This window comes from Petromyzon marinus, chromosome 49 (genome assembly GCF_048934315.1).
Source record: "Petromyzon marinus isolate PM22_M1 ecotype Great Lakes invasive population chromosome 49, UKy_Petmar_22M1.pri1.0, whole genome shotgun sequence".
In the NCBI taxonomy this organism is placed as follows: Eukaryota; Metazoa; Chordata; class Hyperoartia; order Petromyzontiformes; family Petromyzontidae; genus Petromyzon; species Petromyzon marinus.
In genome coordinates, this window is record NC_133715.1 from 5,596,687 (window position 1) to 5,715,215 (window position 118,529).

The 118,529-nt window shown below is 52.1% G+C and overlaps 6 protein-coding genes across 13 annotated transcripts; 4 read left to right on the forward strand and 2 right to left on the reverse strand.

Moving 5' to 3' along the window:
- Window positions 1-4,030: 4,030 nt before the first annotated feature.
- CFAP298 (cilia and flagella associated protein 298) lies at window positions 4,031-13,011 on the reverse strand. 2 transcript variants are annotated; one of them, XM_032972704.2, is made up of 8 exons: window positions 12,884-13,011; window positions 11,552-11,713; window positions 10,811-10,978; window positions 8,696-8,763; window positions 7,475-7,633; window positions 6,320-6,451; window positions 5,367-5,462; window positions 4,031-4,297 (listed from the first exon to the last, which is right to left on the reverse strand). In XM_032972704.2, the coding sequence occupies exons 2-8, from the start codon at window positions 11,688-11,690 to the stop codon at window positions 4,187-4,189; spliced, it is 873 nt and encodes a 290-aa protein (XP_032828595.1). In that variant the 5' UTR covers window positions 11,691-11,713; window positions 12,884-13,011; the 3' UTR covers window positions 4,031-4,186. The 2 variants fall into 2 exon arrangements, with proteins under 2 accessions (XP_032828595.1, XP_032828596.1); XM_032972705.2 differs by having other exon boundaries at window positions 12,888-12,983.
- A 57-nt stretch (window positions 13,012-13,068) lies between these two features.
- Window positions 13,069-27,160, forward strand: SETD4 (SET domain containing 4). Of its 4 annotated transcripts, none has more exons than XM_076074621.1 (11): window positions 13,069-13,336; window positions 15,382-15,419; window positions 16,096-16,184; window positions 16,728-16,840; window positions 17,385-17,599; window positions 19,220-19,384; window positions 20,334-20,508; window positions 21,861-21,942; window positions 22,544-22,624; window positions 23,452-23,566; window positions 24,950-27,160. In XM_076074621.1, the coding sequence occupies exons 1-11, from the start codon at window positions 13,108-13,110 to the stop codon at window positions 25,535-25,537; spliced, it is 1,890 nt and encodes a 629-aa protein (XP_075930736.1). In that variant the 5' UTR covers window positions 13,069-13,107; the 3' UTR covers window positions 25,538-27,160. The 4 variants fall into 4 exon arrangements, with proteins under 4 accessions (XP_075930736.1, XP_075930737.1, XP_075930739.1 ...); XM_076074622.1 differs by having other exon boundaries at window positions 13,259-13,336; window positions 16,096-16,180; XM_076074624.1 differs by having other exon boundaries at window positions 13,259-13,336; window positions 16,096-16,180; window positions 16,734-16,840.
- Window positions 27,161-30,086: 2,926 nt separating this feature from the next.
- Window positions 30,087-80,633, forward strand: ITSN1 (intersectin 1). 3 transcript variants are annotated; one of them, XM_032972626.2, is made up of 41 exons: window positions 30,089-30,419; window positions 34,273-34,333; window positions 35,073-35,165; window positions 35,698-35,761; window positions 36,801-37,120; window positions 38,421-38,526; window positions 39,326-39,417; window positions 39,793-39,856; window positions 40,000-40,137; window positions 40,343-40,467; window positions 41,536-41,798; window positions 43,658-43,807; window positions 43,974-44,114; window positions 45,730-45,817; window positions 47,218-47,357; window positions 50,513-50,964; window positions 51,536-51,708; window positions 52,157-52,254; window positions 52,716-52,730; window positions 53,206-53,456; window positions 54,439-54,625; window positions 55,658-55,866; window positions 56,615-56,679; window positions 56,815-56,877; window positions 57,951-58,001; window positions 58,632-58,798; window positions 59,308-59,353; window positions 59,471-59,592; window positions 60,190-60,322; window positions 61,153-61,344; window positions 68,668-68,789; window positions 69,750-69,856; window positions 70,294-70,477; window positions 71,406-71,504; window positions 71,897-72,064; window positions 72,783-72,992; window positions 73,688-73,809; window positions 74,006-74,088; window positions 75,422-75,505; window positions 76,029-76,202; window positions 76,683-80,633. In XM_032972626.2, the coding sequence occupies exons 2-41, from the start codon at window positions 34,306-34,308 to the stop codon at window positions 76,835-76,837; spliced, it is 5,544 nt and encodes a 1,847-aa protein (XP_032828517.2). In that variant the 5' UTR covers window positions 30,089-30,419; window positions 34,273-34,305; the 3' UTR covers window positions 76,838-80,633. The 3 variants fall into 3 exon arrangements, with proteins under 3 accessions (XP_075930740.1, XP_032828517.2, XP_075930741.1); XM_076074625.1 differs by having other exon boundaries at window positions 30,087-30,419; window positions 56,615-56,877; XM_076074626.1 differs by lacking the exon at window positions 52,716-52,730 and having other exon boundaries at window positions 56,615-56,877.
- Window positions 80,634-84,726: 4,093 nt separating this feature from the next.
- Window positions 84,727-101,790, forward strand: HLCS (holocarboxylase synthetase). The gene is made up of 14 exons (XM_032972656.2): window positions 84,727-85,173; window positions 87,513-87,813; window positions 88,888-88,984; window positions 89,772-89,868; window positions 91,348-91,829; window positions 92,170-92,452; window positions 93,548-93,769; window positions 94,516-94,677; window positions 95,203-95,477; window positions 97,030-97,097; window positions 97,561-97,721; window positions 98,564-98,678; window positions 99,048-99,270; window positions 99,952-101,790. The coding sequence occupies exons 1-14, from the start codon at window positions 84,889-84,891 to the stop codon at window positions 100,115-100,117; spliced, it is 2,937 nt and encodes a 978-aa protein (XP_032828547.1). The 5' UTR covers window positions 84,727-84,888; the 3' UTR covers window positions 100,118-101,790.
- A 770-nt stretch (window positions 101,791-102,560) lies between these two features.
- Window positions 102,561-110,068, forward strand: MRPS31 (mitochondrial ribosomal protein S31). 2 transcript variants are annotated; one of them, XM_032972697.2, is made up of 7 exons: window positions 102,561-102,802; window positions 103,815-104,045; window positions 106,865-107,017; window positions 107,395-107,535; window positions 107,907-107,995; window positions 108,668-108,811; window positions 109,547-110,068. In XM_032972697.2, exons 1-7 carry the CDS (start codon window positions 102,675-102,677, stop codon window positions 109,771-109,773), a joined length of 1,113 nt encoding a protein of 370 aa, XP_032828588.1. In that variant the 5' UTR covers window positions 102,561-102,674; the 3' UTR covers window positions 109,774-110,068. The 2 variants fall into 2 exon arrangements, with proteins under 2 accessions (XP_032828588.1, XP_075930742.1); XM_076074627.1 differs by lacking the exon at window positions 102,561-102,802 and adding an exon at window positions 103,362-103,657.
- Window positions 110,069-110,773: 705 nt separating this feature from the next.
- Window positions 110,774-114,824, reverse strand: SNX3 (sorting nexin 3). Its single transcript, XM_032972714.2, has 4 exons — window positions 114,608-114,824; window positions 113,990-114,085; window positions 113,244-113,368; window positions 110,774-111,403 (listed from the first exon to the last, which is right to left on the reverse strand). The coding sequence occupies exons 1-4, from the start codon at window positions 114,767-114,769 to the stop codon at window positions 111,298-111,300; spliced, it is 489 nt and encodes a 162-aa protein (XP_032828605.1). The 5' UTR covers window positions 114,770-114,824; the 3' UTR covers window positions 110,774-111,297.
- Between the last annotated feature and the right edge of the window lie 3,705 nt (window positions 114,825-118,529).

Here is a 118,529-nt window from a genome sequence, read left to right on the forward strand (position 1 = left end):
TAAAGTGCAGCAAGTTGGCACAGTAGGGGGGGAACAGCTGGTGCAGCTCCCATCCATCTCAGTCGGCCGACCCGTGCCACCTCCTGCCAGCGGGCCTTCGACACTTCACGCGATTACCTCAAAGTGCGCCTGGCCTGACGCAGGCGCCAGTGGTTCGACGTCACAGTCACTTCGTGGCGAATGGCGGTGGCACGTGGCGTGAGGTGTTGCCGCTCGATGTACGCGTAAGGGGCCGTCCATAAATGACGTCACGCCATTTTGGACGATTTTTGACCCCCCCCCCCCCAAAAAACATGCTTCAAATCGCTTTAAACTATTGTCATTGTAGTGCGTATTTAATGTGCCGCTGCACTCTGATGTGGTAGGAGAAAACATTTATTAAAAAGTATATTTAATTAAGTAGAACGTGTTGTCTATATTTATTTAAAGTTGCGCATTTTGATGTGACGTCACATTTCTCAACCCCCCTCGTCACACATCGTCACAAATGTCTGACCCCTCCCCCCCTAGGTGCGTGACGTCATTTATGGACGCCCCCTAAATACAAGGTGCTTTAAAAAAATGTTTAACAATTCTGAGAATTTGCAACAATACCACAACAAATGTGCTCCCTCCAGGCTCTGGAGATCACCTGGAGAAGATTCCAGGCACGCGTTGACAACGGTGGCGAACAAGTGGGAGACTTACATTTTGATTTAAAGCTTTCGTGACTGCAGAGATTCATATTCTTGGTTCTATCGGTAAAGTGACTTTACCGAAATAACCAAGAATAAGTGGGAGACTCTTTGACTCTTTTAAGCTATTAACATTACATTTGTTATCACGTTACAGTGTATTATCCGTTATTTTTCCCATTTAAGTGTTCACATTTTTTTGAAGCACCCTGTATTACACGATCAGAGCTCGTTACCGTACGTGCCTGCACTTGTGCAGTTTTGCCCGTCTGGAAATACTCCAGCACGTACGGTATAAGAAAGCGTGCCCACTCAATTTTTTACTTTCTGTGCATGAGGCATACAAATGCTTAGGTTGTTGTGGAAAATTATGAAGATTAATTAACACGAGGTGGGGTGGGGGGGAGCAGTTGGTATTGGTTAGCACACCGTATATACCTGTCAACCGCTTATCAGTTGCCTCTACATTATTATAGACCAATTCAGACCATATTGGTAACCCCGTGCTCTGATAAATCTCAACGTTCATCCTGCAATGTCCCATCAACAAGAGAGAAACAGAGACATTTATTTATTTTGTCCGTTTTGAAACGGCTGTACGTAGTTTGGACTTGAAAAACTCAATTTTCCCGTACAAACATATGGGTAAACCGTATGGGTTGACAGGTATGAGAATCCAGATACCCAGGAGTGCCATTCTCGGCCGTACCTACTGAATGCCGAGCGGATATTGGTCTTCAAATACGACTCAGACACTCCGTAGAATGCAACCCGCACATGATGTAACTGTGTTTTTGTTGTTGCGAAGTCACCAGGGAAATCGGGCGGACACGTGAGTTGTAAAAACCTTAAGGGGAGGCAAATTGTGGTCGTATAATTCAAAAATGTGAGCTCAGTTGAGGGGCCGAGAGGGTAGGAGGTTCGAGAGTGGCGTAGACATCTGTTGCAGGCGATACTCGGCAGGGTTGGCGCATATTCGTTCTGTCGACAAGCCAACCAACCCCAGTATATTAGGTGTCCACGAGGTAGCGCAGTGATATACAGCGAGTCAAAAAGTGGACTTCCCTCCAAGTAATTCACACAAGTTACAAAAATTCCCCGTATAGCCTTGAGCAGACTGTTGGGGCAAGTGATGTTAGTAAATACCTATGAAGGCCGGCATGGCACACGGGGGGGGGGGGGGGGGGTGGCCAACACCACCCCCGACCGCCTTTGTCTCCCCACCAACAGAGTACACGCACGCACACATGTTCTCACAACACACGCTTTGAAACAGGTCTGGTCTCGGCCACTGCTAAAGCACCACCAAGGATGTTTTTTTTTCGATCCTTCCGGATATGGGGAAATGTCCCACTATCCGCCAAAGTAATGCAAATGACGATGGGTTCACTCACTTGCGATCTTACGCCGCCCCCGGTTAGCCTCCAGGGTTCTGGAGGACAGTGGGCAGCTCCTAAGGCCACCACACTTTAACCAGACACCCACCCCCTCCCTCCTACACCACCAGTACTCAACACAGGTTGACCTCACGCGTGTCACCAGCGCGCCCCCCCTAAAGATGGCGCTCCCCGCCACTTCCACAACAATTAAAATCTCTCTCTGGCTGGGTCGCAGAAATCCACGCGTGCACTTCCAGCATACTCCACAAGCTCTCTGGCTTGTCCCCCCCCCCCCCCACTACGTAACCTCCTTAACGCAACCTCACAATTCCAGTTATTGATGTCAAGATTCACGATGGCGCAGCAGTAACAGCAGCAGCAGCGCCCACAGTTCCCCACATCCAGCAGTAACCTCTGCAACATTCGGCACCACCGTTCTCGACTCTCCATAGATTACCGGACAATTACCTTGGCTAGACCACACCACTGATTCTTGGCTTTGGCGGGTTCGCTTGCACGCACATGTTTGAACCACAGGGTGATGCTGTCGGCAGCAGCCTCTTTGCTCGGTCTGCTGGTCTGCCCGGCTTGATCCCGCTCGTCGTGACCGTGCCTCCGGTCTCGACACGTGCGGCGAGATGTTAACTACCTCGCCTGGTATACAGGAGGTCGTGGGTGTGATCCCGACCCTGACGCCCAGTGCCGGATTACGCTAGTGCGGTGCCTGATGTTATAAACGGGCCCTACATTAAAAAAAACACATTAAGACACATGTTTTACTTACATAGTAAAGTAATTGTATTTTTTCACGTGCTATACAGCCAGATAATACGACAAATCGCAAACCTTACACACCCAGTCGTTTATAAAAGTTGAAGGCAGTATAGTACTATAGTAATAGAGCAAGTGCAGAATCACTGAACCGGAATTGATAGCTTGAAAGCATCTAGCGTGGGGCCCTTGAAAGTGCGGGGCCCGTAGCATATGTAGCCACTTTTGCTTCTCGGATAATTGGTGACACCTGTATATTTGGAGTTTGCGGTGTCCCTCCCTGTCTCCCCGTGGTCGCGTGGATTTTTCTCAGGGTCCTCTGGTGTTTACGTCTACATTTTGAATCAACACGCCTTCATGGTATTTGGTTGCTATACATTTCCACATGATGATAAGCCACTTTGTTGCGCTATCATTTCTGACCAGGTCGCTTCTGAAAAAAAATATCTATATAGCTCAGTGGGCCTTACTTGGTAAAATAAAAAAATTTGTTTAATAATTTAGTTCCGAAGGCCACTGATAACCCACACAGGGAGAGGTCCTATTACATTACTTTAAGCACCCTGTTCTACATTAAAATACACGTTAGAATTTTCAAACCACACAGCCAAGTGTGATGTAACATACGTACTCCCCGCATAGCACTTGGCTGTTCCTATGGGGCTGGTGAGTTGACTCAAACTCCGTCTCCAATGCTGCTATGCTCACTCGAGAGCCTGGCTGTGGCTCCCGAGGCATCTGAGCTCTGTGAGCCCCTTATATGATACCAAAAACTGGGCTTGGTTCATACTTGAATTACATCTGTTCTTTGACGTACAATGGGGTGATCTTCTGCACGCGGCTTTGAAGCGATCAGCTGAGTAATGTGCACATGCTGAATCAGCGACAGTACTTGATGAACCATCTGTGGGGGAGGTATCTCTTATCGTCCCGTGTACCCACGGCAGCTCGGCCACTCTGATAACATGTGATTCACTGATTGTCATGTATGCATGCGGCTCTCTTCATAATCGATCGTATGGGGGGGGGGGGGTGCTTGATCTATTGGAATGTCCGCCCCTCTAAAAGCAAGTGCACATTGCCCAACGGTGTTTTGCACAGTAATTGCATACATTCCTCTTGTAGCGCATCACAATGAGGTTTCTATGGATGCAAGACAATTAACATTTAGTATTATCAATCTGTAATAAATGGGGGAGCAAGGTGTCTTGTTTCACATTGCTTTATTAAATAACAACACACACACACACAGCCCTTTGACCTCGTGTTGGAATCCCCTAGAGTTCTCATCTCGTGAACGAGTTGAGCTGCATTCTCTTAGCCCTGGGGTGTGCAGTGTTAACGTCCCAAGAGGCGACCGATTCACTTGGGTCTCCAGGAGATGTCTCGCAGCCCCTGGAAGGAGCGCTTCAGGGCGTGCGCGTCAGCCCAGTTTGAGGACAGGTGATCATCCGATTCGCATTCTTCCAACTTCTATGAAGGGGCGGTAAACATTGGCAGGGTAAATGGAAAAGGCGGAAGGTAAAAAGGTAAAACACATTTGCCCGATTTAATTATTGTTCTAAATTGTTCTAAATTGGCGTTTGGCAAATTATCCATGCTGTGGATTAACCTTGCCTCTGAAAATATAGAAAACAGAGTCATTATTTAGAAACACAGCCCTGCGTTTGCTTGCTCATGCCCCTGCTGGCGGGATGGCCTCGACGAACGAGAGCTCTCGACAGCCGCTTCTAGAGGGTAATTGGCAACTCCTTCGCACTAATTAGTTGTCTTGGAAGACCAAAAAACGAGGGTATTACACACGAATTCACAAATTTTATGGACACTGATCCTATTATTAGCAACGCCTTACTATTGAGTGAGGGACTGGTGCCTTAAAGAAACAAAACAGATGACATTTTACATCTCCACTGTCCCCTTCTATGTAGGTCAACAACACATCTATATACTCTAACTTACATGGTTTACATTATGCGTGTCTTTGTTTCACCTGGGCCATGCTCCCCCCCCCATTTATCACACAGACGGTCACGTTAGTGACGCTGCCCGTTTCAGCCCAATGTGAACGTGTATTGTTGGTGTCACTTAGAGAGACTCAACCAACACACAAACAGGCTGCAGACAGCGTGGAAGACCACCACAAGGCGTGCAGTCATGCCCGCAGCCGCAGCAATAATTTCCATCTCCCTTACCCCCCTTCGGGTGAAACAATGACAGGACTGCCGTCTCCACCAGCGAGCAGTCTTTTGACTGCGATTAGGGTTAGATGCACGCGCGGACACCCACACTCACACACTCGTGCGTTAGGGGTCTCCAGAGCAAGCTCTGTCGAGGTAGCAGTGGCAACGACAGACTACAGCACAGCTCGCGGTACTCATGTGTGGTAGCAGCACAGCCACAGCCTGTGCCTTCAGATTTTGTCTCAAATATGGTTGGTGTTGTGTCCACTTAAGTGGGTACATGTAGGCATGCATGAGCGCATTCACACACACGTGTCTGTGTGTTGGGGGGGGGAGGAATTGGGGACGTGAGTACACAGTACCTTGAGCTCTTCCTGCCGCCGGTATGCTTGCAACATCATTTGCTTCTGCTGTTCCTCGCTCACAATGGGCTCTCTAGCTGGGGCACCCTGACCTCGCTGGCACAAGACAAAGACAAGTGCTGTTAGCAAAACACCTATGAAGGCTGGCACAGCACACGAGGGGGGTGGGTGGCCAACACCACTCCCGGCCACCTTGTCTCCCTAGTGGTGATTTTTACACACCGTACCAGGTACTAATTTGAGGCTAAGTCAACCTACACACAACAACCGCCATTTGCAACTAAGTGGCGGTGAGGTCACCACGGTGCTTGTGCCAGGCTATGTGCACGTTAAGGCCACGTGAAGTGTCGAACGCCCGCTGGCAGGTCATGGGACAGACCCAGACGCCATGGGTTGCCTGACTGAGATGACTGATGCACCACCTGTGCCCCCTACTGTGGCAACTTGCTGTGCTTTAGCCACCCTGCACTCCGCTCGTTGTTGCTGAAGGGCGACTGCCTCCAATTGCCTAGTAGCGTCCTTCACGAGCCTCTTCCACAGAGGCCAATCTTGTCACCGCTGTACCAGTCATTGGCAAGTCCACTCAGCTCCACATCCTCCTGTACCACATCACTCCATCTCTTCTCTAGCCTGTGCCGCGCCCGTTTAGCCCCCTCTATCCAGCCGAACAAAAGCTGTTTAGGCATACACATATGCACAATTATATATATACACACACACACACACATCCCCCATTGAACCATTTGGATGCAATTTCTTCATAATTTTCTAACACTGACCATTATCCCTTTATCGTGTCGTTTCCTGACAAAGCCCACTTTTATTAACAGCAAGAATGATATCTTTACCTGCAAATGGTCTCTTAATCCATGTGCTGATAACTGATCACGGTGCCTGCAGTGTGTGTAATGAACAGAGATAAGTGTTAGCAGTGGTCTGGACACCACTGTTACCTTCTGAATCTTGATGATGATCTTGGTTTTCTCGTTCTTGCCAATGTAGTCGCTAAGCTTCTTGTCTGACTGCAAGTGCTTCCCTGCCCACCACAGTTGCGCTTCCTTCTCATCGATCACCTGCAGTCCCGCCTTACACAGCCATACAAACCATAATAGTGAATCAATCAATACTCTTTGGTTCTTTCGGTAAAGTCACGTAGGTACAGAATAAAATAAATCACGACGTTTCGGGCGCAACACAAGCGTCCATAATCAGGTGGGAAATCATGGTCTGCTGCTGAGGCAGACTGTTTTAAAAGGTTTGAAATGGGTGTAGCTCAAGGGTCATAAAGAAGTGGCCGGGGATTTAGTGATGTTAATGTGAGAAATTAGAGGGCACGGAAGTGGCTATGTTAATGTGAGGAATTAGCATGATGTTAACGTGATAAATTAGAGGGCACGGAAGTGGCTATGTTCATGCGAGAGATTATCATGTTATTGTGAGAAATTAGAGGGCACGGAAGTGGCTATGTTAATGCGAGAGATTATCATGATGTTAATGTGAGAAATTAGAGGGCACGGAAGTGGCTATGTTAATGCGAGAGATTAGCATGATATTGTGCCAGGCTAGGTGCACTTTGAGGCCACGTGAAGTGTCGAAGGCTCACTGGCAGGAGATCGCGGGACAGTCCCAGGTGTTATAGATTGATTTGCTGAGATGACTGGCAGATGCATCACTTGTGTTCCCCACTGTGCCAACTTGCTGCGTTTTAGCCACCCGGAGCTCCGCTCGTTGTTGTGAGCATTGCTCCTACATCCTTTGCTCTTGTTGGAGGGTGACTGCCTCCAACTGCCCAGTAGCAGCATCCTTCATGGGCCTGTTTCACAGAGGCTGATCTTGACACCACTTGTGCCAGTCTTCTGATTAGCACGGTTGGCTACGTATGATGTGAAATAACATACATACATAGTCATCGGAAAGTCTAAACAGCTCCACATCCTCCTTTATACCACATCAGCCCATCTCCTCTCTAAGCAATGCTGGCGAAACAGAAGTTCCTTGGACACGCGCTGGCTGGGGATGCGACCTGAATGATCCAGCCAATGCAGCCTCCCCTGCTGGAGGAGCTCACTGATGGGACTGTGTACAGAAGTATGCACACACATACGCACTTGCATGCCGGCCAGCTCAGCCCTGTCCTCTATCTCCATGCGCACGGGGTCGTGTGGGGGCAGCTGCATCGGATAGACAATGGTGACGGCTCCTCTCAGCTGATCGAGTGCCTCCTGCACCATCTCCATCGTCATAAACACATTCGCCTGCACCTGGTTCTGAAGCAGAGCAGATGGCACATACACATTATGTAGCCCGGTTTAAAACACACACACATAGCACTAATATAACATACAAAGACCAAAGATCCCCCCTATAGCCTGAATAGACTGTTGGGGCAAGTGCTGTTACTGCACACGAGGTGAGTGGCCAGCACCACGCAAAACCACCTTTGTCTCTCAGTGGTGATTTTTACACACCACACCAGGTACTCATTTGAGTTGATCTAGTACATGCACATTCAAACACATAGCACTCACAATATATACTGTACATGTGTAGTGTAACAGCGCCTGCTACTGTCCAGTAGCGGCAACTACGGTGGACAAACAGCACACACGCCGGTGAGCATATACACATTGCGCGGCTGGGTAGTTGTTGGCTGTCTCAGTCAACGCCATCAGTGTCACACGGTCAGGGTTGTGTTTAGGCTAGGCACGGCGACTAGGGAGAGTGCCAGGGCGAACCTGTGAAGTGTTAAGGTGTTGAATGAAGAAAGTGCCTCCCAGAAACCCTTGTCTCCGAATCACTGACACTACACATGTATATCACACACACACATCACTAATATAGTATACACATATATTACACACGTAACACTAATAGTATATACACACGCATAGCAATACTAGTACATACACACATATCACACAGCACAAACAGCACACATACATACCACAAAGCACAAACACATAACATAACATGGACAGCACACAAAAATATATCATATGGCATGCACATATATCATCCCACAGCACCTCCGATTAGCACGGCTGGTTATGTACGACATGAAATAAGATCAACTTAAATACACAGCGCTTAGCACACACAAAGCACATGCATAACACACACAGCACACGTAACCAGTAAGCCTCTTCCCCAGAGTGGCCTGGCTCTTGAGAGGATCTTATGTTGTAAACATTACGTATGCTACCAGCCAGCAATGAATCGGCAATAACCTCACCACGTATAAGTTTGACTGCCACTTGCAATCAAAACAATTGACACACGTTCACATGACTTTCAACTGAATTTCTTGACTTACCCTGAAGTACATTTACCTTTGATATAAGTGCTTTGGCTTCTTGTATCGTTTTCCTCAGGACCTCTTGCATCTTTTCATTGGGTGCTTAAACACATATTAAGGGACATCAGGAAACATATTAAGATGGTGCAGCTCTGCGAGTGCTATTTGCTATGCAATATGTATACATGCTGTATATGTCTAAATACTGTGTGTTATATGCTGTGTCAGAGGAATGAAGCCGGCATTACCGAGATCCTAGGTTTGAATCCGAGTTTAATACACCCGTCATTGAACTGGGCGATCAATGACATATCTGTCAACCCCTTATCAGTGCCTACCTTATTACAGACCAATTCTGACCTTATTGGTCACCCTGTGCCCTTATAAATCTCAACGTCCATCCTCGAAAGCCCCATCACAAGGGAGAAACACAAACAAATAGACAAAACAATTGTTTTGTCCGTGTTGAAACGGCTGTACGCCGTATGGACCTGAAAACTCAATTACCCTGTACAAGAATAAGGGGCCGTCCATAAATGACGTCACGCGATTTTGGACGATTTTTGACCCCCCCCCCCTTCGTCACACGGCGTCACAAAAAGTCAGACCCCCCCCTCAAATATGACGTCACAAAGCTCTGCCCCCCCCCCAAAAAAAATATAAAACATGCTTCAAATCGCTTTCAACTATTGTCATTGTAGTGCGTATTTAATGTGGCGCTGCACTCTGATCGTCACAAATGTCTGACCCCCCCCCACCCCCCCCACTAGGTGCGTGACATCATTTATGGACAGCCCCTAAGGGTCAACCGTATGGGTTGACAGATATGCAATGACAGTGTCAGCTCAGTCACACATGGCTGCTAGAAAAAAAAAACAATCTGTGAAGTTAAGTTCAGTTCTGTCAGTTAAGTGGACAAAATTCCAGCTCTGAAAATTTAAAATAATTCACTTGACTGCCATACAGCTGTTTTCTGTGAAAGTGTATAATGGGAAAGTGTGTAATGGGAAAGTGTGTAATAGGAAAGTGTGTAATGGGAAAGTGCGCCCCATTTGAAGCCCCCTAGTTTTGTGGATAGAAAGGTCAGGGAAATAGTTTTGCGATATCTTCTGTGTGCCGTTCGCTAACATTCCAAGCGGATAGACTGCTTACGGTCTGAATTCCAGACGGACAGTTCATATCGAGACACGACGGCAACAACAGTGCAGTTCAAATGAAATTGTGAAGTAAAATATTTAACAGGAAAAAAAAAAACACGACTTGTAAATGTCCGTGATTCCAAACATCCATGTCGAAGCAGGCTATATAAAATGATAGAAACATTAACGATGATCTGGTCATAACCTGAGAAGTACCTTCTACTGCCTTTACCGTTGTTATTGTTCACGTCACTTTAGTTGTCCTGTAACCCCTATAAACCTTTGCACAAAAAAATGATGTAAAACATTTTCTACGTAGTTCATTTTACCAACAGCACGAAAACCTGCTATCCACCGCCTCTTTAGATCCTGGTCAGCTTTCCATAACTGCCTTAGATACACACACTCTGATGTTTTTTTCCGGTAAAATTGTAACTGCAGCTAAAACTATATATAAAAAATTTTTACCAGGTAAGGACCCACTGGGCTACACAGCTCTTTTTTTAGAAGCTACCTGGCCACAATCGATTGGTCAAAGTAGTGGCTTATCACGTGGAAATTTCTAGCAGCCTAATACTCTAAACGCATGTTTCTAAATGTGGAGGGAAAAACCAGAGGACCCGGATAAAAATTCTCGCGACCACGGGGAAAACATGCAAAATCCAAATATAAAGACGTCAGGGTAGAGATCGAACCCACGACCTCCTGTATACGAGGCGAGTTAGTTAACATCTCCTAGCCACCATGCTGTCCATGCACTGCTGAATGAAGGTCTCTCAAGACATGTAAGTCGTCAGGGGTTGTTTGACCACACTTCATTTTTGTTGGTGATATGCCATTATAAGTGGTGCACAAGCACAAATAACACTCAACACATTGACAAATACCACCCTGGCCCTAAAAGGGAAACAATATAGAGTATGAATGGTTTCATTTTAGGCAACGACCCTTCTTCACAGCACCGTATTGGTCAGTGGGCTAACTCCCCTTGAATTAACTCGGGGGGATACCTTGGCCTCCTCTACGCCCGCAGGGATCAGGGGACAACTGGGCGCCGCCGCTGGGCACGCAGCTCTCGGCCCACTCGTCCCGAAGCCGCAGTTCCACCAGCTGCTCCTCCGTCAGGCCCTGCATGTTGGGCGGTAGTGCTGCCCCGTGCGAAGCGAGCTCCTCCACGCCTGCCTCGCACGCACGGGCGCAGCGCACGGGAAGCGTTGCCGTCGCTTTTAAGCGGCGGAAAGTCGCCAAATGAACTTTAAAGGGTCGCCAGACCGGCGATTTGAGCTCAGACCGTGGCACGATAATACCGTTGCAGAGGAAATTTAGAACGCGCGCAGGTGAACGTTCGCGCCACGTTGCGGTGATGAAGCACAAATCATCACACACAGGCATGGAACAAATAACGCACGGTAAAAAAATTACTATTCGGTACAGTACCCGATTGATAAAATTCTGTACGTGCTCAATGGTAGAAAAACCCATAGGCGGAGTTTGACTTATATATTTCGGGGGAGGGGCAGGGGTTCACATTGTCCCTCACAAAAAGGAATCACGGATGCATATCATTCATTTGTTTTCAATCTTAATTGTACGCTATTGAAAATAAATTAATAAAGGTGTCCAGTTTTGTGGGGGGAGGGGCGGGGCATGGCCCAGTTTGGAGGGTGGCCCAAACTCCGCCTGTGGAAAAAACCTTTCCTGAACCCAGCGAGCTTGCTCCCGAGTCTGGGCCGGCCCGGGTACCACCTCACCCGAGCACAGCCGCTCCACGCGGAGGCGCCCGTTGTAGATGCGCGTCGCCCGCGCCGTGAGCTCGTCTAGCGGCGCTTGCGCGTCGCTCTCCAGCAGGAACTGCGATTCATTCCCGTGCTTCACGTGCAGCAGCACCATTGCCCTCCTTTGGAGAGAGAGAGCTGAAAAACAAAAACCCGAGTGAGCGGCACGGCCATTGGAATCTTCTACAGCAACGCCCAAACAACTTTCTCGAGCAGATGCCACTCAACGAACACAACTAAACTATATACGAACTGAACTTTTTTTTTTGCTACACTATTTTTGTTTTACCAAGTAAGGATTTTTTTGTTTTACCAAGTAAGGCCCATTGAGCTACACGTCTTTTTTAATAACCGACCTGGCCACAAATGATAGCCCAACGAGCTTAATACTCTAAATGTGGAGGGAAAACCCGGAGGACCCGGCCAAAAAACCACTCGACCACGGGGAGAGAGACACCGCAAACTCCAACTATACAGCAGGCGTCAGGGTTGGGATCGAACCCACGAACTCCTGTATACCAGGCGAGGCAGTTAACATTTCTCCATGTGGAGAGAGACACCGCAAACTCCAACTATACAGCAGGCGTCAGGGTTGGGATCGAACCCACGACCTCCTGTATACCAGACGAGGCAATTAATATCTCGCCACATATCCATGACCACCCCTCACCGCTACCAAACCCAATCTATATAAGACGTCGCCACGCACGTTGTCGCCGAAAGGAAAAAAACCTCTCAAAAGTCGCAACTCCGCTCCTCCGCCAGGGGAGGCGCGGGGTCAGCGATGGAAATTTCGAGAACTCCCCGTGCAGCATATCAACAGCGGACAACGCCGCTGCGACTTGCACATGGTTCGCAATCAGACGCGCGAGAACCACCACCACCAACAACAACCACCACCACCACCAACAACAACCACCACCAACAACAACCACCACCAACAACAACCACCACCACCAACCACGCGTGTCCGTGAGGCCGGTGCCATGAGTCGTCAGAACATCTAAGAGCACCGACAGAGAAGAGAGGCGTCACGAGTAACAAGAAGTCGCCGCGATAGAGACAAGAGGGTTTCACGAAGAGTAAGTCAGTGGAATCTCTGGAGTTTCAGACCACTCTGTGGAACTTCTTCCGCACCGCACGTAGACAACCGTGCTGTAATCCGGAGGTGCAAGAAATGAGTTTGAAATCTTGATAAAAAAAATTTACAAAATAATTGGAGCGCACTTGAGAGTCAGCAGAGAGTCACTAGAGGATCTAGAGAGTCAGCAGACAGTGACCAGAGAGAGTCTTGAGAGAGTCGCTCACCTACAGAAGTCTCAACCCGCGGAGCGAGGCCCGTGCAGTGCCAGAGGCCGCAGTGACGTCACGCGTCCTCTCGTTGCCACGCGACCGGGGGGGGACAACGACGGGGGAGGGGGTCAGGAGGAGGGGGTCGTGACCCGGAAGCGATCGTTTGTTCAGGGGGGCGGTGTGGCGAGGGGTCAGGAGTCAGGGGTCACGCCGTGGGGGGTGGGGGGTGTTCATGCAGCATGGCGGGAAGCGCCGGTCGCACTGCGAGGAGAAGGCGGCGGAGATCGCGGGCTACCGCGGGTGGTTCGGCCACGCCGGCTTCTCCCGCGGCCACGCCGGCTTCTCCCGCGGCCACGCCGAGCCCGAGTGGCGCGTCCCTGGGACCAGACCCGCGCCACGTGGAGCTGCGACGATGGATGCGCCGTCGCGGATTCGGCCGCTGCAGCCTGCAGGCCGCGGTGTGGCCGGGTGCGTGTGCTCGCCGCGGGAACGTGGACAGTTTCCCCTCCCTCACTCTCTCCCCGAGCAGCGAATAGAGCATGGCTTAGCCCAGGGGCTACCGTCATAGCATCTACTGTACTGCACTTCACTCATAGCATATACTGTACTGTACCCCCACTGTCAGCATATACTGTACTGTACCCCCACTGTCACAGCATATACTGTACTTCACTCACAGCATATACTGTACCCCCACTGTCACAGCACATACTGTACTGTACCCCCACTGTCACAGCATATACTCTACTCCCACTGTCAGCATATACTGTACCCCCACTGTCATAGCACATACTGTACTGTACCCCCACTGTCATAGCATACACTATACTGTACCCCCACTGTCACAGCATATACTGTACTGTACCCCCACTGTCACAGCATATACTGTACTGTACCCCCACGGTCACAGCATATACTGTACTGCACCCTCACTGTCACAGCATATACTGTACTGTACCCCCACTGTCATAGCACATACTGTACTGTACACCCACTGTCACAGCACATACTGTACTGTACCCCACTGCCATAGCATATACTGTACTGTACCCCCACTGCCAGCATATACTGTACTACCCCCACTGTCACAGCAAATACTGTACCCCCAGTGCCATACCACATACTGTACTGTACACCCACTGTCAGCATATACTGTACCCCACTGTCACATCATATACTGTACTGCACCCCACTGTCACAGCATATACTGTACCACCACTGGCATAGAATATACTGTACTGTACCCCCACAGTCACAGCATATACTGTACTTCACTCACAGCATATACTGTACCCCCATTGTCACAGCACATACTGTACTGTACCCCCACTGTCACTTCACATACTGTACCCCACTGTCACAGCATGTACTATACTGTACCCCACTGCCACAGCACATACTGTACCCCACTGTCATAGCATATACTGTACCCCACTGCCACAGCATTTATATACCCCACTGTCACAGCATGTACTGTACCCCACTGTCACAGCATATACTGTACTGTACCCCCACTGCCAGCATATACTGTACCCCACTGTCACAGCATGTACTATACTGTACCCCCACTGTCATAGCATATACTATACTGTACTCCACTGCCACAGCACATACTGTACCCCACTGTCATAGCATATACTGTACCCCACTGTCACAGCATGTACTGTACACCCACTGTCATAGCATTTACTTTACTGTATTCCCACCCAGGCAGGGCCCCTTGTGAACACGCGCCTCCTTGTGTCCACTCGCAGCCCTTGTGTCGATCCACTGCTGGATGACGGCGTCCGCTAGCCTGCGCGAATCGTTGGGGTGGTGTGGGGGGGGTTTGTTGGTGAAGGCGGGGAGCAATAGACGCGGTAGTTTAGAAGTACGGTACAACTGTGCATGCCGTTGGCGCTCTCGTCTAATCAGGAATGTCCAACCGAGTCTCAATCAATACCTCTTCAAGAGGGTCCTGTCAAGTTTCGCAGTCGGGAGCGAGTTTGGTTTGTGTAATACGAATTCAATAATTTGCCAATACCAGTTACAGTTGTGTATTTTTATTACCATGGAAGGAAACGGTAGTACTCAGAGGAAAGCCATGCAGTAAAGGGGACGAACATACAAACTCCACACGCCCGAGTTTATGCGTCGATAAGAGGTGTTTGGGTTGAGTAGGCGACCTCGGATGATGGCATTAGTGTAACAGCGCTTCAAACACGTGTGAATGTCCTTTCCGTAATATATTGTATGTTTAAATATTTAAAATGCAATACACCTTTACTGAGAATTATTTGAAATTGTTCTTTTAAGTTATTGTAAAATTTAGTCCAGATTTGTTACATTTTAAATGTGTTCAAAATATTGTGCACTTAAAGTGACCCGATATAACCTAGGTCGTCCGTGTAAAACAATGCTGCTTCACGTGCCTCGATGGTTTTATTTGATCTGCTGCTTAAATAAAGTAGAGTGATTGATGTGTGCTTTGCGAGCAGTTGAGGTGACAGCTGTGTCTCGCCTTCTCTTCTCAGACACAGGGCGAGGGCTTATGGCGAGGAGACATTTCCAGGTGTGCTCTTCCTACCACGCAGTTCCTATTTTTTCGAATTTGATACTATTCATGTTGTTCTCCACAATTTTTTATCACAATTGTGCCAATCATTAGGGTATCTTGCAAGAGCCATGCAACGCTTCGTGAAAGAGAACCTCCCGTGAGAGGCGGATGTCACAGGGGAAATTTTGAGATCCCTTCAAGTGACCTTTGGTTCATAGAGTATGGGGCAACACTTACCCATCCGGCTTGCAAAAGTTAGTACAATGTGGCGCGTTACAGGCGAACTCATATTTTAAATTCTCAGAGCTGGAAGTAAGCGACATTAATCGCGGAACCAAATTTAATGTGGAGGTTTTTTTGTACAGACCTTGGTGGCCAGGCTGAGGCCATCAACTCACTACACTTGAGGCCTCGGTTTAATCGCAGGCAGCTGCCTGGCTTGGAACATAGGATATCAAAAGTGCCAGCTCAGCACTCTGACCTCTGAACCACCGGCCTCCATGCAGTGAGTTCCTCCAGACCCGTGTGTCACATGACAGTGTGTTTTATACGCAGCACGTAACACTGTGTGACGCACCTAACACGCGTGTGTATCTGGAAACATTTTAGAGAGTCCTCGGGCTCGTTCGTGAGGCGAATGACCATTCACTGAAAATGACTTCACCCTCGCTGCCTTCCCTTCCCCTTGCAGCCAGGCGATGTCATTATCTCTGTTCCTGAGCGATGCCTTCTCACAGCCAGCACCGTGCTGGACACCTACCTCGGGCGCTACCTGCGTGAGTGAGTCTTCACAACGCTTTCAAACTAAGGTTGAACGCTGTAATACATTAGCTCTGCCATCTGTTCGTCTGTAATGGGGTGGCGATTATAACTCTTCGTAAAGATGATCCAGTTTGAACCGAACCTGACTATAAAGTCACGTTGCATTCGTGATTTATCGCTTGAAAACTGGCCACATTGATCAAAGGGTTGTCCAAAACCCGCAACACGAATCAGCGATGAAAGGACTCCCCCTCGGCACGCTGTCGGGGGGAGTCCGCTCTTCGACAGCATGCCGGCTGAGGCACCCCCGCCCTCCCGGCAGAGCCATTATCCAAATTCCCTTTTCGAATGACGGCCTATGGACGGACGTATCGCTTCCTATGCATCTGGTGTGAGCACTACTGGTATTGTTCATTAAATACCTCTGAGGGAAAGCACTTATTGGTAAAGATGATCCAGTTCGAACCAAACCTAAAGCTTTAAATGGAAACACATTGGTAAGTCACGTAATGCATATTCATCTTCGTTTTATGAATGTTGACTCTTATTTGTGTGTTGCAGGTGCAGTGGGAGTGTGACTGCACTGCAAGCGCTGTGCGTGTTCCTCATCTGTGAAAGGTTCTTCTCTCAAAGCAAGATCTGCTTGCCTTTGGCGCGTGATGGGGACCCCGCCTGTGAGTAGCGAGGGAGCGATGCGGCTCCTGAAATTGAATTTTAAAACTTCTCCCATTGCAATCCTCGTACATGGAGCAGTGTTAACATTTCCTTGAGATGAAAAATCCAATCGGAACTACCACAGAGCAGCGAAACTCGTCACAAACACCAAAGATTAGAGAACGGCCTATGGAAGCACATAGCACAGGGCTAACTCTTGAGATCCCTACAAACTATGTCGTGTTCATGCAGTAGAGGGCAGCATAATCTGGCAGCAGGTTGACTTGATTGGTAACACTTTTACCGCAGCGGTCCGCAACACCTGTTTCAGTCATGGTGGTCGCCCATCCAAGCGTCTTCCAGGCTCATCTCTGCTTCGCCTCCGAGATATGACGCGATCGGGAGCAAATCTGGTGATTTGGCCATTTGCGTTTTGGGTCTATAAAGCGTTGAAATACTCCTTGTATTGAGCTCAGTGAGGCTGTCCTGGGTAAATGTGCAGCGCTGGTCGAAAAAACTGAAATGAAGTGCACCGACTCGTCCTGTGCATGCGTTTTCCGACAGTGCAGCAGCAGCAGCAGCAGCCGGGACAGTGGGGCCCGTACATCGCCGTGCTCCCTGCATCGTACTCGTGCCCCGCGTACTTCTCCAGCGAGGAGAGATCGGCTCTCCCCGCACCCCTCCGTCAGGAGGCCGAGGCTCAGGTGGCAGCGCTGCTGCAGGACTGGCGCGGCACCCGGCCGCTCGTCCGCCTGCTCCAGTCGCTCTTCCCAGAGCCCGTGAGTGAGCACCAGGGTCGGGATTTTCAGTTATGTCAGTCAGTGGGCCGCATTATAAAAATGTGCACGTGGTGTAGGTAACCGGGCGGCTCAAATATCAAAACCCTTGAGCCAGCACCGCTGATAATCCTGGGTTTGAATGCTGGTTTCAGCCACCTATGATTAAACTGGGTTCTCAAGTGAAATGAGTTGATGGCCACAACCATGTCACCAATGACTGTACAACAAAACTCATTAAATGTGGTTCTGCACTTAATTTGGATAACGTCTAGCTTCGAGATTGAAAATATCGCTTTGAATATATGTAACGTACAACTGAAATTCCAACGAGAAACATTTTTTACTGTCCAGGACAGGGGTGGGGAACCTTTTTTCTGCCAAGGGCCATTTGGATATTTATAACATCATTCGCGGGCCATACAAAATTACCAACTAAAAAATTAGCCTGTTATATTTGGTCAAACATTTAATTAACTCACCCCTAATGTGATGGCTGGAACTGCTTCTCTTTGGCGAGGCGTGTGATGATGTCAGCTGGTATTGATGATGTTAGCTGGTATTGATGATGTTAGCTGGTATTGATGATGTTAGCTGGTATTGATGATGTTGTTGCTACTCGCAACTGCTTTTCCAGGTTTGCTCCTAGATTTATTGAATTTCGAGTCCCGCCTGCGGTTGCCTTAGCAGGGCCAGATTAAATTATTTCGCGGGCCTCACACGGCCCGCGGGCCAGACGTTCCCCACCCCTGGTCTAGGATATAGTTCAAAAGTACATTCAATAAAATATTAGTTGCAAAGGTTTTGTTCAAAAGCACTAACATTACATGAATACACATTTTAGCTGCTGTGTCGGGTGTAGTTTCCAAGCACTCATAGTAACTAAGTAGCAAATCCCATTGCATATTAAAAACGGAACTATTTCTTGGAACACATCGTTGTGGGGATTTTGAAGTGCATCTTGCATTGCGACAATTTAAATGTGGACTTGATAGACCGGATTAACTCGGTGGTGATGTTGGTCTGCGCCCTAAAGACAAACACACACCCCCCTGTGTGGAGGTTCATCCCCGGCGATTCTTGGTAAACGCCTTCAAGATTAGGCGAAGTTTGAATACCGTTGTCATACCTGGGGTGGAGCACACAACTTATTACCTCACACTGTGTCGTAGAATTTAATGTAAAGCAGTCACTCACCGCAGTCACTCACTCACTAGCGGTCAGTCGCCTCCTCATGACTCTTCTATCGCTACTACCATGGTCACTGTTCCCGTAAACTTTACTCGTTCATTCCTCCACCAATGTAAAGGACTCGGTCTCTACCAGACACTGCCTTGTTGACTCATCAGTACTGTATTCAACCGCCAAGCTAAAAGGTCACTCACTCCTCGTTCTGCTTCTTCCCTCACACTGCTACACTTTTCAATTCCCTCCCATCGTCTCTTTTCCCAGGCTCCAAATAATTTACCTTCTTTAATTAAAACAAATCCAAAACATGTAAACTCTAACCTTTTACTACTTTGACAGTGCTGATTGTTGCTGGCTTTTTGAAATGTGGAGTCTGTGGTCTGCGTAAAAAAAAACAAACCCACGATAATAAAGATATGACTCGCGTCCGCGTAGGTGAGTCGCGTGTTCTGCAAGGACGCGTTCCGCTGGGCGTGGTGCAGCGTGAACACGCGGGCCGTGTACCTCCCTGCCCAGCCCTGCCCTACCCTGGCCGGGGGCACGGGGAGCCTCGCCCTCGCACCCATACTTGACCTTCTGAACCACCACCCCTCCGCAAAGGTCAGGAACCTGACAGTCCCCAACTGACATCAGAGGAGGAATCGGCCACAGATTCTTGACTGTGCTGTATCGCATGACGCTGCGCCGCATTACCCACGTTCACACAGCATTTTTGGCCATCAGGGATCAAAGTCAAACTTCTCATTTAGCCTCGGGCTTCATTTTTCACTCCATATTTTCCGAGTTGCTGAACGACTGGAGTAGCATACTTGGCACCTATTCTATCATATAGGCTTTCGCGACCGGTATCATCCATAATTTCCATTTTTTTGGGTTAGATCGTAAATATATAAATGTGTCGTTCAACCCGCCACCACCCGACACAGCAAATTAGCAAGGTTTGTCATGTAAACAGAAGATGCCAATTCGTTACTAGTACAGCACACCGGTGTGTTGGAAAGCAAAGGCAAAACATAAACAATCTGAGTACGACGTTTCGCCAGTAATTACAAGCTCACTGGCGAAACGGCGTACTCAGATTGTTCATGTTGTGGCTTTCCTCTCCAACACACCGGTGTGTTGTACTAGTAACGAATTGGCATATTCTGTCTATGTCACAAATCTTACTAATTGTCTGTGTCGGGTGGTGGCGGGTTTAACGACACATTTACGTGATCTAATCCAAAAAAACTTATATGACTTAGCAACCATTTCGTTTTTAGCGGTCAGCTGACTTTATAAATTCGTTTTACGTGTACCAATTTGCAAAGCTTAACCTACTTGGAAAATGAAATGCAATTTTTATTTTGAAAATCTTTATTCAGCAAAAAAAAAAGAATCGGCAGCACGGGACAAGTAGTCACAACCAAAGCAAGAAGAATACTTGATGTAGTGCATAGTTGCGACATTCTCCGTCGCCGAACCGGAAAATTGAAGTCAATACCTTCTGAGATGTTGGCGTTTGGCAAGATGAAAAGGATGCACTGGCGGTGTGCGCGGTCGGCGGCAGGTCACGGCGGGTTTCAACGAGGCGACGCGGGAGTACGAGGTGCGTGCTGGGCAGACGCACGCACGCCACTCGCAGGTGTTCATTTGCTATGGGCCTCACGACAGCCAGAGCTTGCTGCTGCACTACGGCTTCGTGTGCGATGCCAATCCCCATGACGTCGTCTACGCCACTGTCGGTGAGATCCGGGGGCGTCTGGTACTTGCCATCACCACTGACAGGGGCACCCAGGCTCACCCAGAGACACCACCCAGGCATGCCTGGTATGCATGTGACGTCGCTTGGCGTTACCGCGTTCCGCTGCTCATTGCCGAGGTTTGCCGTTGGAACATGACGAGCCACCCTGGTTAATAACGCGGTGCATGTTAAACCATAAAATGCTAAATGCCGTCTGCTTCACCATGGATGTTCGAGATCACATGGTGTTATTCGAAGAAGAGTAGGCGATTGCATTGCCGGTGTCACTGTCTAAATGTTGACAAATCTGAAACTTTCCACCGTCAATTACTGAATTTTAAAACACATAGCAACGTCAGCCCCTCGTGCGAAAACGTCGCAGGATCCCTCCTGGAAAAGGGTCTTGCGACTCGGTGAGGCTTTCCTGGGTAAACGAGCATAAATCGCAATAATAATAACATGGAGAAGAGGTCTGACATTGTTCACTGTCCATAGAGTAGCTGCTGCTGCTGCAGTAACCTTCACCTTGCCGCAATGACCAGGAGCGTTGTTGTCTTTGTGGTACCAAGGCTGTGATGGCTCAACCTGGCTTTGTGATTCTGTGCCGACTCGAGGGGAGCATTGCCATTGCACCGTACCGAAACGCCCCTCGCGATTCGCAGATCCCATCGTATGTTTATTTTTTGTGGATAAGGGGACATATATCCGTGATTGGAGAACAGGCACACCCAAAAGGCACCTTAAAGTTCTAAATTTAATCCTATTTGTGTTCAGTTGCTGATGAGTGCACAGATAATAGGATCCACCCACACCCTCTGTCAACGTGGATAGGAGCCTCGCTGTATTCTCCAGGCAATAGGGCCACACTCAGCTGTTACTGCCACACAATGTAAGAGACTCCTCTACTTACAAACACTCGATTTACGAACTTTCATAGATACGAACAAACCTGTCCAGTTACCTGTTCGGATCGAGAGTCGTAAGTTCAACCGCCGCGCAATAGATGGCGGTGGTGGCATCTACATCTGCAGAACATGAAGAACCAGTGGCATCTACATATACAGGAGATTATACAACTTTTAAAGCTATTCCCCATGTTTAGTGTACATGCCGTACAACGTGTTTGGAATCGACAGCAGTAACAGTTGGACTTAAAAACAAATCGAATTAAGGACAGACCTCTAGAACCTAACTCGTTCGTAAGTAGAGTAGTCCCTGTATGTATGTTGAACTTCTTTCGCACCGTACGTAGCCAACCGTGCTAATCGGAAGTGTGGGGGAAGGACAACAAACTAAACACAAATCAGTTCTAGAGAAATTAGTTTAAAATGTGTGCGGCTCTTGTCTGTGCAGATGACGTGTTGGGTGTGGTATGTGGCCCGAGTACTGCCGCTGAGTGGAAGTTGACCCTTCTGCAAAAGAGGGACCTCACCAGGTTAGGCTCCTCCTCCATTTACCTCACCTCGCAAACCTTTACCACACCTCACCATCATGAAAAGCCTCGTTTCATAATGCTTCACTGGAGACATTTTCAAGTCCTCGGTCCTGAGGTGGCCGGGTGGGTCAGATATCAGACGACTGAGCTGCCACCGCTGAAATCCTGAGTTCCAAACTAAGCAGCAACCTGTGATTGAACCAGGTTTTCAAGTGTAAGTTTATGGTCTGAGCCCGATCACCAATGATTGCACAAAAACACCATGGCATTAAAATGTAGGTCTGTAGTTCATTTGGCGAAATTCCAATTGTCATAATTAAGAATATTGGTTTGACTCGTGCAACAAATATTGCCTTTTTTTGGAAAGTGCTGCTTCCTCTTAGTACGTGAAGATGAAGCCACTCGAGATGTCAGAAGCAGTTCTTTGACAACTTCAACAGGCCGCTCTCTAACATGAAGGGGAACACTGCTGTGTGAGAGTTCCAAATGGATTCTGCATCTCGTGACGTAATGCCAATAGCACAATAAAATTGAGGAAAAAGACACGGCGCACCTTAAAATCCCATGTTCCTCTCCCCTGTCCTCCTGGGCCTTTTTCCAGGAACCTGACATTTGGAGTGGACGGTCCCTCGTGGAGGCTGCTCACAGCCATAGGGATTCTCTGCCTTCCTTCACACAAGACGTAAGCCCTCGCCTGCCGACCCGTGGTCATCTCCACGCATCGCTTGTTTGACGGTCACATGTGTCTCTTTGAATCTTCATGGGTTTCACATCCACGGATTTAATGCCTCTCCGCCGCAGCCTGCAGTTGCTCCGCATCTGTACGCTCTCTGATTTAAACTGTGGCTAGTCGAAATTTCCGGGAGGCTCAACTGGTACACATGGTTGAGCTTCAAGCGCCCCCCCCCCACTCTCTGTCATCCCCGCCCACTTTTAGATGGCCACGCCCACTCTACAACCAGCCCCACGGTCTCCTGGCTCTGCCGTTGGGCCCCACCTACTGCTCATAGGCTCCCGCCCCACTGCTTGGGTAGCCCTACCCCTTTGTCCGCAATCATGAGCTGAGCACGAGACCAGAAAACGTTAAACCGGCGACAAAATTCTGATTTTTGCAAAAGCTTTAGGACACTTGTACAGCCTCTCTGAAATCGACGGGACTGTCCCTGCCTTAATTCGCAGGGATGTGGTGGTCCCATTGGGCTGTGTGTGTGTGTGGGGAGTGGTTAGCACGCTGTACTGCGAACCTGGCATCCCGAGTTCCATTCCCGCTCGGGGCCAACACCAGTGACGATTATCTAAATTAGTCATGGGCCTCCCGTAGGTTGACTCAGCATCAAATGAGTACCTGGCGCATGTGTAAACATCGACGCTGGGGAGACAAAGACGGCCGGGCGTGGTGTCGGCCACCCACCCCCTTGTCTGCCGTGCCAGCCTTCATAGGTATTCACTAACAGCACTTGCCCCAACTGTCTGTTAAGGCTACACGAGGGATCTTTGTCTTTGCCCTAGCCACCTGGTCTCGGATGTGATCGTCGGCCGAGGGAGCATGCAAGAGGAGACGCAGGAGCTGGCGCTGAGGCTTTGCTGCTGCTTGGAGCAAGCACGGAGGATGACCATCGCCAGGGTAACATGTCTGTTGGCGCGACGCACTCTAATTATACTTTGTAACGTACGCAGTTTTTTTTTACATTTCAGGAAGATTCAACGGTGCAGGAAACCACAAACAAGCGGGAAGGCATTCAGAACAGATGCCAACAATTGGCCAAGTTTTGTAGTCCTATATGGGATATTTGGCAAACTCACAGCAAAGCTCGTTTATATGTGTTGAGATGTGGTCGCACTTAGTCGCTTTGTAAAACCACGCATTGTAAATGTGTGCCATCTGAAGTGTTCCTGATCAAGCCTCACGCTTCTCTCGGAATTCTGCTCTCTAATGGCTGCAGAACAGATTAGTAAATGGTCATGTTGCAGCGATATGGCGATTATATCGTCCGTTTGTAACATGGATATACCGTGATTCTTGTTGCTTTCATCCCATATCTCATTTCCTGACCAACATATTAGCAATAACAATGGCATAATCTCTATTACCAATTCATTTAGCGCTTTCATAAAGGTTTTCCTGAATAATTGACAGCATGATCGTGACATGACATGAACGTGCTCAGGGGATATTGACGATTTTTATGTAACTGACAGCGTGTGCGCTCGTAGTGGGTGCAGATTTTGTCTATAGCAAAACTGTATTCGTACCCTTTTTATCTACACGGCGAATGTAAGCGAGTTCATTTTACAACCGACTCGTTTCAAATGGTTATCACACGATCCCCTGTTATTGGCCACGTGAAGAAATTGGAACTACACTCTTTGGTTCTTTCGGTAAAGTCACGCAAGTAAAGAGTAAAAAAATAAAGTGAATCAAATCACGACGTTTCGGAGGCAACACCAAGCTTCCGTCATCAGGTGTGTAACTAGCGCAGCAAAAAAAGTTTGGTGTTGCCTCCGTAACGTCGTGATTTGATTCACTTTTTTTTTTTTATTTTTACTTGCGTGACTTTACCGAAAGAAACATAAGAGTATGGATCATTGCAGTAACGAAAACTTCAAATTGGAAGTACTCATGTTTTGCCACCTCGGGTGACACCAAGAGGGAAATATGTAGTCTGGGCTCATGGACTATTACCATCACAATGTTTAGAATAACGCTCATGATAGGTTTATAACGAGTGAACGGCAGTTGAAGAACGTTTAAATAATATCAATTTGAACTGAAACTACAGCAAAGAAAAAAAACAACAATTGTAAAACGTGATTACAAACTTTAGGGATAGTGATTTTGCATCAATCTTGACGTCATGTCAATTGATAGGATATCATGAAAATTCTACGATTGTACCGCGACAACCCTCGAGCAAGCACTGCACGTGCTGAGGGGCTCAGCGCTTTTGTTTTTGCGCTGTGAGGTAATCCCTGGGTGTGTGTCTGCCATGGTTGTGTCTCTCGACAGATGTCGCCCGGCTCGGGGGAACCGGCGCAGCTTCTGCTCCAACTCCTAACTCAAGAGCTGTGCATCCTGGTCTCGGCTCGCAGTGCGATGCAGCGTCAACAGCAAACAGTACAAGCTACAGCAACCACAGATACAACAGCACAAGCAACAGCAAGCACAGAAACAACCACAGAAACAACCACAGATACAACAGCAACCACAGATACAACAGCACAAGCGACAGCAACGACAGATGCAACAGCAACCACAGATAAAACAGATACAACAGCACAAGCAACAGCAACCACAGAAACAACAGCAACCACAGATATAACAGCACAAGCGACAGCAACCACAGATACAACACCACAAGCAACAGCAACCACAGAAGCAACCACAGATACAACAGCAACCACAGATATAACAGCACAAGCGACAGCAACCACAGATGCAACAGCAACCACAGATAAAACAGATACAACAGCACAAGCGACAACAACCACAGATACAACAGCACAATCTACAGCAATCACAGATACAACAGCAACCACAGCTGCAACAGCAACTACAGATACAACAGAAAAAAACAACCACAGATACAACAGCTAAATATGCAACAGCACAAGCGACAGCAAGAAGAGATACATCAGTACAAGTGAAAGCAACCACAGATGCAGTAGAACCAATTATAGAAGTAAAAGATTAACCCACGTCTTTTGCAACAGCGTCCAGTCACTGTATTCGACTTTTGAATCGTTCATTAAATAGGATGGCGTATATTTTAATTTCAAAGGAACATGTTAAGGAATGTGTGAATTGTTGTGATTAAGAGTTGCAATACGAGAACGGATTATTTATTTAATATTGTGGTGAATGAAAGTGCAGGGGTGGCGTGAATCCATAAAGGCGTCGTGATGGCAAGATGTTAACTACCTCACCTGGTATGCAGGAGGTCGTGGGTTCGATCAGGACTCAAACATCTGTATATTTGGAGTTTGCATGTCTCTCTCCGTGATGGTGTGGATTTTTATACAGGTGCTCCGGTTTTTCCCTCTACATTTATAAACATGTGTTAAGAGTATTTGGTTGCTATACATTTACACACGATACGACACTTTTTTTGCTATCATTTGTGGCCAGGTCGCTTCTCAAAAAGAGCTACATAGCTCCATGGACCTTAACTGGTAAAATAAAAAGAGTTGTCTACAGATGTAATTTTATGTCGTATATGAACAGAAACAATTTGATGAACAATTTAGTGTAGGTGTGGTGTGCTTAATCAATATGATTGAAGTACTGTGTGCCATCGTTCCAATAACACGAGCTAAAACTTGTTCCTGCTAAACTGAAGTCAGTTGTGGGTGGCTAGAACAATTTTGGCATCCCATAAAATATTTACTCACCCAGCACAGATCTAGGATAGCACAAATCAAAATCTTCATTAAAATCTTTAGACTGGAGGAATCCGATGAGCTGTGAAGCTCTTTTTCACATGCCCAGTAGACATCGTTCTGGCTGTAGCTACTACTAGTATGTGTGTTGAACTTTTTTCGCACCATACGTAGCCAACCGTGCAAAAAGGAGGTGCGAGGGAATGACAGCAAACTAAGCAAAAAGAAGGAAGAGCGTTCCAGACGGCCGCAGAAGCGCATCTGAGACCGCGCGAAGCAAGTGACCGTCTTTGTTCGATGGTTAGCTTGAAGCCGCTGCGAGGGTAGTCAGGTACCACCCCCTCCAGTCTATGAGCAACAAGGGAAAGTGAGCAATTTTAGCCATGGTATATTTCTGGGGACCCTTTTTGCCATTCTCAAGATGATGAAATAATGAATAGGCTTCCTACTCTTTGGTTCTTTCGGTAAAGTCACGTAGGTATAAAAAATAAAATAAATTTAATCACGACATTTCGGGCGCAACACAAGCGTCTGTCATCAGGTGGGACAACCACAGCAAGAAACAATTGCAATTGCTTCTTGCTGTGGTTGTCACCTACGTGACTTACCGAAAGAACCAAAGAGTATGGATCCCTGCAGTCACGAAAACTTCAAATCTAGATTTAATAGGCTTCCTGGCAAGCAGAAAGGGTAAAGCCTATTCACCGTGGTGTATTGTCTATTCACCCTACATTCTTCCAAGTGGAGATCATAGCCCCCTGCACCCCCCCCCCCCCCCGCCGCCTTTGTCGGCATGTGTCTATGGTGATATTTTTGTTTTTAATAAAATTCAGGAAGTACACTGCGCTGTTCTCTGTGTGACCACGTGGGAGGGAGGATTGACTGACGGGGGCTGACGGGAGCCGTATTACAAATCCCCTTTGTTGTTACTTCGTTGTTTGCACTGTTTTATTGCATGCTTTCACCCTGCGGAATATTGAGATGCTCTTCCTGTTTTAGATGCTTTTATCAGTCGGCAAAAAGTCTTATCGTACTCCTCTTTGTTCTCTGTAGAGCACAAGGCCACAACAAGCCCATACCATGCCGGATGGCCTTTAGCAGCTTTCTCTGCTTCACCACATGACAGCCCCCCCCCCCCCATGGTCTTTAGTTGGTGGTCTTCAGCGTGTCCCACGGTCTTTTCCCTTGTGTCCACTGTAGAGCAGTTTTCGCAATGGACTCGGGTTCCATTCTCAGCACGTGTCCCAGCCACCTGAGTCTTCTCTCTGTTAAGTCTCGCGTTATGCATTTTGAATTGGTCTCGATGTTACAGGTCCCGCTTTGAAATCTTGCTTGGCCAGAAGATGCGACAGATTTTCGTCAGGCGGTTGTTGTGGAAGGTTGATGGGGAGTTCATGCCTATCTTGGCGGTTCTCCAACTTTCACTTTTGTACAGTAACAATGATTTCACATTTCCGTTATATATTCGTACGTTTGTCTTGAAAATGTATTGGCCAGAATTCCAGATGTTTATCAGTTGGAAGAAGGTGTGTCTTGCCTTGTTTAGCCTGGACTTGATGTCTTTTGATGTAGAATTTTCTTTGCTTATTCCAGCGCCACGGTATGTGAAACTATCAAACTGTTCCAGTGGTTTCCACCTGATTGTTGTATTTGTTGCTGTGTTGCTTTTCATGTCTTGGGCCGTTTCTACATCTATCTGCAGGCCTAGTTGGTCAACAAACTGGCTCAACCGAGTTGTTTTCTCCAGCATAGGGGTTTGTTTAGAAGACAGCAGAGCTACGTCATCTGAGAAATCCTAAGATCTTCGAGCACTGAGACAAGGGGAGTCCACTGGATTCCCCATATCCATTGTCTATGCACACTCTGGTCTGTCCACTGCTGGATGAAGGCTTGCCCATGCCGTTGCCATCCCTCAGGCACACACCTTCAGCGAGCTGTTGCACACACACGCTGATTACATAGCTCCATCTGCGTGTGGCCGCCCTCCTTGGCTACCACTCAGGCGACTTGATCGCCAGGCATTAATCCCTAACAGCGAAACGACTTGCCCACGTCGACTTTTGTCATCAATGTTTTGCACTTTGCGTGGGCTCTAATTGAACGTGTCTATGGGACCCCTTTTTTGCCAATATGAAAACTGATGGGAAAATAATAATAGGTTTTAGCCTTTCTGGAAATAAGACAGGTGTTCACAACAAATATATACCCTTTTCAAGGCAACAAGGCTGCATTGACCACGTATGTTTGTGGCAAAACATGCATGTTTGTTTTGCAACAAGTATGTGTGGTTAATTAAATTTTTTGCCATAAGTAATTCACGTGTTACATTTTCTCAGCATGCACAGATTGGAAACGTCCTACGTTTAGCGCCACACAAACACTCAACCTTGCAGGCAGAATCCACCAATTAACTAGATTGCCAGTTATACACCTTCAACAGATATCACATGGTGTCCGGCAAAACTTGTCCAATAAAATTGTTTCGCTCATTTATCCAGAGGCCACTATTGTAGCCTTTTACTGGTAGGAACCTCCTGGTTACACCAGCCCACGGGATTATTGTGTCCGTCCGTCCGCCGTGCATCCAAAAATGGGAGGGGTGGGGCTGGGTGGGGCTGGGTGGGGCTGGGTGGGAGGGGTGGGGCTGGGTGGGGAGGGGCTGGTCACCCCGTGGTGCCCTTATAAAACTCAACGTTTAACCTACTCACGCCGGCTTGTGCCCGCCCTCACAGTCGGGCATATTGTGCGGAATACACCACGTGGTGGTGCCGCCGTTGACCCTGGCCATTGACCGAGCAACCCAACGTTCCTACCAGCTGCCTCCGCAGGAGAATGTGTTATTTTTGGTGAATTTCCAATCCGTCGTTTATGTATGTCCACCGTCATACGGGACATCTGAAGTGGCCGATGACATTTTTGCATTCACGGTTTGGCGTCTGTCAAGCTATATTCGAGTTGTTGCAAATAACTTTGACGAAAACGAAGTGAAGCTTAGACCCCCAACTCCCGAGGAAATGTGTAACCTTGTCGCGTTCTGCAACCTCGGTGCATCTGACACAACTGTTGACGTTCTTTGTTATTTATGCAAGGTTTGTAATACTGTACTGTATAGAATGTGGTCAGTATGTGGACATGCGTATAAACGGTGTGCATGCAATATAGAGTATACAGACTATAGTTACATAGACGACAGTACTGTATCTAGGCTGTGCCAGTAATTCGTACAGGCTGTACTGTGTGTATATATAATCATTTTTTTTACACTGCAGGAGGAATTCAGCCTCAAATGAGTACCTGGTGCAATGTGTAAACATCGCCACTGGGGAGACAAAGTTGGTCGGGCGTAGTGCTGGCCACCCACCCCTTCGCGTGCCGTGCCGGCCTTCATAGGTGCTCGCTAACAGCACTTGCCCCAACAGTCTGTTAAGGCTACACGGGGGGTCTTTGTGTGTGGTTGTCGGCTTCTGGGGTGAGTCCAAAGGTCCAAGGCTTGCAGGGTGTGAGAGGTGGAAGGTCATCGCTCAAGTGGAGGTGCATCGGTCGACGTCACGCTTGGTTAAACACAAACACAAATGACGTCAGCTTTCAGAACTCGCGGTGACGTCATTTCAAAGCGCTGACCTTTGAAATGCGAACTTGTTGGGCGTGACATCGCCGTCCACTTTACTCTGCAAAGTGCGTGACGGCGCCGAGCACCGCGCGGCCGCTGATTTCTTTGGCGACGTCATCGCGACGGTTTTCACCGTGTAGCAGTGAACGTAATCGCGTGGTCGCCGCGAATGACGTCATCGCGCGGTCGGCAAGAGTGACGTCATCGCGCGGTCGGCAAGAGCTGACGTCACGGGACGGACGCCATCGCGGGCCGCCCGGGTCGCAGAGAGGCAAGAGGCCCAGGGCCGCGTTCGCCGCAGGGCTCAGGGCCTCCCCGCGTCCCCCTCAACCACAGCCCCCCCCTGCATCCCCTTCCTTTCCCCGCGCGTGTTCCCTCGACTCTCTGGGCCACGCGCATCGGGAGGCACCGCGGGAGACGGACAGAGGGAGGCCGTTGAGGGAGTCCGCCTCCGTGCGGGTGCGCGGCCTCGGGGGGGAGCGGGCGACAGGTGAGGGGGGCGCACCGATGTTGAGCGCGGGGTTCCCTCCCCCCCGCGGGGGGGGTCCCGTCAGGGCTGTGTCGCGTCCTCTTAAGGTTCCTATCGCCTTCCCATGAGCACCCCCCCCAGCCTTGAGGCGGCCCCTATGATGTTTCTATCCCGGGCTCATTTCTGCTCCCTAATGGACCCTTACCTCAGATCGCTATCGGCTCTCTGTCGGGTCGCTATTGCGGGGGCGGGGTCCTCATCGAGTGCTGCGAAAGCGCTGTCGGCCGCCACCAGATCCCTGTGAGGCCCCCGTGAGCACTCTGCTGAGTCTCCCCGGTTTACACTCGCCCCGAGGCTTCATTTAAGGCGGCGCACGTCCACGTATGCAGGGATCTGCCACGACGCCTCACCTCCCCCCGCTCTCTCCATCATCATCCTCTCATTCCCTTCACGTCGGGTTCTCCTCTCCCCGAGTTTCACATTTTAAATCCCCTCTCCTCACTCGATCCTTGCTCAATCCTCAACTCTCCTCACGCTCCTCCTCACGTTCCTCTCTCCTCACGCTCCTCCTCACGTTCCTCTCCCCTCACGCTCCTCACTCCTCACCCCTCACGCTCCTCTCATCACTCTCCTCTCCCCTCACGTTCCTCTCCCCTCACGTTCCTCTCCCCTCACGTTCCTCTCTCATCACTCTCCTCTCTCCTCACCCCTCACGTTCCTCTCCCCTCACGCTCCTCTCTCCTCACGCTCCTCTCTCCTCACGCTCCTCTCTCCTCACGCTCCTCCTCACGTTCCTCCTCACGCTCCTCCTCACGCTCCTCTCTCCTCACGCTCCTCTCTCATCCTTTCGCCTGAACAAAGTCATCCGATGGGACGGGAGTTGTCGACTTTGAGCCCCGAGGCGCCGCTTAATCCGCAGTGACCTTGCGCATCAGCCACGCATTGAAGCTGCAGTTGCTGCTGACGCGACCACTCGCGGAAAGGCGGCGACGCCTTCTCTGAACTATCAGTGCTGTCAGTGCTGTTACTACTGTGATGTTACTACTGTCAGTGATGTTACTACTGTCAGTGATGTTACTACTGTGATGTTACTACTGTCAGTGATGTTACTACTGTCAGTGATGTTTCTACTGTGATGTTACTACTGTCAGTGATGTTACTACTGTCAGTGATGTTACTACTGTGATGTTACTACTGTCAGTGATGTTACTACTGTCAGTGATGTTACTACTGTGATGTTACTACTGTCAGTGATGTTACTACTGTCAGTGATGTTACTACTGTCAGTGATGTTACTACTGTGATGTTACTACTGTCAGTGCTGTCAGTGCTATTACTACTGTCAGTGCTGTTGCTACTGTCAGTGTTGTTACTGCTGTCAGGGATGTTCCTGCTGTCAGTGCTGTTACTGCTGTCAGTGCTGTTACTGCTGTCAGTGCTGTTACTGATGTCAGTGATTTTACTACCGTCAGTGATGTTACTACTGTGATGTTACTACTGTCAGTGTTGTTACTGCTGTCAGTGATGTTACTACTGTCAGTGATGTTTCTACTGTGATGTTACTACTGTGATGTTACTACTGTCAGTGAGGTTTCTACTGTGATGTTACTACTGTCAGTGATGTTACTACTGTTAGTGTTGTTACTGCTGTCAGTGATGTTCCTGCTGTCAGTGATGTTACTACTGTCAGTGATGTTACTACTGTCAGTGCTGTTACTACTGTCAGTGTTGTTACTGCTGTCAGTGCTGTTACTGCTGTCAGTGCTGTTACTGCTGTCAGTGATGTTCCTGCTGTCAGTGATGTTCCTGCTGTCAGTGATGTTACTACTGTCAGTGATGTTACTACTGTCAGTGATGTTCCTGCTGTCAGTGCTGTTACTGCTGTCAGTGATGTTACTACCGTCAGTGATGTTACTACTGTGATGTTACTACTGTCAGTGTTGTTACTGCTGTCAGTGATGTTACTACTGTCAGTGATGTTTCTACTGTGATGTTACTGTGATGTTACTACTGTCAGTGAAGTTTCTACTGTGATGTTACTACTGTCAGTGATGTTACTACTGTCAGTGTTGTTACTGCTGTCAGTGATGTTCCTGCTGTCAGTGATGTTACTGCTGTCAGTGATGTTACTACTGTCAGTGTTGTTACTACTGTGATGTTACTACTGTCAGTGTTGTTACTGCTGTCAGTGCTGTTACTGCTGTCAGTGATGTTCCTGCTGTCAGTGCTGTTACTGCTGTCAGTGATGTTACTACTGTGATGTTACTACTGTCAGTGCTGTTGCTACTGTCAGTGCTGTTACTACTGTCAGTGCTGTTACTACTGTCAGTGATGTTACTGCTGTCAGTGATGTTACTACTGTCAGTGTTGTTACTGCTGTCAGTGCTGTTACTACTGTCAGTGATGTTACTGCTGTCAGTGATGTTACTACTGTCAGTGTTGTTACTGCTGTCAGTGATGTTACTACTGTCGGTGATGTTACTACTGTCAGTGATGTTACTACTGTCAGTGCTGTTACTACTGTCAGTGCTGTTACTACTGTCAGTGCTGTTACTTCTGTCAGGGATGTTACTACTGTGATGTTACTACTGTCAGTGCTGTAAGTGCTGTTGCTACTGTCATTGATGTTACTACTGTCAGTGATGTTACTACTATCAGTGCTGTTACTGCTGTCAGGGATGTTACTACTGTCAGTGTTGTTACTACTGTCAGTGCTGTTACTACTGTCAGTACTATTGTCAGTGCTGTTACTGCTGTCAGTGCTGTTGCTGCTGCCAGTGCTGTTACTGCTGTCAGTGCTGTTACTACTGTCAGTGATGTTACTACTGTGATGTTACGACTGTCAGTGCTGTTACTACTATCAGTGATGTTACTACTGTCAGTGCTGTTACTACTGTCAGTGATGTTACTACTGTGATGTTACGACTGTCAGTGCTGTTACTACTGTCAGTGATGTTACTACTATCAGTGCTGTTACTACTGTCAGTGCTGTTACTACTGTCAGTGATGTTACTACTGTCAGTGCTGTTACTACTGTCAGTGATGTTACTACTGTCAGTGCTGTTACTACTGTGCTGTTACTACTGTCAGTGCTGTTACTACTGTCATTGCTGTTACTGCTGTTAGTGCTGTTACTACTGTAAGTGCTGTTACTACTGTCAGTGCTGTTACTGCTGTCAGTGCTGTTACTGCTGTCAGTGCTGTTACTACTGTTAGTGCTGTTACTACTGTCAATATTGCCATTGTTGCCAGTGTATTCCTGTCGATGTCAGTATTGTTAGTGCTGTCATTTCTGTCAGTACTCACGTATGTATGCATGTTAAAGTTCCTTCGCACCGTACGTGGCAAACCCACAATGTTGTCATGTCAGTGCTGTCAGCATACTGTCATGTCGGTGTTGTCAGGACAGTGAGTTTAAGAGTGATGTCATTTATATTCACACTCAGAGCACTGTAGGTTGTGTCATGGTTCTTCGTCCACTTTCAATCGTGGCGGACCAGTGTTGTGTCCACGCTGTAGTGATGTCAGTGTTGTCATGAGTATCCTGTCGGTGCTATATCAGTTCTGTGGAGTGCTGTCAGTGCTGGCAATTGCTATAATGGTCTGTACACTCGTTGTGTTTAAACTATTCTATGGTAGTGTTCTCATAACTCTATTGGTATGTTAGTGCTGTCATTTATGGTGTGTTGGGTTAGGGTAATCAGCGGTGCCATCCTTATTGGTTGCATTGTGCACTCTTTCTGCATTTCTTGCTGTCGTGAACGTTGCTTACTGAGTAATGGCCACGCCACTGCCTTCGTACTAATATCGGCACTTTATGTCGTGCTGTCTCGACGCGATGCTGTGCTGATGGCCTTATGTTTATTCCTGCCAGATGGAGTGTGCGTGATTCAGCTGAGATGTAAACATGGACCAGTTTGGGACATCGTTTGCTGGTGAGGCCGCTTGAGCACTCTCGCAAGACATTTTCGGCAAGATGCGGCGAATGAAATGCAACTTAGAGTCTTAAGACCAGCAAGTGTGCAGCATGTTTTAGTTGGCGTGCAGTTGACAGTGGAGAAAAAAAATTAAGCGTTCAAAGAAGCAGAGAGAGGTGCATGCTTGGAATGTACATATGTATGTTGAACTTCTTTCGTACCATACATAGTCAACCGTGCTAATCAGAGGAATTGCATCAAGAGAGAAGTGACATGTGTAATCTAGGACATACAGGTCAAACACATCATTTGTAATTCAAGACAAGGAAGTGGATTTGGGCAGATACACGTTGCTATAAAGGATTATGACCGGCAGACGGGACTAATATCAGCATGACAGCTAAAGGAGGGAATACAGCAAAACCTTGGATTGCGAGTAACTTGGTCTGCGAGTGTTTTGCAAGACGAACACATTTTTTTAAATTAATTTGATAAACGAGCGAGGTCTTGCAATACGAATAGTACGTATACGCTTTGTCTGCCTAGCGTCGCGTGATCATAACTGATATACGAGTGCTTTGGATTACAAACACGTTTTCAGAACGAATTATGCTCGCAATCCAAGGTTTTACTGTATACATGAGATGTCTATCGTGTTTTGCTCGATGGATTGTTGCATTGGGAGTCCATGAGATATGGTTATGTCTTGAGACCATCCCGGAGTGATTAGACCATGGTGCGTGTACGTGTGATGCAGCTGCTGTGGACGTGTGGGCCATCAGCTCGGAGGAGCGAGCCAAGCATGACCAGCAATTCCTTAGTCTCAGCCCAGCAGGAGGTTACATCACAGGTAATCTCTCACCTTGCTTTTGTAATCGTGTTGTGTTGCAGTTGAGTTCACCTCTCCATACACTTAAAACAGAACCTGGAGGATGACGATATTGAAGGACTTTGTGTGGAGTGTCACATGAAGAGGCTAAATGCATTCGAGATGTGGTGTTACAGAAGAACGGAAGTAGTTAAGCTGGTGCGATGATAATAGAAGTGACGATATGCTGAGATATGGCTACAAGCAGCAATTACTGAGACGTCTGATGAGAAGAAAGGTGGCATACATGGGACATAACCTAAGAAGGTCACAGCTCGAGATATGGAGAAGCAACCTGCAATATATTGTACGTGGGGAATGAAACATCAGTTTCTGGCACAATGTGAGCAGTCAGATGGATCTCTCAATGAGGGACGCTGAAGATCGTGAAAGACGTCATCTGTCATGGGCACCCAACCGTCAGTTATGAGGAGGACACTGGATAGAAACTCTGCTTGAAAACACGGGTTTTTAATGTGCTTCAATGGCATTGTGTCCACGATTGTCTTTGAAGGTGAGCAGGCACGAAGCTTCTTTCTGCAGTCGGGGCTTCCTGCACCCGTCCTTGCACAAATATGGTGAGCCTCCATCAATCATTTACCCTCTGCCTCAAGCAAATCTCATGCATTTTTTTTATGAAGTAGAAACTCATAACACTGAAAAGTGTTTGCAGCCTAGAAAACAAGTAAGGGCAATAATAAACACTCAAAAGCTGATTTCTGGACAGAAAAGGCACGGTTGTGACCATAGGACCGGTCCACCCATTGTTTGTATCATGGAGTTTGGAAAGCAGTGGATAAATGTTGAGTTAAATTTTGATTTAAAGCTTTCGTGACTGCAGGGATTCATATTCCTGGTTCTTTCGGTAAAGTTACGTAGAAGGGAAACAATAAAATAATAAAAATATAAAACAAAATTCTCACGACGTTTCGACTGCAACACAAGCAATCATCATCAGGTTTTCACACCTGATGATGATTGCTTGTATTGCAGTCGAAACGTCAACTCAACATTTTTGGTTCTTTCAGTAAAGTCACGTAGAAGGGAAACAATAAAATAATAAAAATATAAAACAATCAATCATCATCAGGTTTTCACACCTGATGATGATTGCTTGTGTTGCAGTCAAAACGTCGTGAAAATTTTATTGTTTAATATTTTTATTATTTTATTGTTTCCCTTCTACGTGACTTTACCAAAAGAACCAAAAATGTTGAGTTGGTTAAAGCCATTTTATTTCATCTGGAATTGCCAGCAGGATTCCTTTTTTACCTCTCCTATTGTGTCTTGCATGCCACTTCACATCACTGCACTGCATTTCGGGCCACAGACAAAAGAGCAAAAATTGTGACGGTAATATATTTATATTCTTGGTTCTTTCGGTAAAGTCACATATTTGACAACAGCAGCAGTGACGCGCAAGTGTATGAAGCATAGACTCGGTGTCGTGATGTAACATGCAAGGCACGATGGGAGGACCGATCCCACGGTCACAATCACACATTTGGCTGCCTGCAAATCTCCCCTGCCGCCGCCGGCTGTGGTCGTGGCAGCTGCGAGCGTGTATGTATGCGGGGGAAACTTGTGCGGGGAGGCTGATTTGCTGTGTTCTTGCAGGGCGCTGGCGGACTTGAATGGCGACGGCCGTATGGACGCCCAGGAGTTTTCCATCGCCATGAAACTCATCAAGATGCGTCTACACGGCCACGCGCTCCCCGCGGTGCTGCCACCTGCCATCCTGCAGCGCTCCCCCTTCGGGCCTCTTGTCGGCGGGGCCCCTCTGCTCGGGATGGGGGGTTCCCTGGGGAGTACGTTGGTGGGAGGGCCCCTCGGGGCCGTGGCGCCGTCTTCCTTGACGCCGCCGCTGAGCACTGTGGGAATTCCTGCACCGATGGCCAACGGTGTGCAGGGCTTGATGCAGCCCTTCCCAACGACTGGTGCGTGTCACAATACTTTCGCGTACACGTGTGTGTTTATTACGTAGTAATTTATAGCGGTCAAATACTATAAATACTATAAACGCGTGATGTTCATTCTAAATGTGGAGCGAAAATCCCAAGGACCATGAGAAAAATCTACACGACCACGGGGAGAGAAAAATTCCAACTCCAAATATCCAGCAGGCGTCAGTGTCAGGATCGAACGCACAACCTCCTGTATACCAGGCGGGGTAGTTAACATCTCGCCTCTGCGGCGCCATTAACAGCGCTTGCCCTGACAGCTTGTGTAGATTATGCGGGGATCTCTGTCACTGGTCCGTTACGTGTTATACCCGTGTCCCCCGTGTGCAATGGGGGCAACACATTTGTGACGTGCTAGCATGGCACGTGTATTCTAAGGTTACCAACTTTCCCATTTGCAAAAAGCAGTGTGAAGGAGAGAGAGAGGTGGGGGGGGCTGTAAGATTGATTACATGCAGCGATTTGTGTATAACCCGGGCCTGATTTCTCACTCAATATATCAATATATTGTGTGTCTGAAGTAGGTGTACGTGAGTCATTGAGTCATAGCCACGTGCATAACAAAAATGATGCTCGATCTGGTGTGTCGCGTGAGGATATATATTCTGGGTCGCTGGCCCCGGACAGACTCGGCCAAAATTAAGCCCTCTGTATAATTTGTTTTAAGCCATCACGGAGGGTCATACGTAACAGATACATAAGCAAAACATGCCTCAAAATTCAACCTTTTCAGTTCACCAGCCTATGCAGGCCTTTCTGGCCCCGTGTTTAACAGCAAAGCAGCATTTTGTTTAAGCGAGCATGCTCCATGCAGTTTAACACGTAGGCTTTTTTGGGTTAGAGCGCATAAATATATAAATGTGTCGTTAAAACCCGCCACCACCCGACACAGCCAACTAGTAAGGGTTGTCACGTAAACAGAACAGAGCCAAGCCACAACATTTACAATCTGAGTATGACGTTTTGCCAGTAATTACAACTAGCTTCATCAGGCGACAGCCAGATTTGTGAAGAAGTCCACCTGTTTCGTTCCTTATATAGAGGCGTAGATGTGGTAACCACACTTCTGCACTCTTGCGCAAAGTGGGGGGGGGGGGCTATTTTAATACACAATGGACATGAAGGACAATATCAAAGGGCTCGTATAATGCGCATGCATAATGTACGTTTACTCATTAATCCCCCCCCCCCCCCCCCAGCAGTAAAATGTTTGGGGCTGTTTGTCATAATGACGTTAATGCAGGACATTCCTGTGGTGTGGGATTTCCTCTTTCAGGTGCCACGCTACCAAAAGGTTCCACATTCGGCCGACCTGGAGCAGGCGTTGGGCCTGGGATAGGTCCCATTCAAATGCAGAAAGCCCTGTCGGCTGAAGCCACCATGTAAGCACCTTGGCCCAGGCTAGCGAGTGCTGGTGTAGCGATGCATCACAGTGCCGGTGCAACTCACCAATGTGTCGGAGTGTGTTGTCATGTATCTGTTTGTGTCCTTGTGTGGTTTGTGTTGTCACGTACAGGTATGTCACGTGTGTTGGTATGTGTTGACGTGTGTTTACCTAATTTTATGTTGGTGTGTGTTTGTGTATCCTGTTATTCGTTGGTGTGTATGTTCAATGTGTGGTGTTGTTCTGCACCTCTGTACAATATTGTGTGGTTGCGTGGGTGTACCTAATCGTCGACTCGGCCTCAAATGAGTACCTGGTGTGGTGTGTAAACATTGTCAATAGGAAGACAAAGGCGGCCGGGCGTGGTGCTGGCCACCCCACCCCCTCGTGTGCCGTGTCGGCTTTCATAAGTGCTCGCTAATAGTACTTGTCCCTGCAGTCTTTTAAGGCTATTTGGGGGATCTTTGTATTTGTACCTTATTGTGGGGTGCGGTAGTGCAGCAATTAACGCACTGCGCCACAAAACCGGGATCGCGAATTCGATTCCTGCTCACGACCAGCACCAGCGACGATTATCTGAACCAGTTCTGTGCTTCCCCTAGGTCGACTCAGCCTCAAATGAGTACCTGGTGCAGTGGGTAAACATCGCCGCTAGGGAGACAAAGGTGGCTGGGAGTGGTGTTGGCCACCCACCCCCTCGTGTGCCGTGTCGGCCTTGATATGTGCCCGCGAACAGCACTTGCCCCAACAGTCTGTTAAGGCTATACGGGGGATCTTTGTCTTTGTATTTTTTGCAGGGCGGCTGACTGGGCTGTCCCACAGTCATCTCGCCTCAAGTACCGACAGCTCTTCAACAGTCACGACAAGACCATGAGCAGCTTCCTGACAGGTGCCTCACAATGCGATGCATCTTGACAATCCTGCGAGAGTTTAAGAAACGGAATTTATATATCCTTGTTTGTATGTTGAATTTGATAGCTTGTTGTGTGCCTGGTGTTGTATGAACCTGGTGGTGTATGTGTGTGTGTCTAGTCGTGTGTGTTTTCTTGGAGGCCTGTGTGTGGCTGGTGATGCTGGTGGTGCTGGTGGTGATCTTGCTAGTAGTAGTAGCGGTGGTGGTAGTAGTAAGTGGTGCAGATAGTGTTGCAGTTGCTGTGTTTTATGATGATCTGTGTGTGCCTAGTGGTGTGTGTGTGTCTCTCTCTGTGTAGTGTGCGTGTTTTTAATGGCTCCCATGCCCGGTTGCTGTGTGTCGGCTGTGCAGGGCCACAGGCCAGAAACATCCTCATGCAGTCCCACCTCACACAACCGCAGCTCGCCGCCATCTGGTGAGGATCCCTCACCCGGCACTACCCCGGGTGCTTCTCCCATTCTCTTTTATTTTTGTATACAATGGTGTGCTTCCTATGACCGTTAGGACACCCAAACCTGCACTTTAATTCCACGTGTGTGTTTTTTTGGCTGTGTGCAGGGGTCTCTCTGACATCGACCAAGATGGCAAGTTAACGGCTGAGGAGTTCATCTTGGCCATGCATCTCATTGATATGGCACTGTCTGGACAGCAGCTGCCTCCCGCCCTCACCGCTGACCTAATGCCTCCCTCGTTCAGGTCTTGCAGCACAGCAGGCACCACCACACAGACAGACTCCGTTGTTCTGTGTCAGACAGTTAAACCACACTTCACACATACCGGCACTAGGACTTAAACATCAGTGTCATTCCACACAAGACATTTTGGATCATGCCACGAGATTTCTTAACTCTCTGTACCGTGTCACCATGTCTCATCGTGCGTCACCTTGCGTCGCATGCAGGCGGTCGCGCACTGGAAGTTCCCTCTCTGGAGGCAGCAGCAGCAGCGGCGTTTCCGTGTCGCTTCTCGAACAGAAACCTCCAGAGGAGGCCGCCGCCGAAGAGGAACAGGAGAAAAAACTACCTGGTACCTGGACGCAACTTCTGCCGTTTCCCCGCCCACTCGGTTCCATTCTTGCATGTGGCAAAATGTTTCGGAGCTAAATGCCAATGTCGAGGTCTGATAGCCACGAGAGGGATTCAGGGGAGAGTTTGTGCAGTTTTGCTATTGCATTGAAGGAGCACAGATGACACTGGTTTAATGTATCGTCCATAGATTGGGTTTCATAGCCAACAACGTTCATAGGAACGTTGTTGAGGTCTTGGTTGATGGGTAGGTTGTCATGGCAATAAAACGTGTAAACTCCTTTGCAGTTTGCATGTTTCCGTAGATATTTGGTGGCAGAATACTCGCCAAAATAGGGAGCCAGGGGATTGGTGTCTGTTTCAGTGTTTTGGCTGTGATGTGTATTATGTAATTTCATGCATCTATCACTTTTATATACGAGCTCCGGGACCTGGAGCACAACTCGGCAAAATTGATGTTCTTGCCTTTGTTTTGTTGCTTCTGTGCTAACGCACCATCGATCTCCCTTCCAAAATAACTGGGCAACCAGCTAAATGGGATCATCTGTGTAAACAAATAAGATTAATTTAAACTTCGAATGTTGGTCCCGCTCACTGCTCATAGGCCCCACTCACTCCACCAGCCCCGCCCACTGCTCAGGTTGCCTCGTCCTTTGTCCCTATCATGAGTCAAAGTGAACAAGTGAGAAACACGAGGCAATGCAAAATTTAAAACTGAAATGTATCCCAACTTTCACGGATACATTTCAGATTTTGCACAAAAAGCTTGACAACAATTAGACAGCCATTCTGAAATCACTGGGATTGTCCCAGCCAACCCAGGACGTTTAAGTAGCCTTTAGGCAGGTCTACACCTGAGCAATCAGTTGCCCAACTTGGCTGCATGCAACTGATTTGCTCGTTTGCGAACATCTCTACAACCAAAGACACGGACGTATAAGCAGCTATTTAAGTTGCACGATTTCGAGAGTGATTTGACGGTGCGACTGATCACTCAGATGGTGTGGGCCTGCCTTTAGATCTGTGAACTCGTGTAATTCTGCTGCTGCTCCTCCGCCCCCCCCCCAAGTGACATTTGAGGACAAGAAGAGGGAGAACTTTGAGAAGGGCAACCAGGAGCTGGAGCGAAGGCGTGCTGCGCTGGCCGAGACGCAGCGACGCGAGCGTGAGCGCCTGCTGGCCGTGGAGCGCGCGGAGCACGAGCGGAGGGAGCGCGAGCGCCAACAGCAAGAACGGCGCCGCCAGGCGGAGCTGGAGCGCCAGCTGGAGCGCCAGCGGGAGATGGAGCGACAGAGGGAGGAGGAGAGGAGGAGGGAGGTGGAGCGCAGGGAGGTAGGAGGCCGGGCTTAGACCAAGGGATAACTTCGGTTGTTGCTGTGTTGTCACGATGTTGTGAAGATGAACTACTAAGTTGAGTGTGTTCGGACTGTTTGGTGTTCTACCAAGTAATTGGTGATGGAGACCAGTCTGATGATGAGGTCTTTGTCCACCGTGTCGGCACCTCTCATTGTGACCTTGCTCCACCTTGCCCAGACCTCAACCGTACGCATCAGCTGGTCGTTGCTCAATACTATCCCAGTTAACTTTAGATGGGTCCGGGTTACGGATTAACTGTGCCTGTGAAAAAAAACTGATTTTTACATACCCAGTGTTTCATTATTAGCTGCTCCTCACTGATGGGCAGTGATTCCATGCCCATTTGAAAACAAACATGTTTTCAGCGATAAAACAAATGATGCCTGATATGTGTTCACCCGCATTGTGGCTGTTGCCTGATGTTCGTTGTAATTACCGGCGAAACGTTGTACTCTTATTGTAAATGTTGTGGGTTTACTCTCCAACACAGCGGTGTGATGAACTAGGAAATAATTGTCTTGTTTTGTTTCAGTGCCCAACCTTACTAATTGGCTGTGTCGGGTGGCGGCGGGTTTAACGACGCATTTATATTTACGCGATCTAACCAAAAACCCTCTCTTATGGATAACTCTAAAGGTAGGTTTCTGCTGTGCAATGATAATACGAAGCTAATAAAAACACACAAATATGCAGCAAGCAATACCTGTGTTTGTTAGCCCAATTTACGTATCTCTTGCGCTGTCGCTATTTATATTTTATATGAGCCGACCCCTCCTCCCCCATTCACTGGGGTTAAGCAAGAGTTGACTGTATGCTTATCGTTTTTTAATTGAACCACTTTGGTGTACATAAATAGAATGTAATTTATGTCTCTGCCATCTTTATCAGGTTAGCCCAGGGATTAGGCCACCAAAATAACAAGAAGCGCCATATTTTTCGAATTGGGTAAAAACTCAATATTTCAAGAGCCGCAATGCAACATGAATGCGAGAGACGGTTCTTAATAAATAACATCACGAAGCAGTGTTAAAGAGCCGTTATGCGGTTCCGGAGCCGCAGGTTCCTGGCCTTTGGGTTAGCGCATTAAATAACTATTTACATTTGTAAGGCGCGTTTCATCCGTAGATCCCAATGCGCCACCGTGTATGAAAGGCAAATAAATAAACAGAACCTGCAAGGTAAACGGCCAGAACTAGGCGGTCAAGGCGGGTTTAGAGAGGTGAGATTTCAAAATAGACTTAAACATATCTAATGGTTCTGATTTTCTTATTATTAAAGTTTGGGAGCTGCACTAGCAAAAGCCCCATCACCCCAGGAGCAAAGCCTTGACCTCGGAGTACTTAGAAAAAGGCGATCCGAAGATCTTGGGGACCTTGCTGGTGTATAAAGATTGATCAGTTCCTGAAAATATTGTGGGGCTAACCCATTGAGTGCCTTGTAGGTCAGCAGCAGATCTTGCAGTCCGCTCAACTTCGACTGGTAGCCAATATGAAGACAGGAGAGCAGTTGTGTGATGTGCTCGCGAAATGGTGTGCGTGTAAGGACTTCGGCAGCTGTATTATGAACAAGCACCTTACTCAGAATCCCAAATAATATGCAGCAGTCTAGGGAATAAACACGAGAAGAGGAGTGAGGAAGCAGGGAAATAAAGTGAAGGCGGGAGGGAGGGAGGGAAAGGGGAAATCCTGTGCGTCGTCAGTGCTGAGTAGGGGGGAAAAGAGCTGCACAGGAAGTTGACGCCGGTACGTGATGCACGCACGATGGCTTGAGTGGGATGCTCGTGGTGGTGCGTGTGTGCCGGCTGCCTGTGTTGCTGTGGACCCCGCGCTGTTGAGGCCGCCAAGCGGGAGCTGGAGCGGCAGCGTCAGATGGAGTGGGAGCGCACGCGACGGCAGGAGCTGCTCAACCAACGCAACCGCGAGCAGGAGACCATCGTGGGGCTCAAGGCTCGACGCAAGACGCTCGAGTTCCAGCTGGAGGCCGTGGCAAGTACACGTGCACACGCGCGATCTCTTGCTTGTGCTCGGTGCTTCATTTCTCGCAGTGTCCTCTTAGCATTACCAGCGTTGCCTGGTTGGGTGTTGCGTCCGAGCGTAGTTGCATTGCCTGGTTTGAGTGCTTGTCTCAGTGTCGATGTCGCATCGTTTCCAGGGCGACAAGCGGCAGCAGCTCGACGGGAAGCTGCAGGACGTTCGTGCCCGGCTGTCCATCGAGCGGCAGGAGCTGGAGCGAACCAACAGCGCGCGCGAGATCAAGCTCTCCCAGCTGGAGTTGCTGCAGAAGCAGCTGCAGGTGACTCAGTGTGCGGCACGCGCCCGCGTATTGAGCATCGCTCAAACGGGGATGCCACGATATTATTTTTGTCGCGACAAGATGATTCTCGCGAAATCGGTTTCCCGGAACTTTGCCGGTGTGTTTAGAATTTTTATTGTATTGTTTTTATGGGTTATTGCACTTCCATTCTCAATAGTGATGACTTTGAAGTTATTTAATTGTAGTTTACTTCACTTCCCAATGTCTGATGCTAATAATGCACAAGTTGTTGGGTATACAGGAAATATATTAACTTGTAAATCAATGATATCACGTAATTAACATCCTCTCTGGAAAACGTTTTGTAAAATAGCATTTTCGTGGGATTGGGTATTTAGAATTGGAGCAATTGTGTTTCTTAGTGTTGTATGTCTAACTGACTACACGGAGACAGCTTCTGGAGGCAACGCGTTGATTACAACAGTCAATGGACACCAACTTAACACGAAGGGGTACGGCCCCTTCAACCCGATAGCCTAAGGGAGGTACAGCCTCCCTTCTAAAGTGTCCTATACACCCCGGACTACGCTACACACAGGTCCCTTGCCACGGCCGCTAAGGGAGGCTAGACCGACCCGACCCAGCCAGGGTACGGGTCCCACCACCGGTCCGCTACAACCCGGCTCTGGCGAGAGCCTTGGTTGAGGGTCCCAGGGTGCTGGTCCAGTCTTCAGGTCTCCGGACGTCTTCAGGCTTGAGTTGGCAAACACTGGCGGACCCGTTCAGAGGGCTGGCTTTTATCCCCAACGTCAGGCTTACCCCTCCCCTCATCACCCCCTCTCCAGAACCTTCCAGAAATGTCTGGGAGGTTCTGGAAGGTCTTAAAGGGTCTTAAATTTTGAAGGGTCTTAAAATCGGCCGTTGGCCCCTATCCCTCACAGCTCCCAGCCCTTGGGGGTCTGTGATGTCAACCTCCGGTCATGGGCCACCCGGGGGGGGGGGGGGGGGGGGTTACCTTTGGTCAACCCCTACACACCTCGTTCTCTCTCTCGGCTGTCCCCTGTTGGCCCGTGAGCGTGGTGGCAGGTAAAGCGACCTCCAGCGCCTTGGTATGGCGCAACATTAGTATTTGTCAGAAAATTTAATATGGAATAAAAAAGCATGCTCTAAAAATATTTAGATAAACAGATGATGCTCCAATCGTGGGCCTATATCATGTAGTATTATATCATATATCGCAGCAGCTCTATTGCCTGGTTTTGAGAGTCGTAGACTAATTGTGTACGCGCGTGAGTGGTTGTGCGTGTGTGTATGTTAAAGCTATAGCTGGATCTTCATTTGCGTGTGCATGTGTGTGTGTACGCTACGTTACGAACCTGGCCACCCGGGTTCAATTCCCGCTCACAGTCAACACCAGTGATGATTATCTGAACCAGTCCTGGGCCGCCCCTAGGTGGAATCGTCCTCAAATGAGTACCTGGTGCGGTGTGTTAACATCGCCACTAGGGAGACAAAGGCGGCCGGGCGTGGTGCTGGCCACCCAGCCCCTCGTGTGACGTCCCGGCATTCATCGGTACTCCCTAACAGCACTTGTCCCTACAGTTTGTTAAGGCTACACGGGGGATCCTTGTCTTTGTCTTGTGTACGAGTGCAGGAACATCAGCAAATGTTGGCACGCCTGGTTCCAGAGAAGCAGTCTCTGAGTGAGCAGCTGAAGCAGGTGCAGCAGAACCACACTCAGAGTGAGTTCCCTTTTCACTTGAGCAAGATTAAAGTGGAACATACAGTAACTGCCGTGTCTCTAAACACCCTGCATTACTTACTCCTCTTACGTGGGCATGTGGCTCGGCGGTAGAACGAGCAGCTCGTAGTCGGAGTTCAAATCCCGGGTATGGTTGACGCAACCCATCATTCCTCTGGGATAATTAAAATGAGTACCACTTTGTGGGAAATTCAACAGTGATGGATGGACTCACCGTCGCCAAGGACATGCAGAATCTCCACCACTGACCTGGGTATGGAAGCAGGAGAGGATCCACTGCTTTACAACTCATTTGAGCAGGAAATAACGAACTATCTGCATTTTGTCCAAATTGTATTGCAACCATTGTAAGCATTCTTCCAAGTAAGAGCACCAACAATTTAACTGTTAATGCTGAGCAGAGACATACAGAGCACAATCGGGGTGAGAGTGCGACTTGTATTCATGTCCGAGCTGTGTGTGTGGTCGTGGCGCAGTAGTTAGCCCACTGCGTTACAACCTCAGTTTGATTCCGGGCCACAGCTAACATCAGTGGCAAATGTTATCCGAACCTGTCGAGCCTCCCATGGTTTGACTCGGCCTTAATAAGAACCTAATGCTGTGTGTGAGCATAGACAATGGCGACTAACAAAAGTGGGTATGGTGCTGGCCACGCTACCCCTGCATGTTCTGTGCTGAACTTATTCGGAGCTTGCTAACAGCACAACCCCTACAGTCTGTAAGACCGTGGTGTGTGTGTGTGTTTGTGTATAAATGTGGGAAGCGGTAATGCAGTAATGCAACAGTTCGTGCGCTGCTCTACATACCCGGCGACCCGAGTTTTATTCCAGCTCATGGCCGACACCAGTGACGATTATTTGAACCAGTTCTAGGCCTCCTCTAGGTCGACTTAGCCTTAAATGAGTACCTGGTGCGGTGTGTAAACATCGCGATTGGGGAGACAAAGACGGCCAGACACTGTGCTGGCCACCCACCCGCTCGTGTGCCGTTCCGGCCTTCATACGTGCTCGCTAACACCACTTTCCCCAACAGTTTGTCACAGGTTATACGGTGTATCTTTGTCATTGCATAAGTGTGTGCCTCAAAGATTGGTTAGAAATATCCAGCCCCTGTAAGTGAGTGCCTGGCCAGTGTGCCATGTGCCAAGGAGGTATGAAGAACAATCCAGAGCCTTGGCACCGGATGAGGCACCGGGCAGGTGACCTACCAAGTTAACCGCTGAGGGTGGCCGGCGGATGTGCGCAGGACGTTTTGTATGATATCATTGTAACTGCTTGGACCACGGCGACGGGTTCCGCAGGATTGTAAGAACATCCAGGCGATTTTGCGGTGATTTATTGCGACGTCTCCGTCCCGCCACCTTCGCCCGCGCGTGTACAGATGACTCTTTCACCGGGGTGCACAAGGCACAGCTGGCGCGCGAGGCCGCGTGCCTCCGCCTGCGGGAGACCCTGGTCTCCGTCGAGACCGAGACGGCCGAGCGGTTGAACGACATCGACGCCTTCAACAACCAGCTGAAGGTGACGTCGCCCGGCGTCCATCGCAGTGGCGTGCTGCTACCACAGCCACACACGGCCAGCATAACCGCACAGCCAGCATAACCACACAGAACCGCACCTCCACCGAGCAAACATGCACCCTCCGGCATTGCCATATCAACGCAGTCTCGGTCAGCCATACCAACGGTTAGAGCCACAAGCAGTGAGCACATGGCCACCACCGGACTTTCCTCACAAGACCAAGTGTCTGTCCAAACACACAGGTGCATCCACGCCTCAAGCAGCCACACTCGTGGCTGCTGCCCGGTACTGTTGTAATGATATATTCAACATTAATGCCCTTTGTTTATCCAGGAAAGCCTCCATGAGTCCCAATACTCCTTTTCAGGAGGATCGTGCAACTTTGGGACATTAATGCAATTCTTACAATGAAAGTTTGACTTCATTTCCGAGGAGACCAGAGTACCTGAAGAAAACCTATGCATACGTGGGGATATCACTCGAAGCCGCGCACAGATGGTTTCAAGAATCAGTTGGAGCAAACCTTCACGTCCTGGCCTAATCGTAGCCCAAGCCTACAATGTCTGGTATTACCAGGCAGTGTCCCATCCGAGTACAAACTAGGATGAAATCTACTTAGCTTCCGTGGTGCTGACGAGATTGGGTGCACTCGGGATGATTTGGTCGTAGCGCTCTCCTCTTCGGCACCGGTGTGCACCAATGCTGGGCACTTTCAGGCGCCTCTGGCTTATGCGCCGCACTCCTGTGCACCCCTCCCCGTCTCTTGCAGCCGGGCTTGGTGGACGGGCTCGTGTGTCAGTGTCTCTGTGCCTCTCTGGGCTGTCTCTCACAGATAGGCCTCTTTCTGAAGGTCACACACTCGTAGCTGGGCGCCGCGACGCTCCGCTGCACACACACCAGTCACACTTGGGCACTAACGTCACAGCGATCACCGTGCAAATTATCTTGTTCTCAGGCTACTGACTGCCGTCCTGTTGTGATGCCCTAGGAGGGAAACTGTTTTTACTTTTAAGGGTTTATTTTGGTACTGCAGGAGGCTGATTGGAGACCGCCAGATTTGCCCATAAATATAGTGCCTCCCGCAGAAATCCTATTTTTCATTTATGTTGAAATGCAAACCTGAGAACTGGATTTTTTTCATACTGTTATATGTTGCTGTTATTAATCGTAATAATGTGATTACTTTTGGAAAAATAATTTAAAGTTAAGCTGAGAAAATCTTTTTGGTGAACACGATCTGCTTTACGAAGCATCCATATCTACCTCACCTTTTTTTTTCTCAGCGTCACTTTAAATTCTCTTGACGGTTTTTCTTAAAGACGATGAGTGTAATTGACGCTCCATCTAACCGCAGTCTTAACAACACCCCCAGTAGAGTGTTGCTTTGCTAACGTGATGCCAGCTCCGTCACTCGCATCCTCCCCCTTTGGCCCGTAACGGCTTGCTACCCGTCATACTGCATGGCTGGGACTGGATGGTTGTATGCAATGCAGTATTCGGTGTCAGCGGTGGCAGTGCACACTCCTCTCCGTGCTGTCTCATCTCTCCGTACCCTGCTCTCTTGTGCGCTCAGGTTGTCCTGCCATTCTTTCTCCCTGCTCACTCACCATTGTCCGTGTCTCCATTGCCCGAGTGCGGCGCCTGTTCATCAGCGTTTTCGGGTCGTGCCAAGATTTTGCTTTCTCAATGTGGAGACGTTTCCATGATAATAAAATCCATTATTCCAGCGTACACCCATACGTATGACCGTGTCACCGTAATGCGGCGGCGGCCCATCTTGTCAGCATCTCGGAAGCCAAGCGTGATTGAGCCTGGATAGACCATCTCACACAAACAGGTTGCCAGATGGCAGTACTGCAAACAAACATTACTATTCTATACGTTTATGCTCCTGGGTCTATGCCTCCACTGCCCGTCATTGAACAGCATGGTGAAGTATGCATAAATACCCACATGGTCCTCCTCCAGCAGTAGATTGGCAAAAGGCTGTACACGCCCATGTAAATGACGACTCATCTACTGAAAGGCACAGACTGGGCTGTGCTGCTGCCACAAATGAGTACCGCGAGCTGTGCTGTAGTCTGTCGCTGCTACTGCTGCCTCGACAGAGCTTGCTCTGGAGACCCCTAACGCACGAGTGCACGTGTGTGAGTGTGGGTGTCCGCGCGTGCATCTAACCCTAATCGCAGTCAAAAGACTGCTCGCTGGTGGAGACGGCAGTCCTGTCATTGTTTCACCCGAAGGGGGGTAAGCGAGATGGAAATGATCGCTGCGGCTGCGGGCATGACTGCACGCCTTACGGTGGTCTTCCACGCTGTCTGCAGCCTGTTTGTGCGTTGGTTGAGTCTCTCTAAGTGACACCAACAATACACGCTCACGGTGGGCTGAATCGGGCAGCGCCGCTTTTCACAAACCTCCAACTAACGTGACCGTCTGCGTGCTTCACCGTGTATTTGTGTGGCAATCAAAAGACGGTGCGGGGAGGTTCCACGTTACCGGTGGACATTGCAGACCTTTGGCATTGTTGACAGTGCTCTGGGAGGCTGGTAGTGCTCACAAGTGTCGGTAACTGGGAGGTGATGGAGTTGCCGTTGATGCCCCCCCTCCTCCTACCCCCATTACAGTCAACTCTCAATTATCCAAAACAATGGGGGTGGGAGCGTGGCCCAGCTGAAACAGAAGTGCAGATAATGTAAGCGTATGTTAATTTAGGCCAAAACACGTGTTTATTGTTTACCCACATACAACGGGGTGGGGGGGGGGAGAGTACAGACCTAGAACGTGCTGCCTGCTTTTATTGCTTCTTAAAGGAATCGATTCACTTGCCCACGTGTTTGCAGTCAACGTGTGAACACTGTCACTAACCCTTGACGAACTACTAATTGTACCGGGAAGGTGCAAATGAGCATGGTTAATGGGCACTCCGGGCAGTCCGCGCACGGACAATCGAGAGTTGACTGCAAACGTGGAGGCTTCAGCGTAAGGGCCGAGGTATTTTTTTTTATCAGGAGCCCGCATAGAGACGACACCCCTGGGGGGGGGTCATCCCTCATGGACCCACGGGAGGGGCCTCAGCCCGGGACTGTAAGGAGACTTCACCTGCGGCCTCCCCCTCCGCACCGCCGGCCCCCCCTTGTGGTCTCTCCCCAACGCAGGAGCTCCGGGAGATGTACAGCCGCCAGCAGCAGCTGCATCAGGAGCGGCAGCAGCAGCTGCAGCAGGAGCGGCAGCAGCAGCTGCATCAGGAGAGGCAGCAGCAGCTGCAGCAGGAACGGCAGCTGCAGCAGGAACGGCAGCTGCAGCAGGAGCGGCAGCAGCAGCTGCAGCAGGAGCGGCAGCAGCAGCTGCAGCAGGAGCGGCAGCAGCAGCTGCAGCAGGAGCGGCAGCAGCAGCTGACGCAGGAGCGGGCGCGAGCTCAGAGAGAGGTGGACGAGCGCGCGAGAGCGCAGAAGGAGGCGGAGGAGCGAGCGCGAGCGCAGAAGGAGGCGGAGGAGCGAGCGCGAGCGCAGAGGCAGGCGGAGGAGCGAGCGCGGCACCAGCGCGAAGCTGAGGAGCGAGCGCGAGCCCAGCGGGAGGCGGAGGAGCAAGAGCAAGCGGAGAGCAAGCGGTAAAGAGCGTCGTGCTCTGCTGCCTCTCTATGTGACAGGGCTGGGGAACTTATGGGATCTATGGTCCGTGGGCTGTATGCGGCCTGTGACTTCATTTCACTTCGTCCGCATCCAGATGAGACCTCCGACCACTTAGAGACGGTTCTCAAATGGTATACATCACTGTGAGCTTCTTAGCTGCACTAATCTGGTACTAGGCAGGGAATATTCTTGGCTGAGCGAGCTCAGTAATATTTTTTGTCCAGCGCGTTTGGTTTTTCCTACTTTATATATACAGTGGCAATTTAATCGATCAATAAAACTGCAAATCGCTATCCTGACATGCCCCCCAGTGCTGTGCATCGCTCGTGACAAGATGACCCTGCAGAGCTGCGGATGACATTAGGGCTTTTCGATTTAAAGCTTTCATGACTGCAGGGATTAATCCTCTTGGTTCTTTCGGTAAAGTCACGTAGAAGGGAAATAATAAAATAAAGCAAAATATGATTTATTATTTTATTATTTCCCTTCTACGTGACTTTACCGAAAGAACCAAGAAGATGACATTAGGGCTGTTTTGTGCGTGAGTAGGAGAAGCGCAGGGCAGGACTCCCAGGCCGACCAGGCTGGCGGGGAGGATGCAATTGCCTCCGGCGGTCCGGTAGGGGCGCCTGGCAACCAGCAGCACAAGATGGAGTTGGCCGACCGCCTCAATAAGATCCTGCAGCGGCAACAAGATCGCGAGCCTGTCAGGAAACCCTCGGGTAATGGTTGCTGTCGCCCACCCCGTGCTGCCGTCACCAACGCCACGTGCCACGCTGATCGCGTTGTACCCTTTGCGGAATATCGTTAGATCGTGATTTTTTTTTTATTAGCTGTGTTACGCGTTAAGCACGTTCGTTTTCCTGCATCACAACTGCAAGCCTAGGCTCTTGCAATCATTTGTTAAATTATTTTTGCCTTGTGTAAATGGCATAAGCATTTATAAGTTTTATAGGTTTGTGAAGTTCTATGATTATATTATTTATTCAAACAACCATGAAGATACATGGAATCCTTTTTCCGACTGGAAGTTTAGAAAATCACAAAAACTGTATAATATGCAAAACCCAATTAGAGCATCACGGAAAATTATATCTGTCAAACCGTAATATCATGAAAATTAATATTGTATCGTGGAAACCCGAGTGAGCTGCGTTGCTCTTTTAACAGACTCGTCGGAGTCCAAGGTGGCTTACTACCGAGCACTGTATCCGTTTGAGGCTCGCAATCAGGACGAGCTCACGATCCAGCCTGGTGACATCATCCTAGTAAGCCCTCTTGACTACTCACTCGTGCGTTACCCCCCACTGCTCGCCAGTTGACGACGATCAGGCAAACTCTGTGCTTACAAAAAGGAATTCATTTGATCAGTCGGAAGACTGCGACGCAAACCGTGTGTAAGTGGGGCGCACCCAGTGACCCTCCCAAAGATGCCCACAGCAGCACGTGGCAGAACGCTGAGAGAAGAACAACACGCAGCCCGGCACGGACAACCACACTTGGATTGCAAGCAGCTTGCAAAAAAAACCTGCGTGTTTCTATCTCTGTGGTTACTTCGCTGCAATGTGTCTTCACTTTGGGCAGTAGCTTACTTTGTCGTATTTCTTTGCTGTGAATATTCCCTTTTGAACCGTCTTGTGCTGCCGTGCTCTGTAGTGTTTCTCTGCTTCTCTTTACAAGCCTCCTCTCCCTTCTTTTCTTTGTAAACTCTGCCGCTGTCTGCCTGGAGGTGAAAGGGGACTGGGTAAGTTTCTCACAGCTGTGATGCGAGGCTCTGAGGCTGGGTGGGGTTTGGATGGGGTTGAGGGTTAGGGATAAAGCTGAAGTTGGGTTCCAGGTTATCTGGATCAATCATAACTTTGGAGTCAGAAATATGGAGTGGATCATAGGTCCATTTGGAGAGGGTTATATTTTCCTCCACACAACATTACTTCGAGCTGATAGTTTTATATTTTAAACAAAGTCATACACATACGTGTGCTTTTTGCTTTTGATTCTTTTTTTGGTTTAAACGTGTTGTGTGTGTGTGTGTACACGTGTTACGTGCCAGTGTTTTTAATCGGTGCACCTCACCGGCAACGTCACGCATCAGTAACGTGGACACTTGACAAAGAAAATGCAGGAAAGTGCGCAACGAAGCAAGGAGAGAGGTACCCGCTTGGGATTATCCAACAGTGGATAGACCACGGCTGTGATGATTTGTTGCGTCTTGTCTGCAGGTCGACGAGAACCAAACCGGTGAGCCGGGCTGGCTGGGTGGGGAGCTGCGTGGCCAGACCGGGTGGTTTCCTGCCAACTACAGTGAGCGCATTCCCGATGGCGAAATTGGGGGGGGCACCCAGGCCCAGACCCCAGACGGTGGGGGGCATCTACTGGCAGCAGCAGGAGGAACAGGAGGAGGAGGTGGAGGAGAAGGAGGAGGAGGTGGAGGAGGAGGAGGTGGTGGCAACTGGGCAGACTTCAGCACCGCGTATGTCCCTCTTGTATCTCAAATCGTTTTATGTACAATAGTGGCCACTTTCCTTCCGGTTACTCTGCATACGATGGAAGGATGGGGCATGCAATTTGGAAGTTTGGAATCAAACTTGGCAGCAAAATGTTGAGAGATGTAATCGAAAAAAGGAGGCTGTGATAGGTGAGACGTGGTTGGTACGGGGGAGGGCAGGTTGCCGAGAAAGGTGGTGGAGTGGCTTTCTGTGGTCAGCGGCCAAGAGGGAGACCTCGTGTCAAGTTCATTGTTTATTTTGTTAAACCAGTAGAAAACTCGCGAGACCATGATAGTCTCATTCGCCAGAGGCCTGGGGTCACTAAAAATGAACAACAAAACAAAAGAAAAAATAAAGTAACTGCACTGAAGTAAATGGAAGTTGAAAATATTGCAGAAACATAAATACATGTTTAATGGTAAATTATCTGTCGCATTAGTCAGCTTGGGCTGATCATGATGAGGCTGTATTACTAATCCTTGAATGTCGTGTTAACTGCAACAAGGGGAAAGCCAGACAGTGGTGGGGATGACACCAGGGCAGTCCGCGAAGTTTGGTGTTTACGGGATCTTTCGGAAGGAAGCAATGGCGAGGTGAGGTAACATCAGTGGCATTGGCCCTTGTCAGCGGCTGATCCAAAGTGGGGGGGGGTTGGAACGATGGGAGCGATTGCCTCCCTCTTGAGATCCTGAAAATCGGTATTTGAAATGTATATATTTATAGGGGCCTTATTTAAAAGGCATGAAATGTGGGACCGCACCACCGCCCCCCCCAACCCTGGAAAGTTTTTAGATCTGCCTCTGGCCATGATGAACTCTTGACCTTGTCTTGACCTTGTGAAAGTGTGGGTGTGTGAATGAATCGCTGACTGGATATGTGTACGTGTGATTCGTGAGTCACACGCGGGATCTGGTCCCGTGAGATCATCGTGGCTGCAATGGAGTTGTTTCCTTTTTGGTCGGGCAGGTGGCCGGGCAGCACTAGCACCACGGAAGTGGGGAGTGATTCGGGGGGCGGCACCTGGGAATCGCTGGACAGCACGGCTGCTCACGCGACAGCCCAGCCCGTTGCGCACGCGGGGGCAGCCCAGCGACAGGGTTCGGCCTTCACCCCGGCCTCCGTGTCCATGTCCCCCTCGCCAACGCCAGGACAGGTGTGCGGTGACAGCTCACACTGCCGTGTTGCTCGTGTGTTTGTGAGTTGTGTGTGTGTGTGCGCCGATTTGAAGGGTGTGTGTGTACAGGATGAAGGATGTGTGTGTGCAGACTACACACGTTAGTGTAGTGGTTTGCACGCCATGAACCCGGCGACCCGAATTTGATTCCCGCTCACGGCCAACACCTGTTGCGAATATCTCTACCGGTCATGGGCCTCCCCTAGGTCGACTCAACCTAAAATGAGTACCTGGTGTGGTGTGTAAACACATCGCTACTGGGGAGACAAAGGCGTTCGGGCGTGGTGTTGGCCACCCACCCCCTCGTGTACCGTGCCGGCCTTCATAGGTTCTCGCTAACAGCACTTGCCCCAACAGTCTGTTGAGGCTATACGGGGGATCTTTGTCTTTGCAGACTACAGGGTAATCCTTTGAGGGTGTTTTGATCTGTGTGTTTAAGTATGTATTAGTGTTTGTGTGCATGTGTATATGTTAGACCTCAACAGTGTACCGCGTCGCTATCTCCCCCTTCTGGGATCGCGCTGCAATCACTATCGTAGCATTTCACCCAGATCTGGAAGAACGCTGTCAAACAGTGTGGAACAACGCAGGACGTCCAGAATAAACACCTCACCCGAGACCAAAATATCGCACCCTCCTCTCTTTCGTCATTCCTCGAAGGCACTGGTTTAACCATCAACAATATCAGAACGTCAACAGGCCGATGCGCACATCCACTTCATGAAAAGAAACTTAAAGACAATCCACAATGCGTCTGTGGCCATGCAACCCCATCTATGGACCGTAACGTAAACCACTGTGGTCCTGTGCTCCTTCAATAGACGAATTGCAAAAACTACACGAACTCTCTCCTGAAGCCCTCTCGTGGCTTGCAGACCTCGACATTGGCATTCAGCACCTGATCATATTTGCATACGCAACAGTAGCGGTGTGTGTACGTTGATACGAGTGTGTGTGTGTCATGCTTGCTCACACCTGTGTTCTCTCCGTGTGTGTGTGCGCCGAGCGCAGGGAGAGCCGGTCGAGGGTGTGCAGGCTCAGGCCCTCTACCCGTGGCGTGCCAAGAAAGAGAACCACCTGAACTTCAACAAGGGCGACGTTATCTCGGTGCTTGAGCAGCAGGACATGTGGTGGTTCGGGGAGGCGCGCGGCGGCCAGAAGGGCTGGTTCCCCAAGTCCTATGTGAAACTCATCTCTGGACCCGTGCGTCGTGGGCTCAGGTGGGAACCCGTGGCGCCCCGGTGAACGGATCTCGTGCTCAGCCACGTCTGCATGCTTTAAAAGAGTTGCGCTGTTGGGTAAAGACTTTTGCCGCTTTAATCTTTGACGCACCTGCTCAACGCTGCCCCATACCCATTGAGCAGAATCTTGGGCTGTCAGCAACTACTCGTGTTGTCGCTTTGCCCTGCTGTACCGCTGATACCATTCCAGACTCTCATGTTGAGATTGAAGTCTTATCACAACTGTTGCGTGGGGTTGTATGTACTATATCTACGTGTGTGTGTGTCTTTGTGTGCTGGGAGCGGTGGCGCAGCGATTAGTGCACTGCGCTACGAACCTGGTGGCCCGAGTTCAATTCCCGCTGACGACCAACACCATTGACGGTTATCTGAACTGGTCCTCCCCGAGGTCGAATCAGCCTCAAATTAGTACCTGGTGCGGTGTGTAAATCTCACCACTAGAGAGGTAAAAGTGGCCAAGTGTGGTCCCGGCCACCCACCCCCGTGTGTGCCGTGCCAGCCTTCATAGGTGCTCACTTAACAGCACTCGCTATGCTAGGGATCTTTGTGTATGCATGTGAGTATACAGATGCGTGTACGGGCAAATACTTGCATTGTGTGCATGTGGGTGTGAGTTTGCCACATGTCTTTGTGAGTTTGCATATCACGTTTGTGTGTGTGTGAGTATACCGTGTGTCTGCAAGTGTGCAATTTCACGTGTGTGCGCGTATGTGTCTGTGCATCTCAGTGTGGAGTCAACCTCTTCGGATGGGTCCCAGCGCGGCCCATCTCCACGGCCCCCCATGCCTGAAGGTACCACGTCCTTCGCTCGTCAAACCAAGCCCGTGTCGCCCCAAGCCAGTAGACTCAGCCCTCGCCTGTATCCGCCAGCTGTGAGTGATGCCTCCTCTCATCTCCACGATTTCCCCTCTCGTGGTTGTGAGACAGAAGCCAAGATGAAGTCACTTCCCACACGCCCTGCCCCGGCACCCCCGGCTTCCTCTGGCCAAGGTACCACCTGAAACACGCCCAGCAGCTGACATACCCAGCACCTAACACCCACACACCGCCTGACACACCCAGCACCTAACACACACACCGCCTGACACACCCAGCACCTAACACACACACACACCGCCTGACACCCAGCAGCTGACGTATGTATGTATGTTGCACTTCTTTCGCACCATACGTAGCCAACCGTGGTAATCGGAGGTGTGGGGGGAGGACGAGCAACTCATCACAAACAGCAGTTCTAAAGAAATGCATTTAAAAGTTCATAGCTCCCAGTGGCTTCCTAATATCAGAAGGAATAGCATTCCAGACGGCCGCAGAAGCGCATCCGAAAGCACGCAAATACGGTGTGACCGTCTTTGTTCGATGGCTATCCAGAATCCGCTGCGACGATGACCAGAGTTCACGTGATGGTTTATGCTCCTCGATGAGATCAGCAAGGTGTTGTGGGTCATTAGTGGCAAGCACTTCGTGTGTAATGAGTGCGACCTTACAATGTTTTCGTTCGGCAACCAGAAGCCAATGCAGCTCGGCGAGTACTGGACGGACACAGTCGGATCTTGCAGGACCCGTTACGATACATGCCAAAGAACTTTGTACATGCTACAGCTTGGTGATTTTTTTTTGCTAGCCGTTCCGTAAAGTAGTGACTTGCAATGATCGAGCCTTGTCGATATACTATGCTACACGCCACCATGTTGGCTATGCCACGACTCACTAGTGGTTGAAAGTGTCGTAGAGCCCTGATATGAAATTCGCAGGACCTGACTGTATTTTGTGCGTGGTGATCAAACGACACAACTAACGACTGACACACCCAGTAGCTTTACACCATCATACCCACTCTTACCTCTTCCCATCGCTGCTCAGATAAATGCATGTCTCTGAATTGTACTGGATTAAATCAGGGATATCTTACTTGTCCATATTTGTTTGTTTGTTATAAACAGTAAAGTGCCAGAGACTTGGTGAAGTTAGGCAATTTGACTGTGCGGGTTACAGCTGCTCGTTCTGCCAGGCGTGGTGCTGCTGGTGATGCTGATGATGATGTGTTTCCTGTGTTCTCACAGGCTCCCCAGTGAGGAGTCGCCTGGCACCATCACCAGCACCACCTCAGGAAGGTGACCCGCACACCCAGCACAATCCACGCTGACCACACTGCAATACCCACACTACCCATGCTACCCACTCTACCCACGCTATCCACACTACCCACCTACCCACACTATCCACACCGCATTGCACACTAAGTCAAAAGTAATATCCTGCTCAAATGAGCATTCAAGCGGTAATTATCTCCTGTTTATAGCCCTGATCCAGTGACAGCAATTCCACATTCTTATGGTGGGGCGAGTCTATGAAGACAACCACTTTTAACTTCCCCACAATATGATACTGACCCCAGAGTGATAATGTGCAGAGTCAAATTTCTCACCATGAACCAGTAACCACACAATACTGCCTTTTATCACCCACACTATATGCACGTACGCAACTGTTCAAACGGGGCAGAAGAAACGCAGTAAATAACACGAGACGGGCAAAGTAACGCAAACAAAAGATTTGATTCTTGAATAGAATCGCGACCGTGAATCATGATGATTTGCCAGTGATTGGTGGAGGCTGAGAAGTTGTTACACCCGTGGTGTTGGGCACGTAAGAGTGTGCGAGTGTGCGAGTGTGTGTGTGTGTGCACGCGGGGACGTTCCGTGCTCACGCCGCCCCCCCCACTGCTGCCGCTACGTTTGCAGAGTTTGTGGCGCTGTACGCGTACGAGAGCGGAGAGCCGGGCGACTTGACGTTCGCGCAGGGCGACATCATCGTGGTGACACGACGGGAGGGTGACTGGTGGACGGGCCAAATCGAGGGCCGCTCTGGGGTCTTCCCCTCCAACTACGTGCGGCCCAAGGACAGCGAGGTACGCAGTGGCCCCTGGTTCATCATCATCATCATCGCCAGCATTAACCGCTGTTTTTTAACACCTTACAACTAAGGTTGAGAGCGTTCATGCATTATCTCTGGTCGTCTCTCTGTTGTCCTTTCATCCGTCCAATTTCTAATTTCTCTGTCGGCTGATGATCCTAATTGTGAACAACTTTATACTAAAGTTGTGTTGCAATTAGAGACTTACCGTTTTGAAATATGGCCAAATTTCTTAAAGAATTGCCCAAAACTTGGAGATTCGCTCAAAAACTAAAATGTGACCCACCTCTTAGTACCCAGTCTCTCGTGCAGCGCTGCTATCTGAGCCTCGTTTTCTCATCACGAACGTACGGTTCCTTGTGTGCCTGGCGCAAGCGCTACCACTCCCATCACTAATTAATGCTTCCGAGGATAAACATGTGTTCGAAAGTGTTACAGGATCCATCAACGGGCATGGTTTTTTTTTGCCTGCCTCGTGTAATTGTTGTGTCTATTTCTGATCAGGCACCAGGCCAGGCTGGAAAGACCGGCAGCATGGGAAAGAAGCCAGGTGGGTGGACTCTGCTTTTTTCTTTTTTGGACTCTCGCTGTCCCACCAACTCACTCGGCAGTGACACGCTCTTGTGCGACGATCGCGTCCGTGCGCTCGCGTTTGTGTGTGCGACAGAGATTGCGCAGGTGGTGGCGTCGTACACCGCGACGGGGCCCGAGCAGCTCACCCTGTCGCCCGGGCAACTTATCCTCATCAGGAAGAAAGCGACCAACGGCTGGTGGGAGGGAGAGCTGCAGGCATGTGCAGCACACACTCCCCTTGCCACTGCGCCGCTGGAGCGCGCTTAAAAGCATTGTCTGTGTGCGTTGTTCCTTCGTTTATGTGCGTTACTCCTCAATTTTTTTTTACGTTTGCGCTTCCGGCGTCATGTCACGAGACAAAGTGCCGATGTGGAATTCTTACGGAAGTGCATCACCCCCCCCCCCCCCCGGTTTAGAGAATGGACCATAGACGAGGATAGCATGGATCTACTTCTGAGATAATTTTAAGTGGCCTCTGGTTCATTCAGTAGAGAGTAGCACCTTTCCACCCACCGTGCCAAAGCGAATTCGGCCAAATTAGGTGCAGAACCAAATTCAACATGATGGGGGGGATTTTTTCACAGCCCTTGGTGGACCGGGCTGAGGCCATCGGTTCTCTGCACTTGAGAATCTGGTTTGATCACGGGCGGCTGAAACCTGCGTTCGAACCCAGGATCTCAGCGGTGCCAGCTCGGCATTCTGGCCTCCTTGAGTCAGCCGGCCACCTCCACGCTCACGCTTGGCACGCGCTCGCCGCGCGGCGTGAGCGTGGGCGTGCGCGAGCGTTAACGGAGCGCCGTTGTGCGTGTGCAGGCGCGGGGCAAGAAGCGCCAGATTGGGTGGTTCCCGGCTAATTACGTGAAGCTGCTGGGTCCGACGAGCGGCAAGTCGACTCCCGTCATGCCCAGCGAGGGGACCAAGTCGGTGCCATACACCACGCCTACCGGTACGCACGCACGCACGCGCCCGCACACGCGGCGGTCACTTTGAGGCCAGGAGAAGTATGACACGCACACACGGGCACACGTACGCAGGTCGCGTACGCGGTCACACGCGTACACAGTCAAGTTAGGCGCAGTTGCGCATGTACACGTGCACGGGAATGTGCAAAGTTCCATATACAGTCACGCATAGTTGCAGTCACACATACACAGTCACACGTACATTATAGATGGGCACACGCACGCATTTTTGCATATGCACAGTCACACATGTACAGTCACGGGTGTACATATTGTGTCAGCACATGAACATTGTCACATACACAGTCGCACACACAAAAGACAAAGATCTCCTGTATAGGCATCACAGACTCTTCGGGCAAGTGCTGTTAGCGAGCACCTATCAAGGCTGGAACGGCACACGGGGTTGTGGGTGGCCAGCACTATGTCCGACCGCCTTTGTCTCCCTAGTGGCAATGTTTACACACCGCACCAGGCACTCATTTGAGGCTGAGTCGACATAGGGGAGGCCCAGGACCGGTTCAAATAATTGTCACTGGTGTTGACCGTGATCGGGAATCAAACTCGTGTCACCGGGTTCATAGCGCAGCTCGCTAACCGTTGCACTGCCACTCCCCCAACATATACACGCAGTCAAATGCACACAGACACACGTGTACATCGTGTACTCCGTGCGTGAGTCCACAGTCATGCGTATGCCCAGAGAAATGTGCTGCCTTTTGGTGGTGGCGGTGGTGTACGTTCTGGTCGTCCGTCTGGCTGAGGTTGTCGCCCCACCCCCGCCCCGCACGTGTTCCCGCGTGCTGCGTCACAGTGTGCCAGGTGATCGGCGTGTACGACTACGTGGCGCAGAATGAGGACGAGCTCTCCTTCTCCAAGGGGCAGCTCATCAGCGTGCTCAGCCGCAGCGACCCCGACTGGTGGAAGGGGGAGCTCGGCGGCGCCGTGGGCCTCTTCCCCTCCAACTACGTCAAGCAGACGACCGACACCGACCCCAGCCAGCAATGTGAGTCCACGCACGCAGGACACGCGGTCCCGCGCGGGCCCTGGGGCCTCTCTGCCTGAGCGCCCGCTCTCCCTGCAGTGAAATCTCGCTACTGTTGCACATGGGGGCAACCCTGAGTTGTATCCTACTTTATAACCAAAATACTTTAAAAAAAAATCTGAAACGATGAGAGAAATTTCGAGAAAAGATGACAGGCAAGGACACAAGAATGCCATCCGCATCCTGCCACTGGTCTTTAATCTTCTCAACCCTGCTGACGAGAGAAATCGGCAGTTTTTTTGTTCGCCTTGGCTCGATGAACTTACCGAGACATTTAATTTGGTCCACGGAGAGACCACACGCTGTGGGCGTCACAGGCGGCCCCCGACGCCACATAAGGTGACGTGTGCTGGTCTGCCTCAAGCAGTTTGCATGGCGGCATGGTTCTTAGCCAATCATTGTGAAGCTATCACATTGCATTTGGTACTCGATCGTGCTGGTACGAAGGCGGCATATACACTGCAGCGGCAAGTAAAATTTGACTACTTTGAAAATGTAGAAGCGACAACGTTGAAGTGACATGTCACCTTCATATGAAGCACATTGTTTGAAATCTTTTAGCATCATTTTGTGTAGCAAATTAATCGGGTATTTTTTTTAACGAATAGGTTCTTGTGAAAAGGACAGTCATGTGACGAATGCTTTAGCGAGATTTCATTGCCTCAAGTGGTGCCCAGGAGGAATGTGATTTTGGTGTGGCTTCTACCATGACGACAACAACTTGCCATTACCTGCGTCGACCGGTCGTGGCGTCAGATCGCACTGCCGCCTACGGCTGACAAAGGGGGGAAGCTGGGTGGTGGCTGAGATCTCAAGTACTTGACAGCACTGAGGTAGCAGTAGCCCTGCCACTGTGGGCATGAATCCACTCAGCCACTTGAGATGAAACCAGACTCTCAAGTGCCATAAATTGATATTTCCTCTGCCAAGCCGACGGATCGTGTTTATCGTGGCCTCATGTAACACAGCACGGAGCAATAACGTGCGTACACATGCAGCCCTGCCGTCATTCAACTGCCGGATGAGGGCCTCCCCACGCTGTGCCAGTCAGAGGGGTTATTGAAAGCAGGGAGCATAGGCATGGGATTATAAAGGTAGAGCACAAGAATGGCTTAGCGACTTTGCTCTTTGCTGCCCCACCACGTAGCCGCACAGCAGGCTATGACAAGTGGTTATGCGCGGAGGTCGCCCATCCCGTGTAGATATGTTTAAATCGCACAGTGAGTGCGAGATGCGCACTGGTGCGTGCGACCGCGTGAATCGATCTATCGCAGGGCTGCGTGCAGAGGTTGCGGTATTTGTAGTCGTTGAGTGATGGAGACACCGCTGTGAACTGCTGTGGCCTCCACTCTGTTTCCTAGCCAGCAGTAGTGCATTTGATGTGCGTCGGTTGGCTGCACCATGTAGGACTAGTTACCCACGATGGCTTGGGCGCTGGTCTTTGATATATGCTCCTCCAACTCCGGCTCACACTTGACTAAAATGCGCAGTAGTCACCCGGAAACGGAATTGGAAGGGATTGAGGGTTTGACAGAGATGTCACCCTGTGGCGAATGGGATTTTGGCCGTGTGCGCTTGGATATCTCCAGCCTGGACGGGCCACAGTGATGTGAGGTGCTCCTGTAGGCTGCACAGGAAGAATGGTGGTCAGCTTGCACCTGCCACATTAATGAGTCTCCCCATGACAAATGCGTTCGGCACGCGGCTGTGCATGCCAGCCAGACATTCCTCGTATCGGCTTCTGTAATGTGCCTCCATTACAGTTGAAACATTTAACCAAGAGGGGTTAACAAGCGCTGCTATGGTTGCAGATAATTGCGCTACACAGGAAATTAGTGATGGTGTGAACACTGGGGATACAGTAGTTGAGAAACTGCAGGGTGGGTTGGCGAGGGCCACTATCGGGCAGCCGCAGAAGAAGGCTGGGCAATAAGGGGCGGTCGTGGTGGATTCAACCACGAAGCAGCGAGGGCCGTGGTGGCAGGGAGGGTGGCGTAAACACGGCTCGGCCACGCACCCCAGGTCTACGTGGGACAGAACTCGCTCCGTTAGGCCACACGTAGAAAAACAACCGGCTCCTTTCCTACAACCTGAACGGCACCAAATCCTGTGGGTTGCTGTCACACGAGGGGTGTCAGCACAAATAGCCGGCTTTAATTTTGTTTTTGTTCTTAATTTTGTTTTGCGCTTCCATCCACGTGTGTGTGCGCTCACGCTGGGGTCTGTTTATTGCAACGTGTGATGGCCTGCGTTGATGTCCGGTGCCGAGTTGTTGACAGTTGTGGATCTACACAGGGCGTCCTACAGAGGGGAGACCTCTTAACTTGTTTCTGCTGCAGCCTAAGTCCCAGTGCACTGCAGCGCTCTTGCTATTCACGGCTCTCCAGTGCTGGTGGAGAACCTTCGTAGATCTGTCTGGGCTGGTGGGGTGGGTGGGGGGGAGGGAGGAGGAGGGGGTGGGTTGGGTTTGTGGTTATAGTTGTAGTGAGAGTGCTGCACTGTGGCGCACCCAGCCAAACATTTTGGAGGCAGGCAAGTTGCAATGCAAAGTCATATAAATTACGTTTTTATTAACGTTGAATATGAAATATGCATCAAGAATGATTCATTATTTGCTTACAGCTTTAGATTAATGGAAATACTCCAAAATGGGCTCTGACTTGCAATGGCCTCCTAAAATTTTTGAGAGTGGGGAGCAGAACTGCCCCTTCTGCCCCTGCCCCCTGGGTGCGCCTCTGGTGCTGCGTGTGCGAGTGTGTCAGTACGTCCGTGAGCACGCACGAGTGTTGTACATGTGCATCCTGCCCCTGCTTGGTTTGGCTCATGATTTTTATTTGCTTATTTCTCTTTGTGTTCTCCTTCTCTCTAGGACCATGTTTGTGTCCCCTCTCCCCTGCCCGCGCGTCCGTCCACCCGTCTGCCCGCCCGCCGCAAAGAGACCCACTATATCCCCATTTCACTGCCACCGGATTGGTTGCCTGGCCTTTAAACTGAGAGCAGCAGCAGCAGCAGCATCAGCCCTTGTGATTTGCTGACGGGGAAGTCCGGGGAGCAGCTCTGGGACGATGCATATGATGCTGTGCTGTGGCAGCACAGAGAAATAGTGGGTCTTTTTGTGACGGCCCCTCCCCCGTCTGTCCACTCATTACCAGTATCTGAATGTATCTCTTTTCAAAATGAATCGTAATAACAACAAAAAAATCATCAGAAATGCATTTTGCTTTTTTGCTAAAGCCTTTCTCCCATTTTAAATTTGTATAGACTTAGCACACGAGTTGGTGACCATCGAGGATACGTTTCAGAAAGACCCACTGTACGTTGGCGTTTAGTCTCCATGTTGATCGCGTCCTTTGCTTGCCGATGTGTTCACTGACGCGCTTCGAGGTACCGTGCCGCCGTTCTATCTGCGCTGCCGCCGTCGCCGCTGTCGCGCTCGCGTCGTCGTGCCTGCTTGCGCTGCGCACGATCGGTCACACGAGCGGCCTTCACTGCCGCTGGCGATGAGCGGATAGCATCGCCGGGCCCTGGGAGCGAGCCGCCATGCAGCGGTTTACAGTGATTGGTACGAGTTGCTCGCTCGCTCGCTCGCTCGCTCCATGAAGCGCGTTTCACCGCCTCGACAGTTCGGAGGGAGAGGCATGCGCTCGGGGCCAAACGCGCAGTGCGCAGCCCCGCCGTAGAGAAATTCTCCTGGGTGTTCTGATGATCGGTTAGAACATCTGACCGGCCGCCGGTGTTCTGATAACGCACGTTCCTCTAATGTGCCTCATCTGCGAGGCTCGTGCTGGGTTGGCGTGTGGCGATGTTATCGCCAGATTAAGTCGGCGAGAGTCAGACTTGCGCCGTCCTGTCCTGTCGTGACTTGTGGCCAGCGCCCGCCGTCGGGCCGCGTCAACAAGCGGTGTGTGGCGACGCACAAACACACGCACGCGCGCGCGCCTGCCTCCGTGTGTGGCAACGCACACACGCACGCACGCACGCGCGCGCGTGCCTGCCTCCAGTTTTGCACGAGTGTCATTTTTCTCTCGTTTCGAAAAAGAAAAAAAACCCAAAAAGAACAAAAAAACGTTTCAATGATTGTACCTTCATTAAAACATGTGGCTATGTAGGAGTGGGATGAATGTGGCTGCACACAACCGCGGGCTATGGTGACGGTATAGTGGGGAATACTGGGCGGTGGGTGAAGTGGCAGCAGAAGGGCGCTGACGATTTCTGTTTGGTATCGCAGACGCTCAACTCGTGTTTAAACACGTGGCCCCAGTGCCACATTGGTTTGACCGCCTGCATCATTTCTTATCATCTGATGTAGCCAGCGCAGCCAGGCTGCTGGTAAGGGATGGGGGAAAAAAAAATCGATATTGCTGAGGATGCCTAGGTGTTGACTTGTGATGATGGAATGTATAACAAGTGCTTTCCAACGCAGAGGCAGGGCTGATCTCTCCGTTAGGCGTTATCCGCATCAGGTGCTGTTAGGATGCGGCGCTGTGGTGTCCGGCTCAATCTTAGCATCGGTGCAGCCAATTTGGCTCCCTGCCACCGTGAGGGTGGTTCTAGCACTGTGGCCTTCCCGGCTGTGGGCGTGCGGGGTAGAGGTGGTGGGTCACCAATGACTGCACAACAAACAAACAAACCCATTGCATTAAGTTTGGGACTGCATTTCTTTGGGCAACATCCCAGCTCTTAGAATAAACTATAAGTTTGACTTGCACAACGAGCCCCCTCACCCTAATATGCAGGGCAAGTGAGTAAAAAAGTGCTGCTCCCCCTAACCGTGTGGACAATGAGGTAACTTGAAGGGATCTCGGAGGTAGTTTTGTGATGTCCACTTCCGTGGTCGTTCTCTCTCTCGCGAACGGTTACTCTGCAGTGCGAGGAATCCGAATCGATTCTCGGTCGTGTGAGCACAGAACGTCCCCTCCCCAGCTGCCCGAGCGCCCAAACCTCGCGCGCTCAGCACTCAGATGGCGTTGCGCACACACGCGCTCCCACGCACGCGCGTGCGTGGGCACATACACGCGTGTGTGTGCTCTCCCAGAGTTGGGGCAGCGGCACACAAATGCGTCTCACAAGCGTTGCTACAATTGGCCCCCAAGTGTGATTGCACAAACGTTACTTTTAATATGGTGCTCTGGGGATGTTTGTGAGTCCACGTTGGCAAGCGAGATTTGTTTTTTGTCTTGGCTTGCTCGATGCCCGTACAACAACACTAAAGCTTTGTTCACTACGAACACTTTAATGTCTCTGCTGTTGCCTTGAGATCGTCAATATGCTGGCGCCCTGCGTTGTCAGAGCCGTGCCCGGCATCGGGCCGATGAATCCAATTACACTACAGCTACAGTGTTACTGCCAAGGGGTTGCGCCCTGCTCGTCCACCTGTGAGTGCCCTCGCACGCCCTCGATAAACGCGCTTGTAAAATTCGATTTGGGTTGGGATGCGACGATTCACAGCGGCAGCGGGGGAAGTGCGTCCGATGGGCGAGTGACATCCCCCCACAGTTTACATGCACAGTGTTTTGACGCAGGAATTCGGTGTCCGTGTCGCCAAGGATCACACGTCTTTTACACGCCCAAGACCACAGCGTTACTTTAAGGGGGAACTTGTATTCTTTTGTGTGAGCCTATGTCGAGGGCTTACATTTGCAAGCTGACTACAGCTACAGTATTACTGCACACGCGTTAGTTTAAATGTTGCAAATTTGCTATTAAATAATCATAACGATGAAACACGTGCTGGAGTGTCCAATTTAACATTGTTGTCCGTCGATCCTGATGCAGAAAGTCTACTTACATAGATCGGTGATTGTCATGTATTTTTTATGCGGTGGCATAACCTGTTGACACATGTTATGAGTAAAACAAATGGTGGATCTGTATTCATACATTGTATAACATTAAAGAAATTATTGCTTAAAACTATTAAAGGTTATATAACAAGATCCTGCACAGTGTCTTTTGTGTATCGACGGGCGCGGAGGCGGCCATGGTAGTACCGCCAGTTGCCTTGTGGGTAGTGCTGGGCTGCAATCCGATTGCTCGTGTAATCGATTCCTCTGCCGATTACTCGACTGATTGGATAACAGAAAAAAAATATCTGGTCGGGGGGGGGAAGCCACCCCTTCCCACATGTGCCACTGGATGGGAAATTATGGGTGGGGCTTGGTGACGTCATCTGTCACGTCACGTTCAGTGTGGCTTTTTGGAGGGGTTTCCAGCCTTCGGGAGGCAGCGGGGGGGGGGGGGGATGCCAGCTATATGTAAAGGGGGTCCGGGAAATTGGCCACGATAAAAAAATAATCGAGTACAAGTTGTGGGACAAATTTACAATCCGAAATTCAATATTTAACCCACAAGACCTCAGCATTGTTATTGACAAAAATTGAATCGAGCTGACGTGGCAGATGGGGCCTGGGTGGTGAGGTGTGAGCGAGCAGGTGGTCTTGGGAATGGGAAGAGAAGGTGAGTAGGCGGTCTTGGTAGTGCATGGCTTGCAACACGGTCGATGAGCGAAGGGCTGATCCTGGGAGATTGGAGGAGGGGGGTGCAGACGGGGAACCTTTGGCGTGGAAACAGGATCAGTGAGCCCAGCCTGCAGTAGACCAACGTGATTTGATATTGTCATCATGCCACCATTGATATTGAAAGATCGTTATCTCACCCGAGAACCAATAGGAGTATAAGGATGTGCAGCTGTTTCACAGCCGCAGTTGTGAGACACTTGGCAGATGAGATATGGGTGGGGGGGGGGCACGGGCTGACCCACTCGAGCGGCAGGTGTCGTCACGAGGGCTTGACGATGCTGCGAGTCGTCGTCCTTCAGTTGCCCTTGGGCCCTGGACCCTTGGGGCTGAGTCATGGGGGGCACGTAGGAGCGTGCGTGTGCACGCAGACCTATTTTGACCTCGCCTCGGTGAAGTCCGCCTCAAGTCGCTTGTGTACTTTACCACGGCGATGGATGCTGGTCCATGTGTTTTCTCTTTGGAGTCCACGTGTCACCGATAGCATTACCCAGAGGTTCCTCTGTACGTATTGGTGTGCGTGCGTGCGCGCGTGTGTGTCTGCGTGGGATGCCCTAGGTCTGTAGGTCGACTCGGCCTTAAATGACTACATTGCGCTGTGCGTATGCATCAGCGCCGCGGAGGCAAATGTGGGTGGGCGTAGTGCTGGCCACACCACCCCCTTCGTGTGCCATGCCGACTTTAATAGGTGCTCACCGCTAGCACTGTCCTTGGCAGTCTGTTAAAGGCTACACGACGGAGGGTCTGCATGTGTTGCGCGTGCGTGCAGGGTGCGCCGACCTCCACGCCCTCGACAGCCTGCCGCCAGCGGAGCGCAAGCGGCAGGGATACATCCACGAGCTCATCCAGACGGAGGAGAACTACATGAGCGACCTGACGCTGGTCACCGAGGTAGCGACGGCGCGACAGGACGGCGCTGGGCGTGCGGGCCGGGCTGTTGCGCTGGGAAGAGGAAGGGAAGGAGACCGCGCCCGGCATTCGGGGTCGTTGGTGAAAGCGCGCGGCAGTTCCATATCGGCAGTGGCGCAATATTGGACGCTGAGATCGGCTGTCTGGCGAGGACTTTGCGTCTTGCGTTTCCAGGACAGTTTGTTGGTTCCGTTAGCAATTAAGCCAGATTTATTTAAAAGTTATAACTGTGGGAAAGTCTATTAAGCCTAAAAGACCGGTGACACGAGTTAGATTCCTGCTCACGGTCAACACCAGTGGCGATTATTTGAACCGGTGCTGGGCCTCTCCTAGGTCCACTCGGCCTCAAATGAGTACCTAGTGCAGATAGAGGTGGCTCAGTGGGAGAGCGTGCAGCTCGAAGTTGCCGGGTTCCCAGTTAAAATCTTGGTTTGGGGTCGACTCGGCCGATAATTCCTCCCGAGTCGGTAAATGAGTACCACTTCATGGGGATGTCAGCAGTGGTTGTCTTATGGATAGACTCACCCCTTCCATAGCAACGTGTAAAATACCACTGGCTTAGGGCTCTAAGCAGGAGATCGGCATCCATATCTTAATGCTCATTTGAGCGGAAAATCTCTTTGGCAGAGGAAAGACGATCCTTCGTGTGGCCACCGCACGTCTGCACGTAGCACTGCATGTGGGAGCCTGTGGCATAGTTGGATAGCAGGGAACCCATGCCCAGGAGTGGTACTAAACGTGCCGGGCTTGGCTTTGATCATAATCATAACAACATTTCCTTTCGTTTGCTTTTGTCGCACGTTACATGAATCGCGTGCAAGTAGGCGTCATCTCGTCACCATCCCGCAGCCGTCCCTTCGCTGCCAGCGTGTGCCGTGTCACTCCGTCGAGTTACAGAGCTCACTCCGAGATAATTTCCGCCAATTATTGCGATTGACGCAGGTGTTCCAGAAGCCCATGGCAGAGTCGGGCAGTCTCACCGAGGAGGAGATGGCGATGATATTCGTCAACTGGAAAGAGCTCATCATGTGCAACATAAAACTGCTCAAGTGAGGACGTGCTCATGCGCAGCCACTTCACCGCTCAGCCGGTCACCCACACGGACCGCTAATCTGACCGCTGGCCTGACTGGTGGCCTCGCCGCTGGCCTGACTGGTGGCCTGACCGCTGACCCGACTGGTGGCCTCGCCGCTGACCCGACCGCTAACCCGACCACTAATTATTATCGCTCACCGATACACAAACTCAACCACGAGCCAAAACGGCGACCGAGATCACGTGCTCCTTAGGTGCAGGTGAGTAAGGCACAGATGAATGAATGAAGCACAGGTGCGTGAGATGGCGGTGAATGAATGAATGAAGAGTGCGTGAGTAAATTAATTCATGATTGAGCAAGTAGGTTAGTGAGTAAATGAGTTAATGAGTATTATGCATGAGCGAGGCAGGTGCCTGCAGCATCACCCGCCCCCACCCCCTCCTCTCTCAGGGCTCTGCGCGTCAGGAAGAAGATGTCAGGGGAGCGAATGCCGGTGCAGATGATTGGGGACATCCTCACCGCTCAGCTGCCGCACATGCAGCCGTATATCCGCTTCTGCAGCTGCCAGCTCAACGGGGCCACGCTGCTGCAGCACAACACGGACGAGCAGCCCGAATTCAAGGACTCCCTCAAGGTGTGGGCGACGTTGGGGGGGGGGGGGGTGGGGGGAGGAGGCCGTGGACGCCGGGATGTGGACGGAGGTTGAGGTGCAACTCGGGCGATGCAGGGTGGCTCGGTGCTGTAACTCGCAGATCGGAGGGCATTAGGTGCCAGGGTGGCTCAAAGAGGTTGGGGCAACTAAGCCAGAGGACCGCTGCGATCCTGGGTCTGACGCTGGGCTTTTTAGCTGCCTTTGATCAAACCGGGTCTCAAGTGTAGTGAGTTGATGGTTGCAACCCAGTCACACAAACAAACAAAAAAGCTTGATCACATTAAGTTTGGTTCTGCACTTAATTTTTATAAATTTCAGTTCTGAAAAAAGAATCGGTTTGACCGTCATGTGACGAACATTACTGTCGGTGGAGGAGCAGTTTTCTGCCTCTCCTGTGGGGAACAGAGGTCACTTGAAGCGATGCCGGGGTTTATCTCTGTGACATCTGCTTCTGCGGGCCGTTCTGTTCGCAACGAGGGTTGCGCTGCTCTTCGAGAGTTCTGATCGGACTCTTAGTCTCCTGACTGAGCTGGCACAACGCGGCGACGGTGCGGAAGGGAGGCGCTGCCGGGAGCATCGGCGACGCACGTCTCGGGCATGAGCACCCGTGCATCGATTCGTCGATGAAACTCGATTCATGATCTCACGTATATATATATATGTATGCTGAACTTATTTTGCACCGTACGTAGCCAACCGTGCTAATCGGGAGGTGCGGGGTAAGGACCACAAACTAAACACAAAAATCGGTTCTAAAGGAAGGAGACCTCAATTTTAGAGAATCGATTGCGATATGATGCTGTCACATGCCGTATGTCATCGCTTCTCGCGTGTTTTAATCCAATTAAACGAGCGCGGAGTCGGCAGATCCGTGTTTCGGCATTGACGCCGGCTCTGTTGCCGATTGCAGAAATTGGCGATGGATCCACGCTGCAAAGGGATGCCTCTGTCAAGCTTCCTGCTCAAGCCCATGCAGAGAATCACGCGGTACCCGCTCATCATCAAAAACGTGCGTTGCCGCCCCTCCCCCACAGCTGCGGCGCGTGGTCGAACCCCTTGCTCACAGCAGTCCCCCACCACCCCCCCCCCCCCGGTCCTACCCACACACCCCCCTTAGTCGTTGTGGTGTGTTCTCTCCCCCACTGTCAGAAATGTGCAATCCACTCCTCGCACTCTTCACTGTTCGCCTCTCTTCTCTCACCCCTCCTCACCGCATACGAGATCCTGGAGGACACACCCCTCACCACTCGCCTCTCGCCCGACTCTCCCCCCTCTTCTCCCTGCTCTCACCCCTCGCGCCCCTCTTCGCTCACCTCTTAACACCACCGTCGCCCCCATCGCCTCCCTCACCTCTCTGCCCTCCCCGCACCCCTTTCACCCCTCGCCTTCACCCCGGGCCAGATCCTAGAGAACACGGGGGTGGAGCACCCCGACCACGCTCACCTGCGCTCGGCACTGGAGAAGGCGGAGGAGCTGTGCTCGCAGGTGAACGAGGGAGTGCGGGAGAAGGAGAACTCGGATCGACTCGAGTGGATCCAGGCGCACGTGCAGTGCGACGGCCTCTCTGAGGTGCCTCCCCACACCCACAGACTCGCACAGAGACCCGCAGACTCGCACAGAGACCCGCAGACTCGCACAGAGACCCGCAGACTCGCACAGAAACCCACATCCTAACACAGACCCGCATACTCGCACAGAGACCCGCAGACTCGCACAGAGACCCGCAGACTCGCACAGAAACCCACATCCTAACACAGACCCGCATACTCGCACAGAGACCCGCAGACTCGCACAGAGACCCGCAGACTCGCACAGAGACCCGCAGACTCGCACAGAGACCCGCAGACTCACACAGCACATGCATACGTATGCATTATATTTCGTCCTCGTTATTCAGACATCCTGCAGTCCACCGTGACAGCGCATGAACCAGAGGTCGCACCGCCTGGCGGCTCTGTGTGGACTGCGGTCGGCGTGCTCGCACGGCCCGCGTCACCCTCCGCCTCCCGCTCAATGTGGGCGGCTCGGCAGTGGAGCAGCGAGCGGCTCGCGATCTTCCGATTGCGAGTTCACACCCTGGTCGGGGACCAACCCCTTATCCCTCTGGGGGTCGATAAAATGAGGCCAATTTGTGGGGAAGTCAACGGTGGTTGGCCTATGGATAGGATCACCCCCACTATAGGAATGTTGAAAGTCCACCTCTGACATAGCGCTGTATTGAGCAGGAAATCACTTTGACTTTTGACTTCAATGCAGCCGTCTATCTCTCTCTCTCCCTCTGCTGCAGCAACTGGTGTTCAATTCGGTCACAAACTGCCTGGGGCCTCGCAAGTTCCTCTACAGTGGGAAGCTCTACAAGGTGAAGAGCAGCAAGGAGCTGTTCGGATTCCTCTTCAACGACTTCCTGCTGCTCACGCAGGCCGTGCGTGCGCTCGGCGCCACCGGAGACAAGCTCTTCAGCCGCAAGTCCACCCTGCAGTACCGCATGTACAAGACGGTGAGCCCGCGGTACATCCACTGTTGCATGCAGGACCTCCCTCAAGCCCGTCGCCTCCTTCTCGGAGTGCTCTGCGAGGACGATCCGCCTCGCTCTTGCATGCGAGCCGACTTCGCGTAGCTCCGTCAGCACAGTGAACGTTCCCTCCCTTTGGCTGCTGCTCCTTCATTCGCCTCGTTCGCCGGCCACCTGCCCTTCCATCGGCGTGTCCTGCCCAAGCCCACGGACTTTATTTCACAGTCAGTGTGGTGCATTCAGAGTTCTCTGATCCACGTGTTCTTCTTCCTGAGACCGAGTGGAATTTCAAGCGCGCACCTTTGCATGCTTCTTTGCACACCTTTCAGCTTCCGTTTTATTTACTGGTGCCCATGTAGATTCACAACAGGTAGGAATACATGCCTAATCAGTGACGGTTGTACGGTTGTGGCTCCCAGCCTGGCGCTGATGAGAGAGGCCACATCCGGCACACCACATCCAGAATACCTCTCGCCACGGCTGTGGCTACCAAGTCACGCGCCACCTACCACAGTCGACGAGCAACCCGGAAACTTATTCCGGGAGAGATGAAGCCACGTGAGAATTTCTCTACCGCCGCCGCTGCCGCCCCACGGCCGTTTTAGAAAGCGTCTGTGCCGCGTCCGTGTCGCCGCCCCCATGTCCCCCTGCGCCCGTGGACGCCCACTGCCCGCACACAGCCCATCTTCCTGAACGAGGTGCTGGTGAAACTACCGTCAGACCCGTCGGGCGACGAGCCGGCGTTCCACATCTCCCACATCGACCGCGTCTACACCCTCCGTGCCGAAAACATCAACGAGAGGTTTGGGGCGCCGGACCTCGCCTCTCGCGAGACGCACGTCGAGAATGGTTTCCTGCGCGAATGAACATTGGGGCATCGATTCTCATCTCCCGTTCGCATACATTTAAAAAAAAGTGTTCACCACACGCACATACGTGTTTACCGCACGTGCTCACCACACATGCGTGTTCACCACACACGTGTGTTCACCACACAGGACCGCGTGGGTGCAGAAGATCAAAGCGGCATCAGAGCTCTACATCGAGACGGAGAAAAAGAAGAGAGAGAAGGCGTACCAGGGTAGAGAGCTCACACAGAGTGTGTGTGTGTGTGTGTACCAGGGTAGAGTGTGTGTGTGTGTGTACCAGGGTAGAGTGTGTGTGTGTGTGTACCAGGGTAGAGTGTGTGTGTGTGTGTGTACCAGGGTAGAGTGTGTGTGTGTGTGTACCAGGGTAGAGTGTGTGTGTGTACCAGGGTAGAGTGTGTGTGTGTGTGTACCAGGGTAGAGTGTGTGTGTGTGTGTACCAGGGTAGAGTGTGTGTGTGTGTACCAGGGTAGAGTGTGTGTGTACCAGGGTAGAGTGTGTGTGTGTGTGTGTACCAGGGTAGAGAGTGTGTGTGTGTGTGTACCAGGGTAGAGTGCACACACACAGAGAGTGTGTGTGTGTGTTCCAGGGTAGAGAACACACACACACACAGAGAGTGTGTGTGTACCAGGGTAGAGAGCTCGCACACACACAGAGAGTATGTGTGTGTGTGTGTACCAGGGTAGAGAGCTCACACACACACACACAGAGTATGTGTGTGTGTACCAGGGTAGAGAGCACACACACTCTGTGTGTGTGTGTGTACCAGGGTAGAGAGCTCGCACACACACAGAGAGTGTGTGTGTGTGTACCAGGGTAGAGAGCTCACACACACACAGAGTATGTGTGTGTGTACCAGGGTAGAGAGCACACACACACACACAGAGTATGTGTGTGTGTGTGTACCAGGGTAGAGAGCTCACACACACACACACAGAGTATGTGTGTGTGTACCAGGGTAGAGAGCACACACACTCTGTGTGTGTGTGTGTACCAGGGTAGAGAGCTCGCACACACACAGAGAGTGTGTGTGTGTGTACCAGGGTAGAGAGCTCACACACACACAGAGTATGTGTGTGTGTACCAGGGTAGAGAGCACACACACACACAGAGTGTGTGTGTGTACACACACACACACACAGAGTGTGTGTGTGTGTGTACCAGGGTAGAGAGCTCACACACACACACAGAGAGAGTGTGTGTGTGTGCACCATGATAGAGAGTTCACACAAAGACAAAGATCCCCCCTCCAAGTGCTGTTAGCGAGCACCTCTGAAGGCCAGGGTGGCACACGAGGGGGTGGGAGGCCAACACCATGCCCGGGCGTCTTTGTGTTCTTTGTATTCCTGGTGCTAACATTTACACATCGCACCAGGTACTCGTTTGAGGCTGGGTCGACCTAGGGGAGGCCCAGGGCCGATTCGCATAATAGTCATTGGCGTTGGCCGTGAGCGGGAATCGAACTGGGGTCGCCGAGTTTGTAGCGCTAACCGCTGCACTGTCGTTCTCACAAAGAGCTCACACACGTGTTCACGCGTGTGTGAGCAGCTCGCACCCAGCGGACGACCGGGATTGGCCGGCTCATGGTGAACATCGTGGAGGGCATCGAGCTCAAGGCGTGCCGCTCCAACGGTGAGGCCGGCGCGGCGCTGCGACCTGGCCGCACGCGTTGAGGGTGGTTGGGAGGTGGCCTCTGATGTCCCCAGCGAGTCACGCATTGAAACTCCCTCGTCTCACAGACACGGCGCTCTGCACTTAAACCACCGCCTGCTCCGTGAGCGCGGAACTAAGGAGTCGCTGGCAGTGACCTGTTATATCTGTCACTTGACATTGCTTCGTACGCGAGTCTGTAGCTCTGTCTGTACGAGTAATTGTGACGGCGCTGAAGTGCAATCCACCGCTCGCATCCCCGATCACTGCCCCCACACACGCGCTTCTGTAGCAGGTACTAAATGGAATTAATCCTGTGACCCCAGAAATGCCATCCAACAGGTTCTCCAAAAAACGCAAAAACACGCAGTCACCCCCACTGCCACTTCCATCCCTCACCCGGCCGCATTCCAGATGTTCGCCAGGCGACTCATGAAGCCGTCCACCGGCTCCCCGCCACCACGCGACAGAATGCACGGTGTGTGCGTGTGTGCGGCGAGCGCAGGGAAGAGTAACCCGTACTGCGAGGTGACCATGGGTGCTCAGTGCCACATCACTAAGACGATACAGGACAGCGTGAACCCCAAGTGGAACTCCAACTGCCAGTTCTTTGTCAAGGACTTGGAGCAGGACGTGCTGTGCATCACCGTGTTCGAGCGCGACCAGTTCTCACCGGACGGTACCGAGCAAGGCGTTCCACACGCACAGCCACACCGCACGCCACACCGCACGCCACACCGCACGCGTACGCCACACCACACAAGTACACGACAAACACAAGCCGCACACAATATATACCATTCGCACGCACACCGCGTACAATATATCATGCATACGCACCACATGCAAATATAACATTATGCACACAAACCATCTACACACATACAATCTACACAACATGCATCCCATACAAACACCACTTCCACATACACCAAATACCACATTCACTACACACCACACATAGTACACCCACATACATAACGCACACACAGATCACACACTCACCAGTTGGCAGTGATGGTGTTGGTGGTGGTCACTGTGCTTGTTTAGTGGTGCTGTTGACAGTCATGGCAGTGGTGGTGATGGTCGTTGAGGTGGTGATGGCTGTTGAGGTGGTGACGGCGACGGCGTCTGTGGTGGTATCCGCTTGCACGCACAGACTTCCTGGGTCGCACGGAGATCCGCGTGGCCGACATCAAGCGCGACCAGGACACCAAGGGCCCCATCAGCAAGAGGCTGCTGCTGCACGAGGTCCCGACGGGCGAAATCACGGCGAGACTCGACCTGCAGCTCTTCCAGGACGGCCGCGAGTAGCCCTCGTCCCCACCGGCCGTCCGTCTCCCCTGCCCGGTCCCCGCAAACACTGGGGCCACGACGCCCCCCCCCCCCCACACACAACCCCCCTCGCATCCCCCCATCCAAACGATAGAATGCCCCCACGGGCTCCCAGCTCCCCACACCCCTCTCCTCGCATCGTGGCCCACGACCGTGGCGGAACGGCCCTGGCCTCCTTCCCCCACCAGTCATTCCACTGTCCCTCGCTCTGCGCGCTCGCGTGCGCCGTACCCGCCTGCCTGGCCGATCTTGGCCGTAGGCTGCCGATTAAAAACAAACAAAAAAAACCCCGGCTCCGGTGGACCGATTTGCAAAAAAGGTTAATCTCGTACTTTATTACAATTTTTGGGAAAACATTTTTTTACGATATTTTTGCTTCGAACAAAATCGGTCCGTGGCAAAACGTGGGTTTCAAAACCGGCAGCCGACCGCGCACATTGGTCGGGTGGCCGGGTGTGACGCATGCTGCACGACATACCTTGTTGGCAGCACAAACGGGGGAATTGTTCATATTTATGAAATGTTCTCGTCATTTGTTTTTTTTTATGATTAATATAAATATGATGATGATGATGAAATGGTAATTGAGTGCATATCAAGGGCCTAAGCAAGTTGGTTTGTGGACAGTAAGAGCAGTCATTTTGCCCGGTAATGGCCATACACATGTATATACACTGACGGTATACGGTATATACACTGGCAGTATAGAGCTGGGATGGGACCCATTCAGTGTGACTCGCTGCTGCGGGTTGCCACCGCCGCTCTATGTGAGCGACGCAGGGTTGGGTCTCGTTAATATTTTACTTGTGTAATAGTGTCAGGCGAGCCTCGCTAGGAGGTGCCGTGCGTGCGTGTGCGAGTCTGGTGTGTGTGTATGTGTGAGCGTGTGTGCACGCGGTGTCGCTGCTGCGATCCACACTCCGCATTCACAACTCCGCGCCCGGGGCTGCCAAAGCAAGGGGCGACCCACACGTGTGCCCCCCTGCCCCCCTGCCCCCCCCCCCCGCATGTTTTGAGCCTGCGGGACAATCTTACAATTCTCTCCGGCGTCGTACCTCCGAGAGCTAGCGTTAGGCGGGTCAGTGCTGAAATCCTGGGTGACTTAACAGATCACTCCAAACACATTTTGAATGGGACTTTTGTGCCACACGCGTGGAGCCACGGTCGCGATGCCACCTGCTGCCGTGGTGTTCGTACGCCGCGCTTTAGTTTGCGCGCTTGGTCTGTGATGCGATGAAAGTGCCAACTAGAGAAACCAATGTTTACAGGGCCCAAGGTAGCCACGGCTGACCCACGTGGCCCGAGGAAGTTCGGCACTGGATTGCGCTCGGCAGCGCCGCCAGGAATGAGCGGCTAGGCGGGAAGCAGCGTGCGCTGTGGCTTACGAGGAAGCCTCCGTTGATTTCGCAGGCGCACGTGTGCTACATAATCTCCAATATAATTACATAATCACCAAACCCTGCCGATTTAAGCGGTAGGCTTCTGATTTTTAAACCGTCTTACCGCATACCAATTTTTTATTTAATCATAACGCTTTATAACATTTTTGGGAAAATACTTGACACAATTTTTTATTTAAAAATTGGTACTTGGTAAAAACTGTTTACGAATCAGACACCTCGAGATCAATCTTGGCAAGGAGTCAGCGCCTGATGACCAGGTGACGGCTTTTCACCAACGCCATTATTATTTCTGTTTCAAGCGTACTTGGTAAAAAAAAACAAAAGTAAATCCAGCGCTGTGCGCGATTGTGATTATCCGTAGCGAAAGGAGAGCCGGCCTCAGTTCTTCCCCTACAGGCCACGTCGGCCTCAACGCAAACATTCGCCAGGGCGCGTCGGAGTGAATGCGGAGTGCACGGGCGGCGATGGCGGTCCCCGTTCTTCCCGTGCAGCGGCGCCCGTTACCCATTTGGTGTGCGAGTCCTTCGTGTTTACTTATTGCAGCACTCTCCTTCGGATCAATGTTTGCACATGGCTGTCATGTCTAGCCAATAATTTTTAGTTTTATGATTATTTGACGGTGGTATATTGTAAGTGATGATGCAGGTTTGCCTTCACATGCCCTAGAAGAGTGTAATTGATAGCTTTAAAATGGAAGCTGCGTTTGGAGGTTAAACGGTCGGGTTTGGCAGAGCCACCTGTTCAGGTCCTTCCAGCTCAGCCACTCTCCACCACAAGGGGCCACATTTAGAAAAGGAAGATTTTTCTTGAAAACGTTGTCAGCTGACTGTTGCTTTTGGGTAAATGTGTTCATTTGGAGGAAAAAAAAAGGATCAAAGTAAATTTTCTTAGAGGGAGGAAAATGCAATCCCTGTTTTATGTTGTTAGAATCGTCACAGCTTGCCAAGAACCATCCCTCTAGATTTCATTCTTCCCACGTTTGCTTCGTGTGGTAGAACTGACTCAGCTTGAGATCACAGCCCATCTTGACTGCCCTTGAGAGGCCTCTGGCTGTGGCAATGGGGTGGCAGTAAAGTGAGCTGTTGAGAGGGCATGGAGCCCCGCTACTTCCTTCCGCCTTTCATTCGTCCAGCCAATCGGTGCCACCTCATTTGACATTTACCAACCTCACAAGTTTTCACACAGATATATGAAGTGCAAAGCAATAATGTGGTTAGTGAGTGTTAGGGGTGGGGGCAGGCTTTTAGGGCTGGGATAAATTGGGCTAGGGTAAAACGAATCGTTTTAATATAAGGGCTGCTGTTGTCACATTGATAATTTGTGCGCAAGCCAGGCCTGATTTTGCGAATAATTGAATGTTGCGTTGAGGTAATTTCCCAGAATAAGCTATGAGCACAAATCAAAGGGAATTGTTGATCTTAATTTAAGTGGAGACCCAAACATTTCTCTTGGCCAAGTCAGCCGGAGTCCACGTTAAGGTGGGGCAGGAGGGAGCAGACGTGGCCGGGCCTCACTGGTGTAGGCCCTCACACCCCCCCCGCTCCGATGTAACTCAATCTGGCAGCTGGTCACCCAATAAGTATCGAGCATCGATACATGAGATGCAGATCTGCAGAATTGTTTTGGGAGTTATTTATTTAACAGTGGCCAATGTTCCAGAGCAGATAGAAGACGCGGCACCTTGTAGCCACGACAATCGTGAGCTCTGGAATTGAACTCGGCTCTTCGGGGCTCCTCCAAGACGCCACCGGCCGATTCTCTGGCCGTCTAAGGATTTGCATCTTTCACCACTCGTTTCCTGTATTTTGATCAATTAACAGCGTCAGACGTCAATGTTTGCTTCTGCAGTTTTTAAGGCAACATTGAAATTGTCTGTAGCGATCCCTTGCTGCAGCGACCCAGGCTATCGGGTCGTACTCGTGTGCATCCGTACGGGCGAATATGTCCGTGGCCAGAGGCTCGGACCTGTTCACGTGTGTCGATGTACGATCGGTACACAGTGCAGTCCGTTTACCGTGCCGTGGCGTCACCCCACTCACCGTGGTGACCTGCCTGCCATTACAGTGATTGTGCCGAGTTATTGCCAGCAGTTATCTTATGACGGATTAACGTGAACGTTGCATTCCTTTGTTCTGGGCGTGGGGGGGGGGCCAAGCCACATCACTCGCGTCCTATGGTTGCATCAAGACGCCTTAGTTTGGGCTAATGATCACACTCCCACGGGCTTCGTAGAAGCTTCGGAATTCACTCCCAGCAGCTGTCCCTGTGCAGTAAGACTGACTGCCCAGCGTGAGAATCGTGATCCTGTATGATAGATACCGGCCAAGCTGTACATTGCCGTCTTGATCCAATAAAGTTCTCATTGGTAATGAGTCGAGGCTCGCGTGTGTGATGGCACTTGTGGCGAGTGAGGACGTCAGGACTGCGTTTGGTTTCCCCGAGTGCGTTTGGTCTGCTGCCATGAGGGGCGGTTATCGAGTAGAACCATTTGTCTAGTGAATTATTCAAGTGTGCACAGTAAACTATTTACTCATCACACATTGCTACATTATTACCCAGGGAAAGCTCAGTCTCAAGACCTTCAGGAGGGTCCTGCTAAAAAAAATTACCACGTAACACCCCTCGGTTATCTACAGAGGTGCCTGAACAGTCTCCGAACTCAACCGTGTATCGTATTACACCCGATCCTGCCCATCCGCGAGGAACTCAATAACTGCCCCTGGTCATGTCCGTCTCAACTCTCAAGTCTCGTAAACCCTTCTGGGATTATTGGCACGAGAAGTCGATGGATCGGCTTGCTGTGTGGAAGAGAGATGGAGTTCGGCGTGGACCAGTGCTTGGTGCGAACACACACACACTAAATAAATAAGGACAACGATTTGACCTCGAAACCTTCCAATTTATGCCATAGTAAAAATGCTGGAATCGGGAATAACCATTTTGGCTGTGTTGAGGTTTTAGTTTTAACAAACGTAAATCGAAAGGATGCAGACTGTGGTCATGTCAGGACAATGGCACCAAAGAGGAATCCAGCTAAATTAATATCAAGGCAGAAGATGTCTGAGAAAACGATGGACTGATGGAGTGGAAGTAGAGGCACTAGAATGGAGCTGAATGACGTATGCACCAATGTTGAATTTCTTTCGCACCGTACGGAGCCAATCGTTCTCATCGGGTGTATGGGAGACAGGGAAGCATCAGCAATAGATGGGATATGATCACCAACAGTGGGGGGGGGGGGGACACTGCTGCTGCAGCTATTGCGACTGCCAGAAGGTTCATTGATTGAACGGTGTCAACAAATAGGGCTCCACTTGGAGGAGAAAGAGAAGCTTAAGGTGCACGATGATTATGAGATCATTCTTCTCCAACCGAGAGAGGAGGGGGTGGGGAGGTTATGTGAGCATGATTTTGGATTTGGTTGCTTGAGCGTCCTTTTCCAATTGAGAGACAATGGGAACTTGCGGCACCTTAAATATAATAAAGGCCACACCCTCCCGGTGTATATTAGCAGCCGGGTAGAGGACAAAGAGGCAGCCATGGACAAAGCAGCAGAGTCACAATCCGGAGCAGAAAAAAAACACGTTGCAGCTATCAGGTGTCAGACGCAACCCTGCCATCGGAGACGCGCTGTGCCCAGTGCCGGATTATCACAGTAGCAAAAGTAGCTACTGTACAAATGTAGTTACGGGCCCCGCACTTTCAAGGGCCCCGCGCTAAATGCTTTCAAGCTATCAATTCCGGTTCAGTGATTCTGCACTTGCTCTATTACTATAGTACTATAGTGCCTTCAACTTTTATGAACGACTGGGTGTTTAAGGTTAGCGATTTGTCGAATTATCTGGTTGTATAGCAAATGAAAAATACAATTGCCTTACTATGCAAATAAAATATTTGTGTTTTAATATTTACGTGTTTTTTATTTTTATTTAGGGCCCCTTTATAACGTATGCTACAGGCCCCGCACTAGCTTAAGTCCGGCACTGGCTGTGGCGTGTCCTTGGGCAACTCGGCAACGGCCCATGAGAGCGCAGTCCACTGCCAAACTTCTCCTGTGAGGTGTCAGGCGAGGTGTTAACTACCTCGCCTGGTGTACAGGAGGTCGTGGGTTTGATCCCGACGCCTGCTGTATATTTGGAGTCTGCGTGTCTCTCTTTCCCCGTGGTCGCGTGCAATTTTCTCAGAGTCCTCCGGGTTTTCCCTCCACATTTAGAAACACGCCTTTATGAGTATTTGGCTGCGATAAATGTCCACGTGATAAGCCACTTCGATGACCTATCATTTGTAGTCAGACTGCTTCTGAAAAACAGCTGTATAACTCAGTGGGCCTTAGCTGATGAAATAAAAAGAAAAACTTGTTTTAGTTTAGTAGAGGTGAGGGGGGGGGGAGTCATGGACTGTAATACAATGCTTGTGAAGCGGGTTCCCTGGGTGTGAACTACCAATCCGAGGGGCGACTCGTGGCACACGTGAACCCAGGACCCTGAAAAGGGACGCTCTGTGGGATAAGGGGCAAGCAAGACCGCCCCCTCCACACCGCTCCCTTCGGGTGTTCGTTTATTCAGGTTGCAGCGGTCTGTACTGCGCTACGAACCCGGTGGCTCGACTTCGATTCCCACTCGCGGCCAAAATATTGGTCGACGAATATCTGAACCGGTGCTGGGCCTCCCCTAGGTCGACTCGACCTTAATTCTGTTCCCTAGTGCGGTGTGTAAATACTATCACAGGGGAGACAAAGGCGGCCTGAGACGCGTACTCCCTACCACCTCTCTTCCTCTGCGAAGCAATGAGTAATCGCTTTCACCCAATGTTCGATCAGAAAGCCACAATACCGTGACAAAGCAGAGAGATATCTACATGTAGAGGATGGTCCAGATGTCATGTGACCCCCCCATTTAATTCTATATAACTTAATATTGTGAAAGTAAGGATTGTTTAAAACAGAAATTAATATGCAAAGTGAAAAAGTTAATTTGATTTGGAGCTTTCGTGACTGCAGGAATTACTCTTTCTTTCTACGTGACTTTACCAAAAGAATCAAAGAGTGAAAAATAAATGTTTGGGGGTCAATTAATTGGGGGGTCACAAAACATCAGCACCGCACCTGTACACTGATCACCATTTATTGTCACTTGTGTATCATCAGTCATGGTCAGTCCACTGGTGGATGAAGGCCTCTCCGAGCCGCAGCAACCTCTCACGATCCTACAAAGTAATAATCCACCCAGAACATGGAACATGAACCGATTCCATCGCTCCATCTCCTGAGCGGATGTGCTCTCTATTCAGTGTCAGCCGAGCAATTGAAAGCTGCCAATGAGACTCGTGGTTGAATAAGGATGATTGTCCATGGGAAGAGTATTTAAACTATTTTAAAAGGGGAAAACCTATTCTCATATTTTAAAACTATATTTTAATTTTAACACGTAAGGCCCAATGAGCTATGTAGCTCTTTTTCAGAAGCGACCTGGCCACGAATGATAGCTCAACGGAGTGGTTTATCACGCTGAAATGTACAGCAGCCAAATATTGTAAACGCGTGATGTTGATTCTAAATGTTGAGGGAAAACCCGAAGGAGCCAGAGAAAAATCCACGCGACCACGGGGAGAGAGACACCACAAACTCCAAATATACAGCAGCAGCAGGCGTCAGGGTCGGGATCGAATCCCCGACCTCCTACATACCAGGAGAGGTAGTTAACATCTCCTAGCCACCGTGATGATGATGAGAGAGAGAGACACGCAAACTCCTAGTACACAGTAGGCGTCAGGGTCGGGATCGAGCCCACGACCTCCTGTATACCGGGCGAGGTAGTTAACATCTCATAACCACCGTGATGATGATGGGAGAGAGAGACACGCAAACTCCAAATATACAGCAGCAGCAGGCGTCAGGATCGGGATCGAGCCCACGACCTGTCAATTTAGTAAGGTTTGTCATGTAAACAAAACGTGCCAATTCGTCACTAGTACAGCACTCCGGTGTGTTGGAGAGCAAATCCACAACTATGTCACGGTGCCAGGCTATGTAAATGTTGTGTTTACGTGACAAACTTACTGATTGATTGTGTCCGGTGCTGGCGGGTTTAACGACAACATTTATATTTACGCGATTTAATCCCCCCAAAAAACCACCTGTGTTATAGATATTCTTAATTTGACCACCTGATCGGTGTTTGCGTGGGCAAAGACAAAGATCCCCGTATAGCCTGTAACAGACTGTCGGGGCAAGTGCTGTCAGCGAGTAGCACCTATGAAGGCCGGCACGGCACACGAGGGGGGTTGGTGCCCAACACCACGCCCGACCGCCTTTGTCTCCCCATTTGAGGCTAAGTCGACCTAGCGGAGGCCCAGGACCGCTTCAGACAATCGTCACCCGGTGTTGGCCTTGAGCGTGAATCGAACTCGGGTGGCCGGGTTCGTAGCGGTCAGCGTAGCGCTGACCGCTACACCACCACCACCCACAAGAGGGCACCACCACCACCATCATCATCGTCCCTGCATTCCGCGGTCGATGCGACCTCGGCCCTCTCTGGCCATGGTCATCGCGACCAGCAGCAGCAGCAGCACCGTCACCGTCACCCGGACCGTCGCCAGGAGCCGGCAACCACCGCCACCGCCCCCGCTATGCTCCTCACTGCCTGCTACGTCTACCTCTTCTTCAGGATGCGACGTCTCGCTGCTGCTGCTGCCGCCGCTGCTGCTGCCTCCTCCTCCTCCTCGTCGTCCTCCTCCTCCTCGTTGTCGTCGTCGTCGTCGCCCGAGGCAGTCCTCGTCGCCCTGCGTCGCTCCGTGGCCAACTCGGCGAGCCTCTCCCTCTCGTCTCGGCCCGGCTCCCCGCCGGGAGCCCCGGCACGAGGCGACGGCGGCAGCGGCGGGCAGGGCCGCGTGTGCGAGCTCGTACAGCCCAAGGTGAGGAGAGTGCACCTAGCCTGGCACCGTGACTTTAGTTGCGGGGGAGGGGGGGTCCCTTCATAAACCCGCACTGACCAGTCTGGTGAAGTATGGTCAAGCAAATCGAGACGGAGTGAGGGGGACAGTGGGTGCCCCCCCCCCACCACCAACTTCCCTCTCATTCATCCAGCGGTGGAGTCGCGAAAGTCCGAATCGTGGAGTTGAAGTGACCGGGGGGTGATGGCTGTGTGGTGGTGATGGCTGTGTGGTGGTGATGGCTGTGTGGTGGTGATGGCTGTGTGGTGGTGATGGCTGTGTGGTGGTGATGGCTGTGTGGTGGTGATGGCTGTGTGGGGGTGATGGCTGTGTGGTGGTGATGGCTGTGTGGTGGTGATCGCTGTGTGGTGGTGATGGCTGTGTGGTGGTGATTGCTGTGTGGTGGTGATGGCTGTGTGGTGGTGATGGCTGTGTGTTGGTGATGGCTGTGTGGGTGTGATGGCTGTGTGGGGGTGATGGCTGTGTGGTGGTGATGGCTGTGTGGTGGTGATGGCTGTGTGGGGGGTGATGGCTGTGTGGGGGGTGATGGCTGTGTGGGGGGTGATGGCTGTGTGGTGGTGATGGCTGTGTGGTGGTGATGGCTGTGTGGTGGTGATGGCTGTGTGGTGGTGATGGCTGTGTGGGGGTGATGGCTGTGTGGGGGTGATGGCTGTGTGGTGGTGATGGCTGTGTGTTGGTGATGGCTGTGTGGTGGTGATGGCTGTGTGGGGGGTGATGGCTGTGTGGGTGGTGATGGCTGTGTGGGGGTGATGGCTGTGTGGTGGTGATGGCTGTGTGGTGGTGATGGCTGTGTGGGGGGTGATGGCTGTGTGGTGGTGATCGCTGTGTGGTGGTGATGGCTGTGTGGTGGTGATGGCTGTGTGTTGGTGATGGCTGTGTGGTGGTGATGGCTGTGTGGTGGTGATGGCTGTGTGGTGGTGATGGCTGTGTGGTGGTAATGGCTGTGTGGGGGGTGATGGCTGTGTGGGGGGTGATGGCTGTGTGGTGGTGATGGCTGTGTGGTGGTGATGGCTGTGTGGTGGTGATGGCTGTGTGTTGGTGATGGCTGTGTGTTGGTGATGGCTGTGTGGTGGTGATGGCTGTGTGGTGGTGATGGCTGTGTGGTGGTGATGGCTGTGTGTTGGTGATGGCTGTGTGGTGGTGATGAATGTGTGGGTGGTGATGGTTGTGTGGTGGTGATGGCTGTGTGGTGGTGATGGCTGTGTGGTGGTGATGGCTGTGTGATGGTGATGGCTGTGTGGTGGTGATGGCTGTGTGGTGGTGATGGCTGTGTGATGGTGATGGCTGTGTGGTGGTGATGGCTGTGTGTTGGTGATGGCTGTGTGATGGCTGTGTGGGGGTGATGGCTGTGTGGTGGTGATGGCTGTGTGGTGGTGATGGCTGTGTGGGGGGTGATGGCTGTGTGGGGGGTGATGGCTGTGTGGGGGGTGATGGCTGTGTGGTGGTGATGGCTGTGTGGTGGTGATGGCTGTGTGGTGGTGATGGCTGTGTGGTGGTGATGGCTGTGTGGGAGTGATGGCTGTGTGGGGGTGATGGCTGTGTGGTGGTGATGGCTGTGTGTTGGTGATGGCTGTGTGGTGGTGATGGCTGTGTGGGGGGTGATGGCTGTGTGGGTGGTGATGGCTGTGTGGGGGTGATGGCTGTGTGGTGGTGATGGCTGTGTGGTGGTGATGGCTGTGTGGGGGGTGATGGCTGTGTGGTGGTGATCGCTGTGTGGTGGTGATGGCTGTGTGGTGGTGATGGCTGTGTGTTGGTGATGGCTGTGTGGTGGTGATGGCTGTGTGGTGGTGATGGCTGTGTGGTGGTGATGGCTGTGTGGTGGTGATGGCTGTGTGGTGGTAATGGCTGTGTGGGGGGTGATGGCTGTGTGGGGGGTGATGGCTGTGTGGTGGTGATGGCTGTGTGGTGGTGATGGCTGTGTGGTGGTGATGGCTGTGTGGTGGTGATGGCTGTGTGGTGGTGATGGCTGTGTGGTGGTGATGGCTGTGTGGTGGTGATGGCTGTGTGGGGGGTGATGGCTGTGTGGGTGGTGATGGCTGTGTGGGGGTGATGGCTGTGTGGTGGTGATGGCTGTGTGGGGGTGATGGCTGTGTGGGGGGTGATGGCTGTGTGGTGGTGATGGCTGTGTGGGGGGTGATGGCTGTGTGGTGGTGATGGCTGTGTGGTGGTGATGGCTGTGTGGTGGTGATGGCTGTGTGGTGGTGATGGCTGTGTGGTGGTGATGGCTGTGTGGGGGGTGATGGCTGTGTGGGTGGTGATGGCTGTGTGGGGGTGATGGCTCTGTGGTGGTGTTGCTGCAGGTGCGCGTCGATGTGAGCGGGTGGATTCGGACCGGCGCCCCGCGGGCCCCTGGCGCCGACCTCGTCACGTTCGTGGTCGAGGTTCGCTCCCCGTCGGCCGGCGCGGCCCCTGGCGGCGAGGCCCCGCAGGCCGGCGCGGCGGGGTTGTGGTCTCGGTGCTGCGTGCCGCTGGCGCTGAGGCTCGGCGAGCCGCGCCGCGTCCTCGCCGAGGCCACGGAGGAGGCCTTCGCGAGGCTGGGAGCGGCGTTCCTCACCGTCGGACTCCAGCTCGACTCGGGGGAGGAGGCCGACTCGCTCATCTGTGAGTCAGAGACAAAGTTCCCCCGCATAGCCTTAGCAGACTGCGGGGGCAAGTGCTGTTAGCGAGCACCTATTAAGGCCGGCACGGCGCACGAGGGGGTGGGTGGCCAGCACCACGCCCGGCCGCCTTTGTCTCCCCAGTGACGATGTTTACACATCGCACCAGGTACTCATTTTAGGCTGAGTCGACCTCGGGGAGGCCCATGACCGGGTCAGATAATCGTCACCGGTGTTGGCCGTAAGCGCGAATCGAACTCGGGTGACCAGAGCGCTAACCGCTACACTGCCGCACCGCCCGCTAAGTCATATTTAACAGTCAATTAAATCTGACCTCACACACACACAACACACTGCAACCCCATCTCCTCCTGTGAGGCTTCATCTCTGCTTGACAGCCATAGGTCGTTCCATGACATTGCCGTGGGGGCTGTGATCGGCCACTGTCATTTCTGTTTGTTTTTAAACCACACGCAGGAGGGCCGAGTTGAGGGTGTCTGCCTCGTGTGTGCTTGTGGTACACAGATGGGCGCCGCGGTGGCGAGATGTTAACTACGTCGCCTGGTATGCAGGAGGTCGTGGGTTCGATCCCGTCATGGCGTGGATTTTTCTCCGGGTCCTCCGGTTTTTCCCTTCACATTTAGAATCCACATCATGCGTTTATTTGGCTGCTATACATTTCCACGTGATGGTCCACAATCATTTGTGGCCAGGTCGTTTCTGAAAAAGAGCTACATAGCTCAGTGGGCCTTACCTGGTAGAATAAAAAGTTGAGTGTGTTTGTACAAACCCGGCGACCCGCGTTCGATCCCCGGGGGAGAGATAGAGCAGTGACGATTATCTGAACTGGTCCTGTGCCTCCCCGAGGTCGACTCAGCCTCAAATGAGTACCTGGTGCGGTGTGTAAACATCGCCACTGGGGAGACAAAGGCGGCCAGGCGTGGTGCTGGCCACCCACCGCCTCGTGTGCCACACCGGCCTTCATAGGTGCTCGCTAACAGCACTTGCCCCAACAGTCTGTTCAGTCTATCCGGGCGATCTTTGTACTTGTGTGTTTGTGTGTGCCTGTGTGTGACAGCCGTGGACTTAGAGGGCTTCCTCTGCGCTGAAGCGGGCCCTCCTAAAGTGCAACTCGAAATCTCTGAAGATGCTGTCGGGTGCCAAGTCTTGCACAGGTGCGCGTACGCTGTGTGTGCATGTGTGTGTACACCGTGTGTGTGTGCGTGTGTACATCGTGTGTGTGTGCGTGTGTACATCGTGTGTGTGTGCGTGTGTACACCGTGTGTGCGTGTGTATACCGTGTGTGTGTGTGTACACCGTGTGTGTGTGTGTACACCGTGTGTGTGTGTGCATGTGTGCATCGTGTGTGTGTGTGTGTACACCGTGTGTGTGTGTACACCGTGTGTGTGTGCGTGTGTACATCGTGTGTGTGTGTGTGTACATCGTGTGTGTGTGCGTGTGTACATCGTGTGTGTGTGTACACCGTGCGTGTCGAGACTCGCTCGTACAAGGCCTGGTGTCCACTGTGGGAAATCGTATCCTGGATAAGCCACCCACGGGTCAATAGACCAAGATGTCATTGTGACTAAAGCCATTGATGCCACGCGACCCCCAAAAATCTGCCTTTACAGGATCCCACCGTCTCCTCCTAGGCATTGGGTTTCCCTTGGTCGCTGGACCCGTGGAGGCCACTCCAATGTCCTCTTCTCTAGGCAATCAGTCCCTCCTCCCACACAGCCCAGCCATTATCGCCTCATCTCCACGCTCAAATTGCCACGTTCTCTCACTGACCTATGCCTGGGTTTCTCCTGTCTTGCCATGAAAATGCCAAGCGTTTGTCTCGACACCTGGCCTCAAATGTCAATATTCTCTTAAAGCTGCTTAGTTCGAGTCCAGCTCCCTGATCTGTAATATAGTACAGGTATCGCTGCTCATATTGACAATGGATGCTGTATTCCGCAGGCACTACCCAGCGTGTTCTGTTGGAACGAGACCAAAAGGCGACCCCGAGGTGACCTTTGAGCCTGAGGTCACCGCGACTCGACTGCCCAGAGCCCAGGTCACGCCTCCCACTGCACTGCTCCATACACGATCAGGGAGAAGACCGCCTGAGCACAGCTGTAGGTGTTCAGAATCAAGTGAAATGTTACAGTTACTTCATCGGCAGCGGTGCACAAGCACTAATAATGAAAACGCACGCAAAGAAAAACTTGGTGAGAATCTAATTTTAAACGGCTTCAATCACGGAGATTTTATCTCATAACAGCGAAGGCGCAGGCAACCACAGACGAGTGGATAGACAGCCGGGAGCGATGCCAACAGTTGTCCAAGCTCTGTGATCCTATATGTAGATGTTTACCCAACTCTACGAATAAGTGTGTGTACATGTGGGAGGAAACGGGAGTCCCCGGAGTAAACCCCCCTGGCGTGCGAGGGGGGTAAATACTCATGAATTGTATTCTCATACCTGGTCCCCCTTTAGACAGTCGCCTCTTTTACGGCCATAATTTTCCCTCGCTGTTCATCACGCAGTCCATGTAGGACTTGGGCTGTACTGACCCTACTCCAGGCATTGAGGCCCTTCCTGCTCACCGCCATCACATCGATTCTTACGAGCCATTCCATGCTGGTAGCACGAGCGTAGAGTTTGAACGTGAAACAATCTCCCGGACACGCTACACGTACCACCAGTCTGAACTTTTTACTTAAAACAACACTGTTGCACACGGTACACAGGACACACCGAGCGACTACACTAACATGCACGTACACTACGCACACACACGTGTAATGTACTCGTAGACATGTAATCTACGGTATGTGTGCATTGGGGGCTTTGTACACAGATTTTAATTGAAATCGTGGCTAGTTCAGACTTGCGAATTCATGGTGTTCACTCCAACGTTCACGTGCTCCCCACCTTCACCAGCCCACTCCGATCAGCGCGGTGAAGTTTGGTCAAATAACCACCACGACCAACAGGGTGTAGGGAGGCCCTTATCCAGCAGTGGATTGACGAACACATTTGTTATCCAGTGGCCGAGCAAGAAGCCCTTTCTCACACCCCTGGGTGGGTGGGGTCACCCAGGTGAGAGAGCAGAGTGGTGTTAGGAAGTGCAGCCTCCACTTAAATCCCGTGGACTTTGGCTCCCTTGAGACGTATGGCTCAGGGAAGTGAAACGTATTAAGCAGAAACAGCAAAGTTGCTTTATCCAGCTCGAGGTGTTAACCGAGTCAGGACCGACGTCCACCTTGACACCGTGTGTCACGCTCCTGATCGACGGCAATGGCTCGCCACCGCCTCTCTCACGTGCACACACACACACACACGTGCGCGCAACATCTGTAATACTTCACAACCCTTTGTCGATGCTCTGTCGGCCATGAGAATTGGCCATCCCGAAATTTGAGCACACCGAAGCGGTCGGTGCCGGTCGATGTGGGAGGCGCCCGGAATCCGTTCTGAGATTGGATATTAACCGACAACGTCGTCACAACGTCGTCGCGACGCTGACGCCGCCGCTGCCGGTTGTATCAGGGCGCGGCGGAGATGGACGAGCCGCTCAGCGATGCGAGAGGCGCCGGCTGCCACGTCGGCGAGCCGCGTGGGGTGGCGGCGACGGGGGGGGAGCACGAGGATGCCCGGCCCCTGCACCTGTCGAGCTGTTGCGAGTGCCTCGGGCTGGAGAGCAGTACTATCGAGTCCGTGCGCTCCGCCTCCATGGAGGACCTCGTGGAGCTTCCGCGAGACTGCGACGGCGATGACGACGACGACGACGACGACGACGATCGCGACCGCGAGCGGACTGCCAACGCGGAGCCCGAGCTCCGGGACGCGCCCAGGGCGGACGACCGGGAAGGCCCGCGGGTCGGCCGGCAGAGCGGTTCGGAGGACGAGCGGCTGGACGGGCCGGGAACCGAGGCGCGGGGGGGGACGCGAGCGCGGGGTCACGGGTCGTCGAACAAGCCGCCCAACGTGCTGGTTTACACCGGGCAGGACGGACCCGACGCTGACCGCAGGTGCGTTTGGCGTGGCGCGCGAGCCTGGTAAACCCGTGGCCCTAGCCCTCGATGCCTCGTCCGGCTCCCAAATCGCTACGCGTCGCCTACAAAATCGCCCTCGCCCCGTCTCCAAGAACCTCTAAGGACCCGCACCTGCTCACCTTGCCCCTCTCCTCTCACTCTGCTCCCCCCCCCCTTCCGATTCAGCAGCCAGGCCTGCCACTCGGTGGGACATCGCTCCTTCTCCTCTGCTGCCCTCATTGGCCGAATGCCCCTCCAGCCATCTGCGCTGTCGACTCTCTGCCCCTGTTCACGTCCGGGCTTTGTACCGCCCTGTTCTCTTCTGCCCGTGCGGCAGGTTCGGGCTCGTGTGCGCCGCCCTCCTCTCGGTGCTGCGCCCCGACCACTACACCGTCTACCGTCTCGAGGAGGCGCCGGCTCGGGCCCACCCGTGGCCCGAGCACACGCGGCTGCTGGTGCTGGCGTCGCCACGGCCGCTGCCCGAGGAGACGAGCGAGCGGTTCCTCGCGTACGCGGCTCGCGGCGGCGCCGTGCTGGCGCTCTGCTCGCGCGCTTCGTGCGGGGGCGTGGGCGTGCGGCGGGGAGGAGGACAGGAGGAGCAGGGCCCACGCGTGGCGCAGGTAGCGTGTGTGTGCACGGGGCACGTGGGGTACGCGGGGTACGTGAGCACCGCTCGGGGTCGGCGTTTGTGACTCAATATCCTGGGCAACATCTGCACAGCATCAACTCAAAAACATCGGTCTGTTCACAGACCCCCCCCCCCCCCCCGTCACTGAGTACATTGCACAATGCTAATTTTGTTTTTCAATGCAGCAACTGATTGTCTGTGGCCACATGTATTTTATTTTTCATTTTCACCCAGCATATGAACTTTGGACAATGCGGTTTGTACGTAAACACTGCTATGTTATCCTATTTGCAGTAAGTTCTGGTGTGGGTTTTGTGTAAATATTTCATTTTGCTCTTGCTAGTTTGTGCATTTCCCCCCCCCCGAGATGTCCTGTAACTGCTGCTGCAGCCTTGAGCTGTGGTTGTCCTTGTAGCAGAGCTGTTTAGCTCAGTGGGACCTTACCCATTTACATATTACTGTCTGAGTCTGAAATTCATGCAGAACAGGGGGAGAACATTCAAATTCCACAACAAAGTTCGCCCGAGTCGGAAATCGAACTCTGCCCTTCTTGCTTTGAAGAATGTTCGGTAACATTCCTACGCCTTTATAAATGTATCGTCTGCGCATTTCCTGCAAGGGACATTGGGTCATAACGGTGGGCGATAACGAAGATAGTCACGTGCACGAAGAGGCGTGGAGTGAAGTGTGCTTGGGATTACATTGAGACAGAAAGAGGATCGCGTGGATGAGAGAACACATTCAGGCTAAAGACATCATTTTAACTGTTGAGAAAAGTGAGTGGGCTTGGGCAGGGCCTGCTGCCCAGAAGAGACGATGGCCGATTGTCAAGGATAATGGTGGGAGTGGCAGCCCAGTGGTGGAACGTATCCGAGGACACGGCCCACCGGGGGGAGAGATGGAGGGATGAAATCGACTCGTGTGCAGGTGGATGGCCCATTACGTTGCAGGTACCGAACGATGGCGGCAGCTTGGGGAGGCCTTCATCCAGCAGTGGAATGATCATGGCTGATGATGCGGCTACAAGTACATTGGTACACGTTGTCCTTGTGCACGAAAAATGCACCCCCCCCCCTCTCTGCTGCAGCCAATCAGGTTCCAGAGGGGCGGCGACAAGCCCGATGTCATCCTTAGCGCACCCACCGACGGGGTCATCGTGGGGGTCGGAGGTGACGGCGCGGAGGTCACGGCCGCCCTGGAGGATGCTGGGTGCTTGGAGGTCTGGGCTCGATTGGCCGGGTCTGGAGGGGAAGCCGTGATCGTCTACCAAGCCTATGGGGAGGAGGGCGGCGCCGTGGTTCTCTGCCAGGTCTCCGATGCCATCGCTACACAGCCGCGTGTGTGCACGCGCACGTGCAAAGCGGCGTGTGCATAGAGTGTGTGTACCTTTGCAAGACGGTCATGCGTGGTGCTGGCCACCCACCCCCTTGTGTGCCCTGCTGGCCTTCAAATCAAGCTTAATATTGATACCAGTGTGCCTGCTACAAACATTCCCATGTTAATCGAGAGAAGCCTCACCGAGCTTCTAATCTTTTTCAGGAGGTTCCTACATTTCCTCCTTCAGAATTTTGCATTATGGAGGAAACCTGTTTTCCCAGAGAAAATAATTGAGAAATGGAAACTAATTTCTTTAGAACTGCTTTTTGTGTTTAGATTGTTTTCCTTCCCCCGCACCTCCGATTAGCACGGTTGGCTACATACGGTCAGAAAGAAGTTAAACATACATCAGTGCTTCTCTAACAGCACTTGTCCCAAAAGTCTGTTAAGGCTATAGCTTTGTCTTTGTACCCTTGCATTATTGTGTCCATCTGTTTCTGTGCACCCATGCATGTGTGTGTCTTTGTAGGCCTAATGACAAATGGAGAGCAGTAGTGCAGTGCTTGGCATCTGTGTGCACAGGCCACGGTGTTCAGTGTGCGCTCGTGCGTGTGCGAGAGCCAGTGTGTCCACCCACGTGTGCGCGCCCCAGGTCTCTACGTTAATTCATTGCACGTGTTGATTCGCGCGCGCGTACTCGTCGTCAGTGTGCGTGTGTGCTTCGTTGGCCTGTCTTAGGTCGACCTGACGGGCTCCTTGGCCGGAGTCGAGGGGGTCCTGGCGGCAGACGGCCAAGCGCGCTGCGAAGTTTTCACCGAGATCCTGGGCCACCTGGGTTTGAACTGTGGCCCAGGTGACGCGCCCACCCTCACCCCGGCTATACTGTGGGCCCTGGAGCCGGTGAGACTGCCGCTCGGGGAGAGAGAGAAAGAGACGGAGAGAGGCGTGGATTTCCTGTCGTTTAGAATGTGTTGCAACTGAGGTTGAACGTCTTAATGCGTTGGCTCTGTCTGTAACTCGGGGTCACCGCGACTCTCGTACAGCTGGTCCAATGTGAATGATACTTTATTGTAAAGTCGTGTTGCCATTAGGGACTTGCCCGAGAAAGAATCGGCGACAGTGGTCAAAAGTCGTTTCCTGCTCAAATGAGCATTGAGGCGGTGCTCATTCTCAGGGGTGGAAATTCCGCATTCCTGTGGTAAAAACGAAACTAACCAGAGGACAATTTTGTCTGACTTCCCCACATAGTGGTATTCTATCTACCCCGAATAGGCCGAGTCAACCCCCAACCAGGATTTGAACTCGCAACCCTGAAATTGATGAGCAGCTCGCTCTGCGGCCGAGCTACCTGGCCAGTTGGCGATTAAAAAAAGCAGTGCTAAATGGTTGGGTGCGGCTCGTGTGCCGTGTCCCTCGTGTCGCCAGCGCATGAAGCGTTCCCTGCTGAGCGCCCTGGAGCCCCGGCTAAGCGAGTCCGGGGTGCTGGCGTCCCGCAGGGTCTCCCTCCGGTTCGTGCGCTCGCTCGCGGACGGCGCCGGCGCCACGCCGACCCTGCTTCCCGTCGTCACCGAGGCGGCGCCCGACCTCCTGACCCCGCACTTCGACCTGGAGGCGTACCGCGGGATGCTGCGCACACGGCTGCTGGGGCGGCTGGTGCTGCACTGCGAGGTGGTGGGCTCCACCATGGAGCTGCTTGATGGGTGAGCGTCCTGGCTTCTGCGTGTCGAGTTGGGAACCAAGCCGCCGGCTTTCAGAGCACGGCGAGCGTGAACCACGGGTGCTCGCGGAGAAGGCTCGGAGTGGACACGAGTTCACACGAGAGACCCCCTAGGTTCACACAGAGACCCAAAGGTGCACAATGTGTTCCGCTGCTCTGATGCGGCGCAGTCGCATTTTGGGCGATCCTGTTCTTTGCCAATTGCAGAAAGGTTCAATCTGCCGCGACCGGTGCAGATACGATGTAAGGAAGTCCAGTGCTTGCAGGGGGCAGTGATCCTCCCAAATGGCTCGGGGTGGGGGTGGTGGTGGTGGTGGTGGTATCCGCGATGAGGGACTTCGTCAGGACGATGTTTGCAATCGCAGCCAGCAAGACCCCTTTGGCGCCGCCACATATTGGCCGAGTCAATGCAGGGCACCAACATTCTTTAATTATTGGCCATTACGAGTTCAGGGAGATATCTGGCCAATTGGAGTTTAATGCACAATTGACATAAACTGCAAGATGAACGTGATTGCTTTTTAACACGTAGGCTTTTGCAGTCAGTATTATCCATAATAAAAGGTTTTTGAGTTAGATCGCGTTATTTCTCAATGTGTCGCAACCCTCCACCACCCGACACGGCCAATCAGTAAATTTGATATTGATTACATTTTGAGAAACTGTCTATGTGCACGACAACCACAGAACCCGATTAACGTTAATTGTACAGTCGAGTTTCGACTCGTGACGACCGGCAGAAGCCAGCGGTCCTGTGGTATTGACGACGGACGATGGACGACTTTTGACCTTAAACCTAATCAAAAAGTGTGACCGAACATTTTCACTGTGCACGTCTTCTTGCGGGGTTTTAGAAGCCTCCAGATTCGTCCCAGTGCGTGTTTTGAGTTTGAGAGTGGGAAATCGTTTTGTGTTGATGACAAAAATCCAGTTACGTTTTTTGGGACTCGAGCTGCTGGCATTTCACGGAGCGGGTTCTCATCATCATATCATCATCATCATCATTATAGAATCAGTTATTGAATGTCAGGTCGCTTGGCGAGTTCAACTCCTGGCTGGAGGGAATGTGCGAAACCTGTGCCAGAACTCGCTGTAGACTGCATGAACAATGAACAGCGCGAAAAACACGAATCAACGGAGTAAAAATATCCTGTCGTGGGTGCACGACGATAAACCGAGTGCACAGCCCCCCCCCCCTACCCCAGAGATCACGGAGCTTGGTTACAGCATTCATAGCAGTCATGGCAGAGGTGGTCCTCCAGCATGGCCCTAACACTTGCGGCTAGCGATGGTAAAACCAAGATAAGATGCATACGACTCTGTGGGTGAATCAACAATGTTTGTGCTGTGGATTAAATTGTCTCTGCCATAGAAATGGTCTGTAAGCAAGTGGTGAGCGCTGTCTAAGTGCAACTTTAAGCAGGAATTCACTCTGACCGTTCACACGTGTAATGTCGCCGCCGCGACGATCAGTAATGGTAATGCCTCCTATATACGAACTCGCACATAAATGTGCGAGCGTGTCTGTGTCTCAGTGTGACCCCTCACCTTCCAGACGATGTCGGCCTCATCGCCATCGCCACCCGGCAGATTCGGGGCAAAGGTCAGTCCACAGCCATCGTGAGAGCCGTGATGAATGTGGTGTGCTGGGTTCAAATATATTTTCCGGGCTGCTGGTATACTAGAGTAGGTGGCACGCGACTACTAGTAGCCACAACGATGAGAAGAATACTGGATGCGCGGTGTACTGTGGTGTGGGAATATTCTGTACAGCACTGACCCAGGCAGATCCTATGTAAATCTATGGGTCCTATGTAAGTCTATGGGTCTCTTAGTCTATGGTTCCTATGCTGGGCTTTATTTTTCACGAAGTATTCTCCAGGTTGCTGGTAGACTGCAACAGGTGGCACGTGACCCGTAGTAGCCACCCACGGCCATAGCGATCAGAGGGTATACTGGACGTGGTGGTGTGCAGGGTGTGGGAATAATCTCCGGCTGGCCGACCCGGCTGACATGGAGAAGCCACCCTGCGTTGTTCCATTGTCTCTGGGCCGCTGCTCCTCCAGGCCGGGGCGGGAACGCGTGGCTGAGCCCCGTCGGCTGCGCCATGTTCACGCTGCCGCTGGTGGTGCGCTCCGACTCGTGCCTGGGGCAGCACCTGCCGTTCCTGCAGCACCTGGTGGCCCTGGCGGTGGTGGAGGGCGTGCGCTCGGCGCCGGGATACGAGGCGAGGGTCACAGCCTTCCGCGCAGGCGCTGCCGCCCCGTTTAGATTCGCCACTCACACGAGCTCATCGCTCGATCGCAGTCATGCCCCAGCTGTCCCTAGGAACGACCGCTGTTATCTTCCTCGCAGAGTGAAAGTGGTACCCGTTTTTATTAACTCTGGATGGATGATGCGCCGAGTCGACCCACCCCCCAACCCGCATTTGAACTCGCGATCTTCCGGTTGCGAGCCGCTCGCTCCACCGCTGAGCCGGCTGGCCTGTTGAACTCGATTATGCGACACCGTTTGGATTGACGTCCAGATACAAAAGCGTCTCGAGGCACTTTCCCAACGCAGCGTGCCGGCACTGCTTCAAAGGGAGGGCATTCGAACACTTGGCAGGGTGGGCAACGAGAGTCGACGTTCAACTTCATATCAAGGTGAAACGCTGAACAAAACGAGTAGTGGTCCGACTGGCCCATTGTCTTATCATCCAATCTGCTCTCACCGCCGATGTGTAATTACCCTGCTAATGGTACAATGTATGATCTACCTTGCATCGAAGAATCCCTGTGTAACAAATACCCTTGAAGGAGCAATCGGTGAGATGCACTCGAAGTTAGGTCGGTATCATCACAGTTATATTCGAGATTCAATTCATTTGACTCCAGTTTTTATTGTTTCTCCTTTTTTTGTGCCGACGTCGTTGGCGTATAATCGGCGTCCATTGTAATTCTCGCTTGCACGATTCTCGCTTGCACGATTCTCGCTTGCATGATTCGCGCGCTTGGGAATCGCTGCTCCGTTGCTGTACCCACGCGGCGCACGTGTCTGCTGAACCTCCTCTCCACTGTGTGGGCGCAGGACATTGACTTGAGGGTCAAATGGCCAAATGACATTTACTATGGGTCGGAGTTCAAGGTGGGTGGAGTCCTGGTCAACTCCACCCTCATTGGAGACACCTTCCAAGTGCTCATTGGTACGCGCGCTGGTATACACGTAAGCAGCCACTGTTCAATAGCAACTGACATACACAAAGACATTCCTCCTCGAAAACACCGGTGTAACCATCAACTGCATCAGAACATCAATAAGCCAATGAGCCAATCTCATTATGAATGACTGGCCGTGGAACCCAAACTGTGGACTAAGTAAACCGCTGTAGTCTGCGTTCCTTCGACAGAGGAGGAAAACCAAAACTACACAAACTCTCTCCTGAAGCCCTCTCGTTGTGGCGAGCAGACACTCCTGGACCATATCGCTGCTGCCACGCGCAAGGCGAGATTAGAATAATGTTGCGTTGTACCGTACACGCTTGCCGATGTTGACGGCGCTCTCGGTGCACCAGGTTGCGGCGTGAACGTGAGTAACGATCGCCCCACGTGGTGCGTGAACGCCGCCGTGGCGGAATGGAACGGAGCCAGGAGAGCGGGAGATGCGCCGCTGGCTCCGATGAGCACCGCCGGATCTATCGCGAGCACCGTCACGCAGCTGGAGCGGCTCGTGGACTCGTTCCAGGCGGGCGGCCCGGCTGCCGTCCTGCCGCTCTACTACCAGCGCTGGCTGCACAGGTGAGGGGACGGGAGCGTGGATCGTGTTGCCCGGGTCGTTTTGAACAACGCCAAGATGGACCTCGGCTCGGCCTCGCCCACTTGCTCGGCCTAGGTCAGGACGGCTTAAAACCACAGCGGTGGTTGCGGTCGGCCCGGGTTATCGGCGCCGTAAAACATCGGCCAGCTGGGCGCTGCTGTTTCACGCGCACATCGCACGTTTTGTTGAGGGGGTTAGCGGGTTTCATTATTTATTCGTGAGCTTGTTTAGGCAGGGAAGCCTGAGTCTCAAGTTGTATTTTATTGGGTTCTGCAAGTTTTTCCGCAGGAGGGAGAGATGTTGTTGCTGTATGTAATCCCAATTGAGCACATTGCAGGTCATCTTTCAGCATGTTTGGCCAATACCAGTCACATTGTTTCTTTTTAGGTATGGGAGGAAACCGGTGAACCTGTACACACCTGTGTAGAACAGGGGAGAACATACACACTGCACACATTTATAATATCACACACTCAGCAGAACAGGGGTAGAACGCCGCACAGAAAACATCCAGAGTTAGGAATCGAACCCAGGGACTTCCTGCGGTGAGGCGGCACGAGTGTGCCACCGCTCCCCCCCCCCCCCATCGCCACGTTATAGCACGCCGTGTTGTCGTCTCCACGTGTCCGCGTCTCCCCCCCCCCATCCCCCGCCACCCGCAGCGGGACCCAGGTGCGACTCCACAGCGACACCGGACCGGAGGCCACGGTGCTCGGACTCGACGACTTTGGCTTCCTGCGCGTCCTCTCCCAGGACGGCACCACGCTCACCCTGCAGCCCGACGGCAACTCGTTTGACATGACGCGCAACCTCATCGTGTGCAAGTAGTAGGGGGTCCCACACCGCCGCAGCCGGTGGAGTCTGAACGACGGGCTCGGTAGGAAAAGCGGCATCCGGAGGGCAGCATCGCCGATTCAAAGGGGAGAGTTGCCAAACGATCCGGAGAAAGTTGATAGAACTAAATGGACAATAAAGCCATTACCACACTACAATTCACCAAGTTACTCCGTCTAGGACACGGATACAGGATTCATACGGGTCCTGGAGTTGCTCCCACACCTTGGAGGATTTCCCACGTCCCTCATCCTACGTCCCACGTCCCAGAAAGTCACTCGATTGGCCGCGAGTCATTTGAACTAAATTGTGTTGCCAGGGAAACCTCAAAAAACGTGTCTCTCCCTAGATCTAGCAACAAAACTTGGCGAGTGGGCAAATCTGGCTTTTGTCTTGTTTACACTGTTGACACATGCTGGCCCCTGCTGTTTACACGGTCGCACACATGCTGGATGAGTGCCTCCTTGCCCCTGCTTGCCGCGGGTCGTCGTGGTTATTTGTCCGTCCTGCACCGTGCAATTGATGAGAGAGTAGTGCAGTGCAACAGCAATATCATTCATTTAATTACCCAGCAGAGCTTCACCTGGTCTTAACTGTACAGTATTTAGGAGGGTGCTGCTGCTGCTGCTGCTGATCCGTTGGGATGTTTGGCCTTGAATGCCGTTGGTAGCGAGAGCTTTGGCTTCGTGTGGGAGGAACGCCGGAGACAACTCACGCGCATGAGGGCATGGCAGAGCTAGGCACGGTTCGCTTCAACCCACGGGGTCCAATTCACGGGCCCCTTCTTGACCCACTGCCGTTCGAGCCACAACGTTGGCCTCTCCGGCAGCCTGGGCTCCTGTAGCGCCCAATACCCACGGCTGGCTTCCCATACAGGTGGCGGGGAGATGTTATCTCGAACGCGTTGCGAGCCGAGGCTGAAAAAGCACGCGAGATGGACACTCGAGCCCGGGAACTTGTCACACGGGGCGGCCACCGGACCGGAGGCGCCATGGTGTTGAGATGTTTTAACGACCTCGCCTGGTCCGTACCACGTCTTGGGTTCGATTCTGACCCCCCGATGCCTCCATATTTGGAGTGCTCACGATCTCTCCCTGTCGGCGCGTGGGTTGTTCTCCGGGCCCCTCACTGTTTTGCCCTCCGCATTGAAACACAGGGGTTTAGATTATTTGGCAGCTGATATAAATGCCCACGTGCGATGGCGATTTCAGCCACTTCGACGAGCCATTCGCGCGTATTGGCCAGGTCGCCTCTGAAAAATGGCCCATCGCTCAGTGGGGCTTTGCTTGGTAAGATAAAAGAGTTGCTCGCCAGACCCGATTCTGATCACCCCGTAGGTGCTGGCGCATGTAGGGGTCATTTGGTTGTACGTTGCAATTTGGCCAGGGTTTGGCGAGCAGCGCTTACCACAAACAGTTCGTATAGGCTTACAGGGTGGAAGGGGGGCTGGGGTGATCTTTGGGGTTTGGTGTGAGGTTGACGAGTGGGTGGCGTGAGACCAAAATTCCCTTGCCCGTGATGCTGCGAGAGCGTGAGACGCAGTGGAAACAGCTTTTTGTTTTTTTTGTTTGTGTCTAAAGTTAGGACGGTTTATTCCAGTTAACGCTGCTGTTGTGTTGTAATCCAGCGCTTAAACCCGTGTACAATAAAGCGATTATTTGACTTTGCACCGAGGACATCGTGGTTCTTTACTGTGGTCGTCAGTGGGGACTGCGAGTGAGAGGGCACAGATGTCTTGCAATTCAGGCCGCTCCCAAGCGTTTCAAACAAACGTGGATGTCGAGTTTTGTTTGAAACGCTGGGAGGCGTCAAGTCCACCCGCCATGTTGGGTAAGTATTGTAACGTGACGTCACTTTCCGCCATGTTGGGTAAGTGGTTACAACATGACATCACTCCCGCCATGTTGGATAAGTGTTTTCAACGTGACGTCACTCCCGCCACGTTGGGTAAGTACTCTGTTTTTTTCGTAAAGTCACGTAGGTAAAATAAAAAAAATGAAAACTAAATTAAATCACGATGTGACGGAAGCTTGAGTTGCCTCCGAAACGTGATTTAATTTCGTTTTATTTTACCTACGTGACTTGCAGTAACGAAAGCTTCAAATCTAGAATGTTGGGTGTTTGCGACGTGACATCACTCCCACCATGTTGGGTAAGTGACGCCCGCCAAGAAAAGCATTTGTAACGTGACGTCATGCCCCCCATATTGGGTATTCGAACTTGATTAGGTGCTTTCGTGACTGCAGGAATTACTCTTTGGGTATTTGCAACATGTCACGTCCGCTATGGTAGATAAGTATTTGTAACGTGACGTCTCCTTTTGGGTAAGTTTTTGTAACGTGACGTCGCGCCCGCTATGGCATAAGTATTTGTAACGTGACGTCACGCCCGCCCGCCATGTTGGGTGAGTTGTCGGCAGAGGGAGTGTGAGGCGCATGGCCGCCATGTTGGGCGAGTGCGAGGATCCGACCTCTGGGGGGGTCCCAACGCGTGGACTTGGGGCGAGTCGCGGCGGGCGCGTTACAGAGCGGGCGGTGGCGACCGAGGAAGTATGGCGATGGCGAGGATGAGGATGGCTATGAGGGCGATGCTACTCGGCCACGCGGCGCGAACGCACGGGCGATGCGGGGCCCGGGGAGGTGGCGCGGAGCGCGGCCTCGCGGCGGCCTGGACGGACGGGTGAGAGAGAGAGAGACCCCGTGGGGGTGTCCCCGTCGTGTCTCCGGGTGACCCAGGGTGTCTCCGGGTGACCCAGGGTGTCTCCGGGTGACCCAGGGTGTCTCCGGGTGACCCAGGTTGTGGTAATGGTTGTACTTTATTAATACCTAATCTCTGCCATTACATACAATGAAACAAGAAATGTAAAAAAACACAGAGCAAGGTAATACAATACACTATTAGACATTACTGTAACAAAAAACAGTCCATCCCACGTGTTAGTGAATTTTCAAATAATTCAGGCAGGAAATTAGTTTTCAAATTTAGATTTTATTTTTTTCCTGGGGAAGGGAGACCCCCAGACCCCCAGGAAGATTTGGTCCCTCCCACTGTAAACTCCATGGCTACGGCCTTGGCTTCAGGGACGTTTGTCACTGCAGAACGATATTTACATTTGGGGAGATTAAAGAGTTGTGGGGGGTGTGGTTGTGAAGGCGCACGTGTCCGTGTGTGGGGAGCCGGTAGGGTCGTGGTTCGCGCACTGGGCCACGGTCAACAAATCGGTGAGGAATATCTGAACTACCGCGGTCATGGACCTTCTCCCTCCGACATCAGCAGCGTTGCGGAGCCGACACGGCCGGGCGTGATGCTGGCAGCATCAACATCCTCGTGCACGCCGCACGCCTCAATAGGCACTCGCTAACACCGCTTGCCCCAACAGTCTAATTAAGATAAATTTTGATTTAAAGCTTTCGTGACTGCGGGGATTCATATTCTTGGTTCTTTCGGTTAAGTCACGTAGAAGGGAAACAATAAAAATATGAAACAATACAATTCTCACGACGTTTCGACTGCAGCACAAGCAATCATCATCAGGTGTGAAAACCACAGCAAGAAAATTTGAAAAAAGTGGCGTTTTTTTTAAAAAAAAAAGTCTGTTTAGAGCTTTACGGGGTGGGCTATTTATCCCTTGGACGTGGCGTATATCCACCCCGCGTGTGATTGTTGAGTGCCCGTGTGTGCTTGCTCCCAGGGGCCTGTGTGCCCCTCGCCGTCGTGTAGCGACCACTGCGGGAGGAGGAGGAGGGGAAGATGCCGCGGGCGGGTCGGGAGAATCCGCGGCCGGTGGTGGTGGCGGCGGCTCCCCCGAGGAGCGGCTGCTGAGCGTGCTGGGCTCCATGCGGGTCGAGGTGCGCACCAAGCGACCGCTCCGGCCGCCGGCCACCACGGAGGGCGGTGGCGAGCGGCAGAGAGCGGCGCCGAGGTGAGAGTGGCTCCCGGTGGGGTGGGGGGTCCCGGAGGGGTGGGGGGTCCCGGGGGGGGGAGAGTCCCGGGGAGGGTGGTGGGGGGGTCCCGGCGCGTGGATGGGACCGCGGTGATGGCCGAGGGCAGTTCCTCACCACGCCTCGTGGCAACTCTCAGCTTCAGGAGTGCGCAAAATCCTCTCGTAGGAACAAAATTTATTGTACTGCGCGAGATGAAGTGTATCTTAAAATGATGAACGCATGCGTCAGGAATGACTTAGTTGGACGTTAAAACGTCTATGAATAAAAAATGGCATAATGACATTCCATAGCTGCCAACCCATACATACGGTTCACCGCGGGTTCACGTCGAGGAAATTGAGTTTCCAGGTCCATACGGCGTACAGCCGTTGCAATACGGGCACAAACAAAGATTTGTTTTGTGTATTTGTGTTTCTCCCTTGTGATGAGACTTTGTCGGATGAACGTTGAGATTTATAAGGGCACGGGGTGACCGATAAGGTCTGAATAGAGCTGTAATAAGGTAGAGCACTCATACGGGGTTGACAGGTATGACATTCCAAACGCGTGTCGTAATTTCAAAGGGACAATTGACCATTTCGTCCACACCCTCCCCACCACCCATGCCTGTCTGTACCCCGAGTGAACTAAATCCGAGACAACTTGGTGACCTCTTGTCCTGGCCGCTGGACTCCAGCGCCCTCCACACAGAGCGCAAAGAGTGAGAGTGAACCCTGTGATGTCCGGTTCACAGCACTGCGCCTGGCAATGCACAGGAAGGCCTGTCAGATCTCGGAAGCTAAGCGGCTTACAGACTGGTTACGACACGAATGGGATATGCAGCTCAGGCTGCCAGGCAACTAGAAGATTGTCATGAAGGTTTCTTGAATTTATCTGTGCTGAGCTTTGAGTGTTATCCTTTTGGTCTGCGAGGGTTTTCATCCCACATGCTAAAACACTCTTGAATGGAATTAGCCCGAACATCTCCATGTAGCAGGAGCCTTCTGCAGCAGTTTTGAGAATCCGTGAGGCTATCCTGGATAGGATATCATCGTCATAGTTAGTTTCACAGTGAACTGCTCATGATAATATACAGTGAGGGAAAAAAGTATTTGATCCCCTGCTGATTTTGGACGTTTGCCCACTGACAAAGAAATGATCAGTCTATAATTTTAATGGTAGGTTTATTTGAACAGTGAGAGACAGAATAACAACCAAAAAGTCCAGAAAAACGCATGTCAAAAATGTTATAAATTGATTTGCATTTTAATGAGGGAAATAAGTATTTGACCCCCTCTCAACCAGAAAGATTTCTGGCTCCCAGGTGTCTTTTATACAGGTAACAAGCTGAGATTAGGAGCACTCCCTTTAAGAGTGTGCTCCTAATCTTAGCTCGTTACCTGTATAAAAGACACCTGTCCACAGAAGCAATCAATCAGATTCCAAACTCTCCACCATGGCCAAGACCAAAGAGCTCTCCAAGGATGTCAGGGACAAGATTGTAGTCCTACACAAGGCTGGAATGGGCTACAAGACCATTGCCAAGCAGCTTGGTGAGAAGGTGACAACAGTTGGTGCGATTATTCGCAAATGGAAGAAACACAAAAGAACTGTCAATCTCCCTCGGCTTGGGGCTCCATGCAAGATCTCACCTCGTGGAGTTGCAATGGTCATGAGAACGGTGAGGAATTAGCCCAGAACTACACGGGAGGATCTTGTCAATGATCTCAAGGCAGCTGGGACCATAGTCACCAAGAAAACAATTGGTAACACACTATGCCGTGAAGGACTGAAATCCTGCAGCGCCCACAAGGTCCCCCTGCTCAAGAAAGCACATATACATGCCCGTCTGAAGTTTGCCAATGAACATCTGAATGATTCAGAGAACAACTGGGTGAAAGTGTTGTGGTCAGATGAGACCAAAGTGGAGCTCTTTGGCATCAATTCAACTCGCCGTATTTGGAGGAGGAATGCTGCCTATGACCCCAAGAACACCATCCCCACCGTCAAACATGGAGGTGGAAACATTATGCTTTGGGTGTGTTTTTCTGCTAAGGGGATATGACAACTTCACTGCATCAAAGGGACGATGGACGGGGCCATGTACCGTCAAATCTTGGGTGAGAACCTCCTTTCCTCAGCCAGGGCATTGAAAATGGGTCGTGGATGGGTTTTCCAGCATGATAATGACCCAAAACACACGGCCAAGGCAACAAAGGAGTGGCTCAAGAAGAAGCACATTAAGGTCCTGGAGTGGCCTCGCCACTCTCCAGACCTTAATCCCATAAAAAATCTGTGGAGGGAGCTGAAGGTTCGAGTTGCCAAACGTAAGCCTCGAAACCTTAATGACTTGGAGAAGATCTACAAAGAGGAGTGGGACAAAATCCCTCCTGAGATGTGTACAAACCTGGTGGCCAACTACAAGAAACGTCTGACCTCTGTGATTGCCAACAAGGGTTTTGCCACCAAGTACTAAGTCATGTTTTGCAGAGGGGTCAAATACTTATTTCCCTCATTACAATGCAAATTAATTCATAACATTTTTGACATGCGTTTTTCTGGATTTTTTTGGTGTTATTCTGTCTCTCACTGTTCAAATAAACCTACCATAAAAATTATACACTGATCATTTCTTTGTCAGTGGGCAAACGTCCAAAATCAGCAGGGGATCAAATACTTTTTCCCCTCACTGTAGTAATAAACAATGAGTGGTGAGTGAGCGGTGATTGAGTAGTGAATGGTGAGCAGAAATTGAGTGGTGAGTGAGCGGTGAGCGAGCAGTGATTGGTGCGCGATTACCATCCTCTTTCCGCTGCAGGCCTGTGCCGCCGCCGCTGGCTGCCGCTGCCCGCGCCGTAGCGGAGGACGTCCCCGGGCGCCGTGAGGAGACGGAGTCGGAACTCCTGGAGCAGCTGCGACAGCACGAGGCCCAGAGCGACGCGGCACGCCGGGGCGACCTCGGCAGCCTGAGGCACGTGGGGTCGCGGGGTCATAAGAATCACATAGGTCGTGCCTTGCTATCGCAAACGGGGGTCGGGGGGGGAAAATGGAAGACTTGGATTTTACCAGTCATGTGGATTTTTTTCACTAGGGGCGTATAATAAGTACGTCCATTAATTGATGAACGTGTAAGCATTCTTTGTTTTTGATTCGTAGACCTTGTATGAAAATGTCAAAGTGGCCCCTGCTGCCACTAGCGGGTGCTACATTCATCACCGCGGTGACGACCGCACCACCGCTGCCCACGTCATACTCCGCCGTGTGTGTGGACACGAGTGTCTTTGCGGAGCAGGTGTCTGTGAGTACACGTGTCACACGCTGGAGCTTGGCATGTCGCCGTGTGCGCAGTGACATCATCTCGGCAATGCGGGTCTCGCGGAAGAGCAGCGTCCCATCGCAGTCCATGAACCAGATTCGCCACGACGAGGACTGGCAGGGCTTCCAGAGCCACCAGCACAAGAGGGAAGCAAACGAAGAACTCATTCAAAGGTGCGGCCGGGGGTGGTGCACATAGGCAAGCGCGTCTGCGACTCTCGCGACGACGGCGAGCGGATCGCCGGGGGGCCAATTACACGGCGAGGTGGCACAGTGCAGAGCACAGGTGGTGCATCTGTCAGTCATCTCAGTCTGTCCCGTGACCTACCAGCGAGCTTTCCAAGCCAGGCCCAAAATGTACCGAGCCTGGCACAATCGCTGTGGTGACGTCACCGTCCCCTCGTAGCAATTGGCGATGGCTGTTGTAATGCTCGTGTGTGTATGACGTTGGAGCTTGGAGTAGGTGTGCCACTGTTGTCGGTGTTCAATAGCTGTACACGTGTTCTGCAGGCGGTCTCACTGATCGTGCTCTCGCTGCTTTGCAGGTTCAACAAGCGCTTGGCAAGGCGGCATCTCAACATCTTTAGAGAGCTGCCACGCGACGACGCCGCCGCCGCTGATCAGCAGCAGCAGGGTGCGTAACCGGTGCTGGGTCTCCGGACTGCATCACGGCACCGACCCCCACCCCCCGGCCATTAGTCCATTTGAACAACCCGCGTGGTGACGCGCGATGGTTCATCGGCACGCAATGGCTGTTCCGTAGGAAGCTGTTAGATTTGTATGTGGCTGGGTCATGTGACCTCTGTAGCCACTAGAGGCGCTCACGGCACGAAAAACATTCTCGGATATGAATCGCGACAATTCATCTGGTCATCGTCATTTATACTGCACGCCTCAGCAGCAAATCTCGATCTGCTGGGGGGTGGATCGATACAATACTCCTGTGTTACGTAAGGCACCACGGTGCTCTGTAACGTGTATGTTGAACTTCTTTCGCACCAGACGTATGCACCTCTGAGTTGAACCAGAACCAAACTGTAACACCCTGGCCTCAAAAGACCATCAGAATCTGGCTTGGGGAACAATCTGAGCCAGGAGCGCGATTAATAATTTTAATGACATCACATCAGCGACACGACTCAGCCTCTGCAGTGGAAAACAACATGGCGCCTCCTAAACCGTGCCAGGCCTCGCTCGGATGCGCCAGTGGGCAAAGGGGCACCGCTGCACGATGCCTGGCGCACGCGCGCGCACACACACACACGTGGGTGCCTGCCCTGGTGACCCCGTTGCGTTTTCTGGGCAGCGTTTGAGCCGACGCTCTGGGAGCTGGAGCTGGAGAGCGCCATCGCTGCGACAGTGAACCACGCGCCGCGCAACGGCTTCGAGGAGATGATCCAGTGGACAGAGGAAGGGAAGCTGTGGCTCTACCCAGTGAACAATGAGCAGGGTGAGTGCTTGCATCGCAGTCTGCGCCAGCCCCAGTATCCCAGCTCCAAGGGGAGCCATGAGCCCAGGCTATGGAGAGCATCGCCTGCATCCCCCATCATTATGAACACAACTCGGATTTGCATCGACTCGGGACCCACGACTCGCAGCCGATCCTTGCCTATAAACGTCTGGCGAATTGGTTAAGCAAGCCTGACTGCTGATGAGACACTGAATATCAAAACCAGTGCAGTTTTCCTTGTATTAAAACTATGCTCCTGAAGGCCGCGTCTGACGGGATGTGTAAAGATAATTTTATTTTTCATGAACACATGGGGAAGTGTATTATCTGTTTGTCATTATAATAGGTTATTATTCACGACTTTTGCACCTCTGGAGTGTAGGATTGATTGATGTACAAGTCGAGTATTTTGAGGGTCACTAGTGGGGTGTGGGTTTGTGTAAGGTTAGTATTTGAGGTTAGAGTTTGCAATTAAAGTGTGGAATTTGCGTGGGGAGGTATAGTGTGGTGTTAGTGGTGTATGGAGCCTCGTGTGTGGTGCACACGGTTTTTCCGCGAGATGCGGCATGTGGTTGATGTGCGGCGAAGTTCCGTCATGCGGTGCTGGCATGTCAGAGTTGGTGTGGTGTTTGGTCAGGATTAGTGGCACTTTGTGTGCGATACACATGGTTTTTCCTTCCCCTTCGGGTGTCGCATCAATGCCGTGTGCTGGTGTCTCTGCGCCATGTGGCCCAGGGCTGGAAGAGGAGGCGGCGGTGCCGTTCCACGAGCACGTCTTCCTCGAGCGTCACCTCACAGAGTTCCCCTCCTCGGGGCCCGTGCGCCACTTCATGCAGCTCGTCGTCACGGGGCTCTCCAAGAACCCATACTTGACCGTCGCGCAGAAGCGCGAGCACATCGCCTGGTTTCGAGAATACTTCGAGAAGAAGAGGAGCATCCTGGAGAGAGCAGAGTCTGCATGACCCCCCCCCCCCCGACAGTGAAGTTCACAGCACGGAGTTGAGGTCGATGCTCCCCGCTACATTAGTCACTGAAGGCGTATTCCGTTCATCGATTACAACTCAACTATTCGTTGCCAGATTCTCATGGAACATTTTCCAAGTCCCTTGCTAGGCTGGACGTGGAGGTACGTGACGACTAGACACAATAAGAGTTATACTGGATGTGGTGTACGGGCCACAGTGAAATGTACCATCCACCTCGAAAGACTCGGCTGTAACAAACCTCTGGTTGCTCAAAATAAATGGACGGTGCTCACATTCTTCCTCTGCCTGTTTTATGAGAGAGAAGTTAAAAATAAAGTGTTGGGCAATCGGCACCGACACATCCACCTACATCTTCGTGCGTCACGATACTTAAAGGTGCAGCTGAGCGACGACGATGACAATGCCCCTAATTTAACCAAGAAAGGCTTACTCTCATGTCTTTATTTTGAGGAAGATGCGGTTACATTGGGATGCTGGGCCAATTCCATTAACCATCTCGATGTAAGAACAATGCAGGCAGCAGTCACATGCGCGGAAGCAATAGCAATGCCAGTCGGTCAAGGCCAGTGGCAAATTCCCCAAAGCAGCAATTTGTAACCCAGCCACAGCACAGATCAACCTTGAAGGCTATCAAGACGGTACCCTTAGCCCCACATTATCCGAGTCCTTGTAAGCCATGATCAACCCACTACTGTAGGAAGGCCTTCCCAAGCCCTATCAAGTCCTGCACCATGATAATCCCCCTCCCAGGCACGAGAATAAAAGCCCCAACGTCCACAGAAATACTGTATTCGACGTTTACAGGAAGGTGAGAATAAACTCTTGGACAAGGGAATAAAAGTGTTGTCTGTACACGAGTGGTCCTCAGGGTGGGTGGTGGCAGTCCTGGGCAGCTTGGCGTGGCTCGTTAGTGGCGGTGTCGTTATACAAAGACCCCCTTCTATCAAGTCCATCAGCTACAGCACTCCACAAAGTCTCCACAGCGTGATTACTTTATTTAAATGACAATATAATGCATATTAGGAGGATCTGTAAAGCAGCGTATGACTTTTGGTTATTTTGTACATTACAGTTGGGCTCCAGAGCGTCGTCGTGAAGGATTTGTTTTCTCTATCGTAAATACAGCTACACTCTTTTCAACATTCGTCATCATTACAGCAAATCCGGTTACAATCTACGAGGGCTAAATAAATTGCAATAAAAAAATATCGACGGCCGACGTAAGAAGAAGTGCGTGAGACTAGAAGTGTCGTTTTACTTTCCGCGTGAAAACGGCTTCGCTCTCGACCAAGTTAGCGCCGACAAGAGATAGTGGTGCGCGAATGCGACGGACGTCGTTCAGACGCGTTTAGAAAAGGAAAAAAACACCCTCAACCCCATGGCACAAAGCTCAGTAGTGGCCAAAAGTGAGACAGATTCCATAACGATAACGTTGGTGATGAGGGTGACGATGATAATGGAGGGAGATGAGAGCAGGGTGCGTGCGGGCGCTCGTCTGGCTTATGTCTGTCGCACTTTGCCAGGCACGTATCCCTTATCGATGGTCTCATCCTGCAGAAACATGTGAAGGCAGCGCTCATTCTGCGCCAGCGGGTGTCCGGCGATCCTGCGGGCACACAGGAGATCTAGTCAGTTTCTGGTCGGCGTGGCACAGGGGTCACAACACAAGTGCTTGGCATGTAACGATGCGGTCCATTTGTCGACTAACAATCTTGCGCTCGTGACGTGTGTAGGATCACGTGCAGGACCTAAGTTCGTACTGAATATTTTTTGACTGGTAGATTGGAGTAGGTGGCACATACCTTGTACCTGTAGCCATAGTATAACAGGAATACTGGATGTCGTGTGCCTGGTCTGGATATTTTCCAGGTCATTGATCAAGACCGACCCAGTTGACTTTAAGCCCTCATCGCAAGAGTAATACATGTCTTTGGATTCATATAGTGATGTTTTAATGTCACATCACTACCATCTGCAAGAATGTTGGAAAATAACCAATTTGAGTCGACCAACTTCCAACCGCAAACATTAAGGTTTGCGAGTTGTACCCACTCTTACAAATGTTGCAGGTTACAATTGATTCTGCCGCTCATGGTACCAATACCCACCATTCGCCACCAAGTGACAGTGATGTCACCACGGTGCCTGTGCCAGGCCAGGTGCACTTTGAGGCCACGTGAAATGTCGAAGGCTCGCTGACAGGTCTCGGGACAGACCAAGGTGGCATGGGTTGGCCGACTGAGATGACTGGTAGATGCACCTGACTGTGCCAACTTGTGACATTTTAGCCACCCAGCGCTCACGGTACAGGCATTACAACACACGCGTGAGAATCATTAAAAAAAACTGCACGCTACCTGGATTTGTGATGCCGCTTCACTCTGCGAATCTCAACTCAAACTCCAGTCCTCGTGTGTGTCCCCATACTGCAGCTCTCCCCAATTTTACTATTAGTTGCATGCAGTGTTAATGCTAAACATCAGCAGATGCACAAACATTAAGGGACTGTTGGTAGTGGTGCACAGGTACACACTTATCCTTAAACACGGACTTGTGGTCGACAAATATCTGACATTTGAGGCAATGGCCCTTCTTCAGAGCCGAGAAGGCAGGCAAACTTGTGGTCGAAAATCAGAACGTTTTTACGCTGTGCGACCTCCCGAGACAAGTGGGATATTTTAAGGTGGCATATTTTTCGAGTTGATATACCAGCAGTTTTCTATTAGTAGACACCCAGTATGAAAATAAGCAGGCCTAAGGGTCTACTAATAGCAAACGCCTCGTACGTCAGCTCGAGGCGGAAGTCTCTAACGTCCAAGTTGCGATTAGCGGAGCTTGAGATACTGCTTGACCACGTCGGGACCTGACACCCCCACGCTAACTCGTTGGCTTTTGTCAATCCACTGCTGCACGAAGGCCTGGCCTCGTCTCGTGGTTGGTGGGTGCTTATTTGGCCAAACTTCACCACGCTCGGCACAGTGGGTTGGAATAAGTGGGGAGAGCACGGGACGTGGGCACAAAGCATTACAATATATAACAGGTTTCCGCAGCCAATGATGCTTGTATGTTTGGGCTGGGCCAGACTGCCTGGATTTTCCTTAAGACGCCACAGTTGAAAGTTAAATGTCACGTATCTAACTGCTACATTTGGTTGCGATAATTGTTCTTCAACGGACCAGCGAGCGAGCTGAAACAGCAATCACTGGCGCGTAAATCGCGTGAGACACACGCCGACATTTGTTTGGCAATGTCAGGTCGTAAAAGGGTTTTTTTTTACGACGTAAATTTGGTCACGTCATTACCCAGCCGAACCCTACAATTATAACATCAATAGCGGCACAGCTGATTTCCTGCGGAGTCCGCAGGAAATACACGGCCCAACCCAAAAAATTTTGCCGACCTGCGCGGAAGGCCACTATAATTATGAATGCTTCTCGATGGTTTACTTGTTGATGAATTGCTCCAGGCCGCTCCGCCGCTCCGCAATGAAGCTGTCGTCGAAGATGCCGTCGTCTCCGCGGAAGGGCAGCAGACGAGTGAAGGCCTTGCCGGGCAGCGGGGGGACCACAATCTTTAAACGAGACACCCCGGGGGTCAAGCGGAAGACGGACCACGCAGGGAACCCCCCAGTGTGATAGAGGCACCCCCCCCCCCCCGCCCCGGGTGTTAAGGAGCCACACTCCTCACACATTCATGTTGGGATCCCCAATCTTCTAAACAGCAAGTCCCATGACGTCATGTGGTCAGCTGTTCTTTCTCCATCAACTCTGCTCGTGTGCCCCTTTTATCACATCCGCTCGTTCCACCGCATCCTTCACCAGTGTAATCTCCGAAAGCTACTCTCTAATTGCATCTTCTCTTAACAAATGCAGTTTTTTTATTATTTGCTCCGATTTCCATTTGGTTGGTTTTACTCTATTTATTTGGATGATTTTGCTCCGGTGTTGTTATTGTATCCACGTTATTGCTTTCGTCATTTGGCTACCCAGGTCACTCGAAAACGACTCGTCATCCAAGCCTCTCGAGTTATCACCTGGTTAAACAATTGCATTTGAAACTCAATGGGGGTCCAGTTCCCAGTGCAAAGGGGCGTTCATGACCAGACGGGCAACCCACCCACACCACCCCCTATCAGGGTCCCCTTAACACTGGACGGGGGAAGGACCCCAGTGCGAAAGGGGACCCCCCCTACCTTGCTGTCCCTCTCCAGCTCGTTCTTGAGCCACTCGAAGTCGCTGTATCGCCTCCGCACCGTCGCTTCCTTTAGCTTGAAAATCGGCAAATTCGTCTGCGGGGAAGGAGGGAACGGGATGGAAGGAAACGCAGCGGGGAGATGAAGTTGTGGGGGTCCCGAACCCCACAGGAAACCTGGATTCTAGGGGAGGAGGGGACCTAACAGTGGACAGGTATAACCCAGGAAGCGGGACAGAGGGACCCAGGGGAGCACCAGGGACCCCAATAATGATCCTGAATTGGGCCCTTGAGGCATGCGTGGGGCTCCCGAATCCCCAAGCGAGAGGCCAGAGACCCCTGACGGGTCCGAGCGAGCGGACCGGGGGCCCAGGGGAAGGGGGTCACACAGTCAGCCGAGGGAAGGGGTTCTAGGGCCTGGAGAAGTGTATAGAGAGGGGAGGGCATGCGATGGGGATTAGGGGTCTGGGAGAGGGGGGCCAGGGAGAGAGGGGTCTGGGAGAGGGGGGCCAGGGAGAGAGGCGCCAGGGAGAGGGGACCGGGCCCCCCACCCCCCACCGAGCGGATCTCGCGGATGGGCGAGGCCTCGTCACGGGACGCGGCCTCTCCCGCTTCTCACCTTCATGCGGACCTCGTAGCTCGTGAAGCGGGTGCGCCCCACGCCCACCGTCTGCGGGCTGCTCACGTCGATCTCGAGGAAGTTGCTGGGCGGCCCGTACGCGTCCGTGAGGTCCTGGGGCTTCGTGAGGAGACGCCGAGTGTCTGCCACCGCCTCCGCCATGGCGCCGTCCCGCCGCGTCACGTGACTGTCTCGTTGCCCCCCCTCCCGCGCGCGCCCCCCCCACTCCTTCACCCCTTTCCTCTTTCACCCCCCCCCCCCACGGGCGGTGTCACGTGGCCAGCCCCTTACACCCCCCACCCTCCCCACGGAGCCTCGGCGTAACCCGCCAATCGGAGCCGCGTTAAGCCAAACGCCACCCAATCCCGTGGTCGTCTCCGTGCGCCCCTCCCCCACGCTCGCTTAGCCCCGCCCTCACGCTCCGCCCCCTCGAGCACGAGACGCGCCTCGTAACCAATCACAAGCGTTTGTCGTTTGGTGGCCGCGCCTACTTTTATCCCCCCCTCCCCGTCCACCCCGCTTCTCTCACGTGACCGCCCCATACCCCCCCTCCCCCGTCCCCAGAGCGCGAGCCCCCAAGAGCCAATCGTTGCGACCAAGCCCACTCACGATCTCAGCGACCAATGGGAACCGAGCTTCTTGGGCCACGCCCCCCCCGATTAGTCGATTGTAATAATAAATTAGTCGATTATATATATTATAACAATCGATTTGACGCCAGAGATACGCGCGAGGATTGCTCCGAGAAACAATCGACAGTGATGCGGCGAATTATATTGAATTGCGTTCACCAGCTGAAATTTAAATAAATATATACGAAAAGATAACGATTCCGAATATTGCGTGAATCGTTACTTGGTTAATAATGCTGTAAAAAAAAAGAAATGATGCATCGATTCTTATGTAACAGCGAGTCAAATGTTCACGATACCTGGTGTCTAATTTCGGTTATAGGCGGGAGCCAGCGTGACTTGCAACAGTTGCCATTCGGTCGAATACAATTCGCTTATCCGAAACATCTACGCCAAATGAGCAACGTCACGTTCAACGTTTGCCCGTGGCAACGTAACCCGATGTGGAATTATAAACAAAAAGGCGACGCTTTTGGAGGCTATTGGACTTATTTCATTCGCAAACGAGATAAACACGAATCGCGATGCGCACGAAATCGTTACTCGCGGTGTCGATTCATAGAGACGCGAGCCGCGGCACGAGCGCCTCCACCCCCCAGGGCTGAGGCGACGGCGCCGCCATCTTTGTGCGGGGGGGGGGGGTGAGCCCAGCCGCAGTGCGCACGTGGGGTGGAGGGGGTGGACGGGCAGGGTGGCAGGGTGGGGGGCAGGGTGTGGGAAGGGGGGGGGCAGAGTGTGGGAGGGGGCAGAGTGTTAGGGGGCAGAGTGTGGGAGGGGGGGGGCAGAGTGTGGGAGGGGGCAGAGTGTTAGGGGGCAGAGTGTGGGAGGGGGGGGGCAGAGTGTGGGAGGGGGGGGGGGCAGAGTGTGGGAGGGGGGGGGCAGAGTGTGGGAGGGGGCAGAGTGTTAGGGGGCAGAGTGTGGGAGGGGGGGGGCAGAGTGTGGGAGGGGGCAGAGTGTTAGGGGGCAGAGTGTGGGAGGGGGGGGGGCAGAGTGTGGGAGGGGGGGGGGCAGAGTGTGGGAGGGGGGGGCAGAGTGTGGGAGGGGGGGGCAGAGTGTGGGGGGGGGGGCAGAGTGTGGGAGGGGGGGGCAGAGTGTGGGAGGGGGCAGAGTGTGGGAGGGGGGGGGCAGAGTGTGGGAGGGGGGGGGCAGAGTGTGGGAGGGCAGAGTGTGGGAGGGGGGGGCAGAGTGTGGGAGGGGGGTGCAGAGTGTGGGAGGGGGGGGGCAGAGTGTGGGAGGGGGGGGCAGAGTGTGGGAGGGGGGGCAGAGTGTGGGAGGGGGGGGGCAGAGTGTGGGAGGGGGGGGCAGAGTGTTAGGGGGCAGAGTGTGGGAGGGGGGGCAGAGTGTGGGAGGGGGGGGCAGAGTGTGGGAGGGGGGGCAGTGTGGGAGGGGGGGCAGAGTGTGGGGGGGCAGAGTGTGGGAGGGGGGGCAGAGTGTGGGAGGGGGGGCAGAGTGTGGGGGGGGGGCAGAGTGTGGGGGGGCAGAGTGTGGGAGGGGGGGGGCAGAGTGTGGGAGGGGGGGGCAGAGTGTGGGGGGGCAGAGTGTGGGAGGGGGGGCAGAGTGTGGGAGGGGGGCAGAGTGTGGGAGGGGGGGGCAGAGTGTGGGAGGGGGGGGCAGAGTGTGGGAGGGGGGGGGCAGAGTGTGGGAGGGGGGGGGCAGAGTGTGGGAGGGGGGGCAGTGTGGGAGGGGGGGGCAGAGTGTTAGGGGGCAGAGTGTGGGAGGGGGGGGCAGAGTGTGGGAGGGGGGGGCAGTGTGGGAGGGGGGGGGCAGAGTGTGGGAGGGGGGGCAGAGTGTGGGAGGGGGGGCAGAGTGTGGGGGGGGCAGAGTGTGGGAGGGAGGGCAGAGTGTGGGAGGGGCAGAGTGTGGGAGGGGGGGGGCAGAGTGTGGGGGGGGGCAGAGTGTGGGAGGGGGGGCAGAGTGTGGGAGGGGGGGGGCAGAGTGTGGGAGGGGGGGGCAGAGTGTGGGGGGGGCAGAGTGTGGGAGGGGGGGCAGAGTGTGGGGGGGGGCAGAGTGAGTGTGGGAGGGGGGGCAGAGTGTGGGAGGGGGGGGCAGAGTGTGGGAGGGGGGGCAGAGTGTGGGGGGGGGCAGAGTGTGGGAGGGGGGGGCAGAGTGTGGGAGGGGGGGGCAGAGTGTGGGAGGGGGGGGGCAGAGTGTGGGAGGGGGGGCAGAGTGTGGGAGGGGGGCAGAGTGTGGGGGGGGGCAGAGTGTGGGAGGGGGGGGCAGAGTGTGGGAGGGGGGGGCAGAGTGTGGGGGGGGGCAGTGTGGGAGGGGGGGGGCAGAGTGTGGGGGGGGGCAGAGTGTGGGAGGGGGGGGCAGAGTGTGGGGGGGGCAGAGTGTGGGAGGGGGGGGCAGAGTGTTAGGGGGCAGAGTGTGGGAGGGGGGGCAGAGTGTGGGAGGGGGGGCAGTGTGGGAGGGGGGGCAGAGTGTGGGGGGGCAGAGTGTGGGAGGGGGGGCAGAGTGTGGGAGGGGGGGCAGAGTGTGGGGGGGGGGCAGAGTGTGGGGGGGCAGAGTGTGGGAGGGGGGGGGCAGAGTGTGGGAGGGGGGGGGCAGAGTGTGGGGGGGCAGAGTGTGGGAGGGGGGGCAGAGTGTGGGAGGGGGGGCAGAGTGTGGGAGGGGGGGGCAGAGTGTGGGAGGGGGGGGCAGAGTGTGGGAGGGGGGGGGCAGAGTGTGGGAGGGGGGGCAGTGTGGGAGGGGGGGGCAGAGTGTTAGGGGGCAGAGTGTGGGAGGGGGGGGCAGAGTGTGGGAGGGGGGGGCAGTGTGGGAGGGGGGGGGCAGAGTGTGGGAGGGGGGGCAGAGTGTGGGAGGGGGGGCAGAGTGTGGGGGGGGCAGAGTGTGGGAGGGAGGGCAGAGTGTGGGAGGGGGGGGGCAGAGTGTGGGGGGGGGGGCAGAGTGTGGGAGGGGGGGCAGAGTGTGGGAGGGGGGGGGCAGAGTGTGGGAGGGGGGGGCAGAGTGTGGGGGGGGCAGAGTGTGGGAGGGGGGGCAGAGTGTGGGGGGGGGCAGAGTGAGTGTGGGAGGGGGGGCAGAGTGTGGGAGGGGGGGGCAGAGTGTGGGAGGGGGGGCAGAGTGTGGGGGGGGGCAGAGTGTGGGAGGGGGGGGCAGAGTGTGGGAGGGGGGGCAGAGTGTGGGAGGGGGGGGGCAGAGTGTGGGAGGGGGGGCAGAGTGTGGGAGGGGGGCAGAGTGTGGGGGGGGGCAGAGTGTGGGAGGGGGGGGCAGAGTGTGGGAGGGGGGGGCAGAGTGTGGGGGGGGCAGTGTGGGAGGGGGGGGGCAGAGTGTGGGGGGGGGCAGAGTGTGGG

What these genes read in the sequence shown, in the direction of transcription:
- CFAP298 (XM_032972704.2), bottom strand. Translation starts at nt 11,690, where the DNA reads ATGGTGCTGCTGCACGTGAAGCACGGGAATGAATCGCAGTTCCTGCTG. An exon ending in CCAAAGCACTTATATCAAAG is followed by an intron (nt 7,634 to 8,695) that starts GTAAATGTACTT and finishes GCTCTGCTTCAG; the next exon opens with AACCAGGTGCAGGCGAATGT. An exon ending in TCATCATCAAGATTCAGAAG is followed by an intron (nt 5,463 to 6,319) that starts GTAACAGTGGTG and finishes GTCTTGTGCCAG; the next exon opens with CGAGGTCAGGGTGCCCCAGC.
- SETD4 (XM_076074621.1), top strand. Translation starts at nt 13,108, where the DNA reads ATGGCGGGAAGCGCCGGTCGCACTGCGAGGAGAAGGCGGCGGAGATCG. An exon ending in ACCACCACCCCTCCGCAAAG is followed by an intron (nt 19,385 to 20,333) that starts GTCAGGAACCTG and finishes GGTCGGCGGCAG; the next exon opens with GTCACGGCGGGTTTCAACGA. An exon ending in CAAAAGAGGGACCTCACCAG is followed by an intron (nt 21,943 to 22,543) that starts GTTAGGCTCCTC and finishes GCCTTTTTCCAG; the next exon opens with GAACCTGACATTTGGAGTGG.
- ITSN1 (XM_076074625.1), top strand. Translation starts at nt 34,306, where the DNA reads ATGGACCAGTTTGGGACATCGTTTGCTG. An exon ending in TGCTGCAGAAGCAGCTGCAG is followed by an intron (nt 44,115 to 45,729) that starts GTGACTCAGTGT and finishes GTACGAGTGCAG; the next exon opens with GAACATCAGCAAATGTTGGC. An exon ending in GAGCAAGCGGAGAGCAAGCG is followed by an intron (nt 50,965 to 51,535) that starts GTAAAGAGCGTC and finishes GTGCGTGAGTAG; the next exon opens with GAGAAGCGCAGGGCAGGACT.
- HLCS (XM_032972656.2), top strand. Translation starts at nt 84,889, where the DNA reads ATGCTCCTCACTGCCTGCTACGTCTACCTCTTCTTCAGGATGCGACGT. An exon ending in GGGTGCCAAGTCTTGCACAG is followed by an intron (nt 88,985 to 89,771) that starts GTGCGCGTACGC and finishes TGTATTCCGCAG; the next exon opens with GCACTACCCAGCGTGTTCTG. An exon ending in CCGGCAGATTCGGGGCAAAG is followed by an intron (nt 97,098 to 97,560) that starts GTCAGTCCACAG and finishes CTGCTCCTCCAG; the next exon opens with GCCGGGGCGGGAACGCGTGG.
- MRPS31 (XM_032972697.2), top strand. Translation starts at nt 102,675, where the DNA reads ATGGCGATGGCGAGGATGAGGATGGCTATGAGGGCGATGCTACTCGGC. An exon ending in CGGCAGAGAGCGGCGCCGAG is followed by an intron (nt 104,046 to 106,864) that starts GTGAGAGTGGCT and finishes TTTCCGCTGCAG; the next exon opens with GCCTGTGCCGCCGCCGCTGG. An exon ending in GGCGACCTCGGCAGCCTGAG is followed by an intron (nt 107,018 to 107,394) that starts GCACGTGGGGTC and finishes CCGTGTGCGCAG; the next exon opens with TGACATCATCTCGGCAATGC.
- SNX3 (XM_032972714.2), bottom strand. Translation starts at nt 114,769, where the DNA reads ATGGCGGAGGCGGTGGCAGACACTCGGCGTCTCCTCACGAAGCCCCAG. An exon ending in AGCTGGAGAGGGACAGCAAG is followed by an intron (nt 113,369 to 113,989) that starts GTAGGGGGGGTC and finishes TCTCGTTTAAAG; the next exon opens with ATTGTGGTCCCCCCGCTGCC. An exon ending in CTGGAGCAATTCATCAACAA is followed by an intron (nt 111,404 to 113,243) that starts GTAAACCATCGA and finishes GTGTGCCCGCAG; the next exon opens with GATCGCCGGACACCCGCTGG.